Raw genomic sequence first — 144,179 nt, forward strand, 5'->3', positions numbered from 1 at the left:
GCAATAGTTTGCATCTATTAACCCCAGACTCCCAGTCCATCCCACTCCCTCCCCTCCCCTTTTGCAAGCACAAGTCTATTCTCCATGTCCATGATTTTCTTTTTTGTGGAAAGGTTCATTTGTGCCATATATTAGATTCCAGATATAAGTGATATCATATGGTATTTGTCTTTTTCTTTCTGACTTACTTCGCTTAGTATGAGAGTCTCTAGTTCTATCCATGTTGTTGCAAATGTCATTAGTTTCTTTTTTATTGCTGTGTAGTATTCCGTTGTGTATAAGTACCATATCTTCTTAATCCAATCATATATTGATGGACATTTATGTTGTTTCCATGTCTTGGCTATTGTCAATAGTGCTGCAATGAACATATGGGTGCATGTGTCTTTTTCCAGGAAAGTTTTGTCTGGCTATATGCCCAAGAGTAGGATTGCTGAGTCATGTGGTAGTTCTGTGTATAGTTTTCTAAAGTACCTCCATACTGTTTTCCATAGTAGTTGTACCAATTTACATTCCCACCAACAGTGTAGGAGGGTTCCCTTTTCTCCATGCCCTCTCCAGGCATTGTTTTGTGGACTTATTAATGATGGCCATTCTGACAGGTATGAGGTGGTACCTCATAGGTTTTTTTGATTTACATGTCTCTAATAATCAGTGATGTTGAGCATTTTTTCATGTGCCTGTTGGCCATCTGTATATCTTCTTTGGATAAATGTCTATTCAGGTCTTTTGCCCATTTTTCCATTGGGTTGTTGGCTTTTTTGCTGTTGAGTTGTATAAGTTGTGTGTATATTTTTGTCAGTTGCATTATTTGAAACTATTTTCTCACATTCTATAAATTGTCTTTTTTTTTTTTATGGTTTCCTTTGCTGTGCAAAAGTTTGTCAGTTTGATTAGGTCCCATTGGTTTATTTTTACTTTATTTCTGTTGCTTTAGGAGACTGACCTGAGAACACACTTGTAAGGTTGATATCAGAGAATGTTTTGCCTATGTTCTCTTCTAGTTTGATGGTGTCTTGTCTTACATTTAAGTCTTTAAGCAATTTTGAGTTTATTCTTGTGGATGGTGTGAGGGTGCACATTATGCAATATTTTAGTTGATATTTTTATCCCCATGCATTTTTTTAAGTCTATGTTTGCTTAGATTTACATATGTTGTTACATTTTCTTCTTGCATATCAGATCTTTTATCTAGCATTATTTTGTGTTACAAATTCATTCTCAAGAAGTTCTTTTAGTGAGAGTCAGGTGGAGATAATTCTCTCAGGGTTTTTTTTTTTTTTTTGGCATAGTCTAACTGGGACCACTTCCATATAAATTTTTAACTTGGAAATTTTCAGGCCGCACAATTAATATAAATCTCAATCCTATATCCATCTGAAGTCTGGCCTGAAGATAAATTTTCGCTGGAAGCTTTGTGGTATGTATTTACCTGCCTGAGTAGAAGCTGAAAAAAGCAAATATACTTATGATTGGGGAATGGGGAAGACTAGAAATGGGACTTGTTTTTTTTCTATTTTCTGGTTCACCTGTTCACGGAAGATGTTTCTTTTCAGTACTCTCCACTTTATGTAGGAATCTCTGACCTTTCACCTTGTTCTGTTTTGTAAGAAGTCACAAGTTTTGTTAAAATTGAAGCTCTGAGGTACCTGGGTTTGATGAAGCCTCCAGAAATAGGTAAATGCCCCCAGAGCAGCACCATCTTCACTCAAATGCCTTTCTGGATTTCTAGCTCTCCATTTTTTCGGCTTAGCTTTTCCTTCATTTTCTTGCTGGCTCAATGGTGCATTTAAAAGGCCTTTAAAAAATACTTTTTCAAGTATTTGTAAGTGTTGCATGCAGGGACAGCTTTTAAGGATCTACTCTGCATCTTTCTAGAACCAATGCATTCCACTCTTAATAACTTGCACATGGCAGCCAGAAGGACTACTTGTCTTCTATCCCTATAACTCACCAAACTGCATGACTTTGGATACCTCTGTAAACCTCAGTTTTCTGCTTCCTTATCTGCTGACTCTTTATTAGATCCCTTAAAAGAGAAATCTTTTCAATTTATATAACCTCCTTCCCGGAAGAGATTTAGCATTTTTGATAAACCCCTTAAATTTCTGGGGAATTTTAATGAGATTAAGACTTGTAGGAAACAAATTTGACTAACAGCTGAAAGTCTCAGTCTAAAAATAACTATGCATTTTTTTATCTGTATACTCTGTATCTTTTCTTTTTCTCTGTAAATACGCTTATCAAGAGCGAATCTTTGAATTGGATTTCCACAGGGTTTTTTCTTTTGCAATAAAAGATCTAAATCTATGATATGCTCATAACTTAATAGTTTGAAAAGTTTTCATTAACAAATCTTTAACTTAAAAAAAAAATGAATTACTTGGGAGTTCTCTTGGCACAGCCAGTTAAGGATGTGGCATTGTTACTGCAGTGGCTCAGGTCACTACTGTGGCTCAGTTAGATCCTTGGCCTGGGAACTTCCACATGCCACAGGCATGGGCAAAAAGCAAAAATAAAAACAAACAAAAAAGAATTACCTTTGTTTTCAACTTTCAGCTCTAAGTTTAGGGGCACTATAAACAAATCAGACCATCTTAGTTTCTACTGGAAAAAGTAAGATATTCTTGAACTGCAAGGATAAATATTACCTTCAGAAAGAACTTTGTTTAAAAAAAGCTCAAAATTGAAAACAACAATGCATGAAAAATTTAAATAGAAATGTTAATAACAGGCTTATGAGTTTTACTTGCATTTCCTGTTGATATACAAATTTGGAAATTGTTCTGGCCAAGGCATTCCCCCTCCAACACCAACTTTCATCCTTATGTTATAGGAGAAATATATTGAATTTTTAATGCACATGGCTCCATCTGAAGAAACAGGACTGGCTACGTGAAAAAAAGAAAAGACTTTTCTAACTCATTTTAATTCAATTTTAATTATGTAAGGTTGAAATAACATTTTGGTGATTTAGCTGAAAAGTAATAAAAATTAAGCCCTGGAGTATTAGAAAATCTAGAGTTCTCACTGACTGAATTTTAGTAAATCACCTTTGTATACTTCAATGTTTTCTGTGCAGTGAAAATAACGGTAACTCAGCATTTGAGTCAAAATGAACTGGGTTGAAATTTCTAGCAGTTGAATCTGAGCTCCTTATGCTTATTTGTGGGGTAATTATATCCATAGTGTAATATTGTTGTGAGGATTAAGTAGTGTCTAAAACAAGCACCAAGAGAGAGTAAATAATAGAGATAGGAAGCAAGTACTTCTAAAGTCTATACATCAGATTTCTTTATATTAATGTAATTATTTAACGATTAACTTTTTAAAATGTCTCCGTTGTATTCCAATTACTATTTCATTAGCAAGAATCACTTTTTCTCCTTGCTTTTCAGCTTTATCTACTGTGAAAAGGATGCAACATTTGTCAGTGCAAGGGGACTTCTCTCAAGCAGTGAGTTTTTCTGATGTTAAGTTCAGGAAAACCCACCTGTATCTCAGTATGAATTCCCCAGGATGTGTGTGTGTGTGTGCGCGCGCGCTCCTGCGTTTGCAAATATACAAGGAGAAAAGGGAACAATGTTAAATCTACTTATACACTTGGCATTGATTAATTGAACCAAAAATCATGGAAGCAAAAAAATTAGGAGAGGATTAGTTCTTCAGAGTTTATAGCTGCTAAAGGGAGTTTTTATAAAGGATTCGACTTTGAGCAAAAAATATTTTCTTGTTTTTTATGCCCTGGAGAAGGAATTGCATGTGTTACATGAAAATGGTATGCTGCTTGGCTGCATTAAAATGACAAGGGTCCAGCAGACACATCATAGCTAATTTTAGTAGGCAGAGCAGACACACTTGAGCTTATTTTTCTCTGACTCTCACTCCCCATCCCAACCCCTCAGGTACACACATTACAAGATTCCCTAGAGTCAGAAGGTGGGAGTGGAGAGTTTCAGTACTGAAGGTAGTAGCTCTGGATATCATACTGATCTCATTAAGGGAAAAAAAAAAAGAGGGAAGAAAGAAAAGAGAGGGTAAGCAACGGGGGGCGGGGAGGAAGGAGAGAAGGAAAAAGGGAGCGAGAAAGCGGAAGAAAATAATGAAAGAGAAAACAACAAGGAATGAGGGAAAGAAAATAGAGGAAAAATGAGAAAGGAAGGAAAAGGAGCGAGGAAGAGAGCGAAAGAAGAGTGTGAGAATTGTTTTTTTTTTTTTTTTTTTTTTTGTCTCAGGTCTTTTAGGGAGAGAAATAGAACCTTCATCAGCAGTACAGAATCTCGAAGAAGTAATGTATTGTTTTCTTGAAAGCCCCGAAGCTAAGCAATTCCAAGAATGTTTGGCAAAGACCTTTGGAGAAGAGTGAGGTGGGGGCGGGCGCGCGCGCGCGCGGCGGAGGGGGGGGTTCTCACACCCCCACCCCCCATCCCCGGCCTCCTCACAGGATGTGACAGGATTTAGGAAACCTAGCGGAAACCTTCAGGTCACCCAGGGAACTGCTCCTCTAGCCGGTCCTGCAGTGGTGAGGCGGGGGCGGGGGGGTGAGAGCGCCAAGACGCGCGGGGCGCGGAGATGTGCAAGTGGCGAAGCTGGCCCCAGCGCAGGCGGGTGCAGCCGCCCAACTCCCGGCGCGGGATCTGCTGAGAGGTCACGGTGAGTCTCTCTGTGTGAGGGTCCGAGGGATGCCCAGGTTCCCCGTAGCCCCCGGGCCCGGGTCGAGGCAGCCCGGAACCTCCGGAGTCCGGCCTGGGCTTGGCGCCGCCGCGCGCCACCGGGAGTCCGCGCTGCTCCGGGCGCGCCTGGGCGGGCGCACCGACCGACCGGCGCTCTGCCGGGCTCCCCGCCGCCCGCCGGCTCCGCGCGCTCATTGGTCGTGATGTGTCTGCTCAGCAGCCTCCAAGTTATCCCGAATCCCACTGGTGAGTCCCGAGAGAGCGAGCTGGCACCTGGGATCTGGGGGAAATGGGTCCAAAGGGCGCTAGATCTCACCCGGGGCTGTGGGAGTCGGTGGGACGGGGACCGGAGGGCAGAGGCGGCCGCGAGGGGAGGCTTCTTGCTTGGAGCACAGAGCAGGGTCCGCGGCTCGGGTTCTCGATCAGGTCCGGAGGATCGGAGCGCCTGGGACCCCGCGGCGGTGGGCGAGGGAGGCGTGCCCAGGGAAGAAGCTGCAACTGGGACTGAGTGAGGGACTTGGGCAGAGAAGGGTGACCTGGAGGAGGGCTTTGCAAGTGATGTCAGGTCGACTCTTGAGGTTCATTTCCGTAGCTCGCTGCAGTCTCTGCCTCGGAGAGTTAGGTCTGGTTTCTGAGATCAGCGCTACCAAATTGCAGCGGGGCTGATTTGGGGGCTGGGAATTTGCCATTCTGCTGTACTGACATTGATTTTTTTTTTTTTTTAAGCAAGGTTTGTTTTCATTTTGGTTTCTATCGGATTTTTTTCTCATTTGTAACTCACTTTTCTATTTTTACCTTCCCTAACCCAAGTATCTTTTCGTTATTTCACCTCTTCATTTTCCTTCGAACCTTAGTTTCCTCTTACATAATTTATGCTAAGAGCGTTTAAATCACTGGAGGGTTGGTTGGTGGGAGTAAGGGGGAGTTCTTTTGCTGACGAAAGTTACCTTAATCAGTCTCAACCTGTTTATATTATTTGAACAAAAGGGTAATTGCAACCTAACTGTTCTTGTTAGCCACTGATCAAGTCTATTCCTCTCCCGTATACGATGCAAATAGTAATTTTATTAAATTGAGAAGTAGTACCTTGACTTGCTGTGTTAGCGTTTGGAAGCGACTAATCCGCACATCGGCTGTGAAGGCATCTAGCTTGCATTATTGCTAGATTCTAGCACTTAAAAAATTGTCGGTGTCTTGGATTCCATGCTTTGCCTTTTGTTGTATAGCTATACTGCATATGGGAGTAATGTGGTTGGAACTTTGTGTTCTGAACTCCGTATTTCAGATCTGGGAAACACCTACAAGTTAATGTCCGGGGACGAGGAGGTGATTTCTCAAGCATACCTGCCTCCTCAAATTCTGTAGCTACAGTCTAAATATGGAACCTGTTTCTCTCTGTCTTTTTTGAATTGAAGTGTGGTTGATTTACAATATTTTGTTAGTTTCAGGTGTACAGCATAGTTATTGAGTATTTATGCTCCGTTTATAGGTAGAACCTGTTTCTCTTGCTTTCTGTGCCTCAGTTTCCCTGTAATACAAATTGTAATTGAGTTGTGTAACCTCAGGGACTTGTAGAAATGTTAATGTAGTAATGTGTGGGGAAGATGAACATTGCTTTTGGTTTAGAGACTTCCCTTTAACCAGTTATCCTCTCTCTGGGTTATTTGATTTGACTGTGTGATAATGATGTGCGTGCTCAACTGCTATAAAAATTACTGCTCTGTGTTGCTTTGAAACTCACTTTCTACTTAGGCACAATAATCAGATGTAGTCAAGCCAAAGTTTGCAGGGTTCTTGATGAGTTAGAGTTCCTAATTCTCTACTCTCTCTTGTGAAAATGTCTACCTTTTGGTTTGAACTTATCAACGTGTCTGCGGTTGAGGTGGACTACTTTAATAAGGATGGACGCAGGTTATGTTTTGGCATATCCTGCTTTATATGGGACTACAAGTATCAACTTTATAATTTTTTTTCTATTCTTTTGTATAATTGCCCCTCCCCCCCCCCAAAAAATAGGGTTGATTGTGGCTGCATTGACACCCAAGTATCTGAGGGATGGTGATATGTTTTTCTTCTGAGGTTCAAAAGGCTCTTACCCTATTTTCTTATAATCCACTGGAGTTAACTGCAAATGAATGACAAAGCTAATTAAGTTAAATTTGCCTCATTTCTGCTTTGGTCAGTGGTATTGAAAAGAGCAACTTAGGAACAAAAGAATGAAAATTTGCAGAGCTTTTACTGGAGGGGGCAGATGGAGAGTTTGCAGGTGATTCAAGGATGCTCTTCTTTTGATGCTAGTAAAAGTGTTACAGGAAGGGGGACCCCTTCCAGTGCCGAGCACACATGCTGACAAAGCAAGAGATTTTGGGAAGGGGTGCCCAGGCGGAGAGCAGCAGAATAAAGGAACCCAGGAGAACTGTTCTGCCCCATGGCTTTCAGTCTCTAGTTTTATGGGAATGGGATTAGTTTCCAGGTTGTCTCTGACCAGTTACCTTGCTTGGCCCAACTTGGTCTGGTCCAGGGTCCTGCTTGGTGGCATGAGCACCTCTCAGCCAAGATGAATCCCAGTGCCAAGGACCCTGTTCTGGTTAGTCTTTAGGGCAGAACCGTGTTCCTTATCAGGGCCTCCTGCTTGAAAGAACTCAAGCCTGTGGCTATTATCTTGCCTGGCAAGGTGGGCGTTTTTTGGTCAAAGGTCCCCTACAAAAGGACTAAACAGCTCCAGTCACTGTCTTCATTTCCCCTATAGCAATTTCTGCTGCCTTGGGTGTAGAACTGTTTAAAGCCCAACTGCCTTGGTGTTCCAATCTCAAGGGTAAAGAGAAGAAGGCAGAGAAAGTAACCCAGCAGGGAGAAAGACATATCTGCCAACTAGGTATCCTGCATAGTGAAAGCCCGGTGATGCCAAAAAGCAAGTTTAATTTTTTTTTTTTTTCCTGTGGGCCCTAGGTAGAGCATATCGAAGATCCCAGACTAAGGGTCAAATCAGAGCTACAACTGGCAGCCTGCCACTGGCAGTCACAGCCACTCAGGATCCTTAACCTACTGAGCGAGGCCAGCGATACTAGTTGGGTTATTGCTGAGCCACAATGGGAACTTCCAGAGCAACTTTAATTTAACCCCATGGCTATCCTGGTTCCTGACCCTAAGTTTTACTAGAAAAACTGTTGTTTCTAAGAAAGATCTAAAAAGAGAAGTGGGTCATATTATATAAGGAGAACGTTTCTCCAGCTTGTCTCCTGAAATATTATTAGACCAGGGGGAGAAATACAGGAAAGGGAAATACTCAAGCAAATGTGATTAATATTCAGATGTTCTTGAAGTCAGTCTCGAATTCATCTGGGAGAAGTGGGGAAATTATTCTTTTTATTGTTTACCTCTCTGTACAGTGTACAAACAATAAGTTTGTTCCTATCTTTTCTTTCCCCACCCACCTTCCCTATTAAAACTCCAAGGACTACTATCAATGCAATTCCATATCATAACCCGAAGGGCTGTGAAACTAAGCTAGCATGAGTTACATAACCATTAAGTAAGACATTTTAACATTCAGGAGCATTACATTCCACCTTTATTGAGCAGACACGGTTTTCATGGTCTAATAAAATATTTTTATTTGATAGTCTGTCCTTGGTTATAGCCTCATGTAATCAAGGGGGACACCATGCTTAAGACTTTGTATCCAGAACTTTAAAGTCCAGTTCTGGTTCACTTAATAAATAACTCACTGGGGAAATTAAATTTCTAATTATCTGCTGAATCACTCAGGCCATACTTCAAATGTAGAATGTTTCTGCTTTATCTCGTGTCTCAGTTTCCCCAAAACACACTCAGAAAAGTATGTGTATTCAACAAAGATTTCTAACTGTAAGAATGTCTCTCTGCAGTCACTTCATCTAGGAACTAAATTATATGCTTAATTTGCATCAAGCTATAAACAGCTAATCTGTTAGTTTACAAAGCTCTTTTCATCAGTCAGGCAGAAGAGTTGAAGTTGTCTGTTTTGACGAATGGCTGATAAAGTCACTAGGCCTCTAAAAGAAACATAATGAAATTTAATATTTAGTCTTATATCCCCTTAATTTTCTCCCTAGACTTCTGCAATAAGATCTAAATTTCAAAATATGTTCTTTGTAATTGTGTTCTTTGAAATGTATTCATCAGAAATGTGTTCTCAAGTGTGTAGCTTTGGGCAAATTACCTGGCTTTTCTGAGTCCTGCTATCCTAAAGTATAGAATTAGAATATTCATATCCACCTTAAAAGGTTCAATGAAATAGTACATGTAAAGCACTAAGAACTGTGAGTGACCCATGGGAAATAATAAATGTCAGCTATTATTAGTAGCTGTATTAACATTATTTATTTTATTTTATTTTGTTTTGTTTTGTTTTGTTTTATTTTATTTTATTTTTGTCTTTTTGTCATTTCTAGGGCTGCTTCTGCGGCACATGGAGGTTCCCAGGCCAGGGGTCGAATTAGAGCTGTAGCTGCTGGCCAACGCCACAGCCACAGCAACATGGGATCCAAGCCACATCTACAACCTACACCACAGCTCACGGCAATGCTGGATGCTTAACCCACTTAGGAAGGCCAGGGGTTGAACCTGCAACCCCATAGTTCCTATTCGGATTCGTTAACCACAGAGCCATGATGGGAACTCCCAAATATTATTAATTTTAAAACAAGTTAAATCAGTATCTTTTTTTTTTTTTTTTTGGCCATGCCTACAGCATGTGGAATTTCGCAGTCTAGAGATGGAACCTGAGCCATTAGCAGTGACAGTACCATATCCTTAACTCACTGTGCCACCAGGGAATTCCTTAAATAAGTATCTTAGTTGTCATCCTGAATTTTTTTAATCATACATATTTTTTCTTCTTCAGTTTCACAAAGAAACATTGACTGTGGTTAATACCTTTCATCCCAGGTTGTAAAGCATGACTTAGGGACGAGTGAGTGGCCATTTTCTAGTGCTATCTAATCAGTTAATAGATACATCATCACAGCAACAGTTGTGAGCTGTAAAAATAAAATTTGTTTTTAAACACTGAAGAGAAATTACCACAAAGTGTTTGTTCCCTTTTTGTGTTTGTCTATATTCGTATTTCAAATTATTGCTTAGTCAAAACTCAAGGTATTAGTCATTGATTTCCAAGTTTATAAAGGAAGCCAGTGGAGCAACATATAAAATTCACCTTTGACGTTGTCCAAAGTTCAGAAGGGTGAGTTTAAACTTTCCTTAATGATGGTACAGCAATTATTTGTTTATGAGCTGCTGAAGGAATCCTATGTGAGTATTTAAATAAGTCTTCTCATATAATTTTGCTTGGTTCTTCAGTGATATATGAAAAAAAAAAAACACCCCAAAATGTTGTGACAGGATCTAATTTATGTGGCTTTATAGTTTTCATTTAAAGAATCAAAATTTTGACTTTCAGCAAAAAAAAAAACTTTTATTTCTAAATTAAAATGAATTAACTCTTACTTTGAATAAATACCACATTCAGCTTCTCTTTATCTTTTTATTAATTTGTTATCCTAAGTATTTTTAAAAAATTTCTAAACTTGTTGCAGATTTTAGGTGATGGGCAGATCAGAAAGTCAGATGGATATAACTGATATCAACACTCCAAAGCCAAAGAAGAAACAGCGATGGACCCCACTGGAGATCAGTCTCTCAGTCCTGGTCCTGCTCCTCACTGTCATTGCTGTGACAATGATAGCACTCTATGCAACCTATGATGGTGAGTTACACCCACACTGTGCCCACAGATGTATAGTAGAGAGTGACATCTTCATCTTAGGCTTTTCCCATCTACCAAATAGTGTGTCAAGGAGAGAGATGGTGATATAAAGATTCATTTTTTAAATGTAATATCAATATGTCAAAACAATTAACTTTGACTAAAGTACAATGTCTGTTAAGTTTGAGCTAAGTTATTAATTGCCCAGTATATTTAGTACACTCATGCTTATTTTATGAGGATTTTAATGCATAATCTTATTTGATTAAAGTATTCATGATTTTATGCCCAACTTCAATTAGTCAACTTTTGTTGTGTCATTGAAATTCTAAACAGCTTTACAAGAATTTAAGAGTTCTAATTTGATTCTTAGAAGCTTTTCACAATAAGGATTAGCAAAGATTGCTTCTTTAATAAAAAAAAAGCAGATAAGACTAAAATAACTCATTGTTTCAATTTAATATACTTAGGGTTTAGTGAGCAAAGATGATATAATAATTATACTGTAAAATTCATTATAAATTTTAAATTTAAGATTTGCATATTTTAATTCCTTTATTTCTTCTAACTACTATCAATGATATATAATACTCAGGTTTTAGTTCTTTAAGGAATTGCTTATTTAATTGATAGTTTTTAATAAAAAAAAAGATGGGGAAATTAGAAAATGTATATTGCACATATTTATGCATATTTCCTTCTTTTTCTAGATGGTATCTGCAAGTCATCAGACTGCATAAAATCAGGTAAGAAGATGGTTTTTCAACTTAGCAGTTTTACAATTAATGTATAACTTTTAAAAATTAAATGCTAATAGATAAATCTCCATTTGCTTTGTTTATATTCTTCCTCATTATAGATCACTAATTTATAATCAAAGAAAATCAAAGTGTATCTTAGTAGTAGATTAATTAACTTATTTATTCTAAAAAAAGATTCATTCTTTTCCTCCCCAGAGTGTATGCTTGGATAGAATAGAAAACTATATCTGGAGCTTTCTGGAGCTTCTTCTTCTCATGTAATTGGAGAAAGAAAATAAACTCCTTGAAATGACACATATTATATCATAAAGTGTTAGATTTCCTGATGCAAATCATTAGAGGGGTAAGAACTAAGAAGGGGGTGACCTGTAGTCATATAAAGCAAGGTAGAAAATTTGAGATTTGGGAGCAGCCTTGAAGTAGGACTAAAATTTGAAAGTAGAGATACAGAAGAGGGTATTCCAAAGCAGGAGAATAAACAATGGGGATAAAACATGTGGAGAAAGTGAAAACATAGGCTTATTAGATAGGGACATGTTATGGGGAACTTTAAAAATTCATGTTTCGGGAGTTCCCATCATGGCTCAGTGGTGAACGAATCCGACTAGGAACCTTGAGGTGGCAGGTTCAATCCCTGGCCTCGCTCAGTGGGTTAAGGATCCAGCGTTGCTGTGAGCTGTGGTGTAGGTTGCAGATGCGGCTCAGATCCGGAGTTGCTGTGGCTCTGGTGTAGGTTGTCAGTTACAGCTCCAATTAGACCCCTAGCCTGAGAACCTCCATATGCCACGGGTGCAGCCCTAGAAAAAGGCAAAAAGACAAAAAAAAAAAAACCCTTCATGTTTAGCCTTGATTTTGTAATAAAGGAGAAAGATTTATTTTCCTGAATGGATCACAAAATAAGACCAAATTTGGAGATGATTCTGGGAATGCAAAGCTGGGTGGATTGAGTGAGAAGCCTGGGAGGGTGGGCAGTATGGGCTGCATCTATAATCCAGGTGTGAGTTGAGGATGCTGCCTATGGTGGGCTAAAACAGCTATGAGACAATGTGAGGGGACAATGGGATGGCTCAGTAGAACTTATTTGCTAAATGATGGATATGAATAATTTGAATATAACACCAAGTTTGACACCTTAGGGACTAAGATAAGAAGACTGTGGCAGCTCACACAGAAATAGAGAAGTTAGGAGGTAAGTTTGTTTTTGGAAGAGATGTGATTAATGTGCATTTAGACCTGTTGGATCTAAGTCATGGATGACATCCAAATGGGGTTAAGACATCAAGAAAGTAGAGATGAAGTGGATTTAGGATTTGTCAGCCCTGGGGTAATAGCTGAAGACTTGAGGGTATTTGAGTTCTTAAAAGGAGAAGAGTTATAAAGACTGAACTTGAGGACATTAGGAACAAGTAGAAGGAAAAGAAAAGTCAGAGAAGTTAACAGAGGAGTGCATGGAGTTAAAGCAGTCACTCCAGTTAGAGAGTAGTTAGATAAAAGAACATTCTGACAAAAAGAAGGGACACAGCACCCTAAATATGAACACAATATTTATGCCTTTTGACAATAGATTCTAAACTTCCTTTCTAATATCTATATTTCTTCCAAGAAATAATCTATCCCAAATGATTTTTAACCATTTTCTGTTGGATTATCTTATCCGGGTTTTTGTTATTTGCTGACCTTTGTAAAATAATAAGAAGAAAATATTGTGGGATTCCAGGCTATAGTCTAATGTCCTGAGTATGCATGTGCTCTTTGTTTTTCTGTATTGCTTTTTGCCTTTTTGTTTATTTATGTATTTATTGCACTGGATCTCAAGTGCTTTACATGATGCGACATTTGTGGGTAGCTTGAGGAAGACCTGATTGGGCTACTAACAATTTGCTGCTCAAAATAACAACATGCACTTTCCCATCCAAGGGCTTTCCCAGACACAAAAGAAGTTTCTTCCTTAGGGAAATGGTTGCACAGGTGCCTTGTCTGGGAGATCTCCAGGGTCACTATGCCAGAGTTAGTATGAGCCCAAGTTGTCAAAGCTACCATTTTCTCCCTCTCCAAATCCTATCCCTCCTTTCTCTCTACTAACTTCCCTCATGCTATCCTTTTTTGAGAAACTTCCACTTCTGTGCTGGTTTCTAAGTATCTCTAAGTTTTTCAGTCCTCAGTATAGTTGGTATGTCTTTTTTTTTTTTTGGCTGCATCAATGGTGTGTGGAAGTTCCTGGGCCAGGGATCCAACCTTTGCCACAGCAGTGACAACTCTGGATGCTTAACCCATTGTGCCACCAGAGAAGTCCTTGACGTGTCTATTAAGTGTCTATTAGGTTCTTAATCTGTAGGTTCTCTGAGGCACTCTCTTTTCTCCTTCTCATTCTTTTTTTTTTTTTTTTGGATTTTACTTCTGAAGAACTAGATTCACTGATTAGATAGGCATATCTTTGTAAAATCCTTCAGGTGATTGTATTCCAGAGTTCTGAGCATGTTCCTTTAGTGGTACCCATCTAACAAGCAATGTGGCATTTGGAATCTGGAACCTTATATGTAATGTAATGTTTAGGGGTATGGCTTTCACTTTTTTTAAAGAGTGTTTGGCAGGTCTTGACTCATTAAAATTTAAACTGTATCCTTTAATCGTAGTTCAGAAATCATGCCAAATGTAAGAAACACCTCACAGAACTGTATCTTAGCAGAGAAATGTATACAATAGAAATATCTTCAATGGTAAACCAGGTTGCTGAATAGCTCTGTGTTTTTCTTCATTCTGCTCTGTTGGTTCACGAGCTGTTAGAATATTTTCATATTCATAGTTACTGTTCCTCCTCGGGTTGGGGGTGGGAATGATGAAACTCACCCTTATGGATACTGTTTTCTCACACACTCACACACACACACACAAAATTCTCTATTGGCTAGAAAAACTTTTCTGCCACCAAAAACACAACTCTTGCTGTTAGAAGTTGCTTCAGGTTAAGAAAACTCTAGGGAATATCTTGGATAGAAAAACAAACAAAAAAAAAGGGCGAGGGGAGAGAGTGAAAGAGTGACATGGATAAAACGGAAAAAGAAAGATGAAAAAAATATGTTGGAAAAAATATAAAGTCTCCTACCAGCAGTTCTCTAGATTAAATGATTGAGAGAATTCAAACCAGAGCACAGAAATTGTCGAGAACTGGAAAAGTTAGGTATTGATACCTAAGGTGGTTCTTTTAAGTGAAAGTTAGTTTTAGCTTAAAGCTTTCTCCCCATGGAAGGGAATGTCATGGCAAGTGTACTTCTCACTTTGATCCTTTGAAGTCAAGGGATGGAAGTCAAGCCACACTAAAGCAAAAGTGAAATATTCCAGGAGGATGTGAATCATTTTGAAATATGTTTGGTGTTAGGTCCTTTAAATTTGAGCATCTATAAATTTAAGTATTTATAATATACATAAAATAATGTTTGTAATACACACTTTAAATTGCCTATATAAGAAATGTATCTTGGAGTTCCCGTTGTGGCTCAGCAGTAACGAACCCGACTAGTGACCATGAGGATACAGTCGATCCCTGGCCTCTCTCAGTGTGTCAAGGATCCGGCCTTGTAGTGAGCTGTGGCTTAGGTTGCAGACACAGCTTCGATTTTGTGTTGCTATGGCTGTGGTGTAGGCCAGCAGCTGAAGCCCCAATTTGACCCCAAGCCTAGCCTGGGAACTTTCATAAGCTGCACATGTGGCCCTAAAAAAAAAGCCCCCCCCCCCAAAAAAAAAAGAAAGGGGAGAAAGAAAGAAAGAAAAAAGAAAAAGAAATGCATTTCTGTGAAAGATTATCCCAGACCTAAAATAAAACAAACACTACCTAACAAAAAACAAGTTAAGGCAGTGTTTAAACCCTACTATTAAAGTATGAGTAATATTACTTATCTCTTATTTACCATATAAGATCATCAAAAACATGGAGTTACAGACTGTGAATGTGATTTCTCAAACGTTTCTTTGTAAATCTAAATCCTAAAACTGGCTTCCATTGCATTGCAACCTCACCAGGATTTCAAAGAATCCTTGCAGAAACCCTCTAAATCAGGGTTTCTCAGCTTCAATATTGTTGACATTTTGGGCTGGTTAATTTTTTGGGAGGATGAGGGGCACGGTTAGGGGCTGTCCTGTGCTTGGTAGGATGTTTAACAATATCTCTGACCTCAATTCACTAAGTGACTAGTAGCACGCTCTCCCAGTGGTGACAACCAAAAAATGTCTCCAAGGAGTTCCCATTGTGGCTCAGCAGTAATGAACCTGACTAGTATCCATGAGGATGAGGGTTTGATCCCTGGCCTCGCTCAGTGGGTTAAGGGATCCCAAGTTACTGTAAGCTGAGATGTAGGTCTCAGATGTGGCTCAGATCTGGAATTGCTGTGGTTGTGGTGCAGGCCGACGGCTACAGCTCCGATTGGACCCCAGGCCTGGTAACTTCCATATGCTCCGGGTGCAGCCCTAAAAAGATTAAAAAAAAAAATTCTCCAAATATTGCCAAATGTCCCCTTAGGGCAGCAGAATCATCTCCACTTGGTACCAGTGACTTAAATGATCTTAAGAGATAAAGATCATTCAATGCCATTCCCTTTAAGGTAGGCAGAATAATACCTCCCTAAAGATGTCGGCTTCCTATCCCTGGATCCTGAGAATATGGTCCTTTATAAGATAAAAAGCTACTTTGTAAATGTGATTATTAAGTTAAGGATCTCGAAATGGGGAAATTATGCTGAATTATCTGAATGGTCTTAGGTGATCACAAGGGTTCTTATTAAGGAGAAAGGAATAGGAGAGTCAGAATCAGAGAGGAAGACAGAACAACAGAAGTAGAGGAAGCCAAGTTTGGAGTAAGGCAGCCACGAGCTAAGGAATGTGTGCAGCCTCTAAAAGCTGGAAAGGGAAGGAATATTTCTTTCCTAGAATATCCAGAAGGAATGCAGCCCTGCTGACCTCCAGAGCCATAAGAAAATAAATCTGTGTTAAGTCACTAAGTTTGTGGCAAATAGAGGTGTGTAAGATATAATTAAAAGAAGAAATGTTAAATAGTTTAATAGAGGAGTATGACAATACAGGAAAATAATAATAGAATATAATAAAGTAAGAATAGAAGATAATAAAATAGAATAATAACTAACACTTACTGAATGTTTCTGTGCCTGGCACTATTGTAAGCTGTTTACATTTGATCCTCATACTGACCTTAGTTTTACAGATGAACAACTTGATCTAGAATTGCACTCTAGGTAGCCTGGCTCCAGAGCCTGTATTTATGACCACGTCTCCATATTGCCTCAAAGGAGAGTAGGAGTCTATTAAACCTTTAATATGCTATGCATGTACATACAGTATTTGAGAGCATACTGCCGCCCCTCATGCTAGACTTTGGAACTAAAAGATACAAGATGACTCTCAGAGAATTGAAATAATTAAATCCAGACTGGATAGGAGGAGAATGAACATCTCTTAGGGGCTACTCTACTGAGAACAGTGAGCAGCTTTATCAGTGTTATTAGTACGTCAAACACAACATGGTATTGAAGGGTTTAAAGAAGCAAACACTAGCAATATAGTCCTAACCTCTTCAAAGGATAGAGAAACCAAGGTAAGATACATAAGAAATGCAGTTCTCAAGAGAGAGCAAGACCACCTGTACAGTTCTGCAGGTTGTATACTGCACGATTGTGGCACCCATGAGAGACAGGTTTGTGGAGCATCAGAACCAGGATGAAACCTCAGGACCTGGATGAAACCTCTCAGAACTATCCATTTTCTTTAATTTTCTACTCACCAAGCAAACTTGTATTTAATTATTAATACAAGGATATGTTTAGCTTGGTGAGGTAATCTATTCATATTCTGATTTATTATCACTTTTGTGTGGCTTGAGCTATAACTCTTGAAGTAAATGAACTGTCCAAATATCTGATCATTTCTGTAAGGGCCAGATCCTGGTAATGCCTTAAGTGAAATACTTGGTACCAGTGGCCTTTTCCTGGCAACTACCGGAAATCTCTGAGTTACTATGGGCTATTGTCCCTCCATTCTTGTCTGTTCACACCCGAGAAACCTCCATGAAGAAAAATGGCACAACTAGATCAGTACAGGAAAGACTGCAGACTGACTCTTGAGGGCTGCCAGCCATGTAATAGCCTTTCAGAGTGGGAGATGAGGCTATTTCATTATGTAATTAAGTTTGAAAAAAATCCTGCAGGCAGTAAGAATACAGCAGGTATCTTAGTGGAAAGACTGGTGAAGCACACCTTTGTTAATTTAAATGTGACATGTGACAGTTTGCTTTGGGTGGCTTCCCTGACACCATTCTGCTGACAATTGTGTAGCAATACTTGTTTCAAAAATTCTTCAGTCAAAATTAGCATCTGTCAGTCACATCCTTTCAAAGAAAGGGAGTCAATTGTGTGGTAAATACATATATACATAAGATATTTTTCTTACTTTCTGTGTCGATTTTAAGCAGTAGCTCACTATATTTTTTTTTAATGCATGGTCAAGCTATGGAAAACATAGATAAGTTGGATTAAGTAATTAAAGTGAAAGAAAGTTAACAGTGCCTGCTAAGCTTATTGGAATCTTAAGGCTTATTTTACAGCTTCAAAAATTACCTATTTGTAAAGGAGTGGATATAAACTCTAGTTTAGGGGGGCTGAGGACCCCAGCTTTGTATTCAACATTGTAGAGCGAGAGGTATGGGAAAGCCCCTCTGTAGTTGAAGGGTCTTACTTTGTCTGCTCATCACCAGATCCATGGCATAGCAAGCTGCTTACCAAAAAGCCTTTGACAAAATATGAAGCTCCAGTTAGTAATATTAATAGGTTTTTTTTTTTTTTTTGGCTTTTTAGGGCCACGCCCATGGCATATGGAAGTTCCCAGGCTAGGGGGCAAATTGGAGCTAGGCCACAGCCACAGCAATGCAGGATCTGATCCTTGTCTGCAACCTACACCACAGCTCATGGCGACGCCGGACCCTTAACCCACTGAGCAAGGCCAGGAGTCAAACCTGCATCCTCATGGATACTAGTCGAATTCGTTTCTGCTGAGCCACAACAGGAACACCTGATAATATTAATAGATTTTTAAAGGGACATTGAAAAATAGAGGATTAAAAAATAAGAGGAAAGTTACACAAGCCCTTAAATCTTGAAAAACATCCTTCTCTGAGTTCATTCAGAAAAGGAAATGCCAGAGTTCACCAGTACCTCAGTGGGTTAAGGGTCTGGTGTTGTGGCTGCTGTGGCCAGGGGCTGGCTTCGATCCTTGACCTGGGAACTTATGGATGCCACAGGCATGCCCTCCCCCACCAAAAAAAGAAAAGAAATGGAAATGCCATGTGGGGGTGTTAGTTTGATCTGATTTCTGACTGAAAACTGGAATAAATTCTCTTTGTTCAAAACACCCTCACTGCATACCCACTAGAAGGGTTATTAAAAAAAAGATAAACAATACTTAGTATTAGTAGGGATGTGGAGACTAGAACCATCATACATAGCTGATTGGGAATGTAGAGTATTTCAGTACCTCTCAATGTGATATATAAAAACTATTTTAGAAAACATCTGGCAATTTTTATGGAAAGTTAAACAGACTTTCCGTACAACTCATCAATTTCATTCCTAGGTATTTACCTACGCAAAGTGAAAACACATATCCTCAAAAGTATTTCATGTGACTTTTTTTTTTTTTAAATCACAGCATTATTTATAGTAGCCAAAACAGGAAAACAATCCAAATATCCCTCAACAGGTAAATAAACAAAACGTGGAATGGCCATAAGCAGAAATTCTATACAACAAAAAGGAACAAACTGTGACACTTGCAACAATAAGGATGAACCTCAAAAACATTATACTAAGTGAAATAAGTTAGACATGATCCTTGCATATTATATCATTTCATTTACATAAATTTACAGAGAAGACGAAAACTACAGAGGTAGAATGTAGAATAGCCCTTGCTTAGGGGCTGGGAGTGGAGCAAGGATTCCTGTGGATGGACACAAGGAAACCTTTTGGGCTGATGAAATTTTTCTAGAATTGGGTTATGATGATCATTGCACAACTGTATATATGTATTAAACCACTGGGTGAGTTTTATGGTATGCAAATTCTAACTCAAGAAAGTGACTAAAAAGCAACAAAATCACCCTTATCCCTTTTCCCCATCTCTCTAGTGTCTGTTTATAAGGAAGTATTTTCTGTTTTGATCTTGTGCTTGCTATTGTTATTAAATGTTGAGTATGTTGATTCCCATCTTCACAAAGTGATTATATGTATTTTTCACTGCCTACTAAATCACTAAATAACTCAAGCTTCTTAGTTTGAGTATCTATTATTGGATTATATTAGCATTATACTGAGGAAAGGTCTGTGGAAATAGTAAACCAATTAGAAGTTAAAATTATTTCAGAATTAGAGATTGGAAGCATGACTTGCTTGTGCTGGAGTTTCCCTTTTAGAGGAAGTCAAGAGATACATGTGGCACGGTAGGTCCGGGTAGACCAACCATCTCTCAGTTAAAGTCACAATACTGGGTCTACCTTTGAGTTGTTATCAGGGATAACCATGCTTTTAGGAAAATGTGTTGGGTTTTCATAAGGGTTCTGCCAAACATTTCCCTTTTCATTTTGACTGTCAATGTGTCAAGAATCAATTTTTTTTAACCTGTAATTATAGGACCTCTTTGTATACATTTGATTCATTAGCATTACTCCTGCCCTCCTTTTTCTTTCTCAACCAACATGTATGATTTTATTTTATTTTATGTATCCTTGTAAGACCACTTTGAATTCTTCTATGAACAATGTAGGACTAGAATACAGATAAATTCAAGCAATAGATACATGCAGGAGAAAGGCTGTTAAATAGTAAACTTGATTTCAGGAGTTCCTATCGTGGCACAGCAGAAACAAATCCAACTAGGAACTTGAGGTTTCAAGTTCCATCCCTGGCCTTGCTCAGTGGGTTAAGGATCTGGCGTTGCTGTGAGCTGTGGTGTAGGTCACAGAGGGGGCTCAGATCTGTAAAGGCCGGCAGCTGTAGCTTTGATTCAACCCCTACCTTGGGAACTTCCATATGCTGCAGGTGTGGCCCTGAAAAGCAAAAAAAAAAAAGTAACCTTGATTTCAAAGTGTTGCAAGCATTATGAATAATGAAGGCACAATCTTTTGAAAGATTATGGCTCCTTTTTCCACTTCAGCCAACAGCATGGAAGAACTAAGATGTAAGTTTGGGCCACATCCTGTGTTAATATGTGATCTTAATTAAGTCAGTTAGCTTTCTGTATTTCATTTTCCTTATCTACAAAATTGCAATTAAAAGCCTCTCATTTTACAGAGAAATTGCAAAGATTAATGACAGCCTATTTCATGTTACACATCCTTCAAGGAGATGCACCACAGGTATCATGCACAGATATATCCCATTTAATGTGTTCTTTCGTGGGGATTACAGATGAACTATTTAAAGCTATTTATTGAGAATCAAAAGGCAATCAGTATATTTTTAAACTGGAAGGTGTAGCCAAAAAAGGAGAGGGTAGGGGTTGGAGGGAGAGAGGAGGGAGAGGAAAGAGAGAGAGATTGATTTTAGAGTCTCAGGTAAAAATGGATCATCTCTTATTAACATTTTCCTTGACTGCTGTGCTCTGTCTCAGCACAGGGAGTGACAGTTCAGCCTGCAAATCAGGTAAAATGAGTACATTCAGAAATTGTCCTTGGATCCATATTTCCTGTAAGGCGAAATGCTTTTTTTCTTTTTGTAAAGCTAATTAGGTACACCTTGGTTTAAACATGTAGCTATTTTGCACTCACCCTTCTTTCAGAACCTCACTGTTTGCCACCAATTAACCCCTAAAAATAAACAATCCAGAGCCCTATGTCAAGAGGAAAACATCTAAATTCTTGATATTCAACACGTGGTCTATAGACCATCACCATCAGCTGGGAACTTGCAAAAATGCACATTCTCAGGCACCATCGCAGACCTATTTACTCTGTGGCTAAATTTTTAGTAAAGTCCCTAGGAGTGTAGACTGCACAGTAAAGTTCAAGAAGCACTGAAAAATAGTGATTCTCAACTAGGGCTGTTTATTAGGATAACTTGGTAAGCTTTTAAAACATACCCCTGCCAGACTTTCTCTCCTCCCTGATACACGAAGTTCCCGTTCCTTCAACAGAGTGGTCTCTGCTAAGTGTTAGGATGAAAAGGAATTAAAGTAAATAAATTGACATTAAGGTGTGTAGGGATTATATGTACAATTGATTTTTTTTGCTTTTTAGGGCCATACCTGTGGCATATGGAAGTTTCCAGGCTAGAGGTTGAATTGGAGCTGTAGCAGCTGGCTATGCCACAGCCACAGCAACGTGGGATCCAAGCTGCATCTGTGACCTACACCACAGCTCACAGCAATGCTGGAGACTCGACCCACTGAGCGAGGTCGGGGATCAAACCCGCATCCTCATGGATACTAGTCAATTTGTTCCCACTGGACCACAATGGAACTCCCTGGACAATTGCATTTTTAAAAGAAGGTTTATGTCAACAAACTGATTCCAGGTGCATTTTCAGACTGTGCTACTCAGTGAAAACTAAGAGCAGAGGGACAGTGGGCCTGTTTTTCTGTTAATGGAGAAGCTGAACCTGGGCTGTCCCCTTGAACTCCCCAGTAGAATACGGGCACAGATGTTTTCATAGAAACATCAGAATGTCTTTCCTCATCTATGCTTCCATTCATTCACTCATTTATATTTTTCCCAAGCATTAATTGAGCATCTTCTAAACATTGAGCACTTTTTAGATAATAGAAATCTGAACCAAGATACCTCTGGGCCTTTGGGAAAGTAACAATCTGGTCAGCATGACAGAGGAATAATCAAAATTATCGTATACTTTGGGTAAGTGCTAGGACAGAGAAGCAGAGTATGCTACAGGCACTGAGAACGGAGTGCCTAAACCACATTAGTCATTATAGATTGTCAGCCAGAGTGCCCGGGATGGGGTCAGGAAAGCACTGGCAAGAGGGAAACTAAGTTCAGAAGGCCAGTCAAAGATTGCCAGGCCAGTGGAGCAGAGGGCAGCATGTGCGTAGGCTGGATAAAGATGCCTACAAAGGCTGGGTAGGTGTAGGATCTGCAAGTGGTTTGATGGCTGAAGTGTAATGTGGAGTGCACTGGATTGTAGTTCCTCCTAAAGTCTGTGGAAAATGAATAAATACGTCATGGGGAGCATCTAAAGGATTTTAAGCAGAAGTGGCGCCTACTCAGGCTTGCTTGCTAGCTAGCTCAGACCTATGAAGTAGAGGCAAAGATTTACCCACACAAGAGATTACTGTTTCCCTGTACCAGGTGTGAGGGATAGCTTCACAATGTCCAAAACTGAAAGAATAGCTGCAGGGCTACGTCATAGAGACCACAGATGAGGATGTGAGAGTAGGGGTGAGAAGGGGAAGTTTTGAGTGTTGGCACAAGAGAGAGGGAGGAACTGGATCTTGTAGTCCATGTTAAAGTGTTTGAACCTTCTGCTAATAGCAATGGCAAGTTTTGGAAGGAAAGGTTTTCAATGAGGCATGACTTGATCAGAATTGTTGAGAAGGGTCACTGTAACTAAAGAAAGACAGGCAGGAAATTAGGCTACTGCCCACTTAATCTGGATGAAAACTAATGGTTTTGATGGTCACAGGGTGGAGAGACTAGACGGATGTGACAAATATTTAGGTACTAGAATTTATAAGGGGTAGTGTTTATGTAAATATGTGAGGTCCTGAAAAAGAAGTGAGTCAAGTGTAACTCAAGTTTCTGGCTTGGGAAATTGGGTGGTAATGTTCCTGTTCACCAAGCCAGGGGACACAGAAGAAGAGTTAGTTGGGTGATAGGCTGGGCTCAGTGCAGCAAGAAGGTCCCTTTGGGATGGAATAGTTTTGAGATATTGCTGAGTTTCCATGTGGTGAAGTTCAGGGGAGTCAAGGGTGGAGGTGAAGAATCAGGAGTCATCAGCGTAGGGGTGAGGTGGCTGAGATTTCCCAGGAAGGAAATGGAGTGGGTTTTTTTTGTTTGTTTGTTTGTTTTTTTAGGGCTGCACCCAGAGCATATGGTGGTTCCCAGGCTAGGAACTAATCTGAGCTGTAGCTGCCGGCCTACGCCACAGCCACAGCAAGGCTGAATCCTTAACCCACTGAGCAAGGCCAGGGATCCAACCCACAACCTCGTGGTTCCTAGTCTGCTACACCATGATGGGAACTCCAGAAATGGACATTTTTAAAAGAAACTGAGGAGTAATCAGGGAGGTAGAAGGAAAATCAATGATGTGTAAAATCACTGAAGTCAAAGTTAGAGGGTATGTTAAAAATTAGAGTCTGATCTTTGCAGTTAAAAGCAGCTGAGAGGTTGAGTAAGACAAGAAATGAAGGTCTTAAGGAAGAGGTTGAAGATTCAGTTGGAAGATGGGAAAATTGATAGATTCCTGGGGACAAGAAAAATTATGTCCAGAGAAGAGATGGCAGGACTACTCTTAAATTGAGGAGGAGCTCTTCCTCTCTTCCAGGGGGAAAGTGGCAGTGATGGTTTGAATGTAAGTATAGTTAGAGGCTGGGAAAGATGAGAAGCCTTGTGGCTCATCATCCAGTTACTTCAGTTTTCTCTGTGTTAGAGCAAGTAAGGGAAGTATTGAAGGCTGGAAAGGGCCAGTTTTCGGAGAGGAAGGGAAGGCTAACCAGGGCCATGTAGAAAGACTATGCACGGAATTGATGGCCCTGTCAAAGTTGAAGGCCATAATTTGAAATGGCATTAAACCAGGCAGTTACGGGGTTTTCCCAGCATCACAGATAATATCTTCCACAGATATTTATTGAGCACTGTTCTGGTTGCTGCAGATGCAGAAGTGAAAACACAAATGCCTGCTTATAAGGAACTCAACAATAAAAAAAGGAGACAGGTGATAAACAAGTCAATCAATAAATCTATAAAAAACATTCTTAAGTATCTTAGCCTAGAGTTGGAAGGGAAAAAGAAGGCACCTGGGAAGATTCAAGGTAGGCTTATTTGCTGGGGCAAGGGAATGAAATACTCTGGTGAGATGATGGCTTAAATAATAACTGGATAGAAGATAAAAGAAAGGCAAAGGAAGAAAGTCAGCATTCCCTGTAAGGTAGAAGAGCAGGTGCAGAGGGAATAAAGAAATGAAAAAACTAAGGATGGGAAGGCCGGTTTGTTACTCAAGACAAAGATTTCAAAGGTAGCACTATTTGGGGTGATAACATTAGGAAGTCACCATGAAAATGCAAGTACCAAGGTGGAATGGAGGTGAAGGTCACAGAGTTTATGAGGTTAGGACATTCTTAAGCTAGAAAAGTAGCAGAGATTGTCCACATGGTTCCTTATATTACCCGGGAAGATGGTAGGACTTTGGTGGAATGGACTGTGAGCGAGGTGTCTGGAGTCCTTCATAAACAAAAATGAATATCTGGGAAGTTAGATGACAGGTAGAGTAGATGAAGTGGAAATGGTCAGCTGGCAGAAGCCTAGATACAGTAGAGAGGAATGATTTGGAGGCTGTAGAGAGTGGCAGTAGGAGGCTGGTTTGGCTTTCAGTGTGTGAAGTACTGAGGGACAGAGATGCAGGGGAAGGGGTTTCTCTCAAATCAGAGAGCTGGAGGGAGCATCCCATGAATAGGCTTAGGGCTTAATGTAGTTATGTTTTCTTGCCCAAGATGAGTCCAGAAATGTTCAAATTCTGTTTCCTCACACAACCTAAAGGTCCCTCCTTTCTTTCTTCCTACCTTCCTTAGTCTAGAGAGATAGGTTGGCAGGAGATACCCTTCAGAATGGAGGTAAATATTTTCCAACAAGAGTCAGATTCTAGGAGTTCCCGTCATGGCACAGTGGAAACAAATCCAACTAGAAACCATGGGGTTTCGGGTTCCATCCCTGGCCTCACTCAGTGGGTTAAGGATCCGGTGTTGCTGTGAGCTGTGGTGTAGGTTGCAGACACGGCTTGGATCTGGCATTGCTGTGGCTGTGGTGTAGGCTGGCCACTGTAACTCTGATTCGACCCCTAGCCTGGAAACCTCCATATGCGGTGGGTGCAGCCTTAAAAAACAAAAGGCAAAAAGAAAAAAAAAAAAGAGTCAGATTCTAAAAACCTGGACTGTGCCACCAGATCTAGAAGTTAGTCCACACAGGTTAGAGTTTTTGACTCCTAACCTGGAAACCTCCATAAGCTGCAGGTGTAGCCCTAAAAAGAAAAAGAAAAACAAACAAACAAACAAAACCCAAGCAGAATTGTTACATTTCAACATTTCAAACACTAAATGTCTTTTTTTTTTTGGTGACTGTACCTGCTACATTTGGAAGTTCCTTAGCCAGGAATTGAATCTAAGCCATAGTTGCAGCAACAGTAGATCCTTTAACCCACTGTTCCAGGCTGGGGATTGAACCCACACCTCCAGTGACTTGAGCCACTGCAGTTGGATTTTTAACCCACTTGCACTGTAGTGGGAACTCCTTAAATGTCTTTTTAAGAAAAATTTGGGGGGAGTTCCCATTATGACACAGAGGGTTAAGAACCCGACATAATGTCCAAGAGGATTTAGGTTGGATTCCTGACCTCACTCAGTGGGTTAAGGATCCAGCATTCCTGCCAGCTGCAGTGTAGGTTGCAGATGTGACTCGGATCTTTTGTTACTGTGGCTGTGGTGTAGGCTGGCAGCTGCAGCATTGTTTCCACCCCTAGCCTAGATACTTCCATGTGCCTCAAGTGCAGGTGTTACCAAAAACAAAATTAATTAATTAATTTTTTGCAAATTCTCTGGTGGTACAGCAGGTTAAGGATCCAGGGTTCTCACTGCAGTGGCTCTGGTCACTGCTGTGGTACAGGGTCAATCCCTGGCCTGGGAACTTTAGCCAAAAAAAAAAAAAGAAAAAAAACCAACTCCCAAATCATTAAAGACTTATAATGAGATATGCTTGAGGATCTAGTAGTTATTTTAAAATATTTCCAGAAAAGAAAGCTTTTGTTAAATCTGAGGGCTTAATTTTCTGTTAAAATGGAATTAGCATGTTTCTGATACCCCTGCCATTCTGAAAGCCAAAATGAATTCATTATCCCCAAACACATGTGTATAGCAATTAGTGGTTTCACTAGCTTAGAAGCCAAGAAGCAAGGTATTAATAATTGTATTTGTTCAGAGAAATAATTTAATTATATTTGAGTGAATCAAATAACAAAAGTAATATACGAAAAGCCATTAACTGAACAGAAAGTTTGTCAAAGCTATATCTATAGTATTCTGTAGCAAGGCAACAGTATGTTGAGAAAATATGGCACAAGTGAAACCATGAAAGTCCTCTTTTACTCATATCCATGCAAATATGAGTATTTATTTATTTATTTTTAGGGCCACATTTGCGGCATATGAAAATTCCCAGACTAGGGATCGAATCAGAGCTGCAACTGCCAGCCTATGCCACACCTCATAGCAACGCCAGATCCTTGACCCACTGAGTGAGGCTAGGGATCGAACCTGCATCCGTGTGGGTACTAGTCAGTCTCCTAAGCTGCTGAGCCACAACAGAAACTCCACAAATATAAATCTTTAAAAAGGGAATATCCAAGGAGTTCCTGTTGTGGCGCAGTGGAAACGAATTTGACTAGGAACTATGAGGTTGTGGGTTCAACCCCTGGCCTCGCTCAGTGGGCTAAGAATCTGGCGTTTGCTGTGAGCTGTGGTGTAGGTCGCAGATGTGGCTTGGTTCTGATGATGCTGTGGCTATGGCGTAGGCTGGCAGCTGTAGCTCCGATTGGACCCCTAGCCTGGGAACCTCCATATGCCATGGGTGTGGCCCTAAAAAGAAGAAACAATAAAAATGAAAATTGAAATTAAAAAAAGAGAATGTAAGATAGCAGCTATAGATGCTATGAAACTTTATATGATGTATTTTAACTACTATGGCAGTAAAATCAAAACAAAGGAAAGAATGGGAAAATTTGCAAAGCTGACCTACTGGTGGAGTTCTGTGCAAGCCCTTATTGCAGAATCAGCTCTATTCCAGGCCTAGGCACTCACTAAGGCCAAGGTTGGTGGCTCTGGATCCATATCCAGTCAGTCTTAGGCCTGGCGAGCTGCCTCTGACCCCAGCTCTCGTGAGTAGTTTCTACCTTGTCCCTTGAGACCCCACTTCTGGCTCATTCTGCAGTTCTGGAAATTGAGTTTCTGCTTTTTCTTCCCTGTCTTATGAGACTGAACACATCTTAGCTCTTAACCTTGTTGCCTTTTGCAGACCTTAAAGACCTTAAAGAACACCACATAACTATGTGCTGGTCCTTGTCCCTGTGTAGCTTCTTTCCATTGTTCTTATCTGGGAACTTCCTCTATTGCTGATCCCTTGTAGTCTATCTAAAATAGATTTCAGTCCCACTGGACTGGCTCATACTACTTCTACCTGAGCCCAGTTTAAGTACATAACAAACATTTTATATGGAAGAAAAATGTTTCTTCATTTGCTGAGGAAGAAATAACTCACTAATTTTGTATGCTAATACAGAAAGCCAAGGATTTGGCTTTTCCCTCAACCATCAGCCAACCACACCTATTAATTTTAAAAATTTCAGGAGGGAGGAATCAGTTTTTTGTCTTGTATTTAAATACTAGAAAATCTAATTCTGTGTGACACATTCAAAAAATTTCAGATATTGCCTATCTGACTGTAGATGAACAATAAAAGTCATTTTTAATTCAAGTATAGTAACAGAAAAAGAAGCCAATATCAAAATATTTTAAGGTACTGATACTGTACGTGCATGGTTTTTAAAGCCTTTAAATAACAGATGGTGATAATTTACTGAAAGAAGACTTGAGAGGCTTTCCCATCATGGCTCAGTGGTAATGAACCTGACTAATATACTTGAGGATGTGGGTTCCATCCCTAGCCTGGGTTAAAGCCGGTGTTGCCATGAGCTGTGGAGTAGGTTGCAGATGCATATCGAATCTGGTATTGCTGTGGCTGTGGTGTAGGCTGGCAGGTACAGCTCCAATTTGATCACTAGCCTGGGAACTTCCATATGTCACAGGTGTGGCCATTAAAAGACAAAAAAAAAAAGGCTTGAGAATGAAGAAGTGTCTATTATGGACTAGTCATTGTGCAGAGTTTTGGGATTAGAGTAAAGGGTGTACTTAAAATGATCATTGCTTTTATTATCTTCTGTGGGTTACCTAGAAATATATTTTGAGTTATTTCTTAGAAACTGCCTATCTCATACTGATAACTTGTTGCATGGTTGACGGCCTGAGGCTTCATCTCTCACCTAGCCATCCAGTCATACAAATGATGCCATGGTATATGAACCATTTAGAAGAGATTGGCCAGTAGGTCAGTATCTGCAATCCACAAAACTCTGCCTGAATTCATGGGGAAACTTCATCCAAGCTAGGGCTCCTGGAAGCATAAGTTGACTCATCAAAGTGTGTGTGTTGAAGAGATGAGTCGGAACTTTCTGACCAGCCAAAAAGATAGATTGAGGATAAAGGGAAAACTGTTTGTATTAGATGCTCATAATGAGGGCTTCTAGGACAAGGCTGGCTATTCCTGCAGCCTCCAAGAGTGAATATTCTTTCCCAAGATCAGATCCCTCCCCTAAACCAGAGACCAAGGTCCTGCTTGTTAGTTCCTATGGGTCTCTTTTTGCCAGTCAAAGACAGACAGGGTTCCTCCTGGGATGCCGAGACCCTGGGAATCTGGCTCTTGGTGCTTTATCCATCCTGTATCCTCCAGAGGATACACTCACAGAGAGCCCCTCTACACTCCAGTCCTCCTTCAGTTGTCAAGGCAGTCACTCACTTTCTCTGCCTGGACCACAACTCTGTACCTGAAATATCTGTTGAGTGGCTGAAAGAATGAATGAATGAATGAAATGTCTTCCTTTCACCTTTGCCTATCTAACTCCTCCTCCGTTCCCAGCATACCCGGTACACTTGCCTATAACTCACACCTCACTTGTAGTTAGTGGTCCATTGTCTAGCTTTTCCCTCTGTAATAGCTGTTTCTATCTCACGTTAATCTGTTACCAGCAACTAGCAAGATACATGACATATAGGAAGTTGTCAATAGATATTGGTGGAATAAATGAATATGTATTTTTTTACATTAATTCTCAAGTTCCTTATCTTGGTCATAAAACCACTGTTGTCTAGGCAAGATGTTTGTCAGGGCCCATGATACACAAATGCAGTGGCAAAGAAGTATTTTCATTCTGGCTTTGCCCCGAAAATGAAAATCAGATTTCTCAGTTCCATATCTCCCTATCAGATCTCCTGCATTTAGCCCTTTTCTGTCTGATCTGTCTCCTTTGCTTCCAGTAAATTCATTTACCCTCTTCTTGTATATAATCTGCGTTGTTAATTCTACCCTCATAAGCTATAACTGGATCAACAAGAAAATAGTTTCTGTATCTGTTTCCCTTTTCCACTATTTTCCTGTTTCAGGGAGATTTTTGAGCTAATTTCCTACTCAGGTAGGCATCACCAGCTCCTTTTGACCAAAACCTCTGATAATCTAGCTTTTCTTTTCCAACTCCAGTTGTCTCGGAGTTCTCCAGTTCCCTTCTCCAGTTCTCCAGTTCCCTTCTCAGTAACTCATCTCTACTCTTCTTTAATGAAGTCCTGTACCCCTTTCTCCTGGATGCCTCTATTGGGCCATGCCAATTTTATTTTATTTTATTTTTTTAAGGCTGCACCTGTGGCATATGGAAGTTCCTGGGCCAGGGGTTGAATCAGAGCTACAGCTGGAGCCACAGCAATGCCAGATCCTAGCCACGTTTGCAACCTGCAGCGCACCTCGCAGCAATGCTAGATTCTTTAACTCACTCACCGAGGCCATGGACTGCACCAGCATTCTCATGGATCCTAGTTGTGTTCTTAAGCCACTGAGCCACAACAGGCACTCCATGTTGATGTTTTTTGACTATCATCCTTGAAGGTTCCTCTATCCCAAGTTGCTTCACTCATAGCATGTTCATTCAGACTCCTGGTCAGCTCACACATACACGAATAATAAGCTTATTTATAGAAGCACACTGCAAGTCACTCCTTACCTTGTCAACTGAATATTGCATAAGCTCAGGAATAAGAATTAAGAATGGAGCGTAACAACCCTTTATTTCTAGATATTGTTACATTATAGAAGTTCATGAGCATTATGAAAAACAATCTTGTGTCAGAGGAAACCCTGAAAGTTCTATGAAGGCAGGGATAATATCTGTTTATTCACCATGGCATATTCACTTCCCAATAATGTAAGACATGTAGGAGCACTCAAAAATAGTTGTTGAAATGAAATTAAAAGTTTCAGATTCTTGTCACTGTCCACAAGGAGAAAATCTTTTTGGAGAAGACAGACAATTTAGCATGATTCTCTGGGTCTTCTATAATAGAACAGAGATTAAAACATTATTCATTAAAACAAATAAACATGTGGAGCCTACCACTACCTCGTGTCAACTAAATGCTTAGTTTGCTAATATGTACTAAATTTAATAAGTCCCACTAGAGAAGAGCTTTCTCACAATTTTGACTTCACTTTAGGCAGCATTCTGAAGCGCCGACGTTATCCAGCTTATCCCTTTGCTGTGATCTTTGCACACCACTCCCTAACCAAAATTGAAGTAAGGGTAGAGTGTTTTGAGTTACTCTCAGTAATTACATGTTATTGAAGTTGGACTGATCATTTTTGTTGAACAGCAAGATCCAAAATAACAAAACGTTTAAATGGGAGAAACATGAGTATGTAATTTCATTGCTTCCTCTTCAGAGACATCCACCACTGTCCAGAGAGTTTGGGATCTACCTGAGGAGAATTACTAAAGGAACAGTGTAGCCTTTTCTTAACCTTCTATATCCTTCCTTAAAAAAGGAACATTATTACTCATTACCATTACAATCAACAGGCAGCCTTGATAACTTATTTTAAGTGATATATTGTATTTAAATTGCAGTGTAATCTCTAATAGCTTTTTGCCAGCAAAGAATCTTTTAGGATTTTAAAATGCAAATTGGACCTGAAAAAGAAAATTTATTTTTAGACTTACGGCACTTTAACTTAACTGTAACACAGTTTCGGGGCTTTCATTTGTTTAAGAGATGTTTTTGGTTGTGAATTTTGGAGGAATCCCTACTGGAAAATTATTAACTGTCCTCTCTTGGCTGTGAGCCATTCATTTAACTGGGCTATGAGATAAGGCTGAAGAATTTCACCAATTTGGGTAGAGCCAACTAAAGATTATTAGTGTGGGTCCATTAGACTTGAGATTTCTGTAATTATCTCAATTCTAAAATCTAGGACCAAACAAGGTAAAAAAAATTGATGTAGCTGTACCCATGGTAAGGAGCAATCAAAATCTTAATTGGGCATCAAAAAATAAAACAGTGGTTGCTATATAATTTAATTTAGATTCTCTCTGTGGAGCTTTCTAAAAAAGTTTAATGTTACTTGGAGTTATGGAAGGATGATGCTGTAGAAAAGCAGCTCAAAATTAGATCTAAGGCTTTATCTAAAGTCATTGGTGACCTTGGGCATGTAACCACTCTATGTCTAGATTTCCTTAAGATAGAAGTAATACGTCCTATTTATGGAGCAATGAGAAGATACTATAAGGAAAAAAAAAATTTTTTAAACCAGAGAAGCAGTTTAACATCACAGTGAAGAGTTCAGACTGTGGCCATCAGGCTGCTTGAGGTTAAACTTCAGCTTTGTTACTTACCAACTGTGACTTTGGGTACGAATTACTTACCTTCAATTTCTACAGCTCTAAAATGGGGACAAAAATATTGTTACCATATAGAGTTAAATGAGAACTAATGTTAAGGAATTTAGAAAAGTAACTCCCATGAAATAAGTGCTTGGTGCCTGACTCATGTCAAACATTGACTTTTATTGTTCTTATGACATAAGCATCTTTGTCTGAACCCTAATGAAAATCCTATAGTTTACATTCTTCATGTAAATCTGATAGTGAGTTTATCTGTAAATCTGATAGCAAATGGATTCCAGGTTAACTGTGTATAGCATGTGTCTGTGTGGTTGTGGGTGTGTGTTTGTGCCTATGCATTCAAGGTAATAGGTCACATGCATATATGAAATATAATTATAAACTAAAACAAACAAACAAAACTCCTTTCCTGACAATTACAGCTCTACAAAGAAAATTCACTATCTTGGAACTTCCCTTAGATCTACATGTGTAAATCCACAGATAATTTCTGAACAGTTATAGAGAGATGGCTTTTCTTGGTGCTGAGCATTAGACTAGTGCAAGGCTCTGCCCTGGCTTAGTTGGAACTCACACCAGGGCTTGACAGGGAATGTTAGACTAAAAGATTATCTAGCAGATCCAGATTATACTCAGCATCTGGTATTCCACCCCCCCAACCTTTCTAAACCTCAGGTATCACAAAAGCAGTTTGAAACAGTGCTTTCATTTAAAAGTGAGGAGTGGATTTTGGAAGAATCCAGAATGTTTGTAAATGAAAACTGTTTGTTTTTTATTAGCATTAGTCTGTGTGCTTGCTAATTTTTAGTCATTTTCTCTTCAGGAATGGTCCCCCAGATTCTAGTTTCCTCATTGCTGCCTACTGAATGGAGTCCTTTGTGACCCATTGTGATTACATTGCATTTTCCTTGTGTTCTTTCAAAGCATTCTGACTTTGCCTTAATTTTGGTCAGGGGATGGTGGGTGGCAGCAGGGGAGTGAGGTCAGCAATACTTTCAGAATGTTGTCAAAGGCAATTTTTAAATTGTCACAACTTGCCTAGTGAGGAATATCAAGCTTGGTACCTATATATCTACATAATAGAGCAAACCTTTAGGATAGGCAGTTGGGTCATAAATGGATGTACTGAGGTCTTCACAGGGGCATTTGATCCTGGGTGCCCCAACATTTCTCTGACCTCTTCTGGATACTTCCAAAACTGTCATAGGGTAGGCCGATGATTACAGTGATCTTCGGATACCAAAATGAAAGTGTGGTGTAGTTGGGAGCAAAAATTCAAGGGCTTAGGCCTTTGGGAGAGAATGGGCTGAAAATAGTTTTATTCAAAAAGGCTTTGCTAAACCTTATTTCTATGGAGGCAAGAATAGTCAGTGAAGAAATTTTGCCATGAAGCCAGATACGTGGCATGTATGTTTTAAATTGATGCCTAACTGATTTAAAACATTCAACACTAAATTATGTGGTGGCCAGGAGTTTTAAAAATGCAGTAGTAATTGAGAAAGAAGTGATTTGAATCCATTTTCACTTAATATTGTTGCCTGTTTTGTACATTTTCCTGGATATTTTTTTAAAGCCTCAAAGAAAAAATGGACAAAAGTGTAATCGATTCTAATCGCTTACAAATTCCCTATTTACTCACTCACTTACTGGCTAAACTTTATTTGTAACCCCAAAATTAATATTCAGGGGCCTTTTGAGGTCATTTATAGGCATACACAGATTGATGAAGGATTTCCATCACCCTGCACACATGTACCCAGCTGAGGTCCAACAAGGAGATTGTAAACAAGGGTCCTTCTAGGCCTACTTAGTGCCATATTTTTCACATTTCTTGGACTTTTTGTTCGTGATCTCATTGTTTAAAGGGCCCTCAAGCCTAATGCTGAAGTGCCTGCCTCTGTTTCTGAGTACAAGAAGGCTGTGATGTGCCTTACAGAGAAAAGACTTGTTTTGGATAAGATTCATTCAGGTATGAGTTGTAGTGCTATTGGCTGTGACTTCCATGTTAATGAATCAATGATATATATTAAATCAGAAATTAAACAGAAGCTAAACAGAACCACACATAAAACAAAGTTATGTATTGATCAGTTGATTAAAGATGCTGAGTGATCAGAGGCTCATAGGAACCTAACACCATATTTTCCCAAGGGGCAATGATTCAGTATTTGTTAATTCAGTGTTGGTGGTGACTTTAGAACAGAACTCGATCAAATAACAAAAATCAGCCCTGTTCAGGGAGTTCCCATTGAGGCTCAGTGGTAACAACCCAACCAGTATCCGTGAAGATACAAGTTTGATCCCTGATCTTGCTCAGTGGGTTAAGGATCTGACATTGCCATGAGCTATGGTTTAGGTTGCAGAGATGGCTCAGATCCTGCATTGCTGTGGCTGGGGCATAGGCTGGCACCTGCAGCTGCGATTCAATACCTAGCCTGGGAATTTTCATATGCTGCACATGTGCCCCCCCCAAAAAAATCATAATTCCCATTAATTCATTCTCATGGGAAATCGTCACTGATCAACTAAGTAGGCACCAACATTAAATAAAACTAGACTCACAATAAAGTACCACAGCACAGAGCTTCATGCTGTCCAGTTTATCCATTTTCTGCTTGTGGCATCATGTTTATTTCAGATTTCCCTTATTTACTGACAGATTCTGCAGGAACACTTGACATACACAGAAATTTCTATAAAACACACACACACGATCAGAAAACTAGCTTCCATGGAATGTACATGTATAAATATGGAAATATTTCTTGTATATAGTGATGGAAATTCTGTTTTCAGTTAGCAAACTATTGATATTATTGGAAGGCATGGCAGATTAGAAAGGGGGGTGATGTGACATTGAAAGCCACTGGCATTCAATGGCAGACCAAGGATTGAAGGTTTGAACATGGAGCAAGTTTCCAGTGTAGCTAGAATTCCATGTCTAATCATGTCTGGCCATGGGTGGAGTGGTTGTGCCTCAAGTCTATTGCCTGAGAGGGACAGGAGCCTCCTGAGACAGGAGGAAGCCTTTCCCTTCAGAGAAGTGATGCACTTCTCTGGATGTCATGCTTTTTTGCTATTGAAGTCTCCCCAAAACCAGGCCTGTTGGTCCTCCTGGTTCTTGGGAGAAGGAGGTGTGGAGATAAAATCTAAGAGCTTTTTACCTGGAGGCACAATGATCCCTCACTGGGACTCCTCTAAGATGATGAATGATGGAAGAGAGGCATTTTCCTCACATCACAGGCTCCAGCACCAAAGGCTATGGATGGGGTCTGGGGCAGGAAGTTGCAGTGGTCTGGAGAGGGTGGACTTGTGTAGGAAACACATGTGTGACTCTCTTTTAATATTGTGTCAAGGACTTAGAGGGGACAAGTACACCTGGAAATATGGGTTGTCACAACATGAGCCCATTTGCACTTTCAGCCTGGAAAGACAAGAATAAATAGTCCTGATTCATCCAAGTATAGGACTATCTTTATTTTATTTTTTCTCCTTCCTTTTCTCCCCTGTGTAATGCAGTGACTTGATGTGGGACTCTCAGTTCCCAGGCCCAGGATTGAACCTTCCCGAAATGGTAAAAGCACCAAGTCCTAACCATTAGACCACCAAGGAATTCCCATCATCTTTACTTTCTGACATTAGATTCTCTTGTTTTCATTTTTCTTGTTTCTCTATTGCCTAATACAGTAGTTCTCCCCAGGGTGGATATTAGAATCACTAAGAAAGCTTTAAAAAAAAAATGCCCGGACCACCTCAAAGATTCTGATTTAATTGATCAGGGATCTCTCCTTGGCATCTGTTTAAAAGGCTTCTAAGGTGATTGACATGTTTCCAATCTTTTTAGCCAGGGTTGAACAGTACTACTGTAAAACATGGAGAATATCCACTCTCCATAATCCAACGTGTCTATCCAGAGATAGGTTAGCCAAGGACCCTGCTGTGTTCACCTCGAGAAGATGCCCTCCTGGGTGTGCCTTTGAGTACGAATAGCCTTCATGCCACTTTCCTGTCTATTTGCCCCGCTCTGAAGAATTCATCTACTTTTTCCCTTTCTTCCTGACCACCACAGACTCCAAAGGCTAACACTTTTTCCTTCCTTGGACCCAGCACTAGTTGCTGGTGAGAAGGTTGAGGTTGGGGAGGGAAGGAAGCTGGGGCCAGGAGAGGAAGTGAAGGAAAGTCAGGGCAAGGGGAGAATAAAAGGGTAACTGAGAAGGAAGAGAAAGGGAGGGAGTGCAGGTCTCTGCTTCCCACACACCACCACCTGCCATAGCCAAAGAATGCGGGGAGAGGGTGAGCTTAGGGCCACACGTACCTCAGTGCAAGTGTTGGTCCTCCATCATTTACTCGATGCTGGATCCTTTCTAGTTTGTGCAGCTAAAAAGTAGGGAAGCTCAGGAATTCAAAACAGATCTGCCTGATTTAAGCACTCCAAATATTTTTCTCACCTTATACAGCATCTCCTAATCCATAGCCACACAGTAGACCCTGGTAATGAATACAGTAATTAATAACATCCCAGATGGAAGTTATGCTTGTTTTTAAATTCCTGTAGTCAAATAAGTTGGGAGACTGTTACAAGAAGATTAGTTGGAGAAAAAATGATGTGCCATTTATTATCAGCCTAGAACATTCAGAATTGCTGTTCGTAAGAAATAAGCTCATTATTAATAGAAGATTACTTTTCTTGTATTCATATGACTATTTTCTTAAATTAAAAATAAACTTTTTTTCTTAATGCAAAAGCGGTGCACGTTCATCTAATACAAATTGGAAAATAAAGATAAGCAAATAATACAAAATTAAATACACTTATAATCCCTCCACCCAGATATAACTGCTGCAAAGGCCTTTTAGACTTTCTGTGTTTTTGTACAGATTTTCAAAAATCAAGTTATACTTTCTTTCACTTTACAAACATCTGGTCAACAGCATTCCATGTCAATATATTGGCCGTTACTACATCATTTTTATGTCTACTTATTAAGGTGAAATAATTTTATTTGTTTTTCAACCATATTTGTTTACTCAGAAGACAGAAACCCACAGATAAGGAAACATCTGAAGAGCCCAGGTGTGGCTATGTGGAAAGGCTGAGTAATTCAAAACAAAGTGCAAAATATAAAAACAATTACAACCAGTTTGACAGTGGTGCGTCTGTTTCCTACGGCCCTTCTACCCACAATACTACCGCTGACTTCAAAGAAAAGTCAGCACAGAGGAGGTCCAGAGGATAAGGTGCAAAACGAGAATCAAACCCATGATAAGAGATTAAAGGGAGGTTGATCAAAGACCCAGCATAAAAGTGTTAGCCCATGACTTGCCTTGGCCCATGGCCCCCAAATATTCATCAGAACAGAGCTCTCTTTGAAGTGATTGGAAGCGCCTGTGCCCAGCTGAGCTCTCTGGTCAAAGGGAAATTTCACACAGTGGCACAGGAGAGGTTTGCAGAGTTGCCTCTTCCTCTCCTCTGTGCACCCTCACAAATTATTGAAATGCTGCTTCTTTGGTTTGTGGTCCAGATGTAAGTAGTTTAACTGGGTATCAAGTGAGGAATTTACCCTCAGAGGGGAAGGATCATCTTTTTTCCTTGTGGGAGATATGGGAAGTAGGGCTTCATGAACATGGCAGTGGATTTGCATTCATGAGCAAGGAACTGAAGCCACTGCGCCTCCTTTTCATTCAAGGTGGTTAAAAGGCAGGTGATATTTCTAAAGAGGCAGTGAGACCTTTTCATTACTCTCCATGTCCATTCTACTGGTTCAATACTTGGTCACTATTCTCCCAACTAGGAGTTTAGGGCTCTCTGTGGTATTAGGAAGTAAACCGTCCATTTCCTCAGAGACGAGAAGAAAATATATAAGTGTTCCCCAAATGGCACTGGCCTTTACAATATTCAGTATACATTTTAAAAGACCAGAGTGATATAAAATTGCTAAAAAAATGAGTTTGGGGTTAGTAGGTGCAAACTATTGCATTTGGAGTAGGTAAGCAATGAAATCCTGCTGTATAGCACAGGGAACTATACCTAGTCACTTGTGATGGAACATGATGGAGGATAATGTGAGAAAAGAATGCATATATATATGTGTGTGTATATATATATAAAACTGGGTCATTTTGTCATACGGCAGAAATTGACAGAACATTGTAAATCAAATATAATAGAAAAAATAAAAATCTTTTTTTTTAAAAAAAAAAGTATCCTTAGGAAGTCTTTAGGTAGCGAATCTTTAGGCTCCAATTTTCTGATTTTTCACTTTACCCAATAATCCTCTATTATTTAGGGTCTTTATTTTCATTTGCTCTGTCATCATATCTTCTTTATTTCCTTCAGAGGTCAAGGGATTTGCATTCTCTCTCTACCTTTTGTTTTGTTTTGTTTTGTTTTGCCACACCCATGGCATGTGGAAGTTCCTTGGCCAGAGACCAAACCTGTGCCACAGTAGTGACAACTCTGGATCCTTAATCCATTGAGCCATCAGGAAACTCCACCTTTCTATCTTTTTAAGATCAATTTCTTAATCTTCATCTGAGGTTTCAAATTAGAGGGTTTTTTTTTTTTTTTGGTTTGCTTTTTGTGTTTTCTAGGTCCGCACCCGAGGCATATGGAGATTCCCAGGCTAGAGGTCTAATCGGAGCTGTTGCTGCCGGCCTATGCCACAGCAATGCCAGATCCGAACCATGTCTGTGACCTACACCACAGCTCACAGCAATGCCAGCTCGCTTAATCCCTGAGCAATCCCTCGCTTAATCCCAGGGATCGAACCTGCAACCTCATGGTTCCTAGTCGGATTCATTAACCACTGAGCCGCAACAGGAACTCCTCAAGTTAAAGTTTTTACTGACAAATCTTGATTGAGCTCTGAGTACAAAGTTAGGCTCTGAGAGAAGACTCAAAATGCATCCCCTCCTTTACAGAAACCTACAGGTAAGGAGGTAATGGATTTTCCAACAACAACAACAAAAAGAATATGTCGGGAATTCCCATTGTGGCTCAGCAGATTAAAAACCCGACTAGTATCCATGAGGGTGCAAGTTTGATCCTCACTTAGTGAGTTAAGGATCAGGAGTTGCCACAAGCTACAGTGTGGGTCAAAAATGTGGCTCGGATCTTTTGTTACTGTGGCTGTGGCACAGGCTGGCAGCTGTAGCTGCAGTTCGACCCCTAGCCAGGGACCTTCCATATACTGTAGGTGTAGCCATAAAAAGCAAAAAAAAGAATATGTCAGCTGATATGAGCTTTTGCAAAGACAGTCCTTCCTGAAGAAGGAGGATTTGAACTGTGCCTTGAGCATGGCTGAAATTTCTAAATGTGAAAAAAGGATATTTTTGTAGGGGTTGAGGTGATATGGTCAAACTTAGGCAGAAAACTATGATAGCAGAAAATGAATCCGTTCTTTTAATTGGGACAGATGGCTTACATAAGAAAGTAGGGAGAAGCTTTATTAAGATAAAGGGTTAGAATATGCTGTGAATCTGGATTTTACGAATGTAAGAGGATCATATTGAAAACCTTGGAATGGAAAGTGGTGTGCCGAAATGGTTGGATAACGTGAATCTGACTGACACACAGGACAGATGGGCTGGGAGAGGCATGGGGCCACAGCTTGGGTTGGTCAAAGGGCATGAATAGAACTTGAGAGAAAGAGAGCTGGAGAAAGAGTGGAAACATTGGGAACTGGAAGGATGAGATGGCCTCTGGAGGCTGAGAAATGAGAACTGGTCTACCTGCAGGAGCTGAGGAGGGGGTGTGTAGGAGGAGGGAGTAAGAGGACTCATCCATGATTCAGCAACGTCGTCACACATAAACTTAATTGCACACCTTTTACTGAGGTGCTAGGTGGTAGGAATACAAAGAGGCTAAGCTAAGTTCATCCACAGAATAGTTAGGAAGACACAGTAGGTATTCACCATGGGAAACTCAAAGCAGCCTCATCTAAAGCTCTGAAGACTGAGAATTCAGAGAAATACTCCCTAAGGTTTGGAGTCATGGGAGTATCAGGAAGAGATGGGATGTAAACCAAATCTTGAAAGGCAGGTGGAATTTGCAAAGAATGGGAGGAGGAGTTGGAAGGGTGGGGTGAGGGGGTGAGAAACAAAGGCACAGGGTAGGGAAACATTGGAGTGTTTGAAAAGTGTCAGAAGGTAAAGACTTTGGATTAACCAAGTTAATGCGTTTGTAATTTAACCTGGTCAATGTCAAGCCTCGGTCATTTTTGAGCAAAGGAGTAGCTGGTGCAAAAGAGTATTTAAGAAACTTTATTGTTTTTGTTTGTTTTTTAAATAAGGCCCTATTTGTTTATTTTTGCTTTTATTTCCATTTCTTTAGGAGACAGCCAAAATTATTGCTTTGATTTATGTCAAAGAGTATTTTGCCTATGTTTTCCTTTAGGTTTTTTCTTTTTCTTTTTTTGGCCATGCCTATGACATATGGAAGTTCCCAGGCCAGGGATAGAATCCGTGCCATAGCAATGACAACGCCAAAACCTTAACACAGTGTGCCACCAGGGAACTCCCTAAGGAAGTTTAATCTGTGAAAGATGTTCAGAATGTGTAGAAGTAGAAAAAGAGTACTAGTGAGAGGAGTTGTTGGGTGACTTCTAGTCAAAGGGATGGAGATGTAAACTAGCTCTACGTTGATCATGTAAAGAGGATAGAATAGAGGCAAAGGAGTCTGATTAGCCCAATGGAGAAGAAGAAACACTAAGTTTTACTCAAGATTTCAAACCTGGGAGGCTGTGATAATGACTGTGCTTTATACTAGAGAGGACTGATTTGGAGGCAGCCCAGAGTTTAGTCTTAAAGAGATGGGGCCTGAGACAGCAGGCAAGTAAACAACGTGTCCAGAGGTGATTAGAAGGGAGGGCTTGAGGCTCTGCTGGAAGGCAGATTTACCACTCCAAGTTGGAAAAATCCACATAGCTCAGCAATTGTTTGAAGTGTTTAATTAATTTATTCAGAAAGTGAAGCATTTTCAAAAGCTCATTTCAGAACTTACACTCTCTTGATGCAGATGGAGTCTCAATCGCTCTTTTGTTTTCCTTGTAAAACAGTTCAACTTATATGAGAAAGGACATGGGGAGGGCAGGGAAAGGGTTTTCTCACTATTCCAGGGGTAGAAACTGTGGGTATTCGGCCTCCTGTATATAATAGTCTTCTCTTAAGTGGTAATAATTCACATTATGTACATCTTTCTATCAATTGCAGCACCTAGCACATTCAGTGTTTTGCCCTTCATAAATACTCAGTGTTGGTTGCTTTGCATTTTCATCATAATTCTCAAAGATAAAATAGTGGACAAAAGAAAAACTAACAAACTTACAACCAATTTGATAATGACAGACTCTATGTAAGCAAATGCAAATCAAATATCAAATTTGAATTGCAAAATTTTGTAAGCAAAGTCCAAGAAGTAATAACTGTAGCTTCAAATCTTTAGTAAAGTGATAAATTAACAATCTCACATCCTTCAGGAGTCTCCAAGATATTCAAAGGTCATAGTACCTTGAAGAGTGGAGTCAGCAGCTAAAGTTGTCAGTGAAGAGTGACCTTGTGTTGGACTCCAGGCCCAGGATGGCTAAGTCAGAACTGTCATCTTTTTTTCATCTGAGACAATAACTAGCAAGAATCTCAGTTATTTAAAGAAGAGGGTGAGATATAGGATAGGAGGACCCAGACCACTCAAGAATAAAATCAACCAACTACAGTAAAGGGCGGAGTACCACACACAGATAATATGCAAGTTATATAAGTTAAAAAAAAAAAAAGGAGCATGAATCCAGTTGACTTGATTATACTTTTTTTTTTTTTCTGCACCTGCGGCATATGAAGGTTACCAGGCTATGGGTCTAATCAGTGCTATAGCTGCCAGCCTACACCACAGCCATAGCAATGCCAGATCTGAGCTGCATCTGCGACCTACACCTCAGCTCACACACGGCAATGCCAGATCCTTAACCCACTGAGCAAGGCCAGGGATCAAACCTGCAACTTCATGGTTCCTAGTCGGATTCATTTCTGCTGCACCATGATGGGAACTCCCAGTTGACTTGATTATAAAGAAGCAGCAATGTGGTCTCTTTCCTTACCCTTCCAAACTACTTAGAAAATATACACCCTTCGTTTTATCTTGTCCTTTTTCTGATCCTCAGCTGCCCGACTGATCCAGAACATGGATGCCACTGCTGAGCCTTGCACAGACTTTTTCAAATATGCCTGTGGAGGCTGGTTGAAACGCAACATCATTCCAGAGACCAGCTCCCGTTACAGTAACTTTGACATTTTAAGAGATGAATTAGAAGTCGTTTTGAAAGGTTAGTGGAGTGTGTGTCTATGCATCAAAAATATCTCTTTAAATATATCATATAACATTTTTAAAGATACAACTCTAAGCCTTTACAGAAAGTGTTGCAAAAGATGAAAGTTGATAATCCCGTCCCAGTTTTATAGGACCGCCCCTGAGTTACTCGGAGGGCGGTGGACACTGAAATGGATATATTGGCATCTCTTAGTGTCCCTGCTTTCATTTGTAGGTACACACGATAAAACTTTATTATCCCTAGAGATGGCATCTTTATGTCGTTTTACAGAAGAAGAAATTAAATGATTGCCACTAAATACCATCTGCATGTTCTTTCTACTCTGGCTCTGTGTTGAAGTTGCTGTAAGATGGTAGTGAGATTTATCTTCACAGAGTGGGTATATCTGTTCTAACCCAGCTAAGACACTCTTCCTGGGAAGGTGAGAAAGTTTTGTCTAGTCCTTTGGTATCCTGCATTCTGTTGTTCTCACTAGAAGGTACTTTATTAAAAAAAAAAACAAAACAAAACAAAAGCAGGAAAAAAAACCCAAGAATTTGTACTGTTTTCTGATATCCAAGAAACAAGTAGAACAATTCATTCAATTCATTTACAGCATGAACAGTATAATCATGCAAAGATAATTATTTTTCAACCATCAAGACTATCATGTTAATTCCCCAATTCCTATGTAGCATTTGTTTTTTTTTGTAATCTCAATTTCAAAAAAAGCAACTTGTTTATGACATCGCAGTACACATCACTGTTCATACACGCAAAAAGATAATATAGTCAAAAAGACTTTCATCTAAGTGACTAGTTAAACTGACTCCCAGTTGTGCACCAGGAATAATGATCTGGTAAGGGGTTTTGGAATGGGAAATATGTGACCATAAAAGCAAGTTCTTTACCAAACCAGTATTGAAAATGTTAATTACAGCTGCAAATGAGCAATGATATTGATATATTTTATCAATATCCTATTTCAGATGTCCTTCAGGAACAGAAAACTGAAGATATAATAGCAGTTCAGAAAGCAAAAACGTTGTATAGATCTTGTATAAATGAATGTAAGTGCTCCTTATTTTATTTTATTAGGAGTATGCCAAAATATACAAAAGACTTCATAATACATTTATATTCATTTATTTTCAAAAGCTGCTATTGATAGCAGAGGCGGGGAACCTCTACTTAGACTATTACCAGATGTGTATGATTGGCCAGTGGCAACAGATAACTGGGAACAAACATATGGTAAGGCAGTTTTCCTTCTTTAAAAAAAAATGTCCATATAAGCTCTTGTTATTATAATACCATGTAAATGCACTAAAACATCTAATGATAAACTTCACCTTTCATTGCTCTAGGTTCTTCTTGGACAGCTGAGAGAACTATTGCACAACTGAATTCCAAATATGGGAAAAAAGTCATTATTAATTTTTTTGTTGGCACTGATGATAAAAACTCTATGAACCATATAATTCATGTAAGTTTGTGTGGCCGACAACAAGGTTGTAATAAAACTTCCACACATATTGTTGTGATTGATATTTAGAAATAATGCATATTCTCATTTGAATTGCATGAGCAAGTCAGTAATAAGTTCAAGGACATTTGCCTGGACTCCCAGTTTTGAAAGTGTTTTCTTAATGCTGTGTTTTAGACAGTCATCTCTCCTTTTGGCTACCTTTGTTTTAGATACCCCTCCCTTTATAAAACAAATGATGAGAAATGAAAGATTTTGAGCCTCTCCTATTTAGTTAAAACACGTGATTTCTCTATATGTTCATGAAAGGAACATGGTCTGGTTTACATAAATAAGTAATACAGGTCAGGAACCAGAAATTGCTGATGTTTCCAAAAAGATCATAGAAAATGGATTTTGAACACAATTTTATTTCTGCTTAAAAAACTCTACCTTTTTCTCAATTAAGGTAAACAAAATGCCATTCTTTTCATTTATTTATTTATTTATTTATTTTATTATTAAAGTATAGTTGATTTACAGTGTTTTGTCAAGTTCTGTTGTACAACAGAGTGACCCAATCATACACATTTCCCTGTGCTGTACAGTAGGAGCCCATTGCCCATCCATTCGAAATATAACAATTTGCATCCAAAAAACCTCCAAAAAGCCCACCCATCCCACTCCCTCCCCTCTCCCCCTTGGAAACCCCAAATTTGCTCTTCTTGGCCATGATCTAATAGTTTTTTGTCTGTTTGTTATTTTTAGATAAGATCATCTGTTACATATTTTAGATTCCATGAATAAGTGATATCATATGGTATCTGTCTTTTTTCTTTCTGGCTTATTTCACTTAGTATGAGAGTCTCTAGATCCATCCCTGTTGTGGTAAATGGCTTTAATTGTCTTTTTATGGCTGAGTAATATCCCATTGTATATATGTCGCACATCTTAATCCATTCATCTATCAATGGACATTTAGGTTGTTTCCGTGAATAGTGCTGCTGTGAACGTAGGGGTGCATGTCTCTTTTCAGTGAAGGTTTTGTCTAGATATATGTCCAGCAGAGGAATTGCTTGGTCATATGGTAGCTCTATATTTAGTTTCCTGAGGTACCTCATACTGTTTTCCATAGTGGTTTTACCAATTTACATTCCCAACAGTGGAGGAGGTTGCCTTTTTCTCTACACTTCTCCAACATTTGTTTTTGTTGACTTGTTAATGATGGCCATTCTGACTGGTGTGAAGTGGTATCTCATTATAGTTTTGATTTGCATTTCTCTAATAATTAGTGGTATTGAGCATTTTTTCATGTGTCTGTTGTCCATCCATATGTCTTCTTTGGAGAAATGTCTGTTTAGGTCTTCTGCCCATTTTTAGATTGGGTTGTTTGTTTTTTTGTTGTTGAGTTGCATAAGTTGTTTTATATTTGTGAGATTAGGTCCTTGTCTGTTTTATCGTTGTTTTATATTTGGGAGATTAGGTGCTTGTCTGTTTTATCGTTCTCCCAATCTGTGGGTTGTCTTTTCATTTTTTTTTAAATGGTTTCCTTTGCTGTGCAAATTATTTTTAAGTTCTATTAGGTCCCATTGGTTTATTTGTGTCTTTATTGTCATTATTCTAGGAGGCAGGTCAAACAAGATGTTGCTGTGATTTATGTCAAAGAGCCTTCTGCCTATGTTTTCCTCTCGGAGTTTTATAGTGTATGGCCTCATATTTGGGTCTTTAACCCATTTTGAGTTTATTTTTGTATATGGTGTTAGATGGTGTTCTACTTTCATTTTTTTACATGTAACTTTCCAGTTTTCCCAGCACCATTTATTGAAGAGGCTATCTTTCTTCCACTTTATGTTCTGTCTTCCTTTGTCAAAGATTAGTTGACCATAGGTACTTGAGTTTATATCTGGGCTTTCTATCCTGTTCCATTGGTGTATATTTCTGTTTTTGTGCCAGTACCTTATTGTTTTGATGACTGTAGCTTTGTAGTATTGTCTAAAGTGAGGAAACTTGACTCCTCCATTTTCATTTTTCTTTTTTGATATTGCTTTGACTATTTGGGGTCTCTTGTGTTTCCATACAAATTTTAAAATATTCTGTTCTAGTTCTGTGAAGAATGTTTTTGGTAATTTGATAGAGATTGTATTGAATCTGTAGATTGCCTTGGGCAGTAGAGCCATTTTGACAATATTGATTTTTCCAACCCAAGAGCATGGTATAATCTTTCCATTCGTTTGTGTTGTCTTTGTTTTCCTTCATCAACATTTTATAGTTTTCACAGTATAGGTCTTTGTCTCTTTAGATAGGTTTATTCCTAGGTATTTCATTCTTTTTGATGTGATTGTAAATGGGATGGTTTCTCTGATTTCTCCTTCTGAGCTTTCATTATTCATACACAGAAATGCAATTGATTTCTGTGTATTAATTTTGTATACACCAACTTTGCCAAATTCATTGATGAGTTCTAACCATTTTCCAGTGCTGTCTTTAGGGTTTTCTAAGTATAGTATCATGTCATCTGCAAACAGTGATAGTTTTACTTCTGATTTTCCAATTTGGATTCCTTTTATTTCTTTTTCTTCTCTGATCACTGTGGCTAGGACTTCCAAAGCTATGTTGAATAATAGAGGTAAAAGTGGACATCCTGTCTTGTTCCTGATCTTAGTGGGAATGTTTTCAGTTTTTTACGTTGAAAATGATGTTAGCTGTGGGTTTTTCATATATGTTTTTTATTATGTTAAGGTAGGTTTCCTCTATAAGAAATGGGTATTGAATTTTGCCAGAATCCTTTTCTGCATCTGTTGAGATGATCATATGGTTTTTATTCTTCAGCTTGTCGATGTGGTGTATCACATTGATAGATTTGTGGATATTGAATAATCCTTGCATCCTTGAGATAAACCCTACTTTATCATGGTGTATGATCCTTTTAATATATATTCGATTCAGTTTGCTAGTATTTTGTTGAGGACTTTTGCATCTGTGTTCATCAGTAATTTTGGTCTGTAATTTTCTTTTTTTTGCAGTATCTTTGTCTTGTTTTGGTATCAGGGTGATGGTGGCATCATAGAATGGGCTTGGGAGTGTTCCTTCCTCTGCTATTTTCTGAAAGAGTTTCAGAAGAATAGGTGTTAACTCTTCTCTGAATGTTTGATAGAATTCACCTGTGTAGCTATCTGCTCCTGGACTTTTGTTTTTTTGGAAGGCCATTCTTTTTAAATGGCTTTGTTTTTTTTTTTTAAGTATAAGCCATTCATTTAGATTTACCTAAGACGTCACCTAAGATGAGGTTAATACTTAATGAGTATGTTTGGACTGAACTGAAATATTTACAGAGCTTAGTCTCCTGTGAAAGAAACTAACCAAAAGTTGCAGGTCACAGAAACATGTTTATGTCACTATTGCATAAATCGTTATGGTCATTGTAATGAAAATTATGAGGAGTTCCCTTGTGGTGCAGTGGATTAAGGATCTAGCAATGTTACTACAGCAACTTGGGTCACTGCTGTGGTTTGAGTTTGGGTTCAAGCCCTGGCCCAGGAACTTCCACATCTACAAGCTCAACCAAAAAAATCACCAAAATCATGAAAGGGACTGACCCCAACTCTTGTCTGCAGTGGACCCCTTTTTTCCTAAATTCTGTCTTGGCTCTCAAATGCTAGATCCTGCATGATCTTCACGAAGGGATTTTCTAAGGATGGTCAGGAGGTTGAATAAGGAATAGGGTCCTTCCTATGGGGATGCCTTCTGGCTCTTACCTTACCAACTCCCTGGGTTCTGTTTCTTTTGTATTGGCCTAGCTGCTAGGATTCTCACTCTCACCTTTAAGTGCTCTGGTTTATCTTTCCATCCTGTTGTGCAGTGAGTGCTTAGGCAAGAACTTCACCAAGCTGCGGGTATGTCCAGGTAGCTTTCCCTGCGTGTGGGATGTGGGCCAGATATGCTAGGACAGAGAGGAGTTTCCTCTTTTACACACTCAGCCAGGTCTGCTGATCCTGAGCAGGGCAGCTTTGGAGAGAACTGAGGTGGGGTCTCTTCTATCCCCCTAGAATAGAGGATCTCAAAAAAAATCTTTGGCAAATTTTCTCTTAGTTTAGAATTTCTAGAGTCACCGTGGAGTTTTTCCACTTTTTATTCTTTTTCCATCCCAATTAAGTTGGATAGAAGAGACTGTCCCCCAGGGGAGCATATTAGGATCTCACAAAGCTGCAATGTCCTATAAAAGTAAGAACACCCCAGTCTGAGAGTCTAACATGTGTTTGTTTACCTCTTTTGTTTTGCATTAAAAATCCTTCCCTGGTGTACTTTTTTGTTCAAGGTGTCTGATTTTTCTCAAATATCTGCAGCACAGTCTTTCAAATTACCTAACAGCCCATCAGTTTAACACTTAGAAATAGTGTAGAAATCAATTCTTTTTCTTTTTTTTTTTTTTGGTCTTTTTGTCTTTTCAGGGCTGCACCCATGGCATATGGAGGTTCCCAGGCTAGGTGTCTAATCAGAGCTGTAGCTGCCGGCCTATGCCAGAGCCACAGCAATGCCAGATCCTAGCTGCATCTTCAACCTATACCACAGCTCATGGCAACACCGGATCCTTAACCCACTGAACAAGGCCAGGGATTGAACCCACAACCTCAAGGTTACTATTCAGGTTCGTTAACCACTGAGCCATGATGGGAACTCCCCCATTTCTTAATTTTGTTTTCACTCAGTGTCTACTTGTTACCCTTATAAAGAGCAAGAACGCTAGGATCCTGCTCATACATGGATAGGTATGCATGTAATTTTCCAACTATTGTATCAACTGAGTAGTTTATTTTCTTCTTTGTATATTTTTTTATAGATTGACCAACCTCGACTTGGCTTGCCTTCCAGAGACTACTACGAATGCACTGGAATATATAAAGAGGTAAAACAAAAGCAAAAACAAAAAACCCCAACGAAGTATAACAAAACTATAGAATCATCTGGTATAAACTTACAAATAATGAAAAAGACTAAGATCAGATTTAAGCCTAACCCCCTATGTTCTTTGCTCAGGCAGATGCTGAAAAACACATATAACAGTAAGCTTCCTTTGATTGAATGAATATTCTCAACAGAATGAATGAAGGTCTTTTAAGAAACAATGAAACTTGAAATTCCTTGTTTGCCTTAATTCTTCATTTTAAAATCATGTGACCCATTTTTAAAAGTCAATTTTAAATGTTTGATTTCCCCCATAAACTGGCTCATTAAAGAAAAGTGAAAGAGTGAACAGATTAATCAAGGCCTAGATTAGTGCCAATGAAGATTAGGTAGGGAATGGTGACCAGGGAATGGTCCAGAATGAGACACAGCATCCTTTCAGAGCCTTCTGAATTGATTTTCAGAGGGCTACCCAGGTAGGGGCATCAGGTTCAGACAAACCTTTGCAGCCACCTTTTGACTCTACATTCATCACCTCCACGGAGGTGCTTCCATTTGTTTCACAGCCTTGACTCCCTCAGGCTGGTGTTGATGTGCCTTGATATAAAGGAAACACAGAAAATAAACTTAGCAGTGTGATATATTATTAGGTATTTGGGAAGGTGTTGGTTCCATAAATGTTTTCATCATTATTTTCTAACTCAGAAGTAAATTAAGTGTCCCTTTGATCATTCTAAAGGGTCACAGTGTGGTGGTGTGGCTGAAAGGACATCTTAGTTAAAATTATTCTATATGTTTATGCTGGGCATTTATTTTGCTAAGTTCAAATAACATGGAATAAATTCACTGTAAAATATCTTTTTGAATGGCTACACAACATTGAAATGAAGAAAAAAGAGGTATTGTTAAAGTCCACAATTGCACAGGCAATGAAATGGGTATGGGGTATTTGAGTTCATTATAATCCAAGTATTGTGTGGTTTGTGGTTATTGGCTTTACCAGTTGTTCAGCTGCTTCCTATTGCAGAATCGAGGGTGACTGCAGAATTTTGGCTCATTATACTGTGTTTTCATCGTCATCAAAACTAGGATGTTTTTCAAATGTAGGTTTGTGTCCTAAAAACATCAAATTTGTCTAGCCTTAAACGTTTTTTTTTTAATATTTTAACATTCCTGATGTCAGAGTATACCTGGCAGTCAGTGTATGCTTTTAATGTAGTATCCTATTATTAAGATTGGTATATTTATGCATTTCATATTCAGTGCTGCCTAATAATCAAGAAAAAGTCATAATCTAGAGCTGTTTGCTATAGGCTTGAGTCTAATGTAGAGGCATTTTGTTTAACCTGCTGCTGTTGGGTTTTTGTTCTTATTGTTTAATTTTAGATTAGTTGCCAAGATTTTTTTTAAATGGAGTATTTTTCTTCAGAATCTAGATCTTTTTTTTTTTGTCTTTTCTAGGGCCGAATCTGAGGCAAATGGAGGTTCCCAGGCTAGAGGTCTAATCAAACCTGCAGTCGCCAGCCTATGCCACAGCAACAGCAACACGGGATCCGAGCCGCATCTGCAACCTACACCACAGCTCACGGCAACGCTGGATCCTTCATCCACTGAGCGAGGCCAGGGACCAAACCCGTAACCTCATGGTTTTTAGTCAGGGTCGTTAACCACTGTGCGACGACGGGAACTCCCAGATCTTTTGATAAATCAGTAGAATTGGAAATCTTAGGCCTGCCTTGCCATTTGGCAATTGGACAGAGCTGTGTTGTGGTTGCCCTTCAAATAGGGCCTTTGTTCTCCAGGTTTGGGCAGTCCTCATCTAGATAATTCACTGATTTTTATTGACTTCCTGGTCCCTCTAAGGCATTTGAGTTTGTAAATTAGTTGAGTCTTAATTGAAGTTTTAAAAAAAAGAGAGACCTTCAAACACTGTAGTTCAAACAAGAGAGAAGTTTATTTCTATCTCCTGTTATAGTTCAGGAGAGGTAGGATGCTCTGTTCCATGGGATGACCAGGACCACAGCTTTCTTTGACCTGTTGTTCTAATATAAACCTCTTTGAGCCTTTTATTTATAATCTACTTTGTCAAAGTTAGTTCACCAGTGCCCTGTTGACATTTTGAGCTGTAGGAAAAAGAGATGAGGGACAGAGATAGACACACAATTTCTTTTTATGTTACTGATGCAGAAGTTGTATATGTTCCATTGGTTAGAATGTCGTCATGTGTCCACAACTAAATTTTAAGGAGACTGAGAAATGTATTCTTAAACTGAGTGGTCATGTATGTACCTTATTAAAATTCGGTTTATGAGATTAAGATTTTATTATTAAAAATAAGAAGAGGAACTCAGATACCAAAAACATTTAACAGTCTCTGCCACAGACTGCATCCACTGGTCTGGGCAATACTATATTTGTAGTCAAACAGCAGAGTGGTGACTAAATCTGGAAATGGTAATGTAATAAGAGTTTATGGGTGAGAAATCTGAGCTGAGAGGTTTGCCCTAGAACATTCGGCCAACCACTCGTAGAACCAGAGGTAGAGTTTTTATCCCAGTTTCCTGCTTCTTCTATTTCATCATCCCCACTTCCTAAGGGTAGTACTTCACACTAGTGGTGTTCTTTAAAAATGAGCAAAAGATTTAGAAAACAGTAGCCCTAGCACTTTCAGCCAGGAAGTTCTTATCAGCTGAAATTAAGTGCCCTCCAGTGATCTGGATTACAGCAGCAAACACACAATGCTTGCTGCCTTGCCCCGCCTCCACAACTATGGCTATTTGGTCACTGCCCTTTGTTCTGCTAACTTCCAGCCTCAGAATACATCTCAAATTGGTGCTCCAAGCTCCCAACAATCTCTTTCCAGTTGAAGGGTGTCAGTCTATGAGGGAAAATCTAATTGCCATCCTGGAAATGGATAATTACTAGAATATTTCTGTACCCTCCACCTTTTAAAATCCAACCTTTCGGGGTATTTGGAGGAGGGGACAGAGTGTATAGCCATAGAAAAATTTCAATTTTTCTACTTATTTCCCCATGATATTTGCTAATCTTTTACACTCACTACCATCTGTCATCCCCCACTTAGATTCCTCTGTCTTTTTGCCAGCTATCAAATAAAAGTTAATTCTTGTTTTTTCCACTACCCTGCTATCTCTGAAATAAGTCAGCCCCTTCGAGTATGTTTTCTTAGTGTTTTATTGCTTCATGGAAAAAAAGGTGGTGAAAAGGATAGGATAACATAGTAACATCTAGTCGAGAAGTTTTAAAACTGGAAGAAATGTTAATATCATTGTATTAGTGTAACAGTGGCTTTCATTAATTTTTTTCTCACATACTTTTATGTATCTGTTCCCTTTGCTAGGAACATTCCCTACACACACACCACCGACTTGACCCTCTTCCTTTTCTCTTCACCCTTTAAGTTTAAATTTTACTTGCTCAAGAAGGCCTTTTGTGGAACTTTTGACTAGATGAAGATACCTCTATGTTCCCATAGCACATGGATTTCTGAATACTTTTTATTTAATTTTTTTTTTTTCCTAGAAAACTGTTTAGCTTAGCAGGAGCATTGTCATGTCTCACTTACTCTTTTTTTTTTTTTTTTTTAATTTCCAGTATCCAGCCTGGTTTCTGGTGCTTAGTAATTAGCAAATAAATATTGCTGAATCTGTAGGTGAATAATTGAGGGAGAAGATATCAGGGGAGAGAGGAAAGAAAAGGAAGATAGAAGGTCCCAATATCATTAGAGGTCCCTCCTAGATCCTCACCTTGACTCAGAGAAATGTGAGGTCTAGGGCCTCAAGAGTTAAAGAAATATAGTTCCTGAGCATCTTACAAATATCTTTTTTTTTTTGTCTTTTGTCTTTTTTGTTGTTGTTGTTGTTGTTGCTATTTCTTGGGCCGCTCCCACGGCATATGGAGGTTCCCAGGCTAGGGGTTGAATCGGAGCTGTAGCCACCGGCCTACGCCAGAGCCACAGCAACTCGGGATCCGAGCCGCGTCTGCAACCTACACCACAGCTCACGGCAACGCCGGATCGTTAACCCACTGAGCAAGGGCAGGGACCGAACCCGCAACCTCATGGTTCCTAGTCGGATTCGTTAACCACTGCGCCACGACGGGAACTCCTTACAAATATCTTATAAACCATGTATCCCTTTTCTCCTTTTCAACCTCCAATTATTTCTCTGATCTATTCAGTTTGCCTGAGATATTTATATATTCAGTGGGTCCCACACTTTCGCATTCCACATTATTTTATTGAATTTAACCAAGAGAGTTCATGCTGTGGCACAATGGGATCAACAGTGTCTCTGCAGCTCTGGGACCAGGTTCAATCCCTAGCCCAGCACAGTGGGCTAAGGATCTGGCATTGCCGTAGCTGTGGCATAGGTCATGACTGCAATTCGGACCTGATCCCTGGCCTGGGAAGTCTATATGCCACAGGGTGGCCAAAAAATAAAAATAAAAAAAATAACCAAGAGAAGTTTTGATCACCAACTTTATTTTTTTTTTAACCCAAAAAGGTGCTTTGACTAGAGAAGCCCACTTCTTTGCCTGTCACTCTAGTGATGATTTTCAAACTATAGTGTGGCATCTGGTTTGCAGATATGCTTCAGGGGCTAAGGATAATGAGGGTTCTTCTTCTTTTGATCAAAAACCCTAATTATGAATTTCCTTGATCAAATCACTGTAAGCTCATTTCTCCAGGTCTTTTTTTGTTTGTTTTTGACTGCCTCTGCAGCATGTGGAAGTTCCTGGGTGAGGGATCGAACCCATGCCACAGCAACAACCTGAGCCACTGCAATGACAGTGCCAGGTCCTTAACGCACTGAGCCACATGGGAACTCCTCCCCAGGTATTTTTTGATCTGTCCTTCTGAGATATCCAACTCATCCAGGGAACCATCTTTTTAAATTCTACAACCAGACATTTATAAACAATGAAAATAACACCTGCAATTATAGGAGAGCCCATTCCACTTCACAGAGATATTTTTGGATTTTGATACCCTAGGAATGGAATTTCTGTTTTGTGATATTTGTTTGGCGTTCAGAACAGTAAAATATCTTGTATCATTATACCACTAAGTGATGCAAATAGATAATGCTTTATTTTTTTCCAAGAACTACATCTCACCTTCTTTCTTAAAGATAAAACCTATTTTTCTGTTTTTCAAACTTATTATGTGCTTTTATTCTGGCCGTTTTGAATGTTATATTTCAAGAAATGCATATTGTATTCCTCTGGTTATTGTTCTAAACTTAAATACCTCAGTTCCTTTTTGTTTTCTGTAATCTCCCTCTCAAAGAGGGAACATGCCTTAAGGCAGTAGAAACTCAAAGACGTATATTGTTATGGTTTTTTACATGACAGAATCATATGTTTTCTTACTAATTAAGCTTACTTAGGCATAGACTTTAAGAGCTAAATGAGACATTAGAGAATTTAGTTCAACCCCTAAATTTACAAATGAGAAAACAGAGATCCAAATAAGTAAAATGATTTGCTTATGTCATGTATTCGGTGATCTATATGTCAGGAACATTAATTCTAAGCAATAGAAACATACTCTATTATGACTAATTTGACTTCTATAAAAAATGTTTTCTGTTCATTTATTTCACCTAAATGTAAAGTTATAGGGATAAATCAGGCATGGTTGGTTCCAGGGGTTCAAATTGAATCATCTTATCTCTTTTCCCATTTTTCAAGCTTTTTTTCTGTGTTGGAGTCCTTCTCTAGCAGGCTATCTCCATTGTAGCATCAAAGATGACCACTGGCAGCTTTAAAATACAGAAAAAATAAGTTCTGTCTTACTGTCTCTCAGTTTCTGCGGAAACAGCCTGCTTGAGCCACCTGCTCTTCTCTTGACCAGTCCCTGTATCCAGGGAACCAGGTTCTCTGATTGGCTAGTTGGTACCACCAGCCCATCTCTACGGCTTAGGAAGGTAGACCTATTGATCTACAGCTCCACCAAGAGAAAACAGAATAGAGGTTCTGTTATGAGAAGATGAAGAGAAAGAGCTCCATAGCCTGCCTCATCATGCTCTTGTCCCCTGGTTCCCAATCTAGCTTTCCTTCTAGATGGTGCTATTTCTACAAAAAAAAAAAAAAAAAAAAACTAGAGAGAAAATCTCATTTAAAATTATTAAGCCAGACTCAGCCATAAAAACAGAATGAAATAAAGCCATTTGCAACAACATGGATGTACATAGAGATTCTCATACTACATGAAGTAAGTCAGAAAGAGATAAATACCATATGATATTGCTTATATGGGGAATCTAAAATATGGCACAGATGACTCGATCTACAAAACAGAAATAGACTCACAGACATAAAGAGATCTGTGGTTGCCAAGGGAGGAGGGAAGAGGGGGAAGGATTGGGAGTTGGGGGTTAGTAGATGCGAACTATTACATTTAGAATGGATAAGCAATGAGGTCCTACTGTACAGCACAGGGAACTCTATCCAGTCCCTTGGGATAGAACATGATGGAAGATAATATGAGAAGAAGAACATATACATATGTATGACTGCATCACCTTACTGTACAGAAGAAATTGGCACAGTATTATAAATCAACTGTACTTTAATAAAATTTTATAAAATTAAAAAAAATTATTAAGCCAGCTCATGTGGGTGACACAAGCTGCCAAACAAGACTAGATAAACACTATCTTTTTCCAGGAGTTTATAAATGTAAGACTGATAACATAGTGTTCTCCAGGCCAAATATTAGGCAGAAGGCCACATAGACATCTATATAAATACTGAACAAACACACATTTATTTTAAAAATTAACATGTCTTACCAATTTGGATTCACCTCTGTGGCACCTTGTTGTGTAAAGCATCTCTTTCCAGGAAATAAATAGACCTTTTTAAATGTCATGGCAGAAGAAATTGTTCTTAAAATGGGTTTATCAAGGAGCCTCTTATGCTGGATGTCTCTTGAAGAGGTAGAAGCTTATTTCTGAGGGATTCTGATTATCTGAAGAGATCACTTAATACACACTGCTACCTCGAAGGACAGAAGTGGTGAGATTTGAAACAGTTTCATCCTTACAAATTTCTATGCTAGGAAAATGATATGAAAGACACATTGCCCATAGAAAATAATCATTCCATTCATGGAATTTTAAAATGGAACCAAACAACTACTTCATGTGAGAAAGCTCTTATATGGAGTTCCCATTGTGGCTCAGTGGCTTACGAACCAAACTAGTATCCATGAGGACATAGGTTCAATCCATGGCCTTGCTCAGTGGGTTAAGGATACAGTGTTGCTAGGAGCTGTGGTGTAGGTTACAGACGTGGCTTTGATCCTGCGTTGCTGTGGGTTGTGGGGTAGGCCTGCTGCAGTAGCTGCAATTCAACTCCGAGCCTGGAAATTTCCATTGGCCTCTGGTTGCAGCCTTTTAAAAAAAAAAAAAAAAAAAAAAGCTCTTGTATATTGATTCACTGAAAGGACTGACTATCTTAATTTTCTTAAATAATCACCACCTTTGGAAAAGTCTGTGAACTCTATTTAGGATAATTTGGAATCGGTCTCAAAGTTTCCTTTTCTCTACTTCTAGCTTTTCAAGGCTAAGTGCTACCTGGTCCTACTTCATAAGGGAATCTGTAGGTTAGGAACCCAAAATGAGCATAATTGGTTTATAGACATGCTTATGATCTGTGTTTGTCTGAGAAGGTAGAATAAGCCAGGGTAGTGGTTTCCAAACTAAAGGAACACTTCGTCTGTGCCAGTGACAGTGCTCTGTGTAGCCACACCTTCATGTACACATTCTTTAAGATTTATTTTGTTTATGTACTGACAAAATATTTATTTGAACAGAGCATTTCAGGGCTAAGAGAAAACCATGGGTCTAGCGAATGAGAGCTCGAGAAGGTGAGGATGGAGTTGGAGATTAGAAGTTGTATAATATGATGCTGTGGGGCATGGCAGGGGAGGAGGAGGAGGCAGCCAGAGTCATGAAGATATGCAGAGTTCTTAGAAAAACGTGATGTTCACTTTAAAAAAGGAAACGTTTTAGGGACAAGGATAGGACTTAGAATATGGCCAAGATGATTGGAGGCCAAAAAGAGATGACCCAGGGTCTGTGTAGTGACTAAGAGAGAGCACAGTCCAGGAAAATTCTCAAAGCTGTACCTGCTCAGGAAAGAGCACAAGCTAAGGTCTGCAGTCCTTTAGATGGGCAGGTATTAGAACTGAGAGTAAACTCGAGAGGATTTTGTTTGCCTGCTTACCGGAAATACGAGCTCAGAGAGACTGAGACTCAGACTTGGACTCTGACTAGAAGCCTTCTGACATAGGAAATGGAGGGAAACTTACTCTATCTACTTACCATTTAACTTTATTTTTATTGGGCTTCTACTATGTAACAGTTGCCTTTCTAGGCAATAGGGATACCAAGGAAACAAGGCAGAAATGGCCCTTATTTGCATGGAACTCATGTTCTAATGGGAGGAGATAGACAATTAAGAAACAAGTAATAATTTAAGGGAAAGATAAGTGAATATAACGTGATAAAGGAAATAAATATGGTGGTATGATACAAAGTGAATGACTAGGGGTAGGGGGTCTGTAGACAATTTAGATTTGATTTGATTTGGTTTTTAAAAACCTCACTCTGACTGCTGCTTGGTTGACTTGAAAAAACAGATCTTGCAAGGGAAACTGCTGATCTCGTTTTGTCCTTTCTGGCACCAGGTGACTAATAGTCAGGAGGTTTCACCCAGTCCCAGTATCTGTATAAAACAAAACATAGAGTAGCTTTTGAACTTAGGACTTAGTGAATGTGACGAGAGATTTTTGAGATCAGCTGAACTTAGTTTGTAAAAAGAACTACATGCAGCTTCCCAAACATATGCAACAAACCTTAGAAGTTACACAGTAAATTCTCATTGAATCTCCAGACTCTCTATTAACATGATGAGAGTCCCCACCTGTCCCCACGCTTGTCCACAGTGAATCCTCTTGTGTCCTGAGTTTCTCCTGCACCAGAGCCCTACTAAGTGGACTGGGGGCCATATCTCATTTCCAGTCCCCCCAAATGGCTTCAAGATTCTATATGTCTGTGTCCACCTTTGGGAAGCAAGTGTTCTGGAAGCTGCATGATCCCGGATATGCCGCTTAAAGCAGGAAAAAATTCCAAGCCTTCTTAGAGGAAACAGACCTCTCCTGCTTGGTGTCCCCTGTGTCTTTCCCCAGGAAACTTTCTGTGTAACACTATTAAATACCCCCCGCCCCCATATTAGTGGCTAGGAATAGATAGGACAATCACTTCATGCTCATATTTGTCTTGGAAAGGGAAAGGCAGAAAAGTGCTAGGTGTCCAAGGACAGAATCTTTGGAAGTAAAACCCTGGTCCACAGTTATTGGCACTCTAAAGTGCACAGTTATCAGTTAATCTGACCAGAGGGCTCTCCATTCCTCCCTGGGACTTGCTGTTACTTATTAACAAAGATACTAAGTGCGAAGGACAATAGTCAGATGGCATTATGCTCTTCCTCTTTGGTAACTCCAACAAATGTCAGCTTTTTTTCTAAGCAAGAGGAATCCAATTTCTCAACAGAGACAATATATAAATATTATTGCATGGTCCTGCAAAATGAAGATAGTTCTTATTGGAGTAACCGTTCATGGTGTTGGGTATTGGTAAATATCATCTCGTCAATAGTGTGGAATTTAAAAGCTCACCGAACTACTATTATGGATTTTACACAGCCATTTAAAAACAATTGTCTTCATTAAACCTGCTGTTATAAGCATTGGGATTTGCAATGTTTTATTTTAAAAGGAAGGACTACATAGATAATTTAGGGTTTTTGGGTTTTTTTGTCAAATAAAGGATTCACTATATCAAAGCTTCAACTAAGCTACCTTATGACTGTCAGAAAAGATAGCTGCTTCTGGCCTTTTTCCTAATAACTAGTTGCTCTTTAAGTGACAGAAAAGAAAATTTGACTTTTGATTTAAAAAATAGCTTGGCCAGAGTTCCCATTGTGGCTTAGAGGGTTAAGAATCCAATTAGTATCCATGAGGATTTGGGTTCTATCCCTGGCCTTGCTCAGTGTGTTAAGGATCTGGCATTGCCTCAAGCTGTGGTGTAGGTCACAGATGTGGCTTGGATCTCTCATTGCTGCGGCTGTGACGTAGACTGGCAGCTGCAGCTCAGATTTGACTCCTAGCCCAGGAACTTCCATGTGCCACAGGAGTGGCCCTAAAAAAGAAAAAGAAAAAGATCCTGGCCAATGCACTAATTAAATGTTAAAATATGTGTTGACTACTTCTCCTCAAATTATGACAATTTGCTATTATTTGGCATTTTACCTATCTAGAAGTATCTCAAGGAAGAAAATTAATACCTTAAGGTAAAGTCATATCTTATAGAATGGATTTAACAGAAGCAGTAAGCCTGGTTTTTTGACAGCTACTAGATAAATTCGAAAACCAAGAAAGATAATCAAGATACTAAAACACATTTGATTAAAAAGTCATATTGTGATAGTTGCCAGATAATGGAGTTTATTAAAAGTAGTATGTTCCATGTGACTATATTAAATATTCAAGCATCTGAGAAGTTATTGATGTTAATGCTTCTAATTTTCTAGGAAACTTTACCAGCTCAGCAGACTAGAAGCATTGTCCAAAGTTCTTATGCTTGCCAATTTCTATAGTGTTTAAATACATCTGTAAGGATAAAGATACCAGAGCACAACCAGTTTGCAGAGTAAATGAAATGCAAGAGAACATTCTTGCTATTGTTTTCTCACCTCATTAACAAAAAAAGCATCCCACAGAGTAAAAAACGAAATCTCAGTAGATTGATTCTGGAAAATTCAAATTACCATTTTTTTCATAGTCGGTAGTAATTCCTTGCTGAATGCAGATGAATTTATATGATTTAAACTACAGTTAATTCAAAACACTGCATGCTTATACTTTGGAATAGTTGGTCCAACGAACTCAAACATAATTGTTTTCTTCAAAGTTAAAAAAAAATTCTGATTACCTTTTGATAGAAAAAGAATGGAGTTGGCAAGAATATACACAAAACATCCTTGTATCTCTCTTACCTTAGTGATTAAGTTTTTAATTCAGGTGCAGAGCTGTTTTTAAATAGTTTGTTCTACTGAGTAGTAGATCCAGGATAGAGATGCTATCTAGACATCACACAGGGTATCCTTGAAAGAGAGAACCCTCTCCCTGAGGAATTGTTTACTTGGCATTTAGTAAAGGTCATGGAATGCCAGTATCTAAACCTTACTTAAAGGTGCTCAAGAGAGTTCCCGTCGTGGCGCAGAGGAAACGAATCTGACTAGGAACCATGAGGTGGCAGGTTTGATCCCTGGCCTTCTTCAACAGGTTAAGGATCCGTCATTGCTGTGAGCTGTGGTGTAGGTCACAGAGGCAGCTCAGATCTGGAGTTGCTGTGGCCATGGTGTAGGCCAGCAGCTGTATCTCCGACTGGACCCCTAGCCTGGAAACCTCTGTATGCCACGGATTCAGCCCTTAAAAAGCAAAAAAAGTTTAAAAAAAACAAAAACAAAAAAAAGGTGTTCGAATTAATAACTTTATATATTGCTTATTAGGTTCTTGCTTGATAAAATATTTTCAATTCCCCATAAGTTTTATGTTTGATCCTCTTAATGCATCACCATGAATTTAGATGTGACCTTGCACTCACAGTGACTAGACATGTGCCCCTGTCACTGATAATCAATTAGTAGGGATATAACACCTCCTGAAACTGTGAAAGTGTTAAGCATTCTGCAGCTTTCTTCATATTTACCTTGTGTGAACAAGTCTTTGAAGCATAGAACCACTCATTGATCCCAAACTTGTGTGGCCATCTATTTGTTGCCCAAACTGGTCCTGGAACTTGAATTTTGAGTAAATTTTAATATGATGGGATCATTATTTATTTTAATGGCTGATAGATAATAATAGCTAAATAGCAGTGGGTTGAGATTTATGAAAGTGCTATTCAATTTCCTGGTTTTGATACCACATTTAAATTTGAATAAGGCATGTATCTATTCTCTAAAAGGTCAATAATATAACTAGTCTGTAGCTTGCCCTTACAAAGTTAAAATGTGAAGATAAAGAAAGAATATGTGTTCTTAGAAGAAAGCTGGTATTGCTTACAAAGGTACTGCTTACTAAGTCTTTTGCAACTACATTCTTATTAAAGCAATTTAACTTGATTAGTAGTTGAAAATTATAAAATCTCCATAACCTAATGGCTATAAGTTTACTCAGTACTTTCAAAGTGATACACTGATGTTCTGCTCCAATTCAAAGACACATTGACTTTCTGTGAATCTGTGCTGGTCATTTCTTTTGATTCAGGGATGGGTTTCTATTTTATTGTGCTTTATCTGTTACCAAAAATTAATACTGAATTGAAAACAAATTTTAAGTTCAAGTGCCATGATGAATATTTAGAAGATTCTTCAGCAATATACTGTTCTTTATTTCTTGCAGGCTTGTACAGCATATGTGGATTTTATGATTTCTGTGGCCAAATTGATTCGTCAGGAAAAAGGACTGCCCGTCGATGAGAACCAGCTTTCTTTGGAAATGAATAAAGTTATGGAATTGGAAAAAGAAATTGCCAATGTAAAACACATTTTCTCTGATACACTGAATACCGTCAGCCACTTTTTATTTTTTTCTCCTCTCTGTCATATTTTAAGGGTAAAAAGTACAACTTCTTAACCAAGTGATAAAAATGCTTAGCTCAATAATGGATCATTGATTTCAGGAGGACCTTTGAAACTGTGGAATTTGTAGTAAACCAGGTTCCAGACATCCAGGAGACATACTAAATTTGACAAATATTAAACTAGATATGGTTAATGACCTATTATAAGTGGATTACATCAAGGTGCTAACAAACTGCTGTTGAGATGCCCTTGAGATCAGGACACACTTGATTGCTAACTATTCAGCAAATTTCTTTTACTTTTGATATGTACAGTTTTACAACTTTACAGAAATTGTTTCTATCTCCTTGCTCAGAAGTATTAGCCCTGGAACATGGCCACACAACTATGTGAGGCCACTGAGTTCAGACTGTCAGGCTGCTTATTCGCTCAGGGGAAATCCCACAGAAGGAGTTTATCAGTAGAGCCCAAGGGGTATGTTCCTGACTTTCATCTAGTTCTGGGTGAACATTTAGATTCTGATTTGGCACATTCCTGTCTGATATTTCTCTGACAGGGTCTGCAGTCTCAAGCAAAAACTGTATAAATGGTCGCTTTCAATCTGTTTAGGATGCACGGGACTCTGTGACATTGCAGACAATAGCCTGCACTCCTAAATGCCTGTCTGCTTGGCACTGCCATCAGGATCTTGAAGACTGAAGATTTTGGGGGGCACTTTTAGCTTTCCTGAGGCTACATCTCTGATCAGAACCAGACTTTGCATGGAGCTCCAACTGAATGAGTGGCAGTTTGATGGGTTACATGTGGTTTCTTTGTCGGAAACAGAATTATTAGAGAACAGTTGATTGTGCTGGGTTTTTACCACTTGCACCTTTCTAATCCATGTTCTCCTTTGATCAGCCTCAGCTCTGATCTTGTTGTATCTAACCTCAGAATTTTTGTGTCTATATTTCTCTCTCTGAGATTATAAGATGGTGATAGGGTCTGAGTAGTCTTTGAATCACCTGTGTATTTCTTAACTGTCCAGCAGGCCATTGCATGCAGATGTTGCATACTTTGTTTTTAAATAAATGAATAAGTAAGTGACCTAAAGGGGAAATTGGAACCACTGTCATTTGAGAAATTATTCCCATTTTAACCTTTTGTCTGTTTTCACTTAACATTACTTTTATTCCTTTCAACTGCTAGTCAGGGAGTTGTACTGGAATTTCATTTTTTGATTCAGTGAAAAAATAATAGTAGATGCTGTAGATAGCACTAGATTCATTAGGCTGGATGAGAGGTCAAATACAAAAGTAGGTGTTAGCCTTCCCCTCAGATAACTTGCCACCTAACTGTACTATGTACTAGGAATTTTCTCTGTCTTACCTGCTTTAAATTCTTACAGAAATTGGAGTTCCCATCGTGGCTCAGTGGTTAACAAATCCAACTAGGAACCATGAGGTTGTGGGTTCCATCCCTGGCCTCACTCAGTGGGTTAAGGATCCAGCATTACTGTAAGCTGTGGAGTAGGCTGGGTGGCTATAGCTCTGATTAGACCCCTAGCCTAGGAACCTCCATATATATACCTCGGGTGCGGCCCTAGAAAAGACACCCCCCCCCAAAAAAAAATTCTTGCAGAAATCATCATGCTTTTTTTTTCCTCCTGTCTGAATTTTAATTGGGACATTGAATGGTCATAAGTGGAAAACAGAGTATTTCAGAGATAAACTGGAAATGACTATATTCAAGAAAGTCATTGTAATATGAAATAGCCACAGACACAGTTGAGCTGATCATTAGCCATAGAAGGAAAGAGTCTGTAAATAGTGCATATGTGGTTTGGCAGTTATCAAAATACAAAGACATTAAAAAATTTTTATTTTTATTGTTTTGCTTTTTTTAGGGCCACACCCACGGCACATGGAGGTTCCCAGGCCAGGGATCAAATCAGAGCTACAGCTACCAACCTACACCACAGCTCAGAGCAACGCCAGATCCTTAACCCACTTGAGCAAGGCCAAGGATGGGACCCGCCACCTCATGGTTCCTACTTGGATTTGTTTCCGTTGCACCACAACGGGAACTCCCTTGAAGAATTTTGTATTTGGCACTGCAGCCAAGTCTTAGTAATTGTTACTAAATGTTACTGAATATACTTAAAATCTCTTATATTTCTCTTTTCTTCTTTACATGACAATATAAATATAAAACATATATAGATTAGAACTTAAACATAATTATGTTGTACCCATCCCATATTTCTTTTCTTTTTTTCTTTTTTTCTTTTTTGTCTTTTTTAGGGCCACACCTATGGCATATGGGAGTTCCTAGGCCTAGGGGTCAAATTGGAACTGTAGCTGCCGGCCTATGCCACAGCCACAGCAGTGCAGGATCCCAAGCTGCATCACTGACCTACACCACAGCTCATGGCAACACTGGACCCCTAACCCACTGAGTGAGGCCAGGGATCGAACCTGAGTCCTCATGGCTACTAGTCGCTGAGCCATGACAGGAACTCCCCATATTTCTTTTTCCCTTATATATAGTTATATTTTCTAAAGAGTTACTGGTCTAACATAACTATCAAAAATTAAATCCGCAGGCTACAACTAAATCTGAAGATCGAAACGATCCAATGCTTCTTTATAACAAAATGACTTTAGCCCAGATCCAAAATAACTTTTCTCTAGAGATCAATGGGAAGGTAAGTAGCAAGTTTTATGTCCTCTCTTACTGTGACATGTCCAAAATTATAACATTGGAATGCAGTTTGTTAAAATTCAATGATTTCTTATTTATTGAAGTAAACTCAACATCAAAATGAATTTAGGTGACACCAACCCTTTGACTTCATGAAAGGACTTAAAAAAAACTATTTGAAATCATTATATTTATATTTGGGTAGAGTGAATTTCAAAGGTAAAAGTCCTTTCAAGGCAGCTATGCAATAATATTAGAAACTATCATTGGAAAGGGGTTTGGAAACATTAAAAGCAAAAATCCTCTGAAAGACCATTATATAGCCGTTAACTTAGGCAGTCAGATTTCTTTTTAACTCTGAAAAAGTATAATTTATTCATAGAACTTGCCATGTTCTCATCAAGGCCATCTCTGGAGGTATTCAGAGAAATAATGGAGAAATAGAACACAAGAAATATATCTATAGGTTTCACTTATAAGCATAAATTGACATTTTTTTTGCTTAGCTGCAATTTCTTAGCTAGTATCTAAAATAATCTCCGTTAAAGCTTTGCATGTATTCTTGTGTATTAGTTGATCTACACAATCAGGAAATGAAGTAACATTCATGGGAAAATTGCAAGCCACCACATTAAGTGATTGAATTCTCTGGCACTGATTGCAGTAAAAAAAAGGACTTTTTAAAGGCATAACCTATTGAGTTAAGAATTCCTTACATAGACCTCTTTAATATAATGTGTTTGATAAATACATTTTGAAAGAGTGGTCTGGACCATCAAGGGAAATAAAAGTTCATAGCATCTCATACTCAGTAAGTGATCAGTTTATTTATATACTTATACGTGTGTTAGTATACATGTATGTGTATATGTATATATATATATATATATATATATATATATAAAATCTTAGTGCCTAAGATATTGCTAATCTTAAATATTCACAAACATTGAAATGTGGAATTTCTGCAAGATTTGCATAATGTTCATGTCTGATGTTTTTTGTTAAATCCATTGGCGGTTGAATAACCACAATTACCATTTAAAGAATAATAGATAAGATTCCATCTTTTGGCAACTCCAAACCCAGCTTTTGAAGTATGAAAACTGCATACCTATTGACTCGATATTGATAGCTTAGAATGCATTTTGTTTGTCTTCATTGGACCTTCCATATTGTATCTCTCCATTACTGTTATCTGCCAGGGCATTGGTGTGCTTTCATTTATGGCGAAATGTATTACTGAGATGTATTACTGTGTTCACATGGATTACTTATTAATATCCACTTTTAAGAGGTAAACATTTTATAGCCATTTAAATTTTTGGACAAACCTAGGAAACAGCTAAATTTCCTTTTCTTTCTTTTTATATTGGTTAGAGCAAGAATGTGACATTGAGCCTAATTTCTGGCATATGTTCACTACACTTAAAGGCTCTGCTTTTGTACTTAAGCTGTTGGTTTAGTTCTGCTATTTAAATAATTATGCTGCAGGACTAATTTTCATTCAAACACTGATTGAAACAATTAAATAAAAATCCCAAACAAATATCAGACAGACTATTGTGATAAATATGTAGTGATGCAACTGACACTGCAACCATGTCTGATCCTGTAGCCATATTTGAGTCTTGGAACCAAGAAAACTCCATAATTACTGAATGTTCTGTGCTTGCTTTTTTCCAGTCATTCAACTGGTCAAATTTCACAAATGAAATCATGTCAACTGTGAATATTAATATTCCAAATGAGGAAGATGTGGTTGTTTATGCTCCAGAATATTTAACCAAACTTAAGCTCATTCTTACCAAATATTCTGCCAGGTAGGTATGTCAGTGTGACCGTGTCCCAAAGTTTACATTTAATATCACTCTTCAGAAGCTTTGCAGCCTCATCTTTTCTGTTACTGGGTGGTGGGTTTTTTTATACAGAGATCTTCAAAATTTAATGTCCTGGCGGTTCATAATGGATCTTGTAAGCAGCCTCAGCCGAACCTACAAGGAGTCCAGAAATGCCTTCCGCAAGGTGAAGAAAAAATCTCTCTTTTCTTAAGACTTAAAGCATAAAGAGATCCATGGTTATGAAGGCTTGCCATGTACATTGCTAGAATGTGGTAAACTTTGCCAAGAGACAAAATTCCAAATGTTGGTTATTTTGCCTGTGGGTAAGCCATGTTGCCTAGGAAAGCCAGTTTTTCTGTGCTCTTCCATGCTATGACTGTCTGCCCTGGCACTATGATTGAATTACCCTGGAAGGAGATGCTGTTGGTTATTTGAGCAGTTCATGAAAGAATGCTGGCTTGCTTTTTTACGTGTATTCAAAGTAATTTCAAGGTTATCTATCTCGATTAATTGGATTTTCTGGTGCTCATAGCACACTAGACATGTAGACAGATGGACTGCATGGATGTAGACAGCCCACTGAGAATACCCCTACCTAGAGATAACCTTATGGACTTTTATTAGCAATAACTACATTATTGAGACAATCATCATTTTAAGTTCTATCGTGAAGGGAGAGGGAAGAAGGAGTTGAGGAAGGGGAAAAATCTCGCAAAGGTTTGGTTGGTGTCATGGAAAGGAAATAACTCTGATTGATTGAAATTTTTAGTTTTTACCCTTTAAAAGAAAATGTAGACATGATTTTAAAATTAAAGAATGTGAAAATGGTGTTTCGCTAAATTTCACTTACGTAAGTGAATCCCTATATTGGTACTTAAACTTGTACAATGCAGTTCTTCTAAGTACTGAAATGAAAGTTCAGCAAAAACATTAAAAATCAAGAATGTGTTTTCTTGTATACCAGATCTCTCCCCTGTTACATTTATTGAACATTAGTTTATGTTTATGCAGTGGCAATAGTGTTGTTTTGTTTATTTGGGGTTTTTTTTGGGGGGGTTGTTTTGTTTTGTTTTATTTTGTTGTTTTTTTTTTTTTTTCCCCTAAAGCTGTTTAGAAGCATATTAAGTTGTAATAGCCAAAAATTCTACTAGGACATGCTACTGAAAATATACCTTATTTCCAGATCATAAATAAGTAGTAATTCAATTGGAATACATTTAATCCTATGCAAGGACATCATGACATGTGAAGAGAAGCCATGAATATTGCAAGAACTTAGGAGACATAGAGAATTAGAGTCCTATGAAATTTGTGTTCTTACCACACTTCAGTCGTCTATGCCCGGTCAAATGCCTTTTCCTTTTTCTCTCCCATAGGCTCTTTATGGCACAACATCAGAAACAGCGACATGGAGACGTTGTGCAAACTATGTCAATGGGAATATGGAAAATGCTGTGGGAAGGCTTTATGTGGAAGCGGCATTTCCTGGAGACAGTAAACATGTGGTAATGTTTTGAGCACAATACTCTATTTGTTTGCATTGATGGGCAATTACAATAGTCTATAATTTATCTAAAATTTTATTAATTGGCATAGAACTTCTAAATCACAATTTGCCATTATTTCCCAATAAATTTCATCCTACCCTCCTCAAGGGTCTAATTATGTTTCTGATCTTAATATTGTTTAACCGAAAACCAAATGTCCATTTTCCAGAAGCAGTGTATTCACAATACCTAGTCACATGTTCTAATGTTATAGTAATTTATGAACTCTTCTATTAGCAAAACTGGCTACAAATTAGTATCTTCCTAAAACTCAGAAAGTAAACCAGGGTTTATTTGAAGTGTAATACATGTACTTTATTTTTTATTGCTACTGAGATGAAGACAAGGGAACTTAAAGTCAGGGTGAAAGAATCTATTAAAATGCTACTTTATGCTCAGCTAAATTGCTAATAGTAATGGCTGCTAATATTTTATGTTAGTTCTTCTTTTGTAATAATGGAAACCATTACATTCTAAAGATGATTTTTATTAATGTTGTACATTAAGACCTATTTAATCATTAGTGTTGATAGTAACAGTGTTGCTTTAAAATATAATTATCCACGTACATCTGGTTAGATCAACAATTTGTCCATAAATTTATATTTATTAACATAGTCGTTGACCCACATAAAGACAGCTTATAACTTTTTTTAATTTGTCTTACACAAAATTAATTAATGGCCTCAATTTGACTTCTTTTCTCTTGGTTTAAGGTTGAGGATTTGATTGCCCAGATCCGGGAAGTTTTTATTCAGACTTTAGATGACCTTAGTTGGATGGATGTTGAAACAAAAAAGAAAGCTGAAGAAAAGGTAAAAACATAGGCAGGTCTAACTATCAAAGAAAAATCTCTTTATAAGAAAAGATTAACTTTTAAGATATTTGAAGAAAAATATAGTAATCAAGGATTGCATAAAATAAAAGCAAGCTCCTTCAAGATGTAATGTTTCCAGGAATAGTTTTCATGGATGAAGTTTTTTTTTCTATTATTTTCATCTTTTATTATCTTTTTGTAACTAGTTCCTACTCTCCATGTTCTGCTTAAAACTTTGAAAGATCTCCAGTTTTTCTTTTTTTTCTTTCCAAAGGAAGTCTTCAGAAAACAAGAGGAAACTCTTGTGTGAACAAGAAAGCATTAAAAGATATTTTCAGCAGTTCATATTTTTCCTCCTTTTATGAAATGTGTTTAAAAGACCTCTACCAATGTCTAAAAATATCCCCTCAATTTTAATGTAAATTTCCAACTAAAAATTTTTAAACATGTGCTATTTAGTTTTTTTATATGACCTAGGAAAAAAGGTAGTAAATTTCTATTCAAGCAAATGTAAGGTAGTGCATTATTTGAGTACCATAAAGTGTCCTACAGTTAGAGGAATGTTGAAAGAGCCTTTTATAACTATTCTTATTTACTCCTATTGTGCACCTTTTATTAGGACTTTTAATATCTTGCATTAGAATAAAAGTGAGATGTTTAAGGAAATCTCAAATTTACTGTGATCATTGTCTTAAAGGAACATGTCCAGTGTAAACTGTATGTTCTGTAAGAGCAATATTCACATGCAACCAGATTTTTCCTCTGTAGTTAGATTAGCAAGATTAGAGAACTTATTATAGAAAGAGTCCATAAATCTATTGTAATGAGAGAATCAAGATGGAGTCTGGTTCTGTTTCAGGATTAAATCACATGGAAACACTATCTTTTGGTTATCACAGAACCCTAAGTGGGTTAGGTCTAGAATTTGGAACATCGGTGTAGCTATCTTTCCAATACTCTGACGAGGTCCTCAGAAGTTCAGGCTGGATTTGCTCCTTTCATTTACTAGCTATCATGACATGGTTCTGTTTAATATAGCCAATTAGACTGTTCTAGATCATCACTTCCCAAGGTGGTGTCATGAAACACTGGAAATGCTAGTTGCTCAATGCAAGAGTCCCATGGTCTAAAGAGTTTAGGAAACATTTCCTACAAGATGGCTTCCTTGATCCCACCCTCTAGGATCATGCATCACAGCTGAGAATTAATACTCCTTTTATTGCCTACTGTTGGCTTTTAGAGTAAAGTAAACTCTTCATGGGCAGAAGTTTTTGCCTAGCATTGTATCTTCTGCTCCTTACAAAGTACCTGGCTTAATGTAGACCCTTGAACACACTGAATGAATAAAAAGACAAATTAACTCATCCTTTTAGACACTTAAAATTGCCTAATTTTCAACTCTAAGAAGTTCTTCATTGAAGAAGCCTGCTTAATGTTTTTGCCACAGTATTTACCCAAAATATTTGACAAAAAAATGTCCTTTTCCTTCTAACACCTTTGAGGGAGAAATGTCTTCTAGAAAATAAAGTACCATTGAGAGAGGGCGATTTGTAATGGGCTGATGGCATGTAAAGAAAATGGGCTTGGCCTAACTGACTTAGTGACACATCTCTCTGATCCATTGGGGAAATCTTGGGCTAATGAAACAGATTTGTAACAAAACTACATCCATTTGATGGCAACCCACATAACTCAGAGATTCAGGCTTAACACTCCATGAAATTTTTAAATTAAATTTTTTAAGAGCAGTGTGATATAAAATCAAAAATCAAATATCTTTGAGAAAAATGATAGAAATAATGGAGTTCCCGTTGTGGCTCAGTAGGTTAAGAAGCTGATACAGTGTTAGTGAGGATATGAGTTTGATCCCTGGCCTCACTCAGTGGCTTAAGGATCCAGCATTGCCACCAGCTGCAGCATATGTCGAAGATGCAGCTCGCATCCAACTTTGCTGTGGCTGTGATGTAGGCTTCAGCTGCATCTCTGATTCAACCCCTAGCCCAGGAACTTCCATGTGCTGCAGGTGCAGCCATAAAAAGAAAGAGAGGGGAAAAAAAATAACAAATAATAGGAATTCTCTGGTGGCTCAGTAGGTTAAGGATCTGGCATTGTCACTGCTGTGGCTCTGGTCACTACTGTGCTATGGGTTTGATCCTTGACCTGGGAATTTCCAAGTGCCCTAGCTGTGGGAGAAAAAAAAAGAAAGAAAGAAACAGCTGGTAGCGAATAAGTGGCAATAATGAAATAGTAAAAATAAGTAAACAATTTAAAAATAATAAAAATATAAATAGTAGTAAGCAAGCGGTCAATATGAGATGGTATAACAAGGAAAACCCTGTTTTTTACTCATTTAACTAATATCATTCCTTTATCTGTGGGAAGATAGGCACACTGGCTTTGGAGACCAAAGAGAACATAAAAACTCCAGGAACCAACATTCAAGAAGAATGTTAGCACTACCTGTAAGCCCACATCTGTTTTCTCAGCCAGATCAGTGAAGTGGAAAGATAATTATAAGCTGCTAGAATGGAAATTCTAAATATTACCCCTCCTGTAAAATTGAAGACAATAGCCTTTCAGAGAAAAAGTTCACAAAAGTACAACACCTATGGAACAATGACTTGTCAGTTTTCATTTCGGTTTTCCTGGGAAAGCTGCAGCCTATGAGAATAGTATATTTGAAGCTAAATTTCAGAACTATTGTTTATTTTGAACCCCAGGAAGAAGCTGTTGCAAAGGTCTCTGTTTAAGTGCTGTCACATATTCTTTGTGTAAACAGTGTGGGTCAAGTTATTCAATTGCCAGTCAAGGGAAAATTATAATGTTTGTATTTGAAAGTTCATAATCATCTTTACATTCAATATTATAATTTTCACAGGCCCTAGCAATTAAAGAAAGAATCGGCTATCCCGATGACATTATTTCAAACGACAACAAACTGAATAACGAATACCTTGAGGTAAGTATCTATAAAGACTCCACTGATGGCACCTAGGGCTGGTGCAATGTCATTTCTAGCTATGGGGGAACAGAAATTACATGAAATCGCCTACACCCAGAGTTCTTATTATACAAAGCCTTTAACACTGAAGCCAGAACTATGTTTGTTTTAGTTTTAGCCTTTTGTTTCATGGGCCTGATCTGTATTTGGTTTTTGTTATTTGGGTTTCCATATATTCCATTTTAAAAGTAGTGAGAAAACTGGTGTTTATTTAAAGAGCATCAAGATGTAGACATTTAAGTGATGAGCAAGCTCCTTATCTCATCTTCTACAGGCTTGAAAAGTCAATTCTTAAGGTTTCCTTCCACTTTCTAATTATTCTTCCACTAGATAAACCAGGTAATGCCTTCTTTATTTGAAAAAAAAAAAAAACCTACTGTTTGAGAACAGGAAATTATTTTATTCCCCTTTGGTAATGTAACAGTGAAAAGAAAACAAGAGTTCATTGAAGTCACTACAGTGTTGATTTCAGACTCAGCTGAGGGTCCTGTTGCCTTGAGGTCACCACAACTACTTGAAACCCTGGTGACAAGGTGATCCTTGTCTACGTCTGAGGATGACAGCAACTGCTAATCTGTTGATACCAGCCTAACATAGGAGTTTGTAAGGCACGGTGTCCTCTCTTCTTTTTACATTTGTAGAAAAGCTTGACTTTTTAAAAAATGAGCTGGCTGTAGCCTATGAGTCCCTGGGGCCCTTGTGGCAGGAGTCTAGTGGCTAAGCACAGAGTTTCCCAGCTGAACTCACCACTTGCCAACCAGCTCAGAGTATAAACTCAAAGTCAGACTTCTAGGGTTCAAATCTCAGCACCATCATTTATTAACTTGGGCAAGTGACTGAATTGTCTGTGCTTCCAGTTCCTCAACTTTAAAGTGGAGATAACGGGTCATCTTTATAAGATGATTATGAGGATTAAAAGAATGTGATTTTATCAAGGGCTTAGAGCAGTGCCTGGCACATAGTAGGTACTAAAAAAAAAATGTTAAAAAGAGATGCCAAAAAAATGTTATTATCTCATCTGTCATGTAAGGATTAATATCAATAGCAAAGCTTATCTGACACTGGTTTCATTTGATGAATTATGAAAGAACTGTAAAGTGGTGGGTGATTCAGCCAGAGCGGCAGTGACCTATAATATAGAACTAGGCTAATTGGAACTTAATTTTTCTTTGGTAAGTTTTAATGCATTCTATTTAATTAAGTGATAGCATTTAAGAAAATATCTCTTACATTACTTAGCAAAGATTTTGAAGATACCGATTTTAATATTTTTCCTCCAAATCTTTTATATTAATATAGTTGAGCTACAAGGAAGATGAATACTTTGAGAACATAATTCAAAACTTGAAGTTCAACCAAAATAAACAACTAAAGAAACTTCGAGAAAAGGTGGACAAGGATGAGTATGTATATTCCATTTTTCTAATATGTTCATTCAGAAGAGGGCCTTTGTTCGATTAGAGAAAAGAACCTGACTTAGAATAATGTTAAAAGATGTAAAGTCCTCTATTTACTGAATACTTCTAAGAGCATTTAAGACTATACTAAAGTAGATTCAGTGATTTAACCAAAATTAAAATTTTTCTCATTAGTGTTTCCGCAGACTCCTTTGGGTTTTTCTTATATTACTGCCCGTTTGTCTGCTTTGTGGAAAAGGCTCTTAAGAAGCCCATTGCCTAAGTAACTCATAGCTGCTTCAAACCTGCTCTGAGGCTGTGTTTACTGTACTCAGAGTTATTGTGTGCCCTCAGCCCAACCTGTTTTTTTGTTTGTTTGTGTGTTTGTTTTTTTCTTTTTAGGGCTGCACCCACGGCATATGGAGGTTCCCAGGCTAGGGGTCCAATTGGAGCTACAGCTGCCGGCCTATACCACAGCCACAGCAATGCCATATCTGAGCTTCGTCTGCAACCTACACCACAGCTCGTGGCAACGCCAGATCCTTAATCCACTGAGCGAGGCCAGGGATCAAACCTGCCACCTCATGGTTCCTAGTTGGATTTGTTCCGCTGCACCACGACGGGAACTCCCCAACCTGTTTTTTATCAGTCAATCATCCTGAAACTCCAGCCTCTTCCTGGATTGTCCATGGAACACCTCTCAACCTGATAGTAGCCAAGTATGAGATACCAGGAATCAGTCTCACTCATAGCCTTCAAAGGCTCTAAATCTCAGCTTACTAGTGGCATTAATACTTCATAGCAACTAAGTACAGTTTAATGTTTATTTTTCAGTTAATACTTCATAGCAACTAAGTACAGTTTAATGTTTATTTTTCAGTTAAATGGATGTGTCCAACATATTTATGAAAATAAGTGTTTGTACACTTAAATCCCTTGAACTGCTTTTGTAGACTTTTTCTGATGAGGCTTTCAGCTCCTGGAGAACAGGGGACCAGTCCTGAACACATGGAGGTTTTCAGTTAAAACTGAATTAATGAATGAGTGAGCAAATGAGAAGTAAATATATTAACTGGATTTTGGTGGTAACTAATACAGTAACATGCTAGTGAGGTGCTGCCTTCATTTATTCTTTCATTAATTCATTCATTAAGCTAGTATTTTGAAATACTGACCAAGTCCAGATGTCATTGGCAACTGGGAGAATCAAAGGTGAACTTTGATTATATTGTATTATATTACAACAGCATAGGGGGGAAAGACATGTTACAATAAACTGTATCACCAGGAGGGAAATGTGCCATCAGGAGAGAAATGTGCCAAGAAAGGCACAAAGTGCAGAAGGACTATTTGATGACGAGGCTGTTCTCTTCTCGGTCTACCAAGTACAAGTTGAACAAAATTCCTAATATGGAAATGCAAATACATTTGAATCCAGATACAACATTTTGAACCCTTCAGTTACCTTGAAAAAGACTGATTTCTTTTGCTGACCTCTGGGTTAACACTGGAGCAAATGTTATGTTGCCCAGTGCTAAAAATGGGACAGCAAATGTCAGAGAATGTTTAGTTTCCCAGGTGGGAAAGAAATTTGGAGAATGGGTACATGCGGTTTGTGTTAGAATCAGTTGTCAAATCCTACCTCTAGAAACTAACAGAAATTCATCAAAAAGAATGCCCTATGGGTACATTTATAATCTGAGAAGCTTCTTACAAGTCTGAATATTTTTATTTATTTAAAAATACTTGCGTTGCTTTTAGTGATTTTTAGGACTGCATAAAAAGTCTACATATAAATATCATCAAATATTCTTTCCGAAAATAGCTAATATAACCTGAACCCACCTAACACCAGAAGATATCTTAATAATTTAAGAAATACTTGTTGAATTATATCTTGATGTTTCCTTTGTAAGTTAATGTAGTCCCAGTTCCATAATCATTTTGTAAGATAGTGGGCAGTTTTCATTCCTTTTCATTTGTGTTGATTTTCTCTTAAGTCCTTTTCTCTTTACCATAGATAATCAAAAGCAAAAATTGTGTGTAATATTTTAATGAATGTTTGCCTAATAGAATGCATAGCTCAGTGATACTTTTTGGATCCTTTCCATGAGCTTCTGACAGGAGCAATGTGACTATAATGTCTTCTCTGCTGTACCAGGCTAGTTTTTCTTCCTTCCCCAGCTTCTGTCTGTGTGTTGAGTACAAGGTTCAAAACTCTAATTCAGGGGAGAATTAGAAATCATACTCATTCCCCAACTCCACCACCCTAGATTGTGATGTAATTGCCTGTATGTGGGACCTAGGTCTTCCTATCCTATTTTTATTTTATGGCCTCAACCACAGCATATGGAAGTTCCCAGGCCAGGGTTTGAATCAAAGCTGCAACAGCAGCCTGTGCCACAACTGTGGCAATGCTGGATCCTTTAACCCACTGCACTAGACTAAAGATTGAACCTGTGCCTCTACAGAGAACTGAGCCACCGCAGTTGGATTCCTAACCCACTGCACCATGGCGGGAACTCTGCTGGCTTTTTTTTTTTTTTTTTAAACCACCCTACCTTCTCAAGTCAGAACCCCTGTGTTAGCATTAGTTCCTTTTTGTGTTGAGTCATGCTTGCTTATATTCAATTTTGTGAATTTTTTTTTTCACAAGGTGATGCCTGTAATTTGGCAATTTGGCTTAAAACTTCAGTTTTTGTTTTCCAAAATATTGGAAGTACTTTTGGTAGTAATTGCATTAAGTCATTAGGGCTGCTCTTGCAGATTACAGCATAATAAAAATTCCACATATTTTATTGAGTTTTCTTACAGTGAAAGGATTTGACTTTGCTCCTGCGTTATAGTAATCATCACAGTTTTCTTTGCTTTTTATATAGCATCAAGTTCAAGTCCTGCCCTGTGTGTGTTCAGGCTGATAACATCTATTGCTTCTACTTTATTCACATAGCCTGTAGTTAGCCTCTCAGAGAATTACATTTTCAGGTACTCAAGTGCTTACTCCCAAGGTCTTTCAGGACAAATAGGTGTCCATATCCACAATAGATGACACAGAGATGAGAAAAGCTATTGATTATAGTAAGGTTATGTTGTTGGGTATTAAAGAGAAATGATGATGCATTAAATTTTCAAGTCGGCAGTTAATTTAAATAAATGCAGTCAATTAACCAAATAGAAAGCTTTAAGACCTTTTCTTTTCTCACACCACATGCTCTCACTGGACAAATTCGTATGCTTATTGGCATTGTCTACTATCCCCATTATGAACACTGAATATTTGTGTCTGGCCCAGGTTTGTACTGCAGATCCAAAGGTCTAGCTGTTTCTGAAACAGCTCCATGTAGGTGTTCCATTGATCCTACAAACACAGCATTTGCCTTTTGGGGCAAAAATTAATCATCTTTCTTTCCTTATCCCCCTGTTTTCCAATAACTTCCACCTTACTGATACCAAGATCAGAAACCAGGGCTCATAATCTTACACCAATTCCTTTCTATCATCTCTGACATTTACTTCAAATCCCATCCAAAAAGAAAAAAAAGTTTACACCCACCAGTGGCTAATTAAATATTTTATAGTCATGAGGGGGGTGTAGATCTCCATCCATCTCCACTGTCATGACCTGAGACATTTCTCATACTATAATATTTCCCTAATCTGACTATTAGCCATCTCATGTTCATTTAGCTAATTCTCCTTACCACTACTTAGAGCTTTTAAAAACACAAATAGAGTCATGTTATTTTCTGATGAAAACCTTTCAATGTGTTGTTTTGCCCCATCTCATGGAGCATGTACAAGGCTATGCATACCACAAGCTCTCCAGAATTCCTTTAGAGTCACCCTACCTCTCAGCATTGTCCCAAATCTCCAGCCACAGGAATGACTTTAAAGTCATTGCTCCACTTCTTTCTCCTTCTTGTCCCTTACCTTGGACCACAATTCTTCCCTTGTTCATTTAACAGAAACCTACACATAGTGTGATTCAACTCCAGCATTACCTCCTTATTCACAGCACCCCTTTCCATGTTCCTCTTCTCCTTGTCTCTATGCTATACCTTACACACATTTTAGTTATTGCACCAATAAATTCTATTCCATTGAGCTGAACTAGCCCTTGTTGAAAGCAGAAACCATGTATTTGTGTCACCAGAGATTGAACACTGATGAGCAAAATGTAGACTTATCCTCAATGATGATGGGGTGAATGATTGTTAAAATAGTTTGTAATAGGAGTTCCTGTCATGGCACAGTGGTTAACGAATCTGAATAGGAACCATGAGGTTGTGGGTTGCTGTGGCTCTGGCGTAGGCTGGCGGCTACGGCTCCGATTGGACCCCTAGCCTGGGAACCTCCATACGCTGCAGGAGCGGCCCTAGAAAAGGCAAAAAGACAAAAAAAAATAGTTTGTAATAATGCTGATAAAGTGAACTCAGCTGCTAAAGTAAATATTGACATATCCAAGCATTTCATCATTATTGGTTGGTGAAGATACCCAAAATGATCTCTTCTGGTCACTCTGCTTAACAAATTCAAAAAAAATTGAGGAAGTCAGGGAGTCTGCATGTGATGTACCTATTAACCATATGGCCAAAAGGACCTCCTTTCTCCCATTTGAGTAGCTGCAAAGGACAAAGATTTAAATTTAAAAGGGTTTTGATTCATGCAATTTTTGAATGTCTAACTTATGTTTCCAAAATTATCTCAAGCATTATGTTCTCTGGGCATTTAGTGACAGTTTGTAAAAAATTTCAAACATATGTGTTATCAAATAATAATAGTGCTAAATTGAGAATATAATATCCATTCTAAAATTACTTAGATATGTATCTAAAATGGCTTATTTCCAGTTACATGATTATTCACTTAGACACCATGGAACAAATATAAACCTCTAAAAGGAAACAATGTACAAGAATAAAATACAATGAATTCCTTTTCTTATTTTGGACTTCATGCTATTTTGTTAGTTTCTCAGAACAGAATTTTCTCTACTGTAATTGGGACAGGTAGTGCCTGTGTTTGTAAATCATGACCCATTGAGGATGTGGAGTTACATTTCATAAACTACAAAGATTTATTTCATTGCTACATCTTTCCTACTGTTATACAAAGTGACATTAATAGCAGCCAACTCCATAAACATTTTATCAAGCAGCTACAGTATGTAAAGCACTGAGCTAAACCCTGGAGGATAAAGAGACAAGTAAGAATTGTATCTCATACCTCCCAATCTAGAGGAAAAGGCAGATGAGTAACAATGAAAGCTGATGAAAGGCAGAGCTGGTTGTACTATTACAAGACGACAAAGTGCTAGCTTAGCACTTAAAAAAAAAAACAACTGCAATTAAACCTTTACTTATTAGCAGAACATTCTCTGGAAACAACATGTCAGCATTTAAATTAATATTGAGGTGAACAGGGGACTTACTTAAAACAAACAAAACAAAATAGTTCATTTCTATCTTTATTGCTTCAAGCCTGCTGTTTTTTTTCTAACCTGGGCTAATTGGATGTTTGTAAGCCTCTGATATAAGCAGTGCTACTGAGGTTGGCAGCCCAACAGCTGTGGCTCTGCATAGTTCTTTCTGCAAGGCCAACACCATCAAAAATGGCCAGATGGTTGGTACCACCATAGTTTTGCCACTGCATTGAGTCACTACCACTTTTTCAGTGTCCCAGTTCTGCCAGTTACTACTTGTAGCTTTTTAAAAGCCATGCAGTTTCCTTATTTATAAAATGAGCAGGTTGATTTAGACTCTATAATATCTCTAAGGTTCATTCTAACATTAAAATTTTATGACCCTTACTGTGAAGTTTTGAAAAGATCCAGGATGTTTTCCTCTTTGGCTTCTCCAGATCAAGTGACCCAAGAGAAAAAGAACATATTCTTGGGAGGTAGAGAAGTACCTTACTTCTCTCCGAAATATCTTTTCTGATATTTCTCCTCCACTGATATTCTAGACTCAATCTTCATTCTAATTAAGTCCCGTATCATCGGATTTGATTATCAAGAGAATAATTAGAAAGGACTTGTATGGGTAAATGAGATGGCACAGATGTGGAGAGTTGATAGGAGCAGTCCAGGGTGGGCACTCAGAGTGCTGGAGACTTGGGCCACAAGGGACTCTCCATGATGTAGATGTATGGGAAAGATATGTAAAAAAGATTATTTGGGAGTTCCCTCTGTGGCACAGTGAGTTAATGATCCAGCTTGTCTCTGCGGAAGTGCTGGTTGGATCCTTGGCCCAGCACAATGAGTTTCTGCAACTGTGGCATAGGTTGCAGCTACAGTTTATATTAGATTCCCAGCCTGAGAACTTCCATATGCCACAGGTGTGGCCGGAAAAGAGAGAGAGAAAAAAAACCCATCATTTGGCTTATCAAGTACTACTTAGCCAGAAAGACTAAACTTGGATAAATCACTCTAACTCCCTATGCCATGTCTGCCCTGGTGTGCTCATATTCTGTGCATATTCTAATAGAGTCAAATGTTAGAGTTCTCTTTTAGATTCCCATTAAACCAACAGACTTTGTATTTTTTCCACTATGTTTTGGGGTTATAAGCAAAATATCTTTTATCAGTAAAAAACATTTCTGCTTTTTAATTAGCATCCAAGGAGGGTTTTGTTTTCAGAGGGGAAGAAGAAGTAGGAAGGGAAGATAAAGACATTAAAGGTTGAAGTTTTAAACTGAGAGAACTTTGCAAAAGACGTTTAAAGCTTTATACCAGTATAGCCTCTTGAGAGGACAATATCCAGAGAGTACACGGCTTTCGGTTGCCATGGCTCTTTTACAACCTGCACAGATCAGTACCTCCCCTAGGCTTAGTGCCCTCCACCCTCCCAGGGTCCCTCTTGGGGTATGGAGGACCCATTGACCTAACAGGAACCAAATATGTATTGGGTACCTGTCATATTACCAACACTGTGCTAAGCCCTAGAGATATGAAGAACAAAACATGAAATAAACTACATCTGCACAGGAAAAGAAATGGAAAGGCCACCTAAAGAATGGGAGAGAATATCTGCAAACCACATATCTGGTAAGGAATTTTCTCCAAAATGTATAAAGCACTCCTATAATTCAATAGCAAAAAAACTAAACCCAATTTCAAAATGAGCCCTGGATTTGAATAGACATTTCTCCAAAGAAGATGTACAAATGAACATCAGGTATATGAAAAAATGCTTGAATCACTAATTGTCAAGGAAATGCAAATCAAAATCCCAATGAGGGAGTTCCTGTCATAGCTCAGTGGTAACTAACCTGACTAGTATCCATGAGGATGTGAGTTTGATCCCTGGCCTCACTCATTAGGTTAAGATCCAGCATTGCTGTGAGCTGTGGTGGAGGTTGCAGACATGGCTTGGTGCTGTGGCTGTGGTGAAGGCTGACAGCTGCAGCTCCAATTAGACCCCTAGCCTGGGAACTTCCATGTGCTGTAGGTGCAGCTCTTAAAAAAAAGAAAAAGAAAAAAAGAAAAATCCCAGTGAGTTATCACATCGCTCTTTTCAGGATAGCTATCATTAAATAAAAAAGACAGCAAGTATTGGCAAGGATGTGGAGAAATTGGAAATCTTGCCTAATTTTTAGGAATGCAAAAGGGTGCAGCAGCTGTGGAAAACAATAGAGATTCATCAAAAATGGAGTTCCCATCATGGCGCAGTGGAAATGAATCCAGCTGGGAACCATGAGGTTGTGGGCTAAATCCCTGGCCTCGCTTACTGGGTTAAGGATGCAACATTGCTGTGCCTGTAGCATAGGCCCATGGCTACAGCTCCAATTCAGCCCCTGCCTGGGAACCTCCATATGCCACGGGTGTGGCCCTAAAAAAAAAAAAAACTACCACATAACCCATTTCCCATTTCTGGGCACATAGCTGAAATCATTAAAATCAGGATCTCAGAGAGACATTAGCATTCCCATGTTCATTGCAGCACCATTCACAATAGTTAAGATCTGGAGACAATCTGGAGTTCCCATCTTGGCGCAGTGGTTAACAAATCTGACTAGGAACCATGAGGTTGTGGGTTCGATCCCTGGCCTTGCTCAGTGGGTTAAGGATCTGGCGTTACCATGAGCTGTGGTGAAGGTTACAGACATGGCTCAGATCCTGCGTTGCTGTGGCTGTGGTGTAGGCCAGTGGCTACAGCTCCAATTTGATCCATAGCCTGGGAACCTCCATATGCCGTGGGAGTGGCCAAAGAAATGGCAAAAAGACAAAAAAAAAAAATCTGGAGACAATCTGCTTCGATTGAAAGATGAATGGTTAAAAAAAAAAATGTGGTCTATACATACCATGAAATACTACTCAGCCTTTAAAAAGAAGGAAATTTTCAGGTATGCAACAAAATGGATGAACTCAAGAACATTATGCTAAGTGAAATAAGCCAAATAAGAATGACAGGTATTGCACAATTCCACTTATATGAAGTATCCAAAATAGTCAAATTCATAAAATTAGAGGGAATCATGATTACCAGGAGTTGGGGGAGAAGGAATGAGAAGTTAGTAATCAACAGGCATAAAATTTCAGTTAAGCCAGATGGATAAGGTACAACATTGTATCTATAGTCAACAATGATGTATTGCACAATTAAAATGTGTTAAGAGGATAGATCTCATGATTAAGTATTCTTACCACAAGTTAGAAGAAGTACAAAACATGGACCATCCCTGCCATCGTGGAGTCACTGTTTAAATGAGCTAGACAGAAGTAGACTTAAAACATCACATTATATCGTTGCTCAGGATTATATGGGATGGACAAGCTTTCAGTTCTCTCCTGAAAGATTAGAAGATTATTCTCAATCAGGAGAATATGTCACCAAAAGAATGTTCTGACAGAAATAACCCACCCACCCATCCATATCCCAAACTGGGAATTTGGCACATTGCCCACGTGAGTACACACATGATGCCTGTGCACACAGAGAGTTATTGAAGACTAAAAAATGGAGTCTTGTTGCCAAACTTAGTACCACACACAACCACCTGATGACCTCCAGGAAGAAAATGAGAATAGTGATTTCTATTTTTTTTTTGGAAGCTAAGTGGATTCTCCCAAAGTCATGGCAGGATAGGAGTCCTGGTGCTCACCTCTCAACCCAGCAGGTGAGTCACTCAGAGTACTTTAGTCATGTTAACAACCCTTGCCCAACAATAGTGAACAGTTTAATAGGCTCTTTGGTCCTACTGTGCTTTTGCCTTTGGGTAAAATAGTGCACCTACTGGAACTGGGAAAGATCTTGTGCTCTGGAGTCAGGGGCCAGTGGTGGGGTGGGGGGAGGGGAGGGGCAGAGAGAGTAGGCAGCCCTGAGTTGAGATTCCTGCTCTACCACTTATTAGCTGCGTGAATTTAGACAACCTACATAACACCTCTCAGCCTCAATTTCTTTATAAACTGAGGGTAATAGCATTTACTTTTGCCTTGCGGAGTCATTATGTGTTTATTGTGTAATGTGCCTGCTACATAACTTAGGTGTTCATTAAATAGTAGCTGTTGTTGTGATCTGGTCATGATGAGACTTCAGGGTGGTGTGGAGGCCAGCATCCTACAGCTTGTTAGGGTAAGGAGCAGCCCTAAATGTGAAGCAGTTTTAAAATGAGCACTTTTATTTTTTAAGGGGTAGGCAAGGAAATGGTATTCATGTTTGTACTGAAATTTTATGTAGGATGCAAATCAACATTTAGAAGCAGTGGATTTGATTGGAACATGAGAGGGTCCTCTTTCTCCTTAGTTTACATATTCCTCTTTCAATTGTATCCCTAAGACTATAAATAAACTAGGAAAAAGAGTTTGATCAGTGTTGTGCCTTAGTATCTACACCTAAAAACTGAAGGTATCATCTATCTTATGTCTAGTTTGAAAGATGAATAAGAGTAAATAGAAAGCTTTGAAGTCTTGATGAGAGAGTATTAATATAAAGCATTACAGTGGTAATTGCAGTTACAGAATGGGAATTCTTTCCAGAAGTACTTGAGGAAGACTAAGAAAGCCATTGTATTGTACTGCTGATTTTAAAAGTTGCTTTGGGACCATTAGATGCTGAGAAATTGAACACTTTCAGGAAAAGGGACATTAATGATTTTGTTGTTTGAAGTTTTGGTTACATGTGAGTGGGTGAAGGAAGTTTTATTGCAGGTGCTTTTGCAGCGGGTTTATTATGTCCAGTAGGCTAGGATCAGGCTGTAGACTTCTGCTTTTCTTCCCTGCTGTAAAACTGATGTCCATGTGCTTTCATCTCATCACCACTTAGGTACTTCAGGGTAATAGGAAATAGAAGAGAAACACACCTGGTCCCCATTTCACAGGTGTTTCGCTTGTATTTCCCAACTACATTGTTGGTTCAGCTTTGAGGACCGTGCTGCTTATAGAGGCCCTTTGTTTTATTTCGAGTGCCCCAAACAATACCATTATGTCCCAGGAATTTAAAATAAATTTTGCTTGCTTCTTACTTCCCCACCCTGCACTTGATACCCCCCACATCCATACTCCTACACCACAGACTACTGGAGGCAGGAAAGGAATTCAAAGAAGAGGGTGATAATTACTCCCTGTCTCAGGTCCAATACCTGCTGCAGAAGGTGCCAGTGTCTGGCCTCCAAACCTCACAGGTATCTTTATATAACCTGTACTATCCATTTTCTTAATGGACATTTGTTTTTCTCTTTAGTTGTGCATTTTTTTTTCTTTTCTGTGCTACTATTCGGGGTCAGATTTGTTTGTGTTCTGTAAATGAAAGTTTTCCCTGAAACATTTAACTTGAAAAACATTTTCTTTACCCTATTAATTTAGCTTTTACAGTAACATAGTGAGATATTTCATGATTGACCACAGATATTAAGCATTGAGTCTGTAGCTGTTATTGCTACTTTAAGATGTAACGATCCAGTCACAATAGCTCAGGTTCTGATCATTCCCAGGACAAAGTGCCCTGTGCTTTCGAATCTAGATAATTACCCATGGGTAGCTGAGGACGCACTGTGAAGGAGCTCAAGGAAGAAAAGGCAAACACTACACACTAGTGCTCTGTGAACCTAACCACCATAATTCAAACTTTATTTGAGTGTTCTGTGGTCATAAATAGCTACCTATTTTCTTGAAGGTGTAATTCACTGTGGACATTTTAATATGTAAAACCCTCCCTGCTGGAAAGTTACGAACATTAATCACTTTTAAACCCCTCAAAGTAATATAACAGAAGAGTAGATTACTAAAACAAAAAATGTGACATTTATTTTTACAAAAACAATGAACATGAGATGGGTAATATAAACGTCATTCATCTATGTCCTGCTTTTGAGATTTGTTGCTGCCTGAAACATTAGTTTCCTGTCTCTAGTTCCTTTTCTCTGTAATACACTAATTTGAAAAAAAAAAAATTTTAGAATTGGCACCTTTTGTATTTCATTATTAGCATTGTACCTGAGTCCAGAACCAATAATTTGTATGTTATTTGTGATTACCCATTAAAGTCCATTCAGAGTATACTGTCACTAAATCAGAAGTTCATAATGGAACAACTGAGACCTGGAAATATGTCAAATTAATTTTATAACTGTCCATACCACACCTGGCCCTTGTTCTTTGAAAATACCTCTGGTGATGGCTATATTCCAGAAACAGGGCTTCTAATCTGATTTCTAATTGAAATTTTAATAATAATATTTATAAGCTATTTATACATATAATCTACTGCTGTATTGGCTATTGTCAGGGAGGAAGAAATTGTCCTCCACTCTTCTATAGGATCTTCTGGCTGGTGTGAGAATTAAATTGACATGAGATAGATTAACAGGAGAAAAATCAAAGTTTAAAGACACACATGCTTCCGAGAGACCCAGGCAAACAGTAACTTGCCAAGATGGCTGAAACCATCACCTTAAATACCATCCTCAGCTAAAGACAAAAGAGAATGTTGGGGATAGTGGTTGGATACTTCAAAGAGGAGGAAGGCAATTCTCAGGAAGATGGAAAAGCCCATGTTTGATAAACACTTGTTTGCTGGATCATGCAGAGACAATGGGACACAGAGTGGACTCTGATCCCTAGGCCCTGACCACCTCACACCTGGCCCCTGATCTTTGACGATAACTGTGGTGATGGCTGTGTTCCAAGAACTGGCCTTCCTTCTAAAAAATCTTTGAGACAGTTAGTGGGGAAGGTCAAAGTTCCTTCCTGAGTCTCTTGGGCCTTGATTAGTTTTCAGCTCAAAATAATCCTTATGCCAAAGAGACATTTGGGGGCTACAAGTTTTGCTCTCCTACACTATCAAAATGTTGAGGACACATCAGAAATACCTTTCTAAAGTCACCATGAGGAACAGTGTTTTTTCCTGCTCAGGAGAAGTATGGACACATTTTCTATTTGTCTCTCCTGCCAGACAACCTTGAACCATACTTGAGTCACAGTAACTGGGAATATATATGAACATAGTCCTAATACATCATTTTTCCTAACAGTTTTATTTATACAATATTTTCTTTCATAATATACTGGGTCACACAAAAATCTATTCATCCTGTAGTTTCTAATCTAGATTTTGATCTAACATCCCTGGGTTTACAAACATTTTTGTTGTGAGTCACCACAAAGCATATGGGAAGCAGGTGGACTGTAATTAAAATGAATAAAATTATATGCTTATAATCATCAACCTGCAAGAAGTTGAAATATTGATGACTCAGCCATAATGAAATTAGGGAAGACTGAGATATTGATCACACCAACCTGTTTTTCTCTCTAAAACAACAACAAAATCAAACTAAAGAAACGCTTTGATTAACCATTCCCCTGCCACACCTTCCACCTGCAAACTTATTTTTTTCCTAAAGAAAAATTCACAGAAATTCTATCTGGATTTTTTAAGTCCCATATCCTTTATATGAATGTCTTAGTCATGTCGTTGGAGATAAAACTCATACTTAATTAGAATTTATCAGACAGTTGTTTTATGTAGCCCTCCCTGAGTTATTTTTAAGAGATCAAAATAGAACTCACATCTGACATCCCACAATAGTTACTGAAATTGTAGCTAAAATGCTGATTTGGGCAGCTAACTCTGTACTGCTTATCTCACAAAGCAGGGTCTGGAAACAGTTCTGATTTAACCTCATTGTACTAATTACTATAAACTCTTTCCATGAGTAGGGTAATAATTGTCACTCTAATTGTTGCCCCCAATGTGGAATAACTACAGTGCAGCCATTAGCTAATAACATATGATTGTCTTAAGTGTATCCATGTGTGCTGACATTAAAGGAGGTATCTAAAGTCAAGCAGTGTCCATTTTCAATGAGTTTATAAGGAGATGTATAATAGTTTATTAAGATGTTAATATTACTCCTGTTGCACTAAAGTGACGAACAATGATCCTTGTTACTGATATTCAGTCTTCATAACATCTGAGCAGAAAGACATGGAAATCCTAGCAACATCCTCAAATTACTGTCTTGGGAGCTGTGTTTTTTGTTTTTGTTTTTTCTCATTCAATCTTTACCGCAGTTATTGGTGACTTTTTCTCATCTTGAGTCTTCTGAAGCCAAGAATAGTATTTTATAAAATCTCTAGATTCAAATATAGGACCTCATTCATGGCATAAACAGGCAGACAGATCTACTTAAGAACCACCTGGATTTCATTTTACAATCATTATACAAAAATATACCTTTTCTCATTTAGCTGAAATATCACATTTAAAAAAATAACTTTAAATGGCAATAATTGTATAAGGCACATTACCTCATGCTAAATAACCTGCCAAGGGGATCTCCTAATTCCCCAAAATTTTCTTCATAAACTATGAATTTAAAAAATTTTAAATATACTTGAATCTGAAATTTTAGCAACTTTATTTTTTTGAAAATTTATTTAACAGTTTTTATTTCAGTATTCTGTCAACTGCTCTAGAATTGTTGGCATAGTTACCAAGTATCAGAAACACACAGCTAAACACATTTCAATATAATCTTAATCCACTGCAATTTCCAAAGAGATGCATTAGAATGGGTTTTGTCCTGTCAGATGTCTCCTTAAAAATCCACACAGATTAAATAACAGATTGCAGAGCTGGGTATAATCTGGTTTTTCAAGAAGTGGAAATATTTTCAAATGAAATCTCTCATCTAGTGAGCTAAGTTTAATTTGTTGATCGTAGTTCAGACTGGAAGTTAAGATTCATCTCAGGGAGTTGCCGAGGTGGCGCAGCCAAAACAAATCTGACTAGGAACCAACCATGAGGTTGCAGGTTCAATCGCTGGCCTTGCCCGGTGGGTTAAGGATCCAGCACTGCCATGAGCTGTGGTGTAGGTTGCAGACACGGCTTGGATCTGATGTTGCTGTGTCTGTGGTGTAGGCTGGCGGCTGCAGCTCTGATTCGACCCCTAACCTGAAAACCTCCTTATGCCGTGGGTGCAGCCCTAAAAAGCAAAAGAAAAAAAAAGGATTCATCTCAGAATAGTGATAATACTTTTATTGTGGTGAGTAGATTGAATCTGATAATGTAGTACCATTTGTAACAAGTTCTTATGTTTTCTATAGGTGGATAAGCGGAGCAGCTGTAGTCAATGCATTTTATTCTTCAGGCAGAAATCAGATAGGTAAGGTCTATTCCTAAATAATTCCTTAATATTTATCTATTACTCCCAAGCTGTAGTGCTTTGCATGACCAATTTGCAATACTCCCCATAAAAGCACTGCTGAGGCTGAGTTACTGATTAACTGAGTATCCTCCTTGAAAGTAAATGCATCCATGCACTTCTTTTCACTCTAACAGCAAAATTTAAATTAGTAAAAATCACATTAAGTAGTTTTGTTTCTTTTACAGTATTCTCATTTATAGCTACATGGTTTATCTTATTTCTAAGTACTTTTATTTTATTTCTAAATACTTTTTTAAATTCCCTTATATCTCTAGTAAGTTATATTAACTCTAGGACTTTCTAAGCATCAGTGTCTTAAGCGGTTTCAGGTTCTGAGAACCAACTTTTCAGAGATCCAGTTTTTCTCTCAATTCTGTATGCTGGCTCTGGTAGAAATGGTCCTGCTTTGTATCATTTTTTTTCTAGAAAACTCCAAGAGGCTCAGAAAGTTGAAAAGTCAATTATATTAGGTGGAACCATATGAAATTATATTTAGCCACTTTGATCAAAAAAGTTTTATGTATTCACTATTAGTGATATCACAGAAATATACATAGAAATTAATACATGAATGCATAATATAGTGAGTAATGAAATGGCTTTCCTTTCTCTCTCTCTCTTCCTGGAACTACCTTGACATCTTTAAACTCTTTCTTCAGTATCTCATACACAGACCCATTTTTTCCCAAGATTTTTTAGTATGTAGAAAGGCAACCAGCTGATTCAGTACTTCAGTGAAAGTATTCTAAGCAATAGTACAGCCAGCTTCCCCAGGAGTACTCTGTGCAGCCTTTCATTCCTAAATGTAGTTAAGAATCAAGTGGGAAGGTAGAGTTTGATGATACTTTCCCTCATTGCTTTTAAACCTAGGAAGTATTAAATTAAGAAGCTATCCACATTTTCTTCTAGTATTTTTTTTTTAGGGTTTTTATTTATTTATTTTTTTAGGGTCTTTTAGCATTAATGTAGGTTTTTATTTTGGGAGCACATCTTTAATCTTTGTGGAATTTATTTTGGTACATGACATGAAAATGAATTATAACCAGAAAAGGTTGTCTTTCTATAACATATAGTTAGGCATGTGCACTGAGTTAAAATTAGCTCAAAGTCTAGGCTAATGCATCTCACAGCTAGTGAAATGATTACTTAAAGCCAGATCGGAGCCTGTTTAATGATCAACTCAGAATCCATGCAGTCTATCCTTTGTAAGGTATTCCTACCTAGAAACCACTCAGACCCTTTTCCTAGAAATCTTTTTCTTTATCTCTGAAGAGACTTCACTCTGAAGGCCTCTTTAGTATTCAGTAGTTCTCTCAGTGTAAAATCTGGTTCATGCTAGACTTGGCCTGAACAGGATAGTTGACTTTTAATGGAATCCCAAGGAAAAGTGATGTAGCTTGGACTTCAGTTCTGCATGTGGGCAGACTAAAGTGTGTCTTTTTTAATCCAGCTCAGGATCCTATCAGATCTGGTGCAGATTAATCCCCATAAGAAGAGCCAGGCAGACCTTCTGCAGGAACACTCTTGCATGGTTATTCCTTCAGCCCTTCTCTAGAGCAGGTCCACACAGCTTGGGTCAAGAAGAACCTTGTTTAGCTCTGAATTACCACATATCCCTGAAGCCGGCTCAAAATTGATCCACCTCAGAGATTCCCTGATCAGGGAAGACCTGGGGATGTTCTCATTTTGAATTTAATACCCTCAAACCATACAGCAACAGAAAAAAGAAAGTAAAAGTGGCCGAAGAGGGAGTTCCCGTCGTGGCGCAGTGGTTAACGAATCCGACTAGGAACCATGAGGTTGCGGGTTCGATCCCTGCCCTTGCTCAGTGGGTTAATGATCCGGCGTTGCTGTGAGCTGTGGTGTAGGTCGCAGACGCGTCTCAGATCCCGCATTGCTGTGGCTCTGGTGTAGGCTGGCAGCTACAGCTCCAATTAGACCCCTAGCCTGGGAACCTCCATATGCCATGGGAGCGGCCCAAGAAATAATGGCAAAAAAAAAAAAAAAAAGTGGCCTAACATTTCACAAAGTAGACTGTTAGCCTCTGAATAATCAAGAATTGGCTGTGATAAGCTTTCTTCATATATAAAAAAGACCTTTTACAATATGCTCAGGATCAATTAATCTGAAGGAAATAAGAAATATGAAAAATTGCTAACCTCTTTTCATATGCTTATCTGCTCATAACAGTAGTTCAGAGAAGGGAAAAGTGTCATGAAAGAGGAGAAATCTTTGACATGTGTACATTTTCTCCTTGACAATTCATTTAAATCTCGAAAGTAGGGATTGTCTTAACTAAAAATAATTGAAGATCCAGATCGCCATCTTTTTTTTTTTTTTCCTTTTCTTTGGCTTTTTAGGGCCACACCCATGGCACATGGAAGTTCCCAGGTAGAGGTCTAATCAGAGCAGTAGCTACTGACTTACACCACAGCTGCAGCAACACAAGCTCCTTAACCCACTGAGCGAGACCAGGGATTGAACCAGCATCCTCATGGATACTAGTCAGGTTCATAACTGGCTGAGCCACAATGGGAACTCCCTCTACCTTTTTTCTCAATAAAAGTGTATATGTGTGTGTCTCTCCATAACTAGATATGTAACTTTTTCAACACGACTTAATGGACTTGGTATCATGTGCATTACAGAATTAGAATTGGTATAGACTATGTCCCATAAATGACCCTCTCACCTTCACACAAATACCATAAACTAGATCAAATACAATTTCTCATGGGATTAGTTTTTTAATGTTATGGTAAACAAAAAAAAAGATTTGTTTTATTATTGTATAGGGAATTATTAATAATTTCTACTTTTTAATTCAGTTCCCACAACTTTTGGTCATAACTCACACATGTAGGCTACATTCCATTTTTATGCATCCTCACTACTTCACATAAATATAAAAAGCCAACTTCCAGGACAGGCAGGCATGCTGAAAGTGTTTAATTCGCTGGTTCCTATTCATTGCATAATTGTTCCATGGAGCTTTAGAAACCTTTCATGCCATTGAGAAAGCTGCACGTGAATGTTTTGTCAAATATTTCTTAAATTTCAGGCACTATTCAGTCATCTTGGGAGTTTTCGTTGTGGCTCAGCGGGTTATAAGCCAGCCTAGTATCCATGAGGATGTGGGTTTGATCCCTGTCTTTGCTCAGTGGGTTAAGGATCTGGCTTTGCTGTGAGCTATAGTGTAGGTTGCAAACATGGCTCAGATCTAGAATCACTGTGGCTGTGATGTAGGCCAGCAGCTGCAGCTTTGATTCCACCCCTAGCCTGGGAACTTCCATATGCTGCAGGTCCCGCCCTAAAAAGCAAAAACAAAAACAAAAAACAATCATCTTATTAAATCTTCAAGTCTTGCCTAAGGAAGCGATTTACTCTTATAGGAAGTCTTACTACCACTGCATTCTCCTTCATTAACAATCAAAAATTTTTTTTCAATTTGAGAAATTTATGGATGATTTAGTATATTCAATCTGGATGATCTGTGACTACCTTGACATAATTAAGTTTTCTAAAATTGTCTTACTCTTAGAAGTATTATTTTCAGAGTTGAGAATTAAGAGTAAATGTTTCTATGTTGCTGTTTCATTTAATATAAAAACAGTTTAATTTTTTACAACAAAATTGATTTTGTCTGATTGCACTCTTCAGCTTTACATCAAAGATTCTATAATTGAATTACTTGTACCCTTTAAAAAAATAATAATAAACCAGGGAAGTGAGGGGGTGGGGGCAGGGAGAAACAGTCTTTTGTTTCATGGACCAATGACATTTAATTAACTAACTTGTTGACAACCCAGAACATAAAAAAAAAATTCACAACTAAGCAGTTGGTTATTATCAACAATTGTGATGTCTACTAGTAACAGCAATAAGGCTAATGGGGAAAATCCTCACTGTCAAGGTTTAGCTGACAGAGTGATCATAATTTGCAAAGTTGAACTTAAAGACTATTATTTAATATGAGCCATAAAAATCTTATCACTTTCCTGAAGAGTGGCATATCAGGGTATAATTAAAGCAGCAGGATCTTTATAGTTAATGTTTAGTCTTGATAGCACATTTCATAAGAGCATTTTATATAATGGATGGATTTTAATCAAAGTACATAGTGTGGGAGATCGTGTTCACTTTAAGTTAATAAAGTACTGCACATATTTTTAATACTTCAAGCTAAAAATAATTTCCTGGCACCGTTGATAGCTCAGGCAGCTACACGTGAAGTATAAATTCATCAAAATTCTCCAAGGACAAAAGTTTTGTTTTTGTTTTAATTTTGTCATTTTGAATGTTTTGGCAACTTTCCTGATTTTTTAAAAAGATCCGGAGAGCCCTTAAGTTGCACCACGTGTTTTAAAGTCTCCTTTGTAAATATCTGAAGCCCTTGCAAGGTTATGTCATACTCACCCCACCTGAATGACAAAAGAAACAGCATTCACTACTCTGTATTAACTAGGTCTTATCCTTAAGGTCAGGGTCTTTCTCTTGTATTCTTGATATTCCAGGTAACAATGGCCCAGGGCTTTGCATGTAATAGGTATTGATACTAAGAACTTTTTTTTTTTTTTTTTGATAACAGAACATAATACTTCAGTGGATACTAGAATTTTATATCACCAAATGTAAGATTATGAAACAATGAGCATTAATGAGGGAAGGGGAGAGCATGAAGGAGGTGGAGAAGTAGATCATGGAGACAAATGCCAGGAAGAAGATGCTGTATTTGGTTAAGGAGCAATGATAAGCTATCCAAGGTGTTTTAGCAGGGGTGTTATAATGACTACAGGGGTACTTTAATCAGTGTGCTGGATATATTAGATTTAGGATAGATTATAGTGGAGTGATACTGGAAGTAAGAAGACTGGGAAATTACGTCTTTTTTTTGTTTTTGTTTTTTAGGGCCACACCCACGGCATATGGAAGTTACCAGACTAGGGGTCGAATCGGATAGCTGCCGGCCTATAATAGCACAGCCACAGCAATGCACGATCTGAGCCACGTCTGCAACCTACATGACAGCTCATGGCAACACTGGATCCTTGACCCACTGAGTGAGGCCAGGGATGAAACCCCCATCCTCATGGATACTAGCTAGATTTGTTTCTGCTGCACCACAGTGGAACTCTGGAAATTAAGTAATTTTTGAGGCAAGGGACTAGGAAGGTGGCAGTAAGACTGATAGGAGGAGATGCTACTGCAAAGAAGGTTCATGACCTGAACTTCTCCTCAATAGGAATGTATATGACTTTATAAAAGAAAGGCAATATTGAAGATAAATGGAAAATGTTTACTTTGGGCAACTGAGACCCTTTACATGCTGTTAGCACAAATAATAAAGTCCGAATGATGGCTTAGAAGGGAAAATAGTATTTTGATATTTGACACATGAATTAAATCATATAAGACATCATGGAGTTCCCATCATAGCACAGCGAAAACAAATCTGACTAGGAACCATGAGGCTGCAGGTTCAATCCCTGGCCTTACTCATTGGGTTAAGGAACCAGCATTGCTGTGAGCTGTGGTGTAAGTCGCAGATGCAGCTCTGATCTGGTGTTGCTGTGGCTCTGGCATAGGTCAGCAGCTACAGCTCCAATTAGACCCCTATTCTGGGAACCTCCATATGCCACAGGTGCGGCCCTAAAAAGACAAAAAGACAATAATAATAATAATAATAACATCTAAGTGTAAAAAAAAGCAAGTTAAGATACATGTCAGGGTAGACTTAAAAATTACAAAGTCTAGCACACCATGGGAAATTCATTCACTTATTTATTCCTCATGGATTATTCATTCATTCAACACATTTCCTCAATATCTGTTATGTTCTAGTCACCATCTAGTTTTAGGTGCTGGAGATAATGGAACTGAAAAATCAAATGGACTCAAAAACAAACAAATGAATAAACACATGTATGTACAAATAAATGTCTGTTCTCAAAGAGCTAATATTTGAGGTGCTTTGGGGGCAGACAGGAAAAAGAAGGACCAAAAACCCATAAATAAGTAAATAAATAGTTATATGTGCCTTGATGAAAATAAAGTTGTATGTTGAAGGATACTTTCAAGTGAATGGCTCTGTTTATTTACTGAGCTGTTGTAGATAGATAAATGTTAGAGGCAGTAAAAGTTAATAACTTCTGCTATTAAGTAACTATTTCTCCCAAATATTTGCAATGGAGAAGATACTCTGAATGAAGATGATAATTCTCCCTTGCTCTAAACTCCTTGTAGAAGAAAAACAATTGATATTATAAAGTGAATTATGATTATAAGCCATCGATTTTGGTGCCACTCTTGGGTGAACTCTTTGCTGGCATCAATAATATGAAAGACCTGCATTTGTTTCTGTCACACAAGATTTTTCTATACAATTAAGTGAAACCGACAGACTGGAAAACAGCTTAGTAGGCAAGAAGCCAACCCCAGGACTGTCATCACAGGATAAAACCACAAGTGGTCTTTAACTGTCCTCTTTCCTTGTAGTCTTCCCAGCTGGCATTCTGCAGCCCCCCTTCTTCAGCGCACAGCAGTCTAACTCACTGAACTTTGGGGGCATCGGCATGGTCATAGGACACGAAATCACCCATGGCTTCGATGACAATGGTAAAGTGCGAATGATGCTTGTCTTTGGCTGTGACAGAGCCTAGGAAATCTGATTAAGGGTTATTATAATTTTTCAATACAAACACACATTTTTTAGTGTACCAGCCTAGTACCACACTTTTCGTGTTCCTTTTAAGTTGTTGCTTAGGATCAGAAATTTCTGATAGGGAGGTAAGCAATGTGTGCTTTATACTCTGACAGAAGAAAACAAATGTTCACATTAAGAAAATGTGATATTTGTCAACACCAGTGTTAATGTTTGGTCTTATTTCATGGTTGTTTACTCCTTATCTCTACAAACTTTTAGAGGACAAGGTCTATGTTTTAAAATCAGATGTATACTCAAGATAAAGTATACAGGACTCAAACTGCTGGTAGTCAGTGTGGTTAAAGATTTTTTTCTTTTCTTTTTTTCTTTCTTTTTGCTGCATCTTACACTTACTATCTAGTTCAGGGCCTTGCAAACAGTAGACAATTAAAAGTTTACATGCTGCCCTAAATGGAAAAATAGATTTAGAGTTTCAATGAAATTGGAAAAGAATAAAGTAAGAACATGAGATTTGTAAAGAGGTAAGAGTTGAAGTTATGACAAAGATCTATTCACAAGTGGAAAGAAAATAAGAGAACAGCAGAGAGAAAATGATTGAGGCTTAATCCAACTTTATGGAGCCAGAGGAAGAAAGGGAGACAGGAAGGGCTTACTAAGCATCTTCTAACTCAAACTATATAACAGTCTTCACAGGTAGGTATTCATACTTATTCCCATTTTTCAAATAGAACAATATAGAGGCCCATAAGACTTGTTCAAAGTTGATGGATCCAGAATGTGGGTTCGGGCAGTTTGTTTTCATTGTCCTTATATTAATTCACTACATCACAGGTACTGTTTAAAAAAATCTAATGTTAAATATATGACATATAAATCCTGCTAAAGCTCAGAAAGGGGAAAGATCAATGTAGCTTGGATTAGCAAGAAAGTTCCAGGAGCAAAGGCAACTTTTTCCTTTGTGTTTGAAGTGTAGCAGAACTATGAGACCACAATGCTTAAGAAAGGTTTTGGGATATGAAATGAATGCCAGAGTAAAATATTGACCTCCTGAAGATCTCAAGGAGTTCCCTGGTGGTTCAGTAGGTTAGGGATCCATTGTTGTCACTACTGTGGCTCAACTCACTGCTGTGGTGTGGGTTTGATTCCTAGCCCTGGAAATTCTGAATGCTGTGGGTGCAACCAAAAAAAAAAAAAATCTCAAAACATCAATTTAAATAGATTTGGTTCAGGTGAAAACTGTCCATGAGTTAGAAATAAGTCATGATTTCAGCAGTGTTTATCTGGTGGCCTTGGCTAAGACATCAAGAGCGGAATGAGTGAAATATCTGGATAATCCTAAGGCATATCAGCAAAGAGAGCCCCAGCTGAGCAGGTTTCATCAACTCTGAATGAGAAAAGAGAACAGTTTATCTCATCATCTGTCCAATATAATGTTCTCTCACACACTACTCTTTTAGTCCTTACACTCTGAATTAAGGATATCTTATTGCAATTCTTGATGTAATGAGTTCCCATTTTACTTAAATAATATATTTTAGGCAGAAATTTTAACAAGGATGGAGACCTTGTTGACTGGTGGACTCAACAGTCTGCAAATAATTTTAAAGAACAATCCCAATGTATGGTGTACCAGTATGGAAACTTCTCCTGGGACCTAGCAGGTGGACAGCATGTAAGTCATCAGCATTCTCTCGAAAATTTATATTCAATCTTCAGTGAATTATTGATAATTTCTTAACAATCCAAACATAGTTAAGAGTCTTTAAGTGTCTTTTTTCTCAACAGCTCAATGGAATTAATACACTGGGAGAAAACATTGCTGATAACGGTGGTATTGGCCAAGCATACAGAGTGAGTAATAATGTTTTCTTCTTCTTCTTTTTTTTTTTATCTTTTTGCTATTTCTTGGGCCGCTCCCGCCACATATGGAGGTTCCCAGGCTAGGGGTCTAATCGGAGCTGTAGCCGCCGGCCTACGCCAGAGCCACAGCAACACGGGATCCGAGCCGCGTCTGCAACCTACACCACAGCTCAAGGCAACGCCGGATCGTTAACCCACTGAGCAAGGGCAGGGACCGAACCCGCAACCTCATGGTTCCTAGTCGGATTCGTTAACCACTGCACCACGATGGGAACTCCAATGTTTTCTTCTTACTTTAGTGGTTGGAATGTATAATTGATCATATTTACTTATTTAATACCTTCTACAAAGGACATGTATAATGTAAGCAATAAACAGAGAAAAGAGACTGAAAATATGCTAACAAGGGAAAATACAACTGATGTAATTGAGCTGCATACCAGTCTCTAAGCTTTGAAGAAGCCAAGGAGGAAAGGAAACACAGAATGTTATAATGACAGAATTGAGGAGATATGCAAGTTCCATAGAGGAGACCACATTTTCCTAAGAAATAATCTCTGAAATAATTTTTTTCTTAGAAAAGAGATTCTAATTCTATAAAAAGATTTACTTCAGAGTCATTGATTGATGTACTGAGCAGGTCCCTCAGTTTCACAGCATTTGAAGCTGCATTTAGCAACAGTAGTCAACTTAAGCCACAAGTGTAACATTAAACCACAGTCCAGTTACAATGATAGTAAGGGAATGAAGTGATAGGGTTCCAGCAAGTGGCCTTGTAATAGTCCAACCATTATACCAGAGGAGTATATTGTTGGAGCACCTTTTAGAACCTCATTTAGGCTTCCATTCATTTTCACATCCAACAATACTTGTTGAAGGTTTTACTATGTGTTTGGCACTATTTTTGGTGCTAGAAATCCAGCTTCAAGCCCTCTGTAAAATGAGATGCCATTATTTGATGATTTGAACTGAGGTGAAAATGGTCTAGTGGATACTATGTGCATAGGAAAAAAAAATAGGGATTTTTCACCAAAAAGAGAAGGAATAATGGTCTCAGAAACAACAAGGAGGAGTGAGCATCATGTTGAGTTGTTTTCCCCACCCTGAGGTAGCCCACATGTGGGAGAAAAAGCAGAGTCTACTCAAGAGGGTACAGGAAACAAGGTGTCCGCAAGATAGAATCCAGCTACTGAGACAAAGATAGATGGAATATGTGGTGGAGCAGATGAGGATGTAGGTTTATCTGCTTATCATTGAGATGTTTGGGTTGGAAGGGAGAAGAACCTCGGTAAGTCAGGAAGGACGAAATATCAGAGCAATGCGGGAGGGAAGACTGGTAGGACCTGTGACTTGGCAGTGACCAGAATGATCAAAGTGTGAGGCTTGGGGGCTTAAGCTGGTCCCAACCAATTCCTGGGAGATAATGGGTTACTGATTCTTTGAATGTTTGGAAATTCTGTAACTGGATGCCAGGCATTGTGCATTTTACTTCTTTAGGTGTTGGATATTTTTGTTTTCCTATAAATATTCTTGAGCTTTTTTTGAGGATGCAGTTAAATTCCTCAGAAATGGTTTAACCCATTGAGATCTTGCTTTTTATGACTTGTTAGGCATGTCTGGGGTTGTGCTCAGACTTGGGGTAATTATTCCTCACTGCTGAGGCAAGACCCTCCTATATGAATCTTCAGGTCTTGCTTGTCCTATATGAGTACTAGACCTTTTCTGTGGTTCCTTCTCTAGGCTTGGGTGGTTTGCTGTACTCACATACAGAGCTGAATATCTGAGGGGGCCATTTGATCTTTGAGATTCTCTTTCTCTGCAGCTTTCTCCTCTTTAGCCCCCTGTCCTTGGTATCCCTAAACTCTCAGAATTTACTCCTCAACTCAGGGAGTCCCCAGGCCCCTACTGGAGTTTCCTGGACTACTTTGTGGAAGTGGTCACGGCAATAAGCTAGGGAAATTGTAGGGCTCATCTTGTTAGCGTCCATCTCTCAGAGATGACTCTCCTTTTTGCCTGGTGGTTTATCACACAAACTTTTTTATATATTTTGTCTATTGTGTGGTTGTTTCAGTGGGACGGTAAATTCAGTCCCTGTCACTCCATCTTGCCTGGAAATGCAAGGGATTGGCCCTTTTAATACTCTGTGGTGATTCTAATACACAACCAAACTGAGAACCACTGCTATAAAAATCTGGCCCAGGTCGGGTTAAGGGTACTTCCATGGGAAGCCTCATGTAGAAAAAGTACAGAATTATAATATTATCACCTTTCTTTGTATTAAATTAAAACTAACATGTGTCAGAAAGTTTGTTGTTAATCATTTTCTTAAGCATATTTAGGAGAGGAAAATACATTTTTCAATAGTATCCATAAATCCTTAAGGATTAAGAACATTTTCTGACATTAAGGCAATTTAAATTCCTTCTTCCTAATGTAACTGAGGTTCAGTCTGTTTTGCCCTATCTATAGAGGGCCATAATTTCTCATCCTTATTCTTAGAATCACAGATGCTAGGCTTCTAAGGGATCTTAAGGTAATCCCTTGACTTTTGGCAAGAATCACTCAAACTAAACCTGGCATGAGTCTCTCTAGCAATTAGAGACTTCCTTGGCAATCTCTTCTTCCAACTGGCTAGACTTTATTCATCTACAGAACAACATTTAGATAAGTTTTTCAACACTTACTTAAGCTGACATTTGTTGATCATCCAACATATGCTAGGCTCTTATCGTCCTGTTCTTTTCAGAGCATTTGTGGTAAATTCTAGTTTTCTTTCTAATCCATTACATGGTTGTAGGCTGCTATATCTAAATACATTATTATAGTGATTCTGATATAGAAGGTTAATTACTTGTTTACATGATCTTTGCATAGATTTATATGTAAATGTAGGAATGATAAATATCATGTTTCTGTTTCATTAACTGCCTAGGCCTATCAAAATTATGTTAAAAAGAATGGTGAAGAAAAATTACTTCCTGGACTTGACCTAAATCATAAACAACTGTTCTTCTTGAACTTTGCCCAGGTATTGCATCTCTCTTGATTGATAGATATGAAAATCATTTTGAGTTATAATTTCATAGTAAGTTAGATATTGCATGCTGAGTTTTCCTGTTTTAATCAATTGTGGCAGAGCATTTGATTGACTAACTTTCATTGTGTGTAGCAGACTGTCAGATCATATTAATGATAATTATGTCCCTGGTCGCCTATTATTGAACATTATTTGAAGAGTAATTGGTTGAGGAATGCAGAATTCCAATTTAATTTTTGCAGTTAGGAAGTTTGCTTTTGCTCCAGACTGCCCAAGCAAATAATCTTTGATGGAACCGAAGAACAGTGTTTTCTTTTTTCTATTTCTATCCCTAGGTGTGGTGTGGGACTTACAGGCCAGAGTATGCGATCAACTCCATTAAAACAGATGTGCACAGTCCAGGCAATTTCAGGTGCGTGGGTATGAACAGCTATGAAGGTGCTCTAATATTGGCTCCATTACTTCAAATTCGGAAAGCTTTTTCTGACTCCGCTTCTATAAAATTTGGATATCTGGTGTTTTTCTTTTTTTTTTAATTCTTATTTATTTATTTATTTATTTATTTATTTATTTATTTAAGGATCTGAGAAAGGATTAACAAAACACATCAGGATAAATGTTATATTTACACAAGCATAGCCTTGACTGGTCTTATCCTCAGAATGTACATGACCTAGTCTCAGTGCTTGATGGATTCCAACAAAGATAATGACCTCAGAATAGTGGCTCTATTTAAAGCCAACAGAGGCATTTCTAAGCGTCTGTGAAAGCCCTAGAACCAATGAGCAGTAGTTCCGGAGAAAGATTTCCATTCAACATAAAGGGAAGTTTCTAGTATTTAGAGGTCCCAACATGGAGTAAAGTTACCCACAAAGCTCTAGCAGAGTATGGTGAGGCAGAGGTCAGAGATCAACCCACCAGGAGTACTAGAGGAAAATTCTGTGCAGGGGAGAAAGTTGAGTTAATAATCTAAAGATCTTCCTAATAAGGAAACCTCAGAGAACATTGAATTGAAAGAAAATCAACCAACCAGAGTTTGAATGTTAAATTCTAGATCTGTATGTATCTATTTTAGGACTGAATTCTAAATTCCTACCCCATTCCATGTACTAAACCCTTCATCACCAATTTGCTAGTCAACAGCAGCACCTCTCAGGCATGAATGTATGAAAAGCAAATTAAAAATTTTGTAAGTTACTTGGGAAACAGAGTTTGAGAACAAAAGAAAACTAATGGGCTAATTTTAAAAGCTCTTCCTAAAATAGACATGAGCGCACTGCCCAGATCATTCACTCCTGGGGGAGAAACACATTCAATTGTGGAACAATAAAATAGCACATTGAAAATGAAAGAATTTACTCTGCTTGTTTTAGTGTCATCAGTATCATCATCACATCATCCTTTAGTATTTGCCTTAACAGTTCTTTAAAAATTCATTTACTCAACAATTGTATATTGTATGCAGGCTAAGTTTAGTCTTGCTAGGATATCCAAATTAGCTTCTTTTTGGGTAATGATAACAAAAGTCCCTGCATCAGTTCTCATTATGGTTTTGTAACTTCTAGCTTTAATTTTTTTGAAATTTCATTTAAAATTTTTTCTTCCAGTTTTATTGAGATATAGTTAACATATAGCACTGTATAAGTTTACAATGTATAGCATAATGTTTTGATTTGCATATATCATGTAGTGATTACCACAGTAACTTAATTGAACATCCATCATCTCATATAGATACAAAACAAAACAAAACTAATTTTTTCCTTGTAATAAGAACTCTTAGGTTTTACTCTCTTAACTTTCATATATAACATATAGTGGTGTTAATTATACCTATCATGTTGCACATTACACCCCTTATACGTCTTTATAAGTGGAAGTTTGTGCCTTTCAACTAGCTTTATCCAGTTCCCCTCCTCCCCACCCCCTGGCCTCTGGTGACTGCAAGTCTGATTGCTTTTTATATGACTATGTTTGTTTGTTTGCTTTCGAGTATAACTGACCTACAACACCATGTTGGTTCCTGAGGCACAACAGTGATTCAGTAGCTTTAATTTTTTTTTTTTTTGTCTTTTCTATGGCATATGGAGAGTCCCAGGCTAGGGGTCTAATCAGATCTGTAGCTGCTGGCCTCCACTACAGCCACAGCTACGTGAGATCCAAGCCGCATCTGCGACCTACACCACAGCTCACGGCAATGCCAGATCCTTAACCCACTGAGCAAGGCCAGGGACCAAACCCTCAACCTCATGGTTCCTAGTCGGATTCGTTAACCACTGAGCCACGACGGGAACTCCTCTATATGTCTTTTAAGGGCTGCATCCATGGCATATGGTGGTTCCCAGGGTAGGGGTCCAATCGGAGCTGTAGCCTTCAGCCTATGCCAGAACCACAGCAACGCGGGATCCGAGCCATGTCTGCCACCTACACCACAGCTCACGGCAATGCTGGATCCTCAAGCCGCTGAGCGAGGCCAGGGATGGAACTTGCGTCCTCATGGATGCTAGTTGGGTTTGTTAACTGCTGAACCATGATGGGAACTCCAATAGTTTTTTTTAAGTTGTCTTTTTTCTTACTGACATCATCAGAAGTTAAGGTCCAACAATCTACTTCTGAGAATAGCAGAGAGAGAGCATTTATAATTTCACACAAACCACCATAACAATCTAATTTATCAAAGCTCTGCCTTGCATATTCTCATAAACCAAAGCATATATCCATAAAAAGCCTAGGTGAAGTTAAGTAATATTAATATAGCACTTTGTACATCTGGCACCCTCAGAGAACAAGAGGTGGCACATTAATTATTTGACAGCTAAAATTTGTCTCTTCAATATTAACATTTTTATCTTAGCCAATAAATTAAAATTTCTGTTTAAGTTTTCTAACTTCCTGCCTTTTTAACACAATTTCCTAAAGCAAACCTAAGCTTTCTTTTTTTTGATGACACAAAAAAAAGATTATTACCTATTGTTTATTAGGTTAGTGAAATCCTCAGAAGCTATCATGTGTCCTATAATGTTCTGATAGGAATAAATTGTTCTGATTATTACCTACTGTTTATTAGGTTAGTGAAATCCTCAGAAGCTATAATGTGTTGAGTTATTTATTCCTATACTACGGAGCCATTAATGGTGATTTTTTTGACTTTTCAGTTTGACTTTTTATTAGAGTTTTTTCTATTTGTTTGTCTCTTCTCTAGTTCTCTGTCTGGTTACTATATTGCTTGCCCTCAGCAGTCCCATTCCTCTATTCCAAGGAGCTCAGAAAAATATATCCATACACTTTATGGTAAAAAATGAATGTAAGCTTCAAAGTAAGAAACATTTGCATTCAATCCATAGCTCTGCCATTTGCGAGCTGTTCATTAACCTCTGAGTTTCAATTTCTTTATATATAAAATGAGGTTTAAATTATTATGGGAGTTCCTAGGAGGATTAATGTTAATATATATAAAGTGCCTATTACATATACATGCTTGAAAATTAGTACTTGAATTACTTTTACATTAGAGAGATATGAACAGAGTAAGAGTTCCTAAGAGTTCCTATGAATAAACTATTTTTATTTTATTTTGCAACATTCCATATTAGCTATAGTCAAGGGCTTTTTTTGTGTCGATGTTCATTTCTTATGCTTGCATAGTTCAAAATGTCAGTAACTGATCACTGTTTACATGATAACATGGGTAAATATGTAATTGTTTTCTACCTCTAATTTTAAACTGAAAACAATAATTATTACAAATATGTAAAAGCATTTATAACTTTTATTTTCTTGTTCTAGCCCAAAAAGATGCCTCTTTGACTGTTTTTCATTCATAAGAGAAGTATGTGTTGATTTTTTTTAAAAGGGTAAATGGAATGCCAACCTTTTGTCAAGGAAATTATTATTTTCTCTGGAGGTAAAGGGATTTCCTTGGCAAAAGGTTGAGGTCACATTTAGTTTTGGAAACAGGCTGCTTCCTGGCTGTACAAAGTAAAACATTTTTTTAAAGAACCTTAAAAACTAATAGACATTGAGTTGCTATTGAAAAATTGTGCATAGTGTTTTCTGTAGAAATATTTCTGAAGCAGAGGGAGATTTTGTAACCTTATGCTTAAATAACCACAGTATTTTTTTTTAAGTCAAAGTATTGTTGCAATAAAGCTGAATCTATAAAATCATGTTAGGTCTAAGCTATAATTTTATTCCTCTTAACTAAAGTCTTATGTACTTTAAAACAAACTTCTGAAGTTTTAGTATTTAAAGCAAAAACCTTTCCCTGTGATAGTCTAGAATTTTAATTGACTTCTTTTTGGAATTCAGTTTTTGTTAGTTATCCAAAGTCACTTCAGGGAATGGTTGTTAATATTTACTATAAGGTCTATAAATGCATTTCTAAAGTTATTCAGATGTAATAGTTCTGTATAAGATATGAGGGTCTGATAATTTTTTAAAGTCCAAATAGACAAAATGGTAGCAATGTCTGTACTACCTAAATAGTAATGGGGCTAACTGAGATACTTAGATTGCTTGAAAGCATCTTTGAGTCAGAATAAAAGGTACTCTGTAGAACTAAGGCCACTAATTATGTAAGAAATGTTTTCCACAGCTTAATATCTATTACCTTTGAAAAAATATTCTTCCTAGCATTTTGTTTAGACATTTTCAAGTAATAGGGCTATTTTTTTCCTTGTTATTCAATGACTTAGCATGTCTAAGCTAAACACTTAAAAACTTAAATGGATGTTTCCTCCATTTACTTTAAATATTAGCAAAAAGAACAAAAAAAGGAGATGTAGTGAGAGATTATTAAGAGAACTCATTGTTTGTAAAAAGCTCATTCAGTAATTAAAAAAAAAACAGTTAATTTCAGGAAGGAGTAGTCAGATATATGATAGGATATAAGGTCCATTCCTAGTTACCTGATGTTCGGCTCCACATCTCTTAGATATTTTCAACACAAATGATTATTTTACCGAGGGAATAAACAACCATAGTATGATAAAATAGCAACAGTACATATTTTACATAGTAAAGTAAAACTTTCAGTAAATTTCTTTAGGAAGTAATCAATAAACATTACTGTGTTTTCCTCTGTTATTATAAACACAAATACTACATAGTTTTGTGTACCCTGAAATTCCTTTAAGAATACTGATGAAATACTATCCCATTCTTAGAGAAGGGATTCATTTTAATTAATAATGTATTCACTTTTTGAAATAGATTATTTATGTCCATCCGGAGATAGAATGTTATAAACAACCAAACAGTAATTAGAGTCCTAGGAAAGTAAGTGAAGCACTGGCACATTGTTGACCTAGTTATTCAGAATCAAATTATCTAAATTGAAGTCTTTGGATGGAAAGAGGGGAGCTAGAGTGGAGATGGAGGGCTGAGTGTACCTTAGTGAGAGTTTTGCTGTGTGGCCAGTTCCCAGTGGTGTTTTGTGAAGACTTTCTCATTTTTGAGGTGGTGGGTTTTTTGGTTTGTTTTTTGGTTTTTTTTTTAATTTCTTTAATATTTTTGTAAAAGATATAGATTTAAGTCTTGGGTTTGGATATTTTTACTGAAGTCCCTATATGGTGATACCTAAGCCACAATTTCTTGAAAAAATGTTAACAAATAAAAACAAGAAGAACAACTCTTCCAGCCAGTGACTCTCAAATGCTTACCCTGTCCCTTAGGGAGCTTGTCCCCAGTTAGAGAAACAGTCAGATCACAGGATACTATCCCTCAGCCAGTGTCCGGGGCTTCCTAAAGTGGGAAGAGGATCAGAGTAAATGAATCAAAACCCCTCCCTACCTCAGGGTTCATGAGCCTAGAAACGTAAAGACCAAATACTAATATAAATCTCTGATGGCTAAAATCTTTTTATTCTTACATATATGATCACTTTGACCACATAGCAAGTGAATTTGTTCTTGAACTTTCAGGTGTAAAAAATGACACATTAGTAGTAGCAGTAGTAGCAGTAGTAACAGTAGTCGTCAAATTAATTTGAACTCTTAGCCCCACCCTAAGCCGGGAGGAGAGAGATTTAATTTCACTCATTTTCAGCCTACTCCTTTCCAGGGTTACATAGGAATCCAAAGGCATCTCATGAGCCTGGAAATTGGGGAATAACCTCCTCCAGCCTGCCATAGTCACTGCTGACATCTTTGCAGTCCTTCAGCTCTGGCTGAAGTCAGGTGGCTCCATTTCCTTGCATCAGCCATGGTCAAAGGCTGCAGGAGTCATTATTGTTCCTGATGTTCAGCCTTTCCAACAGCCACCGGCCATCCTGTCAGGTCCTCTCAGGGCCCTGCTCAGAAGGAAAGGCACATCCTTGTCACTCACACAACCTGCCCCTGCTGGGCCCCTTCAGATTTGGGGAGACCAGTCTTTTCCTCTCCAGTGGAATAGTAGACCTTAATTTCTCTGCTCTACCCTCCCCAACCTCAACCACTCCCTAGCTTTATACCAGGAAGATTCCTTTCAGTCTTTAAGACTCCTCTAGGAGTCCTCAAAAACATCCAACCAGGAAAGTTTACATGCTCCCTGAAGGTGATGTGGTGATGTGTGACACATTAGTGAATTAAGAAATTCGATATGGAATGGAGCTAGGGAAGGGAAATGTTTTCCTTCTCCCCAGTTGGTCTATAGCAGCAAATAAACCAAAAGCACAGCACAGTGTTTTCCTTCATAATACCCTGTTACTATCTGCCTAGAATCCCCATGACCAGGTGACAGGCTCATTCATTTTGTCCGAAGTCCTACAATAAGCGCTGTGCTGGGCTTTGGTGATGCAGCAGGGAGCAAGGTACACACAGTATTTTGCCCTCATAGAAATTACAGTGCAGAGGGTATGTCAGAAAGTAAAGAGGGAGAACAGATAATTGCATGTCATAAGTGCTATGACAGGCTAGCACAGGTGGGAGGGACTCATGGGGACAGTTTCCAAGAAGGCCTCTGAGTAGGCTTGAGAAAGCAGGGGCAGGAAGGCTGAGAAAGAGTCGGCCAAGTAGTCACCGAGGAGTAACTTTCCAGGGAGTGGGGCAGGCAGACCAGCAGAAAGGGAAAGAGCTTGGCCAGTTTGAGGAATAGAAGGTGGATCAGTGTAGTTTGAGCCTAATGAGGAACAGGAAAAGAAACATCCCCTGAGGAGGTGTGGCAGGTAGGCTGGAGCCATTAGGACATTGGAGGCAGTGGAGAGGAGCTTAAATTTCCTTCAAGCCTCTGGAAAGTTTGAAGTAAGAGGATTATGGGACTTGATTTAAATTTTAAAGATCGCTTGCTGTGTGGAGAATGGGTTAGAGGGGAGAGAAATTCTAGGACATGTATTCACATTCACATATCTGCCACGTAAGGAGATCTCAGTAAATCAGAATGTACACCTAGTCTTGCTGTAACTCTAGTCCTTTTGCCTCCCAGACCCCTGTCCCCAACCCAAGGAGGCTGAGGGGGAAAGGTCCCAATGGCAAGAGAAGGGAAGGAACTGGTTCAGGGTTGTTGGGAAAACATCACCTTTGCATCATGGCATGGGCCTGTCTGTCTCTCATTTGCTGCTTGGTGCCAATAGTGGGTTGTTTTTGCCCACTGGGGTCAGAGATAAGAGGAAGTTGGCATTTTGCCAACCCTTTACAGTTATTCAGGCTGAATCCAGTTTGTGATATCAATGGGGTTCTTTTGGGAAAAAAGAAAATAATTGTTATCTTCCCTATTAAGTCACCTCAACAAATATCTATTTAAATTCTGTTATATTAAACATTAATGTGTGAGCCTTTTTGAGATAAAGAAATCATGATTTTATTCTTTAACCAAACCCTTCTTAAAATAACTGTAATTCCAAATATGAATTTTACATTTATTTTACAAACACATATAGAGTGTTTATAAGTTAACTCCCCATAACAACCTTAAGATACAGGCACGGATATTATATGCATTTTACAGAAAAGGAAAACTGAGGCACAGTAGAGGCTAATTTTTTACTTCTTTTATGGCTGCACCCACAGCATATGAAAGTGCCCAAGCCAGGGAATGAATCTGTACAGCAGCTGTGACCTACACTGAGGCTGTGGCAAAGCCAGATCCTTAACTCACTGCACCATGCTGGGGATCAAACCTGCACCTCCAAAGCGACCTGACCTGCTGCAGTGACATTCTTTCTTTTTTTCTTTCTTTTTTTTTTTTTTTGGTGGCATGTGGAAATTCACAAGCTAGAGGTTAAATCAGAGCTGCAGCTGCTGGCCTGTGCCATAGCAACAGAGGATCTGAGCCATGTCTGCAGCCTACACCACAGCTTGCAGCAATGCTGGATCCTTAACCCACTGAGCGAGCCCAGGGATCAAACCTGCATCCTCACAGATACTAGTTGGGTTCATTACCTTTGGGCCCCAACAGGAACTCCTGCAGTCCCATTCTTAACCTGAACAGAGACTAAGTAAATACAGCTCATCACCAGGATTCATACCATGCAGTCTGTCTTCAAAATCTATGCTTTTGACTTCTATAGTTTGCTATCTCTCCATTTAAAATTCTTGCTAATGAAAATGAATGGACTCATTCTATCAGGTTTTTTCTTTTCGTTTTTCCTTTTAAACTGAATGTCACAAACCCACTTATTTGACCTGCATAAAACAGTTCTGTAGAGGTCCTCCATGGTAGAGATATGAATAGCAAATGATGATGGTGTCTTTTGTTTGTTCTGCAGGATTATTGGGACTTTGCAGAACTCTCCTGAGTTTTCAGAAGCCTTTCATTGTCACAAGAATTCATACATGAATCCAGAAAAGAAATGCCGGGTTTGGTAATCTTCAGAAGAAGTGATGCAGCCCTTGGCTAGACTTGCCCACACCACAGAAATGGGTGAACTCTATCCAAGAGGAAAAGGGCCAGAAAGATCACTGTGATTACATGGAGGTAGTTCACAGAGATGAAAGCATTATAATAAAATGAAGTTAGGTTATTCTGGAAAAGATGTGGAGGGAGGAGGGGGTCTAATGTCAAACCAACCACTTCTCACTGTGTAAATAATACTTAATCTCTACAGGTAATATTACTATTCATTTCTGGTTCTCATATGATCTGCTATTTTGATGTTGTTTCTTGATATAGACCAGGATTTCTAATCAAAGGGAGGAAGAAGAGGTGGAAGAATTCAACTGGCACCAAAAGCACAGCACAGCAGTGACATGAGAGTTAAAAACACGTTGCCTATGTACTAATTGTTACTTTTATTTGCAACATTTATGCTCCTTCGAAACTCTTCCAAAGAATTCTTTTACATACTGGGGCCTTGGGACTTAACATAGTTTTAATCTAATTTTGTCAATCATCATTTATTCATTCTGAGAGCATTGTATTTTAAGCACTCTTAGGGCTAAAATGAATGTCTAAAATTGTTTTTTGTTGTATCTGCTTTGACTGATAATGAGATTCTTGAGGTTCCCTGCAGTTTTCTAAGCAATTTCTCGTTCTCTCTCACAAAACTTGGTCTTTTTAAGAGATTTGTAGTAATGTATAAATAATAATTTTTATATTTAATTAACTGCATTTATGACTAAGTAATTATTATAGGTAATCATTGAATGTTGGAGCTTCAGACCAAGACAGTTATGAACCAATATCTGTAAAGTGATGTACAGATGAAGATTTGAAACTTTTTAAACTTATAAATCATATTGATAAAAAGCTTTAAGCACAAAACTTGGGTTAAAAATTATCATTGGACATTTGTTTAAAGATACATAAGAGTTGTGGTTTACAAACAGGATTTCTAAAATTAAATGTGTCCCTGGAGTGGATATGATCAAAGGACAAAAGTGCATCTTTGTGGCTCCGTCTCTCCTTAGCTTTTCTGGTTTGGCATCTGATGGGAATATTTTGATAATAAATTGAAATTGTGAACTCATTACTCACTAAGCTTATTGGGCCAGCCATCTAGCTTTGGAAAGTGCATTTCTGAATAGAAATGCGAGGCGTCTGTGTATCCAACGACTTGCTTCTATATTCTAATACATAGAGTTCAGGGAAGGGAAGGGCTAATCCCTGGTGGCATCTCAGCTCTTCAGGCTTTCATGTTCTCTTTTCCTGTCCTGTTGGCTAGTTGACTTCATTTCATTACTTCATTACTGTTTTACAAAAGAGATCCAAAATCCTTATTTTTTCTAACAAAGCATGAAAATGAAGGAATGTTCTAAACATGAGTGTTGGTTTTCCAGCCTCTTGAAGAATGCCCATTTATGTGTCTTTTAAAAATGGTATTGATGAATTTCTGTCGTGGCACAGCGGAAATGAATCCGACTAGGAACCATGAGGTTGTGGGTTTGATCCCTGGCCTCGCTCAGTGGGTTAAGGATCCGGTGTTGCTGTGAGCTGTGATGTAGGTCGAAGACGCGGCTTGGATCTGGATCTGGTGTTGCTGTGGCTGTGGCATAGGCCGGCAGCTGCAGCTCTGATTCGACCCCTAGCCTGGGAACCTCCATATGCCACAGGTGCGGCCCTAAAAAAGACAGTAAATAAGTTAATATATTTAAAAAATGGTATTGAAATATAACATGTAGCAAAATTTCATAAAGCGTAAGTATACAGCTCTGTGAACTTTCTCCAGCTGAACACATCCCTGTAGCCAGGACCTATAAGAAATAGAACATCACCAGCCCCCTAGGAACCCTTTGCCCCAACTATTACTTCATTTTTCCAAAGACAACTACTGTCCTGACCTCTAATATCATACATTACTTTTGTCTGGTTTTATCTTTTATGTAAATACAATCATTCAGCATATATCTTTTGTGTCTGGCTTCTTTCACTCAGCTTTACATTTGTGAGACTCATCTGTATTGTTGCATGTGATTGTGGATCCTTTGTTCTCATTGCTGATTAATATTCTATTGTGTGACTGTACTATGGTCCATCCCTTCCGTTGTTGTTGCACTTGAGAAGTTTCCAGTTTGGGACTGTTACAAATAGTGCAAGTATAAACACGCTTGCATATTACGATCTTTATTTACTTGAGATTTTAGTGGACTAATTTGTATTCAGTCCTTCCTAAAATTATTATAAATTTTGAAAATATAGTTTCAAACTAATCATGAATAGCCTTATCTTTTCCCCCTTTATCACTACCACCTTTGGTGTGGCTAAGTATACTTCTATGTATATTTCCTTAAAAGAAACTTAAAACATTCCTAAGTAATATTAATAGTTGGAGCAGTTGGAGCATTGAGCTCTGAAGAGAATAACTGTCTCTGAACTATTTAATTTCCATCCTGTCAGAACAGCTGAAGAACCAGAACTGAAGAGTCACTAGTGCAAATTATAAAAAGGCACTAGACTCCCCACTGCTAGCTCTTAAAAACATCAGGCTCCTATCCTTATTGAATAATTTGAAGTTTTCTGGAAAAAAGGCTTCTCCAGTGCCTGGATTTTTTATCTCTAGAAATATAAGACTTTCTGAGGCTAAGGGATAGATGTCAGTCAGAATGCCAACACCTCCCCATCCCTCACACACGCAGGCATCACTAATTGTACGTGCCACGTTGCTGAGTTGTATAGGATCATACAGTCCCTTGTAATCGCTCCCGGTCATTACAGATATGGATTAAACCCATCTGTAATGATCTCACATGTAAGTCTAACCATCTCCGAATCCTGGTCAAGAAAAGAGTTAAGCTGAGACACCAAGGATTGGGAGCCGATGCCACTCTGGGATGAAGATAGGAAGTTCTTGGCAACATCCTTGGTAAGGGCATATGCTCCATGCTGTACTTCTAGGTGCAAAGTGGAAAGTATGCTATTCTGGGAGAACAGTCCTTTCTTACACTTATCCTATTTTGCCACTAATGACAAAGTGACTTTGGGCCTTTGATCTATTCTCTTGGCCCTCTGCTTTTCCCATTGAAGTAAAGAGAAGTGGATTTGGTTGATAGTCCTCATGTCATTCCCTTTCTGTGAACCCCAGTTTCCCTATTATCTCTTCCTGGCTTGGGACAATATTCCCAAGCCATGAGCTTCAGATTCAGAGCCACCCAAGGTTGAATTGTGGTTTAAACTCCTTCTAGCCTTTGGCAAGTAGTTTAAAAAATCTTGGTCTACTTTTTTTTTTTTTAATCAAAGAGTTAAAGGCTTCTTTTCTGAGCTCCTGCATGTTATATCCTAACATCAGCCTTCTTAGTTACATATGTCCTATGTTGCCTTACTCTTAATTTGTTTCCAAGTTAAGAACCATTGCATAAAATAATCTCAAAACTCCCATGTACATGTCTGAGTCCGGTTAGATCACATTATAATTCAAAGAACAAAGGCCAGAGTTTTATCAAGTACTGTTGTTAGAGTTTTCTCAAAAATCTTTATCACTCCTATTGTCATAGGTGTAACTATTAGTTTGGAAATAAAATTCCACCCTATTAAAGATGGAAAATCAGAAAATTTTATAGGTTCCAGGTTCAAAAATACAAAATAAAAACAAATATTTCATACTATTGTTTTTATTCCTAGTCAGCTCTGTTCTAGCCTCCCCACCTCCATCCTCCCACTATTACTACCCCCCATGTAAACCTTCACAACATTTATGGCCAAATGGAGCTTTTAATCTCTATAATCTTTTACTTCTTGCTAGCTTCAAAGTGAATTTCTTTAAAAAACAAGTGATAGAAACTATTTTACCAGTATTTTATTTTCATCATGCCATTCTTACAAAGATTTGTTTTCAAAAGTTGAGTAGTAGTTCCTGTTGTGGCACAGTGGTTAACCAATCCGACTAGGAACCATGAGGTTTCGGGTTCAATCCCTGGCCTTGCTCAGTGGGTTAAGGATCTGGCGTTGCAGTGAGCTGTGGTGTAGGTTGCAGACGTGGCTTGGATCCCGAGTTGCTGTGGCTCTGGTGTAGGCCGGCAGCTACAGCTCCGATTTGACCCCTATTCTGGGAACCTCCATATGCCGAGGGTGCAGCCATAGAGAAGACCAAAAAAAAAAAAAAAGTTAAGAGTAAAGGTTGCCAAATGCTAGGGAGTTACAGGCATAATCAGATGATTTGGGCTGGAGCCAAAAGTGCTTTCGTGCACAGTCTGAGAATTGAGGGACATGACTTTTGGTTCATCGGGTGGAGAGAGGAGTCACGTGACTGGTGTCCAAGTGGCACATGCTTATTTCATTCTAATCTTTTCTTTAACAATGTTGTCTTAATTTCAAGTCCTTTGCTTTTTTTGCATTTTCTCTAAAACAATGAGAAACACTACTAGCATTTTCAGCCTCACAGCCAAATTGCTTCTATTTTGTTGTTTGATAGGGCAGACCTTCTAGGTTGTGCAAATGAAGGGTGACAGAAGAATGAGCATTGGCTCTTGCTGGACGCAAGGATGGGCTCTCAGCCTGGGCATGAAGAAAGGCAAAGTCCAGCTATTGTGAACTTATTTTCACACTTCTGGATTTCCTTTTACCCCAAACACAATTTTTTCCCACATCTATCAGGCATCTGACAGATGTATCAGTTGAACATCTGGTTCAACTTCTGTAAATTTACTTTCTGTCATTTCTGACTCAATCATCCCAACTTATCATGCATTCTGAAAGTTTACTCTACATCCAGGAGGACAGAAATGGGGTCAAGTACCTGAATTATCAATTACCTTGGTGTTAATCCTTCAACATCCGTGCTACCCACACACTGTGTTCCCTGCAAAATGGTGTCAAAGATGTAAAGCCAAGATGGTCACAGCAGCTTTATCCATGATATGAAAGAAATGGGAAGAAAAAACAACTTAACAGCAGAAAATGTTTAGATTTGTTTAAAGAATATATGAAAAGAACACGGTGCTGAGTATGCACTATGATTTCAATTTTGTTACATGTTGGAGTTCTCTTATGGCACAGGTGGGTTGAGAATCTGGCGTTGCCAATGAAGCAGTTAAGCTCAACTTCTGTGGTGCAGGTTTGATCCCTGCCCCAGGAACTTCATATCCCACGGGTGTGCACCACCCCCCGCCAAAAAAAAAATACTCTTGTATAGAGAAAAAGTTGGAAAAAATATATGCCAAAAATTAATGGGCAATGTCTCTGATGATGTTACAGATGATTCTTATTTCCTTTTCTTCCTCCATTTAAAGTATTTCTATAATGTAAAAACAGTACATTTTAAGAGTCATTTTTAAAATGACATTTAGCTAAAGGAAGAAGTGTGGAAGAAAAGATGGAAGGGAAGGAAATAACAGGAAGTTGACTGAAAAAGAGATATATAATTCCCCTGGGTGTAAGATGTGTTGCTTTATTTAAGAAGCTATTCAGTTTGGCATCTCAGTCTATTTGGACCCAAGGAATCTGGTGTGGAGGATTTGGGTCAGGAGCCTCCCTCCCCCCGCAGGCCCAATCTCAAATGTGTGGGTGGCTCTGGCACACACTGCTTAACATGGGGCAGGGGAATTGGGCGGACTTCCCACTGAGCGTGCTTGAAGGGGTACTGGGAGGACAAAGCAAGTGCTCTAGAAAGGTTTGAGTTTTTATTCCCCTGAAAATGCTAAAGGCCTAGACTGATCTGGCGACACTCTCCCTTTTGGTCTCCTGTACGAAACCCTCGAATTTGCCCAACCCTGACCACAGATAAAGATAACAACCTATGACTGTGAAACAAAGACAATAAATTATGCAGCGATCAAGACTAAATGCCCCACCTGGTCAGCACCATGATTTACTATGGGGTCAGATGCTAACGTTGAGAGGTTGAGCAGGGAGGAGGCAACAGGATACAGCTAAAACTGATTGTGTTGACTCCCATTACCAAATTTAGGGTAAGTAAAAGAAACTGGGCTTCTTTCCATGTGTGTACTTTATGATTGCCAATCAACTTTCTCCAAAAGGAAGCCATGCTGGTCAACCGTGCTGGCCTGGAAGATCCTCTGCTTCCTTCTTCCAGGAAGCGCAGGTTCTAACTGCAGTACATTTAACAAATCCTAGAGAAAAACCAATTGGCTAGTTTCGGGAAAATGCTGACCCATGTGACTAGACCACAGGGAAGCGAGGAGGGTGTAGAAATTATGGTCATTGAGTCCCTACAGAGCAGAAGAGCAGTTTCCCAAAAGAGAAAAGTGCCATTCCTACCAGTGATAAGAAACAGATGTCTAAAATACCAATAATAATCAGATATATTTCTTAAAAGCTTGGTAAAACATCTCAGATTGTATTACATTGTTCATATTACATTTTGAATAGGTGTCAATTTTAATTTTGTTTGACCAAAATGAAGACATTATGCATTTCACTTAGGTTTAATATTTAAGAAAAAAAATTTTAATGAAAGTGGGTGGGAAGAGAAATAACACTTATTATTGTCAGCAAGGGAGGCCCATGATTTAGTTATTTGTATAAAGTTTTCCATTTAATGTAACTCTCCCATGAGTTCATGTTCATACTCCTATTTTACAGATGATGAATTTGAGTTTCAGAGAGTATAACTGATTTGCCCAAGTTCACAGAGAGTAAATGACAAGGAAAGCCAGGGACCAAACCAGGGTATTTTGAAGTCCAAAGCTTTATAAATTTACCATCAGAGTTCTCTACATCACTGTAAAATGTATTTTGGCCTATCAAAATCAACTCATTTGTAGCTAATAATTCCCCAACATATATCTTTTATAAAAAAAATATATTTTCCAATTTATTGTTATATAAGTCTGTTATTTTTAAAAGAATGTTCAGTATTTTAAACAATTATAACAGTAAATACTTATTGAGCATCTGTTATATTCAAGGTACTATATCCAAAGCAAAATCATAAAAATAGCTAGAAAAGAAAATAAGATAAAGTAAGATTCTTTGGTTGGCACTACAGTTGTCCACTAGACCCATTCAGTTACTCATTGACCAAATGTTGAGCACCTTTTATGTGTGATGCACTATATCATATATGAAAGTCATTATAAGATTATCTTATATTGGGAATTAGAAAATAAATGAAAATAGCTGGGATTTTAATATAGTAGAGCTATTGAAATGTACATAAACATGTTATGCTGCAGCTGGATGATGTGCCAATAGATAAAGAGAAATACAATTTGAGATTTCAGAGGAATTTCCCAGTATGGCAAAGACATATCATTGGAAGTAACACTTGTTTTTCAAGTACTTTATGCTATTCTCAAACTTTATTCATTATTTTACTTTGGAAGAAGTTCTGTGCATTTCTTGCATTTGCTAGAAGTTGTGTGGTAAGCATAACATTCATTCCTATTCCTGGAAATTAAGAATGCTACTTATTCCAGTCCTGTTGCAAAATCACTGTTCTCAGCAAATAATGAATTTCTCTGCCTTTGCATTGTCTCAGAATTAAAATCAGAATAAAGATCAAGACCTTCTCCAACCCAGAAGGCAGGTAGATGGAACATTTTGCAAATTGAACCTTTTGGTGATGGTGAAAGGTGTCAGTGCAGAACTAGGGCACAGTGTCATGGAAAAATCTGAATCCAGAAAGATCCTGATAGACCCAGGGACATGCAGGGTCAAATCGAAGACCAGCCAGATGGCTTCACAGGAAGCCATTTGCTCCTCTAAGCTTCAATTTCCTCCTCTTTAAAATGGCCATAATCACATGTACCTCTCTGGAAAGGATACTGTACCAGTTGCCAGTAAAATATATTTTCAATGACATTGAAATTTAATATTTTGTTTAAGCCTGTGGGTCTTTAAAAACATGAGGGATTTTGGCTTTAAGATTAGAATTTTGTTTTTTGCTTTTTGCCTTATTATCTGTCCTGTTGCTCTAGGTGAGTCCCTGTTGAATCATTTTTCTCACTAGATGCTCTTGAAATAGAAAAGGCACAAAACGTACAGTCCTTTAAATAGCAGAGGATTTCTTCAAAAGTAAAAGGAGCAAAAGCAACACACTCAAAACATAATTGAAGTTTTGAGCGAGATAATAGTTTGGGGGAAAACAGTTTATGCAAGTACCTTCCTTTGCTCAGAAAATGGCATTGGCCCAGAGACCTCAAGAAAGCTATTTAACTCCTTTGAAACTTAGTTTGCTCAGAAGTAAAGTGTAAAAATTCAAATGCATTTTTGTCCTGTGGTTATGTAGTAGGCAGAATAGTGTATCCCCACCCCTGGCCCAAGATGTCCACATCCCAATTTCCAGAACCTGTGAACATGTTAAGGTACAAAGTAAAGGGGCATTGAGGCTTGCAGACAGAATTAAGCTTGCTGATCATCTGACCTTAAGAAGGTGAGAATAGCTCAGGTTATCCAGGTGGGCCCAGTATACTCACAAGTGTCCTTAAAAGTGAAGAGAGAGCTAGAAGTCAGAGCCATGAGATAAGAAAAAGCCACCACCTGTGGTGACTTGAGGAGGAAGGAAGAGGTTCACAAGCCAAGGAGTGCAAGCAGCTTCTAGATGCTGGAAAAGATGAGGGAGCGGATTTTTACCTAGATCCTCCAGTAGGAACCAGCCCTGATAACACCTTCATTTTGGCCCAAGGAGACCACTGTCAGATTTCTGACCTATAGAACAGTAATGTAACGAATTTATGTTAAGTTACTAACTTTGTAGTGATTTTTTGCAGCTGTAGAAAATACATGCTATAAGTAAATATCATTATATAATATTTCAGAATTTTTTAAACTTTTCTAAAATTATGCTAAGCTGAGGTATTTTCTTCTAATGGCAAAAATATGCAATTATAAAAAGTCAAAAGAATATTTATAATTCTTATCTGTTATTAGTGAAGCATATGTCAGTTTGAGATAAGTAGATATGAGTTGCCATTATTCTCAACTAATCTGAGTAGTCATAATTGATTCACTCACGTAGACTAAAACATTGGCCTTTATAAAATAAACATAATCCATCTTACAGAGGTTAGGTACTTGACACCTCCTTTGTATAAGCACTAATATGTCAGGAAAATATCCATGGCTTTATCCACTAAAGTAGCTAAAATATACATTGTTTAGGCAAAGTTTTGAGAAAATAGAAACCCAGGCACATGGAAATACAAATCATTATGCAGCCTCGAGATTTGACTGCACTTGGCACATTGCATTTTCCTGAAAGGTTATTTATAGCATTATTTTTTACCTTAGGCAAGCTAATGAATTGCTTTATTCTGAGGAATTTCTGCACTTCAGTCTCAAGAGTGTGTCATAAAAAAGATATATTGCCCAATGCTCAAATATTAAAGAGATAGTCAACCTGCAAGTGCTGTTGTCCTTGGTAACAATACCAAGAATGTCCTGATTTTTTAATCTACGACACCTGTAAGTTTCATTACTTACATTACTAGGGCTTCTTCAGTATTTAATAAGTTCTGTAGATAGCAAAAATGAATGAACAAAGCCCAGCCCATGATGGGCTGGAGACAGATCATAGCAGCTTATAAGAGCCAATTTTCAAATTAGCATGAATTTTGCAAGCCAGTTGATGTCATGTTAGTAGCTTGACATCAGCCAACACTACAAATCAGGATTGGCTGGCTTGTTGGTTGGCTGGTTGATTTTCCCAGAGAGCCAGCTATTCAGAATTCACCAGCACCCCACTGACCCTGACTAGTGGCAAATCACAACCTAGTAAGCAAAAACAGGCTGGCCATCGAAAGGATGGATTTAAGGGATTTCTTATATGTCTTAGATGTATAGTTGTAACTTTTTCCACAAGTGGTTATAATTTTTTATTCTAATGTTACTAATGTATCTTGAGGAAGGTATACTTCTTTCTAATTCATACAATGGCAATAGATGGGCTAATGATAATTTAAGGGAGTTAAGTAAGAATAACTGATACAGGATTTAATCGTGATGCAAATGATGAAGGCGTCAAATAAGGAGACTACATCTATTTGCAAATATTTACAAAAGCTTTGAGAAGATACATCATTGAGCTATGTTTTAAAGATGTGGAGAAATTTTCCTCAGGGAGAGTAGCAGGAATTCCAAGGGAAGAGAACAATCCAGGTCAATGTTGATAGATGAGACAGTTTTTCAAAGAGCCACTTGGGTTGTCTGAAACTAACCAAAAGATAATTCACTTTTCCAGGTAGTTTGTGGCCTAATTGTGGGGATCTAGAATTCCAAACTAAGAAGTTTAAGTTTTGGAGGTGCATTTGAATTTTTAAAGCCTGATTTTCTGCCAAAAAGGGGGTTATACTATTATGAAACAAGACAACTAGTAAACATCTTGAGAGTTCATGTCTGTTTTATTCACCATTTGTACCTTCAGGGCTTGGTATAGCACCCAGTTCATCACAACATTCAAATTTTTTTTTTTCTCTTTGGGGACCAGCAGCTGAGTTTATGCCATTGTCCTTAATTCTTCTACCACAAAGCACATCTGTTAAAATATTTTCAATACATCTCAACTAAGCAAACTCCAAAGCATTTCTTAAGTCGTTTTATAAAGTGACTTTTAAATTCTTTCCTCTGGTAAGATATTTTGCCAGAAATTAAAATTAAGAGGTTAAAGTTAAGAGGCAAGACTAATGATAAGCAGACATAATCAGAATAGAAAATGGTGACAAAAGGCTAGAACGGGGGAGACTTGCTTAATAATGTGGTCCTCATTCTGTGGTAGAGCCTTGAATCAGAACCAGCAAGTGGTATTCAAAGAAAGGCCAAGGCAACAAAAATGACAAATTTAAGTGAAATGGGATACTTTAGTGAAGAGGCCTATTTAATTTTAGCCAAAGGACCACTGTTCCCTGAATAGAAAGTGTGCCCACTAGAGCCCTTCCCTCTCCTGAGAGTCCTAAGAAAATCAATGACAAAGGCCAAGAGTGGTGGGGCAGCAAGGCTTGGAGATCTACCAGATAAGGTCTCAAGCCCTGCATGAAATAGATCAAGAACATTGACTGTGAAGTCCTTATTTATAAAGCAGGGAGAGATGGCAGAGAGAAGGTCACAGTAAATGTCACTGAGCATTCTCTCCCTGTCTTCACTCCCATCCATCATGTGGGCACAAATTCCTGATCCCTCAACTTCCTCTCAAATACTTCGGAGTCACTCCTGTGCCATGTCAAACCACTCAAGAATTCCCTCCTTGCTGGCTCCAGTTTTCTACAGAGACTTGTATTAATGCCAGTTCCTTGTGCAGCAGCAGCAGCTATGCTCCTGTGCTCACAAAGGGGGCTACTGCTCCTAATCCCTACCAAAGGCACAGCTATGTCGCCAGTGATAATGCTCTCAGAGTGCTGATGCCAGATGCTGAGGGCATTGTCATCTGACTAGTAACTCTGTCTCTCGTTACTGCCAAAGATTCCAGCAAAGAATCTTTCCATTGCATCAACTACCACGTTACTGACATCTTGGGTTCCCACATCCCACAAAGGCTTTTATTTCTATTGGGGAGGAGGGAGAAATATATACATATATATGATATGTAATATAATTGATACACACACATGCACACACATAGAGAGAAAGAGAGAGTGAGTTTATTTGCCTTGTTATTGCAGGCCTCTTAGGACTTAAAATTTAAACTCTTGGCAACATTCTGAGTGACAGACAATGCCTAATCCACAGACAATGCACAATCTCCATTCTTCCAAGCCAAACGTTTGTTTTTTGTTTTTTTTCCCTTTAAAAAATATTTTATTGAAATATAGTTGACTCTCAAAGCTGTCTTAATATCAGGCACACAGCGAAGCAAATATTATAAATATATATATATCCATTCCTTTTCAGATTCTTTTCCCAAAGAAGCTACCACAACAGTACTGAGTAAATGTCCATGTGCTATACAATAGGTCCCGGTCACTTGTCTATTCCATATATAATAGCGTAAATATATCAGTCCCAACCCTGTCACTTAACCCCCCCCCCCCACGTTTACCCTTTCCAAGCCAAACTTCAATCTCAACTCTCACCTCCCTGAGGATAAATTGTTTCCCGTGATGTACTGTTCTCAACAAAGTCCTGTTGAGTTTTCCCCACCCTAAACAGGGCTGACACTAGCTGGTATGTGGCTGTATGGGTGGGCCATCTGTTTACAACTGACACCCATTCTTATTGATCAGTAAGAAATATTTTGGCTAGTCTCCTGCCTTCAGGGCTCCTAAATCCAAGGCAAAATGCAGTGAAGGCTCACAGAACGACACTAAAAAATATCACAGGAAGGTGCATTTTCCATGCCTTCATTCCTTAAAATGGGAAAAAATATATGTTTGATCTATGATAATAAAGGTATTGATTATTCAGGGGAGGCTAATGCTTAGCACAGAACGTAACAAACAGATTCCTTCTGATACTCAGACGTGGCCACAACTCCCAGTGTTATTAGTCAGGTACAAACTGCTAACTATGTCCCTGAGTCCCTTTGCCTCTTCCTTTTTAGAACAGAATTCCCCAGTTTTATCTGGGCACATAGTTCCTTGCTTGAGACCACGTTTTCTAGCCAGAATGGACATGTGATTATATTTCAGCAGACAGAATGTGGACAGAAGTTATGTATGCGACTTCAGAGTCAGATTATTTAGGAAGGAGAGCGGGTGCACTCCAAGGTGCAGACTACAACATACAGATGTGGTGCTGATGAGCTAGTTTCCACCTGGGAAGAAGGAGTAATAAGATAGGTAGAGGCTGGGCCTGGGCAACCTCACTCTGGGCCTCTTCTGGACCATTTAATGAGAGAGAAACTCCTATCTTGTTTGAATCAGAATGTTTTGGGGTGAAGGAGAGGACTCTGTTGCATTAGTTTAGTCTGTGCAAATGCAAGGAGTCATTATAAAAACACTGGCTTCTGGAAGGAAGACACAAAAGCTTAAATATCTGTATCTGAATGACCAGAGAAACTGTATTATACAACCTCAGGGACTGTGCAATGTGGAAATAATATCTACAAGGGGGGAAAAGAAAACCCGTGGGCTTAAACTTTAGATGTGTTATGTAACAGACTGCATGACAGTCTGGAAATCAACCTATTCAGGATTTAAAATGATGAGAGAAAATTAGAGAAATTTTCTGGTGTCTTCTACAGCCACATCTTTCATATTAATTCCCAAGCCATCATAGTCAAATGAATAAGTAATTAAAATTTAAAAGACAGTTGGATGTGTCTAGGTAATTAATACAAGCTACTCTCCAAACTGGAGAACATAAGCAAAGCTTTCTTCTACTTAACATGAAATCCAGCACAGCTGGGCACTCTTCCTGGGTGGTTCTTCTCTTACCCATGACTGGAGCTTTCTGGTACTTTTACCCACCATCCTGGGATTCTTTGCCTCCCACCACATGGATGATTGGGGGTTCGGAATGTCGAAAGGAGGCTGGGGAGGACACACAGAATACCCTGTCACCAGGCCTAGGAGTAGGAGCCAAAGTTTGTACTCATAGCTATTGACCAGAACTAGTCACAGGCAAGACTAGGAAATATAGGGAGCCCATCAATATTCATTAGGATTTACAGTCTCTTCCACAGCAGCCCTTTTGACTGTTCTGGAAAGTGACAGCCCTGAACATGTTGGTGATAACCTGTTCTCCTAAATATTTGATCCCCAGCAACTCTGTGAAGTATGCCCTGAGGTGTAATCTGTAACATATTGCAGAGTTAGGAAGGATTCAGAATAGCCCCCATTCTACAAAATTGGTCCTAATTTTATGGGCGCACAGAAATAAAAATTAATTTTCTCATCATTTCATTTGAAACCCTTGATGAAATTCTGAAATTACATTTTAACTTAGTTCCAACTCAGAATTTAATTGCCCCTTTCAAGTTATACCTATACATTGCTATGGGCAATGATGAACCATCTTAAAAAAAATTAAAAAGATGGGTCAGGAGGCAGAAGACGTGTGCTGTCAATCAATCCATATCCCTAACTGGCTGTGTGGATTTGGAAGTATTGCCCTGCCTGGGCTCCCTCTCCTCATCTGTGAGAAAATAAGCAAAACATTAAAGGCTGGGGAAAAGGGAGTTGAAATAGATGATTTCTGTGGCATCTTCCACCTCTAGTATTCCATGGATTGCTGTTTTTTTAATTTTTAGTTTTTGTATAATTTTAAAGGTTACTTTCCATTTATAGTTATTACGAAATTAATGACCATATTCCTTGTATTGTACGATACATCCTTGAGTCTATTTTACACCAAATAGTTTGTATGTTCTACTCTCCCACCCCTATATTGCCCCTCTCCCCCAACATGTAACCATTACTTTGTTCTCTATATCTGCAAGTGTGCTTCCTTTGGTTATATTCACTAGTTTGTTGTATTTTTTAGATTCCACATATAAGTGATATCATACAATACTTCTCTTTCTCTGTCTGAGTTATTTCACTTAGCACAATGCCCTCCAGGTCCATTTATGTTCCTGCAAATGACAAACTTCTATTCTTTTTGATGGCTGAGTAGTTTTCCAGTGTGTGTGTGTGTGTGTGTGTGTGTGTGTGTACACACCATGTCTTCTTTATCCATTCATCTGCTGATGGACACTTAGGCTGTTTCTATGTCTTGGCAATTTTAAACAATGCTGTTATGAATATTGCCTGTATCTTTTCAAATTAGTGTTCTTGTTTTTTTGTTTGTTTCAAATATATAGCCAGGAATGGAATTGCTGGGTCATATTGTAATTCTGTTTTTAGTTTTTTAAGGCACTTCCATACTGTTCTCCAAGTGGCTGTACCAATTTACATTCCCACTAACAGTGTAGGAGTGTTTCCTTTTCTCCATACCTCCTCCAGCATTTATTTGTAGACTTTATATGTTAGCCAGTCTGACTGGTATAAGGTGATACCTTATTGTAATTTTGATTTGCATTTCTCTTATAGTTAGTGATGCTGAACATTTTTTCATGTACTGTTAGCCATTTGGTATGTCTTCTTTGGAGAAATGTCTATTTAAGTCTGCTTATTTTTTGATTGGGTTGTTTTGTTTTGATATTGAATTGTATGAGTGTGTATATTTTGGAGATTTATTTCTTCTTGATCACATCATTTGCAAATATTTTCTCCCATCTATAAGTTGTCTTTTCATTTTGTTTATGGTTTCTTTCACTGTGCAAAATCTTTTAAGTTTAATTAGGCCCTGTTTGGGATTTTTTGGGGGGGGCTTTTGGTTTGTTTGCTTTTCTTTCCATTTTTTAGGAGACAGTCAAAAAAATATATTGTTTTGATTTATGTCAAAGAGTGCTCTGCCTATGTATTCCTCTAGGCCTTAGACAGTGTTCTAATTTCATTCTTTTACATGTAACTGTCCAGTTTTCCCAGCACAATTTGTTGAAGAGACTGTCTTTTTTCCATTGTATGTTCTTGCCTCTTTTGTCATAGATTAATTGGCCAGAAGTGCATGGGTTTATTTCTAGGCTTTCTGCCTTGTTCCATTGATCTGTATGTCTGTTTTTGTGCCAGTACTATGCTATTTTGATGACTGTATCTTTGTAGTACAGTCTGAAGTCAGGGATCCTGATTCCTCCAAGTCCATTGTTCTTCCCCAAGACTTTTGGTTTTTCAGAATCTTTTGCGTTTCCATACAAATTTAAAAAATGTTTGTTCTAGTTCTGTGAAACATGCCATTGGTATTTTCCTAGGTATTGTATTCAATCTGTAGATTGCTTTGAATAGTGTTGTCAATTTAACACTATTGATTCTTCCAATCCAAGAACATGATATATCTTTCCATCTGTTTGTGTCATCTTCAGTTTCTTTTATCAATATTTTATAGTTTTTGGAGTACAGGCTTTTTAATCTCCTTGGGTAGACTTATTCCTATGTAGTTTATTCTTTATGATGCAATGATAAATGGGATTGTTTCCTTAATTTCTCTTTCTGAGAGTTTGCTGTTAGTATATAGAATTTCGACAGATTTCTGTATATTAAATTTGTGTCCTGTAACTTTACCAAATTCATTAATGAGCTCTGCTAGTTTTTCTGGTGGCATCTTTAGAATCTTTCCAAGTGTAATATGTCATCTGCAAAGAGTGCCAGTTTTACTTCTTCCTTTCCAATTTGGATCCTTTCATTTCTTTTTCTTCTCTGATTGTTATGGCTAGGATTTCCAAAACTATGTTGAATAAAAATAGTAAAGTGAGCATCCTTGTCCTGTTCCTGATTTTAGAGGAAATGCTTTCAGCTTTTCACTGTTGAGTATGATAACAGCTGTGGGTCTGTCATATATGGCCTTTATGATGTTGAGGTATGTTCCCTCTATACCCACTTTCTAGAGAGTTTTTTTTAATCATAAATGGATGTTGAATGTTATCAAAAGATTTTTTTGCATCAGTTGAGATGATCATATAGCTTTTATTCTTCAGTTTAATGTGGTGTATCACACTGATTAATTTGCAGATATTGAAAAATCCTTGCATCTCTTGGATAAAACTCACCTGATCTTGTTGTGTGGTACTTTTAATGTATTGTTGGAGTCAGTTCACTAGCATTTTCTTAAGGATTTTTGCATCTTTGTTCATCAGTGATATTGGCCTATGATTTTCTTTCTTTCTTTTTTTTAAATATCTTTGTCTGGTTTTGGTATTAGGGTGATTGTGGCCTTATAGAATGAGTTTGGGAGAGTTCCTTCCTCTTCAATTTTTTGGAATAGTTTCAGAAGGATAGGTGTTAACTCTCATCTAAATGTTTTGTAGAATTTGGCTGTGAAGCTATGTGGTCTTGGACTTGTTTGTTGGGAGTTTTTTAATCAGAAATTCAATTTCAGTACTTGTAATTGGTTTATTCATATTTTCTATTTCTTCCTGGTTCTGCCTTGGTAGATTGTACCTTTCTTAGAATTTGTCTATTTCCTCTAGGTTGTGCATATTTTTGGTGTATAGTTGCTTGTAGTAGTCTCTTATGATCCTTTGTATTTCTTTGGTGTCAGTAGTAACTTTTCCTTTTTCATTTCTGATTTTATTGATTTGGGCCCTCTCTCTGTTTTTCTTGATGAGTCTGGCTAAAGTTTTATCAGGTTTGTTTATTTGTTTATCTTTGCAAACAATCAGCTTTTAGTTTCATTGATCTTTTGTTTTTTAATCTATATTTTATTTATTTCTACTGTGATCTTTATGATTTCTTTCCTTCTACTAACTTTTGGTTTTGTTTGTTCCTCTTTATCCACTTGCTTTAAATGTAAGTTTAGGTTGCTTATTTGAGATTTTTCTTGTTCCTTGTCTCACTATAAATTTCCCTCTTGGAACTCCTTTTACTGTGTCCCATACGTTTTGAATCATCATGGGTTTTTTTGTTGTTGGTGTTGTTTGTTTTTTGTTTTTTTGGTTTTTTTTGTGTGTGCTTTTTAGGGCCATGCTCAGGGTACACAGAAATTCCTAGGCTAAGGGTTAAATCAGAGCTATCGCTGCTGGCCTACACCACAGCAACAGCAACATGAGATCCGAGCCACATCTGTGATCTTGACCTACACCACAGCTCACAGCAATGCCTGATCCTTAACCCACTGAGGAGTGCCAGGGATTGGACACACATCCTCATGGATACTAATTGGGTTAGTAACCTGCTAAGCCACAACAGGAACTCCTGGATCATCTTTATTTTTTTTTTTTTAATTTGTCTCTGGGTTTGTTTGTTTGTTTGTTTGTTTTATTTTTGTCTTTTTAGGCCCACACCTGAAGATATGGAGGTTCCCAGGCTAGGGGTATAATCAGAGCTGTTTCTGCTGGCCTACACCAGAGCCATAGCAACACCAGATCTGAGCCATGTCTGTGACCCACACCACAGCCCATGGCAATGCCAAATCCCCAACCCACTGAGCGAGGCCTGGGATCGAACCTGCAACCTCATGGTTCCTAGTTGGATTAATTTCTGCTGTACCATGATGGGAACTCCTCTGGATATATTTTTAATTTCCTCTTTGATTTCTTCAGTGATCCATTAGTTGTTCAGTAGCATATTGTTTCACCTCCAGGTGGTTTTTGTTTGTTTGCAGTTTTTTCTTGTAGTTTATTTCTAGTCTTATAGTATTTTAGTCAGAAAAGATGCTTGATATGATTTCAATTTTCTTAAATTTACTGAGCCTTGTTTTATGGCCCAGCATGTAGTTTATCCTGGAGAATGTACCATGTGCACTTGAAAAGAATATTGTATTCTGCTGCTTTCAAACATGGATTGCTGATTTTAAATTTTATCTCAGTCCTAGCATGGAAACAAAGGCATTTTAAGAGTGTCCTAGACCTTGAGTATTCTCACTTTTTAAAATTTCACCCTACTTTATAGCAAACATATTAAAATGTACTCAGATTTTTACATAAAATATAATTTGTGTGAATTTATACATTCCTCTTGTGGAGTCAGTAACTTTTTTCAAATCTAAAATATTTTATTAACTTCAACACTGTGCAAGTAGGGCCCAATGATGCATTGATCCTCTAATGAACCATTCTCCAGATTCTCACAAAATGTATTTCAGTATAAGTTGGTGGGGTCCACCATGCAGTTCCTCCAAAATGGAACATATGTTAAAATACTCTATTCTTAATAAATAGTGGCCACATAAGTCACTACCCACTGGGAAAGTCAAAAAGCTAGAATAAGAATGGGCAGGAAGGGTAACATAAGCTGAGGAGACCCAGAGCTATTCAAGCAATGTAAGTCAGCAGACTTGATGGCTCTTACATGCTCTCAGAATGTGATGATAGGAATAAGTCCAGTGTATTTAAAAAGTCCAGGATTTCTCCTCATGGCCCAGCAGGTTAAGGACCTGAAGTTGTCTCTGTGAGGATGGGGGTTTGACCCCTGGCCTTGCTCAGTGGGTTAAGGATCCAGCATTGCTGCAAGCTGCAGCACAGGTCAAAGATGTGACTTGATCCAGTGTTGCTGTGGCTGAGGTATAGGCCTCAGCTGCAGCTCTGATTCTACCCCCAGCTCCCAGGAACTTCCATAGGCTGTAGATGTCACTGTTAATAATAATAATAATAGCAATAAAAGGGTCTAGATATTTTAAAAGGAATTTAATTTTATGTGAAAAGATTATTTATAGAAGCTAAGGTACAAGAAAATTAGAAGTAGACACCTTAAAAATTACATGGGTTCTCAAACTAATTGATCTCTGTTCCACAGAACTTCAGTGGTTTGAACCCTTCCTACAAAAGGTTAGGCAGCTAAGTCAATCCATATTTTTCACTAACTTCCATGAGCCCCCAGAGAGAATTATTGTTAAATTCTAGATCTGCTTTTTAAACCAGAAAGGCAGTCTAGCTGCAAACACTAAGGAATTTTTCAAAAGAACACTTCAAAAGGACTTTATGCCCAGGGAGCTTCAGACGCTGAGCAGAGGATAGGAAACTGCTTGGTGCATAAATCTAGACTCAGCCCATCTAGGCAAGTACCCACTTATGGTGTTCATTCCTTATGACTCCAGCTCTTCCTTAATAAGTCATCTAGGGGTCAGTGAGATTATCTGAGCTGGTGAAGACTTTGGCAACCCAAGAAATTCTTAATAGTCTTACCAACAAAAATCAAAATTAAACATCATTTGTGGCAACGTACACTTTCAAAACACCTGTCACCAGGTTGATCTGGTGGCTAATAAGCTTATTTATCACTTTGTTCTACAGAAAGAAGATAGGGAATACTTTTTTCTTGACACTAATAAAACTGAATATTTATGTGATAAATGCCTTCAAGATGCCAACTTTATTAAACTAACATAATAATCCCTTTGTTGGAATGCCTGTGGCTTATGTACCTGAAAGAACAAACTTAGAATTACTTAGCATTGGGAGTTCCTGTTGTGGCTCAGCAGAAACGAATCCAACTAGGAACCATGAGGTTGTGGGTTCAATCCCTGGCCTTGCTCAATGGGTTAAAGATCCGGCGTTGCTGTGAGCTGTGGTGTAGGCCAGCAGCTACAGCTCTGATTCGACCCCTAGCCTGGGAACCTCCATATGCTGCAGGTACAGCCCTTAAAAAAAAAAATGCAAAAAAAAAAAAAAAGAATTATTTGGCATTCCCAGACTTTATGACTACAAGTCTTTTTTTTTTTTTTATCCAAGATCATGAATAAAGTTATCATGTGAGACCAGTAATAAAAATTAGTGAAAAATATTTTAAAACCATAATTCATTCTGGAAATTAATTGGATTTGGCAAGTACTTAACTAATTACACTCCTACTTTGCAACTTGGAATTAGGTCAAACCATGAAGATAGGCTATACAAAACAGGCCAGGCTAATAAAGGAGGAATTAAAAAATTCAGATGAACCCAAAATGAGCAGAACAGCTGCCTAATACCTAGCAGTTAATGAAAATCAAACTTAAATGGTAAGAATAGCTAGCAAAGTGGTTGCAATATATGTAGTAATGGACCACATCAAGACAACTATTGATAGGAGTTCCCCTCATGGTGTAGCAGAAATGAATCTGACTAGGAACTATGAGGTTGTGGGTTCAATCTCTGGCCTGGTTTAGTGGGTTAAGGATCCAGCGTTGCCATGAGCTGTGGTGTGGGTTGCAGACGAGGCTGGGATCTGGCGTGGCTGTGGCTGTGGCTGTGGCTGTGGCTGTGGTGAAGGCCAGCAGCTACAGCTCCGATTAGACCCCTAGCCTGGGAACCTCCATATGCCACAGGTGCAGCCCTAAAACACACACACACACACACACACACACACACACACACACACAACGACTATTTAGAGAAAAACAAGAAATACCACAATGGGAGGAAAGGATTCAAGTTTACCAAGGTAATGAATTCTATTTCAAACAATTCAAGCTCTGATCTCAAATGATCTCAGACCAACCAATAACTCCATTTTGATAAAAGTGAGGAAAAGATAGAAGAAAATCCATTTATAAGAATATATAGAGAAATTGAAATAAAATTAAAATGATATTATTGCAGATTTTCTACTGTGGCTCAATAGGTTAAGAACCCAGTGTAGTCTCTGCAAGGATATGAGTTCCATCCCTGGCCTCTCTCAGTCGTTTAAGGATTCAACATTGCTGTGGCTGTGGCACAGGATCCAGCATTGCTGTGGCTGTGGCACAGGCCTGCAGCTATACAACTCTGATTTGACCCCTCGCCTTTTTATGGTACAGCCATAAAAAGAAACAAAAAAATGATCTTATCACTGTCTCATCAACAACTTCAAAAGGAAAAAGCACAGCCCTGGAAGTAAGGAAACCTGTCATGAAGGAGGCTGTGATGTTGGGCAGGTTTCTTAATCTCTACATGCTTCAATCTATCTTCTATATTGAGGGACTCAGACTAGATGATTTTTAAAGTCTATTCAGCTCCTGTGTGTTTTACCAAAGCACTTGCTAAATCTCAGCATGATTAACTAAGGGAAATGGCACATTACAGTAAGAATGAGAGCCCCGGAGTTCCCGTCGTGGCGCAGTGGTTAACGAATCCGACTAGGAACCATGAGGTTGCGGGTTCGGTCCCTGCCCTTGCTCAGTGGGTTAACCATCCGGCGTTGCCGTAAGCTGTGGTGTAGGTTGCAGATGCGGCTCGGATCCCGCGTTGCTGTGGCTCTGGCGTAGGCCGGTGGCTACAGCTCCGATTCAACCCCTAGCCTGGGAACCTCCATATGCCGCGGGAGCAGCCCAAGAAATGGCAACAACAACAACAACAAAAAAAAAGACAAAAAAAGACAAAAAAAAAGAATGAGAGCCCAAGGGGGTCCCTATTCTCTCTTTTATTTCTTATCACTAACTTGGGCCCAAAATGCCTGCATTCAAAGTTCGCTCCTCATTTCCTTAATAGGACATTCCTTCCTGTGTTGGGTTGGCAAGGTGGCTGCCTTCAGGATATAATGCAAAGTTGCCTGGAAAGTCTTCAGTGTGCTATTTTGAAGGGTATGCAAAATAGTACAGCCACAACAAACCCATTAACCCTTACCTTATCCCAATTATCACTGTTTAAAGGGTAGAGTGTACTTATTTCCTCTTCCATCAGGACCAGTTCTAAGACATAAGGGAGTCCTTGGCGCCTTAGGTTGATCACCCATAACTTTAATAGTATCTGTTCCTCAGGATCCTCCCTCTGTCCTAACTGATCCTCACATACAGGACCATTTCTGTGCAGATACCTCCTGTGCACAAACATACAGGCTTCCGTTGGGAGGAAAAGGTTAAGCCTTGTCTAAAGCAGATTCTGGCACAGAGAAAAGACTCGACAGCTATCAAGTGAGTGGCTCACAAGCATTTTAGATGTAACAAACCTAATCTTATCACTTTCCCTCAAGACCCTGCTGGCTTATCCAATAAGTAGTATCCATGCTAATGTGCTCAAATGACAATCTCCCAAGTCAGAAAAACTGTTGAGACTAAATGCCTTAGTGCTAATGCCTCACGTAGAAGTCAGAATGGGAGACATAAGAACAGTTCAGAATCATTCCATCTTTACAATACATATGCAGCCTTCTCTTTCAATCATTTACCTTAAAAATTATAATATGCTATAAATTTTTCACTTATTTAAAGTCACTAGTATGGGCAATTTTAAGGCTTAAAGCATAAAAAGAAGCATGGAAAAGGGATTGGGAGAGGAGGGAAGCTCTATTTTTGAGCTCTGCTAAATTGCAGGTATAGTGCTGGGTGCGTTACATAGTGTCTCATTTAAGCCTTGAGCTGTTCGATCTTCTGTTTATTGACAAGGAAAAAGAGGCTCACAGAATTTGGTTTGCTTATTCAGGATTACTTACCTGGGAAAATGGCAGAGCTGGGATTGACGTCAAGCTTTTTTTTTTTTTTTTTTCTTTTTAACAGTTTATCTCTTTCAATAAGACCTTTCCATTTGTGTTTGGCTCAGATGTGACATAGTAATAAAAGAAATCACAATAAATCTCTGTTCCCACACCTTGTGAAATGTTTCATTTCTCTCCACCAGCCCTTGTACTCTGCCTTTTCAGGGCCCAGACCAACACTTGAAAGAAGTCTTTATTTCTTATTCACATTACCTTACACCAATGCCTGATCATGATAGGCCACTGTTATGAATTCATTATGCACCACTGCCACCACCCCCTCCCCCTGCCCTGTAAAAACATGGAAGTTTTAACCCACAGTAGCTGTGAATGTGACCTTATTTCAAATAGGGGTCTTTGAAGATGATCAAATTGAGTTCATAAGGGTGGGGTGGGCCCAACACAGTATGACCTATATCTTTTATAAGAAGGGGAGGGAGTTCCCATTGTGGCACAGTGGAAATGAATCCAACTAGTATCCATGAGGACGCGAGTTCAATCCCTGGCCTTGCTCAGTGGGTTGGGGATCCAGTGTTGCCATGAGCTGTGATGTAGGTTGAAGACTCAGCTCGGATCTGGCGCTGCTGTGGTTGTGGCGTAGGCCGGCAGCTGCAGCTCCAATTCAACTCTTTCCCTGGAACATCCATGTGCAGTGGGTGTGGCCCTAAAACCAATTAAAAAAAAAAAAAAAAAAGAAGGGGAAACTTGGGCACAAAGGCAGGCATGGCAATGGGGAGAACTCCCTGTGAAGATAAAGGAAGAGATCAGGGCAATGCATTTATGAGTCAAGGAATCCCCACATTTGCAAGAGATCTACTAGAAGCTGAGAAAGAGGCCTGGAACAGACTCACCTGCACAGCTCTCAGAAGGAATTAACCCTGCTTACACCTTGATTTTTAGACTTCTAGCCTATAGAAACATAAGACAATACATTTCTGTTGTTCAAGCCACTCCACTTTGGTATTTTGTTGTGGTAGCCCCAGAAAACTGACAGCCACCATGCAGACTCTGTAACACATAGCACAATGGGAGACAAGCTGCAAATTATATAACACAAAATTATTCAGAAAAGTCAAATAAAAATTCAGAAGACAAAAGAAATCCAATATGTGATCAATGTTTATTTATTGTACTCTAATCAGTACAGTATTTAGAAAATGAGACCTCACTCATTATCACAGATGTGACCAAGTATTTTTAACTATATTAATTGTTCATAAAAATAAAAGTCTTTAGTCTGGAAAATAATTTTAATGCCCCCAAGAACTGTATTCTCCAAGATTCATGCATGTGAAATTGGCAAACTTGTTTTCAATTCACAGAGGAAATCGATATTGCTCAGAAACTGGAAGATATTTAACTATTGAAATCCAGTCAGAGCTTTCAATTCAGTGCAGGTTGTGATTCTGAAGCTCTATGGAATGAAGAGTGATAGGCAAGGACAGCCTTCATAAATACCTTTCCCCAGAATATTTAGGAATAGCTTCTAACCATCAAACTCAGGCCATGCTTTCATATGCTTTTCTAATTTGCTTAAAAGTACAAAGAGAAATAATTCAAATAATATGGAAAATAAGATTGTGTTTTAGTGGACCCAGTGCAATTTGTTGGCAAATATTGAAATTCATTTGTGAATTAGGTGTAAAATCACCAGATACAGAGTTAAGATAAACATGATTCCATTCTGTAACAACTGAGGTTAGTTGTTACTACAAAAAAGAGACCATGATAACAGGTTATATAGATTTTTCTGTATTTTTCTATCTTATTTCTCACCAGCCACCACATTTCTTCCACATTTGTTCCAGGTCTAACTTATAAGAATGCATCAAAAAACTATTTAAGGAGTTCCCTTGTGGGCCTAGTGATTAAGGATCTGGCATTGTCCCTGCAATGGCTCAGGTCAATTCTATAGCACAGATTCAATGCCTAGGCCTGGAAGCTTCTGCATGCCACAGGTACAGCCAAAACAACAACAACAACAACAACAAAACTTAAAAATTTATTGGAAACTATTAACTTTTTCGTTAATTCAACAAATATTTATCTTGCTTCTATAGTGGGCCAGGCACCATCCTAGGATACACTGGTAAATGAAATAGGTACAATTTCTGCTTTTGTAAAACATACCCATTTGTAAGTTTGTGTTTAGTGCCAAAGGAGTGCATAGATATGGAATATTCCCACAAGAAGTTCATGGTATATCACCATGGCCAGCCATACCCAAGATCTCTCAAGTAACAATACAATATATGACACAGGATGAGTCCAGTAGGTGATGTTAACAATTACTGCTGAGTTAAGGAAAATCACTATATTTCAGACACTCATTGCTGTTCTGCCTAGAACCCTTCTTCTTCTATGAAATGTCCTTACCCCCACTCTATATCCGTGATTAAAGCAGAGGCACTTACACTTCAGTGTGACCCTGACCCCAGGAACTATGCACATCACCTACAATCATCTAGAATCTGAAATGGATTATGATAATTGGTATAATTGAGTTGAAACCCAGAGAGCAGCTAAGGTTTTGCTGTCACCTCTGATGTAAAGAAAGTTGACTTAAATCCCCATTTTTGTCTTGTGACTTATAAAGTATCTTCAGCCTCCAAGTTCTGCTCTGCTGATTGCTTTTTTTTTTCACTCTGCCTTGTGAGTGCACCTTTATTTCCACTGTTTTGAACAAAATATACGTCCCCCCCCCCCCCATAAAGATAAAAGCATCATGTCGTGAGACCTTTAAATGTGTGGCATACTTTACTGAATGCTTTAGAAATACAGATAGGATGTACATCACCAAAACAGACACCCTTACAGGGACTATTAATGTCTTTATCCTAATCTTTAGGCTCTTCTGCCATGTTACTCAGCTGTTTTCCCCAGTCCCCTCTCTGCTCACTGCACAGCAAGTGGGCCACTTATTTATTACCAGGTCTTTCGCTATTCGATTGCATATTTGGGGATGATCAAGACCTTTTCCTAAACAAAGGTAAATTCTTCCCTAAAATAATTCTGTTATCTGTTAATCAGATTTTTTTTAAAATCCCCTCTACAGAACAATAACCAAGTGCTTTGGAAAAAGATAAAAAGGAGACAGTCCTTCTGGAAAGACTTAAAAGGTGATATTTAGTTGGGTTTGAAAGGATTATCTTCCTCAGGCCAAAAAAGAGATGAATGGCATCCTTTGTGGAGGGGATCCCATAAGAAAGGATAGAGAAATATAAAAATACAGAGCAGGTTCCAAGAGTTTCGCTGCTAACCCAGGTATTTCTCAAGTAGAATTCCAGGTCAGATTGAGAAGGTGATTTAAGTGAGGGAGAGAATTTTGAAAGATGGTCCATGGAAATAGGAGTTTACTATGAATCCCCCAAAGTTTCTCTTCTTCATGACAGGAGGATCCTTTGTTTTAAGCTATCAGCTCTATAAATTGGTTTGTATCACTTCAACAACATATATTACTTAGGATGTGATAAGCACACTGCTAATCATTGGTGATGTAAGATGAACACAGTGCTGAAAATGCTTATACACTGGGAAAGATCTATTGCAAAGCTTCTTACACACAGTATGGCCGGATGGACACACAATCTACATCTAGTGTGATCTCTTCAGCCTTTGGGTAGATTGAGATAGTGATCTCTTCAGCCTTTGGAGCAACTAGGAGGAAACTGGGATGGCCAGAATCTCCACCCAGTCTTCCCCAGTCACAGGAAAACTTCTCCCGTGACATCCGTGTGCAATGCAAATATCCGGCAGAGGATGAGGATACTGTTGCAGAAGCCCAGGTGAGCTGGGTGAGAGTACAGTCATGGGGTTGGTAAAGAACAACTGAATTTGGGAGCTCTTAGTGTGGTAGAATCAACAGATATTGGCAGTTGAGTTCTTGTGGAAAATGAGGATGAAGGAGAAGATAATGGAATAAGCATGAGGAGCATTTGAATGGGAGTAATTTCTGTTTTTGAGCCACCCATCAAACTGGAGTAGATTTAAGTTTGGAGAATTGAAAATATTTGAACCTGATCCTTGGGGGAGAGAGTTTGTATCCAAAAATAACTGAGAATTTCTGGAATTCAATGGTTTGTTTTCTGTTGTATCTTCAAACTTTTCCCTTGTTAAACACCCCAAAATATGAGCCTTGACAGAGTCTTGGCTGTGGGCAAGTTGGAGGTGGGATATTTATAGAGCTTTGGTTCTGGGCTGAAATGGCTTATTAGCACCTTTTTCAAAATGAGGAGCTGATTGGGATTCAGCAAAAATTGTGACAATAGTTTAGGGTTGGTAGACCAAATAAGGCAAGGGTTTTGAAGCAAGCCTTGATTTGTAGCCAGTTGTTTGATAAGCAAGTGTTTGCCCACGTGAGCAGACCACTGTCCCCAACAAATTAATTTGTAGGAACTTCCTAAAAATAAAAAAGGATTAAGCAGATTTGGACTCAGGTCTACTCACTGCCGTCTAAGTTAAAGCTTGCATCTAAATAGCAGGGCTCCCTTTCTATCTGAAGCATCTCATCTCCTCCACTATATTGGTCTACGAATTATCCCCACTTCTTTCACATTTTCTCTTTTCTTCTTCATTGGATCCTTCCTTCCTAATGTGTTGTCTTCTAATTTTCTTCTCACCTATTTGACTGTTTTTTAAAATTTCTTTTTCTGAGTTCCCATTGTGGCTCAGCAGAAACAAATCTGACTAGCATCCATGAGGACGCAGCTTCGATTGCTGGCCTTGCTCAGTGGGTTAAGGATCCAGCATTGCCGTGAGCTGTGATGTAAGTCACAGATGCAGCTTGGATCTGGCGTTACTGTGGCTGAGGCTGTGGCTAGCAGCTATAGCTCCAGTTGGATGCCTAGCCTGGGAACCTCCGTATGCCTTGGGTGTGGCCCTAAAGAGACAAAAAAAAAAAAATCTGCTAAAGCCACCTAATCCTCTATTTCTTATATTGTGGTGCTTATATCTATTTATTATACCATGGTTCAAAGAGTGTCTTTTTTCCTACTCTCTACACTCTCTTATATAGTATCTTCTATAAAAATTCCTTCAACTATCACTGACTCTCAACTTTAGTATTACCTGTACAATTCTGTCTAGAGCTCTAATCTCATAAGTTTGAGCATACATTTTTATTTGGCTATTAATATATATACATTCATTTGAAACTCTGTATGTAGAAAATAGAACTGAAGACTTTCCCCCAAGAATTTGTTCTTCTTCATACCTTTGAGAATGGTGTTACCGTTCACATTGTTACATTCAGTATCTACCCTCCTTTTCCCTCATCATAAAGTTCTAAGTTCTATGGATTTTATCTTTCAATGTGTCCTGCTTCTGTCTACAACTTGCCATTTCTCTGCTTCTTCCCTAGTTCAAGCCCCTATTACATGGATTTTTGCAGTATCCTTTCTTGTGTATCCTTATCCCTTCCAAACTATTCTATAAATAGAAGTCCTGGGTATACTCTTAATGTCTCCTTTTTTCTCTTTGGATAAAGTACCCAAAATAAGGAAATAGCCTAAGGGTCTATCAATGGATGATTGCATACAGAAGATTATGGTATATGCATACAATGAAATAGTATTTGGCCATGAGAAAGAAGGAAATCCTGCAGCTTCTCACGACTTGGATAGAGCTGGAGGACATTATGCTAAGTGAAATAAGCAAGACAGAGAAAGACAAACACTGCATGGTTTCACTTATATGTGAACTCTAAGTAAAAGGTCAAATTCATAGAAACAAAGAGTAGAAAAGAGGTTGTCAAGGCCTGGGGTGGAGAAATGGGGAGAAATCAGTAAAACGTTACAAATTTTCAGCTGTAAGATGAATAAGTTCTGAGGATCCCCCTTCCAAAATATTATGCAATTCTTATCAGGGATTATAAGGCACTATTTTATCTACTTCTTTTGACTATACAGAGTCTTTTGAGTTTCCATACAAATTTTATTTGTTCTTGTTCTATGAAAAGTGACATTGGTAATTTGATAGGGATTTCATTGAGTCTGAAGATTGACTTGGGTAGTATAGTCATTTTAACAATATTAATTCTTCTAATCAAAGAGCACTGTGTATCATTCCATTTGTGTCATCTTCAATTTCTTTCATCAGGGTTTTATAATTTTCCAAGAACATCTTTTATTTCTTTAATTAGATTTATTCCTAGGTATTTTATTCTCTTTGATGCAATTGAAAATGGGATTGTTTCCTTAATTTCTCTTTCTGATGGTTTGTTTTTAGTGTATAGAAACATGATATATTTTTGTATATTAATTTTATATTCTGCAATTTTACAGAATTCATTTATTCATAGTTTTTTGGCAATGTCTTTAGAATGTTCCATGTCATCTGCAAACAGTGAACAGTTTTACTTCTTTCCAGTTTGGATTTATTTTATTTCTTTTCCTTGTCTGATTATTGTGGCTAGGACTTACAACACTATGTTAAACAAAAGTAGCCTGAGTGAGCATCCTTGTCTTTTCTTGATCTTAGAGGAAATGCTTTCAGCTTTTCACTATTGAGTAGGATGTTGGCTATAGTTTTGTCATACGTGGCATTTATTATGGGACTCTATACTCACTTTCTGGAGAGTTTTTGTCAAAAGCTTTTTTATGTATCTATTGAAATGATCATATGAATTTTTTTTTCCTGGACCTGTGGTATGTGGAATTTCCCAGGCTGGGGGTGAAACCCTGTGCCACAGCAGCAAATTAAACCACTACAGTGACATCTGTGTCTTTAACCTGCTGTGCCACAAGGGAATTCCCATATGATTCTTATTCTACAATTTGTTAATGTAGTGTTTATGTTGATTGATTCACAGATATTGAAAATTCCTTGCATTCCTGGATATATCCCACTTGATCATGCTGTGTGATCCTTTTGCTATATTGTTGGAGTTGTTTGCTAGTATTATGTCGAGGATTTTTGCATCTATGTTCATCAGTGGTATTGGCCTGTTATTTTCTTTTTTTATGATATTTTGTCTGGTTTTGATATCAGGGTGATGGTGGTCTCATAGAATGAGTTTGGGAATGTTCCTTCCTCTACAATTTTTGAAAGAGTTTCAGAACTATTTTTGTTAAGTCCTCTAAATGTTTGGTAGAATTCACCTGTGAAGACAGCTGGTCCTGGACTTTTGTTAGTTGAGAGTTTGTAAATTACTGATTTCAACTTCATTATTGGTAATTGGCCTGTTCATATTTTCCTTTTTTCTTTTTTTGGTTTTTAGGGCCACACTCAGAGCATATAGAAGTTCCCAGGCCAGGGGTCAAATCGGAGCTACATCTACTGGCCAACACCACAGCCACAGAAATATGGGATCCGAGCCACGTCTGTGACCTATACCACAGCTCATGGCAATGCAGGATCCTTAACCCACTGAGCAAGGCCAGGGATGTAATCTTCATCCTCCTGGACACTAATTGGATTTGTTTCCTTTGTGCCACAGTAGGAATTCCTGATATTTTCTATTTCTTCCTTGTTCAATCTTTTTTAAAAAAATAATGTTTATTGAGGCATAGGTGTATTAGTTTCAGGTGTATAGATAGCATTCCTGGTTCAGTCTCGGGAGATTATGCATGTCTAGGAATTTGTCCATTTCTTCTAGGTTGTCCACTTCAATGGCATATATTCACAGTTATCTCTTATTATCTTTTAGTATTTCTGTAATGTTGGTTATGACTTCTTTTTCATTTCTGATTTTACTTATTTGGAGTGCTCTCTTTTTTTCTTGATAAGTCTGAATAAACTATTATCGATTTTGTTTATCTTTTCAAAGAAACAGCTCTTAGTTTTATTGATCTTTTCTAATTTTTTTTAGTCTCTATTTATGGTCTGATCTTTATGACTTTCTGCTAATTTGGGGTTTGTTTGTTTGTTTTCTAGTTTCTTTAGTTGTAAGGATGGATTCTTTATTGAAATTTTTGTTTCCTGAGATACGTTTGTATTGCTATAAATGTTCCTTCTAGAATTACTTTTGTTGCATCCCATAGATTTTGGAACATTGTGTTTCTGTTTTCACTTGTCTAAAGATAATTTTTAATTTCCTCTTTCATTTTCTTCAGTGATCCATTGGTTGTTTAATAGTACATTGATGTATTCCTTTTGAATAATTTTCATTTCTGCCACATCTTACGTGACCTTCTTAAATATAGGCATAGCACCAAATCCTTCTTTGTCACATCATATATCACCCTGTTTTTAATAATTATTTTATTCCCCCACTAAATTGATGTCCAAAGGGGAATTAACCACTGCTCCCCATTACATCTAACAGCAAGGATAGTACAGATGGTCAATAAATGCTTATTTAATAAATAGTTGGATGGTTAAATACTGGGTTATTTGGTCCCTTTAGATGGCTCAACTCTCTCATAAAGTCCTATGACCTTAAAGGAAACCTACAACAGGTCTAACCCCTGAAAAAAAGTTATAGTTCTTTTCATCCTAATGTAAGTATTTTATATTGGTATCTCAACTCAAAGAGTTTCTGCAGAAAGCTCTGGTTGAGCTTCCTGATAGCAAGCTTTAGACCAAAGCAGGGTCTAGCTTTTCTTTGTTCTCATTTTTGTGTTTGTCATCCCTCAGTAGTTTGTCTCATCTTTTTTGTCCTTGGTTTTATATTTTTTAATTTTTACTTTAATAAAAGTTAAAAAGGTATGTGGTTTAAGAAGTCAAATTGGGAGTTCCCATAGTGGCTCAGCAGGTTAAGAACCTGATGTAGTCTCCATAAGGATATGGATTTGATCCCCGGACTTTCTCAGTGGGTTAAGCATCCAGCATTGCTGTGAGCTGAGGTGTAGGTTGCAGATGTGGCTGAGATCTGGTGTTGCTGTGGCTGTGGTATAGACCTCAACTGCAGCTCTTATTCAATTCCTGGCCTAGGAACTTCCATATGCCACAGGTGTGGCTCGGGAATGGGAAGAAGACAAGTAGTTTTACAAAACTTGTGAAAAACAGCAATCCCTTAGCCTCTCAACCTATTTCCCACTCTCCAGAAGCAATCATTTTAAAAATGTTTAGCTTTCTAAATAGCACACTTGTACTGCTACTTTTTGATATTTTATTTTTAACCATTACGCCTTGTTTTCCCAGCACAGGAAAAGAAAGCATAACTCTCTCTCTCTCTCTCTCTCTCTCTCTCTCTCACACACACACACACACACACACACCATTGCACAGCTCTAACACTTCCTTTCCCCCTCCTCCCGCATATCCAGAGTTTACATAAACTCTTTTCACAACTGAGTCATTCACTAAGCTCTGGTAATGTTACATTCCTTGCACATTTTTTGCATCCATGGAATTAATTTTCTTCTTTTTATATTTATTTTGGTTCCTATATACTTATCACTACCTCAACACCAAACTCTCCATCAGTTGTCCAAATCTCCTCTCTGTACCTTGAGATAGATATTATTTCTATTTCGCCTACTTGAAATTTCTCATTGAGTTTTCCAGTGGGCTTCACTCTGTTCTCAGTGTCCAACTTCTGTCCCAGAGCCCCTTTTCTGTCACCACGAGATTCCCTTCCTATCTCTTGTTTCTTCCATGTCTACCTTGGGTGTACACAAAAATCATCTGGGGAACTTAAAAAAATCCTGATGCCTGATCCCCAGCCAGATCAATTACTTCAGAACTTTTGGAGATACGGCCCCCAATCAGCTTATCTTTAAGCATTCCAGTTGATTCCAACAGGCAGCCATAGATGAGAACCACTATTCTGTCTGAATCTTTCTTTGTTTACTTTCTAATTTTTGTGATGCTCTGAGAAAAAGTATTAAAAGATATAGTTTTGAGATTTTGCTTACCCGAATATATTTTTATTCTGCTCTTCACTTGACATATAAATTGTCTAATGTAGAATTCATACTTGGAAGTCATTCTTTTCTTCAAAATTTTAAAGGCATTGCTCCACCAGTTCTCAATGTTGCTTTTGAAATCTGAGGTTTTCTGATTCCTAGTCTTTTGTATATGACCTGTGCTGTCCCCTCTAGATTTCTATAGGATCTTTCATTTGCCCATATATTCTAATATTTTAAAAATAATTGCCTTGGTGTGGGTCTATCTTCATCCATTTTCTTGCATGTTACAGCACTTTTTAATCTTGCAACTTGGGTCTTAAAATTCTGAGAAATTTTTGTTAATTAATTTATTAAAGACTTACCCTCCTTTTTTTTTCTGTTCATTTATTCTGGAGCTCACATTTTTCAAATATTGGATTTTCCTAACCTGTCCTCAACCATTCTTTACTTTCTTACTAGTTTTCCATTTCTAAGTCTTTTAGTCTCTGTTATGGTCTTAGTTGTGTTCCCCTCTAATTCGTATGTTAAAGCTCTATCTGCCAGTCCCTCACAACATTGGAGAGAGGGTCTTTAAAGAGGTAATTAGGAGTTCCGTTGTGGCTTAGCGGAAATGAACCTGACTAGTATCCATGAGGATGTGGGTTCCATCCCCGGCTCTGCTCAGTGGGTTAAGGCTCTGGCGTTGCTGCAAGCTCTGCTGTAGTTTTCAGATGCGGCTCGGATCTTGTGTTGCTGTGGCTGTGGTGTAGGCTGGCAGCTGTACCTCTGATTAGACCCCTGGCCTGGGAACTTCCATATGCCACATGTGTGGCCCTAAAAAGCAAAAAAAAAAAAAAAAAAAACTAGGTTAAAATGAGGTCATTAGATTGTGACCTAAATCCAATATGATTGGCATCCTTGTAAGAAGAGAAAGCTGGGACACAGACATGCAAGAGAGAGAATGCCATGTGAGCATGAAGGTAGCCATCTACCAGCAAAGGAAAGAAGCCTCAAAAGAAACCTAACCTGCTTACACCTCAATCTTCAACTTCTAGCCTCCAGAGCTGTGAGAAAATAAGGTTCTGTTGTTCAAGCCACCCAGTGTCTGTGGTACTTTGTCATGATATCCCTCACAAACTAATAGTCTGCTTTTCTCTATTTTATAGCATTAATTTAAAACTTTTTTCCATATGCTATCACATTTTTTTAATTTCTGAGGGTTTTTTTTTTCTTTTAGGGTTGCACCTGCAGCATAGGGAAGCTCCCTGGCTAGGGGTCGAATCAGAGCTACAGGTGCCGGCCTACACCACAGCCACAACAACATGGGATCCTAGCTGCATCTGCAACCCACACCACAGCTCACAGAAAAGCCAGGTCCCCAACCCACTGAGCAAAGACAAAGATTGTACCAGTATCCTCATAGATACTTGTTGGATTCATTTCCCCTGAGCCACAACAGGAATTCCCGTGAGATTTTTTTTCCACATTTTTTTTATTACTCAAATGAATCACATCTGTAGTTGTATAATGATCATAACAATCCAATTTCACAGGATCTCCAACCCACAACCCAAGCACATCCCCCCACCCCCAAATTGTCTCCTCCGGAAACCATAAGGTTTTCAATGTCTGTGAGTCACCCTCTGTTCTGCAAAGAAGTTCCGTCTGTCCTTTTTTCAGATTTCACATGTCAGTAAAGCATTTGATGTTGGTGTCTCATTGTATGGCTGACTTCACTTAGCATGATAGTTTCTAGGTCCATCCATGTTGCTAAAAATGCTGGTATTTCATTCCTTTTAATGGCTGAGTAATAGTCCATTGTGTATATGTACCACCTCTTCTTTACCCACTCCTCTGTCGATGGACATTTAAGTTGTTTCCATGTCTTGGCTATTGTAAATAGTGCTGCAATGAACATTGGAGTACATGTGTCTTTGCGAGTCATGGTTTTCTCTGAGTAGATGCCCAGGAGTGGGATTGCTAGATCAAATGGTAGTTCTATGTTTAGTTTCCTGAGGAATCTCCATACTGCTTTCCATAGTGGTTGCACCAATTTACAATCCCACCAACAGTGTACTAGGGTTCCTTTTTCTCCACACCCTCCCCAGCACTTCTTGTTTGTAGACTTTTGGATGAGGGCCATTCTGGCTGGTGTAAGGTGGTACCACATAGTGGTTTTGATTTGCATTTCTCTAATAATGAGTGATGTTGAACATCTTTTCATGTGTTTTTTGGCCATCTGTATGTCTTCTTTGGAGAATTGTCTGTTTAGATCTTCTGCCCATTTTTGGATGGGGTTGTTTGTTTTTTTGGTATGGAGCTGCAGAAGGTATTTATAAATTTTGGAGATTAATCCCTTGTCAGTTGATTCACATGTAAAGATTTTCTCCCATTCTGTGGGTTGTCTTTTTGTGTTATTTAGGGTTTCCTTTGCTGTGTAGAAACTTTGAAGTTTGAGTAGGTCCCATTTGTTTATTTTTCTTTTTGTTGTCAATATTCTGATAGGTGGATCTGAGAAGATGTTGCTGTCGTTTATGTCAGAGAGTGTTTGGCCTATGTTTTCCTCTAGGAGTTTTATAGTGTCTGGTCTTATATCTAGGTCTTTAATCCATTTGGAGTTTATTTTTGTGTATGGTGTTAGGGAGTATTCTAATTTCATTCTTTTCCATGTGGCTGTCCAGTTTTCCCAGCACCACTTATTGAACAAGCTGTCCTTTCTCCATTGTATATTCTTGCTTCCTTTGTCATAGATTAGTTGGCTGTAAGTGCATGGGTTTAATTCTGGGCTTTCTATCCTGTTCCACTGATCTATATGTCTGTCTTTGTGCCAGTACCATGCAGTTTTGACGACTGTTGCTTTGTAGTATAGTCTGAAGTCCAGGAGCCTGATTCCTCCAGCTCCAGTTTTCTTTTTCAGTATGTCTTTGAATATTCTGGGTCTTTTTTGCTTCCAAAGAAACTTTAAAATACTTTGTTCGAGTTCTGTGAAAAATGTCCTTGGTAATTTGATAGAGATTGCATTGAATCTGTAGATTGCCTTAGGTGGTATTGTCATTTTGATAATATTAACTCTTCCAATCCACGAGCACATGGTATATCTTTCCATCTATTTGTGTCATCTTTGATTTCTCTCATCAGTGTCTTATACTTTTCAGAGTACAGGACTTTTGTCTCTTTAGGTAGTTTTCCTCCTAGGTATTTTATTCTTTTGGATGTGATGGTAAACAGGATTGCTTCCCTAATTTCTCTTTCTGATCTTTCATTTTTAGTGTATAATAATGCCATCAATTTCTGTGTATTAATTTTGTATCCTGGACTTTGCCAAATTTGTGGATGAGCTCTAACAGTTTTCTGGTAGAGTCTTTAGGATTCTCTAGGTATAGTATCATGTCATCTGCAAATAGTGATAGTTTTACTTCTTCCTTTCCAATTTGGATTCCTTTTATTTCTTTTACTTCTCTGATTGCTGTGGCTAGGACTCCCAAAACAGTGTTGAAGTGTAGTGGTGAGAGCAGACATCATTGTCTTCTTCCTGATCTCAGCGGGAATTCTTTCAACTTTTCACCATTGAGAATGATGTTCGCTGTGGGTTTGTCATATATGGCCTTTATTATGTTGAGGTAGGTTCCCTCTATACCCACTTTCTGAAGGGTTTTTATCAGAAATGGGTGTTGGATTTTGTCAAAGGCTTTTTCTGTATCTATTGAGAGGATCATATGGTTTTTATTCTTAAATTTGTTAATGTGGTGAATCACACTGATGGATTTGCAGATATTGAAGAACCTTGCATCCCTGGGATAAATTCCACTTGATCATGATATACAATCCTTTTAATGTATTGTTGGATGCAGTTTGCTAGTATTTTGTTGAGGATTTTTGCATCGATGTTCATCAGTGAATTTCCCTGTAGTTTTCTTTTTTTGTGGAGTCTTTGTCTGGTTTTGGTATCAGGGTGATGGTGGCCTCATAGAATGAGTTTGGGAGTATCCTTTCCTCTGCAATTTTTTTGGAATAGTTTCAGAAGGATAGGTGTTAGCTCGTCT

General features: G+C 38.4%; 1 protein-coding gene across 3 annotated transcripts; it reads left to right on the forward strand.

Annotated features, from left to right (window-relative positions):
* The first annotated feature begins 4,432 nt into the window (after positions 1–4,432).
* MME (membrane metalloendopeptidase) lies at positions 4,433–108,669 on the forward strand. Of its 3 annotated transcripts, none has more exons than XM_047785168.1 (23): positions 4,433–4,653; positions 10,250–10,419; positions 11,130–11,165; positions 42,103–42,264; positions 43,239–43,319; positions 43,408–43,503; positions 43,617–43,735; positions 48,552–48,617; positions 61,116–61,250; positions 63,882–63,983; positions 65,666–65,802; positions 65,911–66,004; positions 67,197–67,325; positions 68,084–68,182; positions 71,063–71,143; positions 72,485–72,588; positions 87,128–87,186; positions 93,724–93,843; positions 95,431–95,564; positions 95,678–95,743; positions 98,685–98,780; positions 99,125–99,201; positions 107,470–108,669. In XM_047785168.1, the coding sequence occupies exons 2-23, from the start codon at positions 10,260–10,262 to the stop codon at positions 107,567–107,569; spliced, it is 2,253 nt and encodes a 750-aa protein (XP_047641124.1). In that variant the 5' UTR covers positions 4,433–4,653; positions 10,250–10,259; the 3' UTR covers positions 107,570–108,669. The 3 variants fall into 3 exon arrangements, with proteins under 3 accessions (XP_047641124.1, XP_047641130.1, XP_047641140.1); XM_047785174.1 differs by lacking the exon at positions 4,433–4,653 and adding an exon at positions 4,784–4,919; XM_047785184.1 differs by lacking the exon at positions 4,433–4,653 and adding an exon at positions 4,979–5,099.
* The last annotated feature ends 35,510 nt before the right edge of the window (positions 108,670–144,179 follow it).

Source organism: Phacochoerus africanus, chromosome 1, assembly GCF_016906955.1.
Source record: "Phacochoerus africanus isolate WHEZ1 chromosome 1, ROS_Pafr_v1, whole genome shotgun sequence".
Classification (NCBI taxonomy): Eukaryota; Metazoa; Chordata; class Mammalia; order Artiodactyla; family Suidae; genus Phacochoerus; species Phacochoerus africanus.

Bases quoted from the DNA above. Each gene is read 5' to 3' on its own strand.
- MME (XM_047785168.1), top strand. From the start codon at position 10,260: ATGGGCAGATCAGAAAGTCAGATGGATATAACTGATATCAACACTCCA. The intron at 43,736-48,551 runs GTAAGTTTGTGT...ATTTTTTTATAG, and splicing joins CTATGAACCATATAATTCAT to ATTGACCAACCTCGACTTGG. The intron at 98,781-99,124 runs GTATTGCATCTC...TTCTATCCCTAG, and splicing joins TCTTCTTGAACTTTGCCCAG to GTGTGGTGTGGGACTTACAG.